The 144179-nt window shown below is 36.3% G+C and overlaps 1 protein-coding gene and 1 pseudogene across 1 annotated transcript; one reads left to right on the top strand and one right to left on the bottom strand.

Annotated features, from left to right (window-relative positions):
* Window positions 1-50986: 50986 nt before the first annotated feature.
* LOC127842960 (NACHT and WD repeat domain-containing protein 2-like) lies at window positions 50987-91287 on the top strand. Its single transcript, XM_052372759.1, has 36 exons — window positions 50987-51237; window positions 52865-52991; window positions 53361-53430; window positions 53856-53991; window positions 54706-54791; window positions 56319-56435; window positions 62822-62937; window positions 63394-63511; window positions 64656-64749; window positions 65253-65384; window positions 68020-68151; window positions 68708-68913; window positions 69567-69712; window positions 71142-71244; window positions 71947-72159; window positions 72915-73085; window positions 73525-73684; window positions 73983-74135; window positions 74555-74704; window positions 75341-75560; window positions 76530-76686; window positions 77370-77541; window positions 77923-78093; window positions 78923-79120; window positions 79394-79606; window positions 80938-81041; window positions 81361-81533; window positions 82231-82357; window positions 82840-83008; window positions 83457-83563; window positions 84071-84164; window positions 85124-85270; window positions 85914-86075; window positions 86903-87060; window positions 87886-88051; window positions 89021-91287. Exons 1-36 carry the CDS (start codon window positions 51198-51200, stop codon window positions 89125-89127), a joined length of 5115 nt encoding a protein of 1704 aa, XP_052228719.1. The 5' UTR covers window positions 50987-51197; the 3' UTR covers window positions 89128-91287.
* Window positions 91288-114238: 22951 nt separating this feature from the next.
* On the bottom strand, window positions 114239-129672 carry LOC127840550 (phospholysine phosphohistidine inorganic pyrophosphate phosphatase-like; annotated as a pseudogene).
* Between the last annotated feature and the right edge of the window lie 14507 nt (window positions 129673-144179).

Here is a 144179-nt window from a genome sequence, read left to right as displayed (position 1 = left end):
GAACTAATAATAAAGAACTTTATTTGAGCAGGAATTTTAAGGTACATAAGATAACTTATTGAAATTGGAAACAAAAAATTTCATAGTTAAGTTATTTCTTCATTACCCGCTATTACCTTTATTATCTATATATAAAAATAATCAATTATATAAAATGATGATTCTTTCTTTTGTTCATTTTTGATAACACTCCCGTTTTGTTTTCGCGGGAAGCGTTTAGAAATAAGAACAAAATAGGAGACTCATTTCAACTTACAAATTGCAATTATTTGTTTACAGCATTACCCCGTTTTAAATTCTTAATGTATGAATGTAATGTTGTTTTTGTTTACCATCTGTTTTCAGTCTAATAAAACAAAGTGTAGAAATGTAGAAACACGTTTGATATATGTTTTCAGATTTTACTCATACACATATATTATATTCTCGGCAAATAAGACAAATCTAGATAACCTGTTTTGTATTAGAATATTCACGTATTATATACACAAATTCTTCTACTTCTAACTCTTCGCGTTGTTTCCGTCTTATATGTTAACTATTTGGAATGTTTGGAATGTTTGTGTATTACCAGCGTACGGTTTGGAAGTGCGCACATTTTTATGTTCTTATTGGGGATCAGTCGTTTTCCGTTGATGATTATTTGAATATTTGTCTTGATCGTAAGGGCTTATTCATCTTTTTGTATCCCCATTATTCGTCTCTCATGCAATTTGTTTTAGACTTGTTGACATCTTTCCTTTAAAATCACTGGGCATACATAGTATTACAACTTACAGGCATGGGGTATGAGTTGTGAATTATTAATTTGACTTTTACCAGAGGCCTACCATTCAGAAAATTGTTTCTTTGAACTGTACAGAATTAAAAACGATATAAAAGAGACTAAATGTTAACATAACTTAACATCATATATATATATATATATATATATATATAGAGAGAGAGAGAGAGAGAGCAGAGAGAGAGAGAGAGAGAGAGAGAGAGAGAGAGAGAGAGAGAGAGCGAGAGAGAGAGAGAGAGAGAGGAGAGAGAGAGAGAGAGAGAGAGAGAGAGAGAGAGAGAGAGAGAGGAGAGAGAGAGAGAGAGAGAGAGAGAGAGAGAGAGAGAGAGAGAGAGAGAGACAAACGTTCACGACAAACCGTATGTTTGTCAATATTTGCTTTTATGTGGTAAAACAGTACGTAATAAAGACAATTGTTAGTGAATGATGATTATTATAGAATTAATCAATTAAAGCATCATAGTGTTAACAAAAGACCGTTATGATGTAAGTACTGTAAGATTTACAAATTATTATATTACTGACAGACAGACGAACAGACACAGTATGAATTTCTTTCGAAATACCATAATTATTAGTTTTAGCTGTGTTAAAATGTTAACTCCAAGAATTGCAGTATACATAGAATATATCTAAATGTAACAGGACTTTAGCAGGTTACTTACCTAAAATGGCCATGTCGTCAGCAAATAATAGTAAAATCATCATAATATCATCTATACTCAAATCAGCGGTAATGTTATCTTGTAGATACAGTTCAATGTCTTCAATTAATAAAGAAAACAAACTCGACGACATTACTTTCACTTGCTTCAGCCGAACAACATCACTAAAATAATCTGAATAAGATGAACATGGTTTAACACGCGACTTAACATTCGCATACACATCCTTCACTATTCTAAGCTATTTACCCTGTATGCCAGACAGAACATTTTCGACCATAATGCGGCATATACTATCAAAACATTTGAACATATCGACGTATATACCATACAGACGTATATCAGCAAGAAAGTTACTAGCGCCTATTGTGTATTAATATTCGCTCCATATGTCGACTTCACTCGCTGCGAAATTCTTAGCGGAATGACCTATTACAGCTCCTCTAAGAACATTGCGGGGTGTAAAGTCGAGATATAAAGCGAATTTTAAGACGAAATAAACGCTAATCCCCTTTCTACTGATATTGCTGGAAATTGAGCTTTTATAATTCAACAAATGTAATAAGGGTATGCACCGGCAAAAATTACCCTTCTCTGCATGGACGTCGCCATCCTGACTATCACGTGATTACCCCTTCTGCATGCTCCCCATATGGCCATTTAGTTATGCACACTATTCTCTTAATCTTCACAACCACACGTTTGTCTGACGAAAGAAACTTAAATAATTTACGTATTCACCATATGACCCTCTGTCTACAAACCAAGTTCAATCGACCTATGTAACATATGACCAACGGACGGACGCGGATAAAACATGTGGTCTCCTACGGTAGGGTATTTAAACGGATCATAAACATTACATTTTCAATGCGGTACATTGTAAAATGCACCATTCTCCTGGATGTAAAGTTTTTTTATTAGAATACAGATATTATATCTGCGTGCCCAGACCTCTCCAGTTTATGTATGACGTAATTTAAACAGTACCGTATATGTTTGGGAATAACTATCACCTACAAGAGAAGAGAAGTACGAATAACGATGATTTGTGCTCTTTACTCTTGGTTACGCTACATTACGATATGATACGATTTGTAACGACCTTCCCAATTAACAGCTGAGCGGGGTTGATTGCACACATTCTTTTTAACAGTTCAACCGCAATCTCTACGCCCAGTTGTCGTCCCAAGCTCTCACTTACAATATCTGCCATTAAAAGAAAATCCTACCAGATTTGGTAGGATTTATTTTTTTCGTTTACGCATTTTATGACGAAAAAGAATATCATTTTCTTTTATATTTTAAAAAAGTGTTTAAGTTTATATTCTTAATAAAGGATAAATTACCTTTACATAAAAGTAAAAATAACAATGGTAAAATTATTGTACCATGTAGATTGGCTATCATCTCGTGGTTTTTTATGAAGGCAGAGATTTGATGCAGCTATGCTGGTTCCATTAAAATCTTTGCGCGGAGGTCGGTTTAACCTTTCCAAATGTGTCCACGATTAATACCATTGACAAGAATGATTGCAGGATATGACAATACGTATTACAATATTTGCAATTGTGGCGCCTATCGCGATAGTCGGAACGTAGCATACTGGTAACTATAGTGACCATTCTAAAAAAAATGGCGTTGCACAAATCCACTGCATAAAATTAATGCAAAGATTTGCCATACACAATTTGTTTAGTTTTCATAAAGACTATACAAACCGTAATGGAATCATAGACGTCTGTCACATTACAAATGATTCCATCCATCTGCACGTGTGTGTCGACCAAGTTTTGGTAATCAATAAGTGTGTATAATAAAATGTTGTTTAACAATTCCACATTCTTGCTTTCAACGTTTTTGACGTCATATAATTGATTTCCATTACTATTGTCATACAAGTGATTATTACAAAGAAAACAATCCGCGTTTGCATATGCAATCAGGCTTCTAATTGACTGTCTATATATTATTATGTTATTTGTGGTATCATGACAAGCACCAATTTGTGCGGAATATGATTCAATTGTGTTTGCACATGTCCGGGTTTGGCTTACCATGCATCGATTTGCTTTCTCTTCCGGCGGGACGGCACTGGCAACAGTGGTTAAGGACATACTCGTCCCGGTCCTCCAGAGTGTCGAATGTTTCGAAAAACAGACCATCACACATAAGTAAGCGTATTTCCCACTTTGTAAACGCGGTCACTTCATGACACAGCGCACAAACCTCGTTACGTTACACACGCCCTTTGGAATCAGAAACTACATTATTGAGCGATCGCGATGCCTTTTGGCACAGCTCAGTGCTTTTGTGAAAGACATTTCCTGGGGGACATGAAGATATGACTCTGTAGCCGTAGGGATAAGGGTTGTAGAGGTTTGAATTTATGCCGTAGATATTGTACCAGGGTAAACATGGGATAACTGATGATTGTTGTGTGGCGTCAAAGGTGACCGCATCGGGGCAACAATTTTGAAACGAGTAACAGTCAGCTTCACATGAACACTCCTCGCAACACGGGACAGGTTGCTAGGCAACTCGGGATCAGATCCGGGTTTGTATTCACCTCAAAGTGATACAACTATACGATCATTAAAATATGAAAATGTTTAAAGTGGCAAAACAAAAAAATGTGCCCTAATGATTTTAAATCACATATTTAAAATTGTGTTTAAATCGATAAATTAAGAATAAGAAAAAAACGAAGGTCATAACATATACAAAACGAAACTGCATCTACACTACAGAGATAAACCTTATAAGAGAGGTCCTTTAATCATGGCCAGGAACCATTAATGAAGGAAACACAAATTTACAAACACCGTATTATTATTCTGCCAACTTTACAAGGTTCGAGATGCGCCAATATTACATTTAAACAAAAACTGTACACCCGTTTAGACAGTGCCGAATGCAAAGAAACACAAACGTGCAATTTGCTTTTAATCTATTGTGTGCAAGCATTACCTTGATCTTTCAACATGGCTATTCATCATTTATAGAACGTGGCTTCGAAAATGTAGTGCTAAAGTGCAAGGGATAGACGAAACACGCGTATTGAAAATGATTTTAAACCAACGGGATATTTGATTTAAATTGGCTCCATCAACAATAATTATTATGATAACACTGGAGATAAACGCCGAAATATCAATGATAGCCTTCAAATGCAAAAGTTAAGATATCGTTAAAATGTGGCAACACTGGATGTCATCAATAATTAATCTTATGTTTGCCAAAGTTAATCCCCCGATCAATCGTGAGATGTTGTCTTTGTTAGGCATCTGTCAATACAATGTATATAACATTATCACCATAATATTGGACGCTTATCTTGAAAAAAGATCATCCGCTTAACAAGGCGAAAATTAAGAAGAGGAGGGTTAGATCATAACAGATATACATAAAGTTATGGAGTGGAGGATGGAATGACTTTGAGACTGCTGAAGAGGCAGTGTTAAATTTAGGCGTGTGTACGGGCGAAGCAAAGTTTGCGACTTGATAAAAGGCGAAACAGTATGCGACACACTTTAGTTTATTAAATGGGACCCTTTCGCCGAGGGTTTCGAGGCAAGGGCTGGTGTCGCTTAAAAAGGAAAAGCGGCAATGGAAATAACCTGTGTTGCAGGTACTATATCAATTGGGTATCGAAGCCGCTTCTTCGGAATGACTTGCGGAACTTGTTTGAAGACCGTTTCTCAATTGAAACTACTTAACCGGAAATCATGTTTCTTAGAATTTGTATGTGAACTTAATAAACCGTGACGAATTGATTGCTAAAGTCTCCGGATGATTCACCAAGGTATTTGGGGAATCCTTAAACATCGTCTAAAGAAGAGGAACGTTTACTCTTTTATTAACAAAGCTCTTAACGGAGAATGGAGAAAAATTGATCAAACACTTATAAACAAGACTATTGAATTGTGACCATAACGTTGTAGGGTTAGTTATGTTTATAATTAATCTCAAATTGATTACTTACTTTAATCGTAACAAAGACAAGCAAAAGAAAGACTCACCTTTGATGCATTTTCATGGCAGAAATTATTGTATGGACACACTTCTTTGAATGTTTGTATATGCTTTTCTTACAGTATCCCGCACACACACGACAAAGCACTCTGTACAATCAGAACCGCTTAAATCCCTTTCATTATGTAGCTTGTTTTTCCATTAGTTGACATATTTAATTACTATGAAACGTATTTGGCGAAATGATTGGCGTCGCACTGAAGTGCGGCGACTAGTATGTAATAATTTTTTTTCGCTTATGGGAAGAGATGTTATTTTACGGATCAATGTATATATTTTTGTTGTCAGAATATCTTGCATAATGGTGATTTTTTGTGTAAATTAGTGTAAATGAGTACTGCATTTGTGGCTATTACATTTACTACAACATTTATTGCCAATAATGCAAAGCTAATTCTGTTAATTAATAAATGATCACAGGGACTGGGCAATTATAAAATATCACAAGGACTGGGCAAATACGCGAACCGGTGAAACTTTCTGGTTTTGTATAAAAAACAAAACTTCTTTGTTCCACTATCCTAGCAACCACTAGTTTCTTATAAAGGCGCTATAGAGCGCGAAGCGCGACTCGTATTATTAATTGTAATAATGAGTCTTGATAAAGGAAGCAGCCGCTTATCAATGAGGAGCACCATCACAGCACCCCAGTCTCATTACTATCAAGTCCTCCTACAGTTATTTTTTTAAGAACCACATATAGAAGGCCGCAGGCCTTACCCGTATCTTGCCAGTGGTATGGGCCCTTTGGTATCGACTTAGTGTTTTTCCCAGGAGGGAAAAGGGGCATGGCGCATTATTTTCAAAAAGGGCATTTTAGCGCGCAGTTTAGGCAAAAAAGGGCAAAAACATTCCCTGAATACCTGAATTATTGGGAAACATGTAATCGCATCAGAAGCAGTTGTGGAAAAGATAAAATATAAACAAGCACATTTAATGGTTATTGGTGTATTTAATTCACTATGATTTATATTAATATATTTACCTTGCAATGTACATTTAAGATCCATGCTGTTTCAATTAACTGTATAGCACAACAAACATAACAAAGCAATACATGCATATGAATCTGATTATACACAGATCCACTAAAATATAAATGAAACCATGTTTGTATTATCCCATTTTCTAACAATAATCTCTCCAGATGTTTAAAATAACATCGCGAGTAATTTGATCGCTAAAATATGCTAACACTCGTTTTCGTGACATACAACCACCGAGTAGATTACAAATAAACAAATAATGTTGTTGCTATCTAAAACATTTTTTATGCATCGTTGATTATCACAGACAGATCATTAGTTCCTTCTTTATGTATATTCTCCATCGTTAATTCGATCGTTTACGACGTTATTTGCCATTTTTGCCGAGTCACAATTTAATTCTGTATAGTCCGCCATGTTGTTAAAATGTCAAATGATGTAAGCGACAGGTGCGCATAGCAACGTTAAATCGTCGCGATTCGCATTTTGTTAAATAAGTATACGTCTCAATAATTATTTCAATAAGTAATCTAATTATTTTAAAGACGAAAACGATAAAGAATAAATTTGTTTGTGTTTTTAAATGTAATTATGCGTAAAAATTTATGTTTTGATATAACTGAATAATGCATGAAATGCACAATTGCCACGAGAATAACATCGAGTTTTTCATCAAGAGTCTCCGAAGTAACGATTTTATCGTGGAGGAGTACACTTTGCCGACCGAAAAGTGCGCTTGGTATAACATGCCTCTGGCATTATCGATTGATACTGACACGGGGTTATTCACGCATTACTAATTCACAGCTTTGGGAGCAGTCAGTAAGACCTCCCTATAAATCGAGCACTGTAATAGATTAAATCTGCTAAATATAGTCAATTAGACGTTGATGTCTCTCGAGTAAATCAAGCACAGTCGGAGCTTCACAATCAAGGACGCTGATTTTGCGGACCAAGTTAGGTCATAAGACACAAAAACGATGTTATCGACGAGGGCGCGTGGCTAAATTTGCCTTTGAAAAGGCCAGAGTGGCTATCCGTGAGGGCGACGTGGCTTTTCGCCACGCTAAAATTGCCTGGGAAAAACACGACCTTTAACCCCGCTCACTATCCAGCGTTTAAACTTCCGGGTTTACATTTAAACCGACTAATTATAGCTTATTAATATTTTAGTAAGAAGGTGATTTTTCAAGCGGCTCCATAGTGTAGTGGTTACACGCTCGCTTCACATAGGCCCAAGGTTCGAGCCCCAGTAGAATCGAATTATTTTATTTGTGTTCGATGTTAACTTTTTGTTTTGGTATAGACATTTTAGTTTAAATGAATATGCTATTTTATTGTAACCATTTTCTGTTTTGATTATGCACATGAAATATATGTGTGAGAGGGTGGGGGGGGGGGTCGTAAACACATTAAAACTTGTACAGTGTTTTCATATCAATGAGTACTAAACCCCTATCGTAAATGAGCAACGTAAGAATAAGTTCAGAATCATCTCCCCTTGAAGTTGAGAAAAATATGAAATTACGCTTACAAGATGAAGCAGATTTTTTTTAAACCTACACAGTTCTGTTCCATTAATGAAAACTGCACACGGATGCCAGTAAAAAAAGGGAACAAATGTAAATAAAATGAACTATGAAATATTTGGGGGTTACAACACAAAATCATAGATAATGGTTATTTGGGAGTTATAACACAACATCATAGATAATGGTTATTTGGGGGTTATAACACAAAATCATAGATAATGGTTATACCAGTATCTTTTTCTATTTTGTTTAAAATAATCGGCCAATATATTAATATTTACAGTAGAAAAAAAATCGTTCCATGTAACGTCATTGAGTGCCTTTTACACTGAAATTCCCGACGCCCTTTGGTGCTTTGCATCAATACTTATATTGTATTTATCATATGATAAACATTGAGTTAGATCAAGGTAGTGAAGTATATCCACCGTAATTCACTGATCTTCTGCTAATAATTGGTTTTGTTAAAAATACTGTTTCAGGATGCAAGTAAAACATAATTAAAACACGACCATTAAATTAGAATAACACTTAAAAACTTAAAGCATGCTTCAATAGCGACAAGCAATCAGCACTTTAAATGTTTTAACGCCACTAAAGATAATAAATAGCATTCCAACGAAAATACACTTCTAAAACAGGTGCACGTTCGGAAGAGGAATGTGTACAGTGAAGAGATAGAGTACATACGGGTTCCCCATTTGCCCAATACCGGTTAACCAATTGCTATATCAACAACACATTCAAAACTCATTGGACACAACAAAGTCTGTATCAAAACCTCTCCTCAACTCCAAACCAATAGGATTCGAATATAAGACATATTTTGATAATTATTATTTCAAGGTATGGTTTCGTTTTTTGCACATGAACGACACATCTTAATGACTGACCGGTCTGCAACGTGCCAATTGCGCGGTTGAGGTTCTTACTAGTCATAAGTACCATATTTTTTATTCATTTCTCATTTCACCAGGTCCACGTGCAAAAAAATATGACACCATACCTACCTCACGTAAAGGCGTCTCATCTTCACGGGTGTAAGGTTTGATATTTAGTGAAAAAATGAAACTAATTAATTTTGAATTTGGTCCAATCAAACACAAAACAATAAATTTGGTCACAAGGGCAAGTAATCTATATTGGAATTGTCATAAATGAATGGACACTGGTGCTGGTAATGAAACTTGTGTATTTGGTTTTATTCACATACAAACATTTTAAAACAGTTTACAATTTCTTTTCTAAAAAAAATCATTTTAAGAGTCATATATTGTGCAAAAGTCATTAGAATGAGCAGATATCGTATTATAAAGAAATAATTATGCATTTTGGCATGATTTTGTCTGCTTGCCGTTGTTTATCTGCAATATAATGCTGCAATGTTTGTAAAAAAAACTATCTTATTATTTTAACGTACAACAGTAATTTGTCGTTAGTGTTTTAATGATGCATTTAAAAAACACAACTGATTATCCGTCTTTGTATTGTTCCAGGAAACTCATATTATACAAATATCGTTAAAAAATTGTTTGCAAAACAAGATAACGAACAATATAATATAAGTTTTTCCACTGAAAAAAAAACCGGAAGGTTTCAACCGAATTAAAAAATGTCAGAAAAAGAATGATTTTTATCGGTTTTCAGAAAGTTTAATAAACCTAGTTTGAATTCAATTATTTCTGTAACCGAAGTACTCGTTGCCACATTTTTTGTCTAACGGAAATACTGAAATAAAGTGCATGCTTCATCTATTGAGATTGCGATACTATCTAGAAAAGAGAAACGAATATATTGTATTTCACGCGCGGTTATTTTATTTAATTATAGTTAACAACATTATAGCTGATTGTCGACCATAATTTTCAGTGTCAATTATTATTTAATATGTACATTTTTTACAAATATATTTGATATAAGGCACATTTTATATTTAAAATCATTGGGTAATTGTACCAACCGGCAACCTCATCCCGTCATTTGTTGTACCGCAATTTGTTTTGCTGCTTGCTATATGCATGTTAAAACACACAAAAAAACAAAAAGGAGACTCTGAGTCAGGATCGACCAAATGTCATGAATAAAAGAACGTCTAAGGTGGCAACCTTAAGGCGACAACTTTAGACAAAGAAAACGCCGTACAAGACTACGTGCATGGTCGCTATGAGAACGCCATAAACAAAGAGGCAACGCAGAGCAAACACCAAGGTGGCAGACAAGTTGTAAAAGAAACGCAAAGAATGTATTAAAGTCCCCTTGACGTCGCAAAGTATTGATTGGGAGGAAGCTACCATATTGTTTGAGTATCAAGCAATACCTAAACGTAAATTTATCAACGTTCATGTCAAGTGCTCGACCAAGAGGTCATCTTTCTTTTTGTTAAAATTTTACAAACTTGTGTTTTGTTTTGCTCGGTCTGGTCGCTTCTGAAAGCTCTGCTTTATGCATTGAATGGGCATTTTGGATGTCTGATACTGCCAGTAGAGTGCGTGAACGACAATTTGCCTTTCTCATGACTGCGCAGGTGTCCTGACTATTTTATTCCGACCAAGACCCATAGGCTTTAAGCTCTATCAATAACATAGATCCAGTGAATTTAAAGGTTTACAAAATACGTGCAACGCGGACGCTGTACGGTCGTAGTGCATTATCATTGCATACGTCACGGTTGCAGAAGAGATGTTGAAGGCTCGTCAATACTGTTAAGCGGACAACGTGAATTCGCCGAAGATCGCCGCGTTAAGGCCTAGGAATTTCAGCATAAGTGCAGAACTAACGCTCAAGGACGTGATTGGAACGCCGCGTACACGCGAAAAAAAAACAACAACAAATAACGGGATCAATGTGCGATGGTTGACGGTATGTGTTTTTGTAAGAATATATATATATATATATATATATATATATATATATATATATATATATATATATATATATATATATATATATATATATTAATCAATTGTGCATAAGTTAAACAAAATTTTCGGCTATAAAGACATATTTGCTACAGCCAATTACATTTTGCCATAAAAACGCGTATTGATTTTTCGATTACTTTTGTAAGTCAGCAACCAAAAAAATTGCGCACACTGACTTTGTAATTGTAGAAAGCGGAGGGTTGAACAGCTCAAGTCAAAGCCGAGTTCAAGTTTCGGCTACACATGACGATTGTTGGACACCTACTCGTCGCTTTAGGAACCCAAGAATACGCCATGGCTACAACAGGTTGGGAAACATTTTAATTTTTATTCAAATAATCTTTATTTTATTTTTATTTTAATGTTATTGTCTAAAGGAATATGCCATCATGATATAGAAAAGAAGTTTAGTTCGTCGACAAGATAGCGGGATTCCGTTGTTTAATTACAATTTGTAATACTTTATTAGAGTTGTGATCAGAATGTTTGGCGTATTTCTGATTCGGTCAATTATTGGCGACACATCGCAATGCAACGTACTATTAGGTAACCACAATTACGTCAATGTGCTCCACGTTTACACACAAAACTGCCCCCCCCCCCAAAAAAAAAAATAAATAAAAAATAAATAAAATAAAAATGTGTGCGAAAAAATTGACTCGCTAACGTCATGTTTTATTACAGTTTTTGTTATTTTATTTGTGTGTCATACTTACGATTTAAAACTTTGTTTTGATTGGATAATATCAAAACTAACTCATTTAAACTATTTGTACCCGTAAATGTATAAGTCGTTTATCATTTATTCGAATTAATAGAAGCGATCGAACAAACTTATTCATGTTAAAACGTAACATGTTAAAATTTGATTTTATTGCTCCACTCGATTAGAAAACAATGCAGGCTCAGTAAGCAGTCACTCGCCTCCCATGCATATTGCAAGTCACTTAGATTCAGATTAATTGACGGAAATTATCGTTTTTTATAAATCCTCGTAAAATAAACGTATATGCAGTTCTTTTGTACGCGTGCACATATAGTTTCTGGTCCGTTCCGTTTCCATATTTTACTTAGAATTAACATTTTAAAATTGAGTAAACAAGATTGAAATCGACTGTGTAGCTTTTAATATTTTTAAACGCAAGGATGGCGTTATACGTGAGTGAGTAAAATAACGGCACCAGGACATTTCAAAAGACACTAGAAGAGGTATCTATTGTCTGAAATACACGTGTCACTTTACTAAAAATACTCATATTTAAATCTTTTTGCAGCCCGCGGTCGCTTTTGATCACAATGGATTGGAATATATAGCATTTAATTGAATACGAAAATTAAGAACTGTGCATTTCAAACATTCTTTAAATGTCGTATATGCAGCAAATTATTATTTATTTATACCATATATTTTGAAAATATTTTTCCGTTTTCATAACTTAACGTTTTACCGTCTTTTTAATTATAAAACGTATAATGGTCAGTGTCTATGTTTAAATGTATGTAATATGAAATGAGTAAATCGTGCGGTCGAAAGATTCAGAAATTACTGCACACAAATATTTCCATATTAACATTAAACATTTCACGAGTTGAATCCGTTATTAAACTACTTTTCTTTTCGAAAGAATATAATTGCGTTGATAAAGAATGGCATTAAATTCGTCCTTTTTTAACTCTTTTGTACCACATGTTTGTGATTCTTTTTGTCATTGTACGCTGTCGCGGAAAATTGAAAAATACGCTTGGCATTCTGCGTTTTCGGGTCAGTAATTTCAATTAAAATATAAAATAGGAGTAACATAAATAACTTTTAATATTTATTAAACATATTCGATACTGCACCTGCTTTTTCTTTCATATGTCCCTTTGTGTTCATGCATGTGCTATAAATCCACAAAAGTTCTTTACACATTTTATGTGACATTTTCGTCTTACTTAATTTTACACTTTTTCCCGGAAGAAAATGCAAATAGGAGCCTCATTCAAGGCATGAAAGAAACATCTTTTTATTCTGGCATTCCTGATTTGTGCAAAGTGACAATCTTAGTTACGAGATTTCCAAAACAATAGCTTGTCAATCAGGCGGAGACACCTATCAAGATTGACATACATAGACAGCGTCAGACCACATATTATACTAATTGTTGAGGACTTTTGAGCAAATTAAAGATAAAGAGCAAACTACCATTGTCACTTAAAAAAGAATAACTTGCCGAAAATAACTTAGCTTATAAACGCTCTTTTGCTGTATCAAAACATTAGCACCTTATTTTCATAAAGGCTCTAAAAGATTGCGCAACGTATGTGAGAATGTTTCAAGAGGTGAATCCATCTAACTAGTACAACTACGCTCCGGCGTTTAAGCGAACCGACCGGAATGTCTTTCTTTTAAGATTCTTAAAGAATGGCGTTTAAAAAAATGAATGCTTAAATGAAATGACCAGCCGCACCAACACATATTGGAAAGAACAACATACAAAACGCGTGTGCGATTTGCATTTTTGCAATAATTGACAGACTGCCGAAGTGACCGAGTTGAATCTTTCTTCATGCATGTCAAGGCAACATGGTGTTCGTCGTGGTGTAATGGATATGGTGTCCGCCTTGCGACCGGGAGGTCATGGGTTCAATCACCACTGTGGGAGCGTTCTTTAGATCTACCCAAAAACACCAATTACTGGTAATATTCCCAGGAAACGGATTCGAGAGCGTTTCACTGCCTGAGGCAGTCGATGATATCGAACTTAAATAAATAAGTTTAAACTAAGAGCAACACGATATAGTTTACACGTAAATGTATTTGACGCATTCGAACACCTTATTTCTAATCGGCTGGCATTTTGGTGTTTTTGTATATAATCATTTACGGTTAATTCGCGGGCTAAGTATATCGAACAAACTAAATATTGTTTGTCAGTCCAGGGTCATTTTAGAAACTTATTTTATAACCTTGACCCTACATCGTTTATACATATGTACGTCGTCTTTAATGCATACTATTTTACATAAAGTAATGTCAGTATATTAGTATGTTTACCAATAAGAATATTATTTGATCAATGTGAAAACCAGCAGCTGTGTAGGGTGTAAATATTTTTAAATAATAAAAAATAATTTAAAATATTCACATACAGAATTGTATGCGTGTATATTAAATACGTATTCCATGTTTAAATTATGTATGCAAAATCAAGGGAAAACAATGTAAGCGTGTGAATAGTTAGCTGCAATAGGAGTTGTTGTTCATGACCAGCTCAATGTAAGATAACAGCATTATTATTTTGACGCGATGAACTACTTATTAAAAACAATTATTTGGAACTTGTAGTATATACAAACATATAATTCATATATGCATATGTATAGTTCAATCAGCTCGTGTATATTATTTTGCTCCAGCCATGTACATGAGTATAACAGGAACGAAAATGTTTATAATAGACTACTCTGGAACGACACTTTACGCACATGCATTAAACCCCCTTTGAACAGAGCACGGTTCATTTGTTTTTTGGCTTGACATTTGATCAATATAAATATTTAATCGGTTTGATAACGGGGTTTACATCTGGCCGACTTGGATGACTTGGCTATCGGTGCATTATATGTAAGAATGGTCATATTAATGTATATGATATTCCTTTAATATGTGTTTGTGTGCGTCACAATATTTCTGACATGTTTATTTATGTATTATTGTTTTCTGTAATTGATGCAGAGGGCTCCTTTTTCTTTGTTATAGTACCCAAATCTTGCTATGAAAATGACAACTGTAAGGAAAATAACATTCTGCATAAACAAATACGTTAACAAGGGCTGTTTGTAAAACATGCATGCCCCCCCCCCATATGGGCTCTTAGTTGTAGTGACAGCCATTGACCTTTGACCTTGAATCAACAGGGGTCATCTGCGAGTCATGATCAATCTACCTATCAAGTTTTATGATCCTAGGCCTAAGCGTTCTTGAGTTATCATCCGGAAACAATTTTACTATTTCGGGTCACCGTGACCTTGAGCTTTGACCTAGTGACCTGAAAATCAATAGGGGTCATCTGCGAGTCATGATCAATCTACCTATCATGTTTCATGACCCTAGGCCTAAGCGTTCTTGAGTTATCATCCGGAAACCATTTTACTATTTCGGGTCACCGTGACCTTGACCTTTGACCTAGTGACCTCAAAATCAATAGGGTCCATCTGCGAGTCATGATCAATGTACCTATGAAGTTTCATGATCCTAGGCCCAAGCGTTCTTGAGTTATCATCCGGAAACCACCTGGTGGACGGACCGACAGACAGACAGACCGACCGACATGTGCAAAGCAATATACCCCCTCTTCTTCGAAGGAAGGCATAATAAGTTACAGTTCATTTACTTCACAAACCCATAACATCAACGAGATTTCGTTGAAACAGATTAGCGAACTTGCTTGAATAAAATTGGTTAGCTAGATTTTTTTTTCGGCGGGGATGGGGGGCTAAGTCATTTTTGCCCGCTTCGAAACTTCTTTTTAAAGTTTTTAATCAGCGGCTACGCTTCCAAATGGTGAACAAGAAAACAGATGCAGTCACGGTGTAATAATATGTATACTATTGCCACTTTTGCTAATTGTTAACGTTGACATTCACTTTTATATAAGTTATTAAACAGCATCTGTGTACGTTAAAGTGGATTGATCAACGAGGATAATTACATTGACTTTGGTTATTATTAATTGAACTTCATAAATTGGCGGTCAAACAGTTTTTTTCATAGAGTTCCGAATAACTGGTTTTAAGATTTTTCATTTTCAAACGTGTGTATGATAATTAAATTTAAAAGTTCTTGCAAATGATTAAGATCTCTCTTGCTCTTAATCTCTTTCCGATTCACGTGATCTTAGTCAAAATATATGACGCATATTAAAATCACAAAAATATCTTGCCGCGGCTTACGCTTCAGAGTGGTTACTTAATGGTTGTCTTCAGTTTCAAATAAGACACTTCGCAAAACGGCCTGATCGGGTATTGATAAAGTTGAGTTAACTGTGGGAATGGCGGGAAATTCGTAAGAGCACATTGATGGAATTATTATTTAACATAAACCAGTTGGCATTGTACACTAGTAATAATGAACAAAAATATATATTCTGCTCGTCAACGAAACACTGTGTTATCTGGTTTTACTTTAAACCCATTGATGTTCCTGTCAGAACGGTCCAGCAAGTTTAATCTTAACGCCCAATTTGTCGAAGTGGAGTGTATTCTGAACAGTGTCTATGTGAAGTAACCGTTGCGAAGAGTTGCGTTTGTCCATTCATGTTTTGATGCCCACTTATCTTTGGGCCAATTTTGTTTCGGGAACATGTTCATTTTGTTCCGATTCAATTGACCCTTTCCACAATCCCGATATCAAGGTCGCCCTGTGGAGTTGTCTTTCAAAGCGGGTATTTCCTATATAGGTGCTATATTGTTAGGTGCATTAATTGTAAATAAAAAGAACGTTGTAAAAAATCACAGATTACAAATTTTGTTGACTTGTAGTTTTATTTAGATTTACGGTATCGAGTTATGTAGTAAATTTTCTGTTTTTATTCAATTTAAACATACATCTCGTATACATATGAAAAACAAGGTTATACATTTACAACATCAACATATCAATTATTGTTATTAAAGTATGTTCATATTATGTACAATTTCTGCAAAAAGTTGAAGTCAATTGTTTGAGATGATGTTAAAATATTATATTAAAAAATAAAAAAAGGAGGACGCTAGCAAGTTTCTTAAGGAGTTTCTGAAGGGACAAAAATGGAAAAGGTACATATTGTAGTTTATTTTATTGAAAGTTACATAACTCATCAACAATCAAAAGGGGTCTTGGGTATCTGTGGGTCGAATACGTTGATGGTTCACGAAGCATCGCTTTTATTATACATGTTGTTTTAAATGTCCATGTATGTGTATTCCATGCCGAAATACATCATTGGCAAAACGCGCTTCCGATCCAAGATCCATTGCTGCTACAGGCAAATGCCATCATTGAAAGGAAGGGATTACGTGGTGGTGTGCACACATAATTCACCAAAGTGCCAACAGGCTGGTCGCCTACTACGTTTGGGGAGGCTTGTTCAGCGAAAAAAACGAACGTAGAAGCATCTACAGAAGTAGTAGGAAGAGAAGATGCCGGACATACTGTAACTAAAAAACATGCGATTATATCCACTAGTTCTTTTTAATTTACTAACATACTTACAAAACGAGAACTGAAAGCATGCAGACAAACAAGAAATAGCAAAAACGAATGAGACTAGGGGCATATAAACGAATGCTATAATAAAAGGTTTGTATAAATTCCTGCTTACATGAAAACCTAAATTACGTATTAGATAATAACTACTGAATGCCTATAGGAAGAGAAGATGCCGAACATACTGTAACTAAAAACATGCGATTATATCCACTTGTTCTTTTAAATTTACTAACATATTTACGAAACGAGAACTGAAAGCATGCAGACAAACAAGAAATGGCAAAACGAATGAGATTAGGGGAATATAAACGAATGCCCTAATAAAAGGTTTTTATAAAGTCCCGCTTACGTGAAAACCTCAAAACATCCTTTATTAGATAATAACTACTAAATGCTTGTTGGTAGAATCACTTGAAGCGGAAACATTTTCGTTGTCAATATAGAACAAACTTAACAAATAAATTAAACGATAGGATAGTCAGTGGACATAACAATCACCATGTTGACAATACGTTAAATCAACGTTTTTGGGTGTATTATTTATATCATATACTGCTACTAGCATAACTGATCTGATAAACATACTTGAATGTATTCCAGGGGAATTGTTCACATATTTGACTTTTTATATGCACCAGTAAATGTATTGTATTGCCAGATGTTGCACCAGTAAATGTATTGTATTGCCAGATGTTAGTCAGCACCAGTAAATGTATTGTATTGCCAGATGTGTATTGTATTGCCAGATGTTAGTCATTGAACTAAAGAGCTACATTTAGAAACGAATTTAAGTAAGATAAACAAAATCTGTCCTTAGAGGGGCTGGATTCAGTGTCATTTGGAATAAAAGATTTGAGTGCACATAATCCTACCATTCGGTTTCTTATAAAGTGGAAGTCATTTTATTAATGATATAAGTGATCAAACAAAAACATCAAAATCTTTCCAAATTATACAATCGTTTCCCGGTTGTATCTTTTTATAATTGTCAATACAATAAAGTGTTAAAACGATTGGCCTTTTCGTGTTTTCTTCCATTCATAAATTTGAATTCAATTTAAACCAAACCATTTTTTGGATTTTTTTGTATAGCCCTCTAACCATTTTGACAAAAAAATGCTATGAGCATTTTAGGAAATAATTGCAACGATTAATTGTCTTTTTAGTAATTAAGTAATATTTAAGTGTTTAATTATGTCAAAGTCAAAGAAACAATCCGAAATATGTTAAAAATTTAAAATTTAATTAACTGTTGATAAACAAACATTAGAAGCGTTACCCAAACATTCAGAGATTCTTACTTCAACTTGTTTGTTTTGTCCCAGAAATTAATTCACACGAGATACGTCATAAATTGAGTATTTAGTTGAATGAAATAAAACAAAAACGCTAACATAGTTTTGTAATAAAGTTAAGGTAAAATAACAAAATAAGTGTGATAAGTGTTATAATGGTTAATAAACATCAGATCTCGAAAGCATATGAAGGAGTTAAAAAATCCAGAACTGGAGTGAAATATTTATTAAATACATATATTAAACTTTCTTCGTAAAATATATATTCTTTGAGGGCAATATAACTAATATAATTGGTATTTTAATGTTTTTGAACATTAAGTTTTCAAATAAAGTAGTCCGCGATCAGAAAACATTATTTTATGCATGGCTGGAGTGTTGAAATTAAACCGCGTGTGAAACGTTGCGAAACCGCACTAAAGTAAACCTATTTATTTAAAGATTATTATTTAACATAGAGTCAATTCTAAACGTGTATAATAATGATCAATAAAATATTTTTCACATTCATAATTCATCTCTTCTAATTAAAACGTATTGGGTAAAAGTAATAATAAAAATTACATTGGACGTACGGTCTATTTGAAGAAATCCCGTCAAAAAGTATTTTAAGGGTGAAGTCGGATAATTAATATTTAGATCCTTTAAACAAAATCGGATTCGTATCGCTTATACAAAAATAATATTATACATACGTTGTGTATTTGATTTCATAAATTTAAATTAATATCTCAAATAATGTATAAACCTTCATTTATTGAAAAATTATATTCACATTATACTTGAATACCAGAGAAAAATCTTGAATACTAGAGAAACATTTAAAGCGCGTGGGAAACTCCAATTAGTCCTTTGTCTGAGAGGCGGACGTTCTTATCACACCGCAACAGTTAGCCACAGATGACATAAGACCCTTTTTCGCATGACGCGGCTCCATTGTTGTAACATTTCTCCTTTTGTTAATATTAGGCTTCCTTTACATTAGATCATAATAATATTTGAGTATAATTTTAAGCTAAATCTATGGCCCGAGTGATCTACCTTATTGATTTCAACTTAACCCATATATTTATAGCGTCTAGAAAAAAGGCGTTGGCAAACAGCGTAGACTCAGATGAGATGCCGCATTATGCGGCGTCTCATCATGGTCTGCGCTGTTTGCTTAAAGGCATTTCTGTAATAAATATTCTAAATATAGAAATAAAAATACTAGACCTCCCTCATTTTGGAAATGAATTAATCCAATTTAGAAGGATGGGAGAGTCCACTAGGCGTAAATGGTTTAAACAGCTCCGGTGTTCCCCAAAATACCTTAATGGTTTATTTCTTTAAATTGACTCAATAAAGCCTTACTTTTAAGATAAATTGCAACATGGAAATAATCCAAGTGATGTTACATTTACTTCTTACGGATAACTAATTTAAGCAGGATAACAGTCTTGAATAGACATCTGTGACCGAGCAAAGTAACTATAGGATTTGTCGTCTTGGACAATTTTTTCGTCAATCACAGAAGAACAAAAGGTTTCCATCGTATCCTATTAAGATTAGCTGACGACTAACATGCTACGTACCTGGCGTACATGACCTGAAAGAAGATGAAAATAACATTAATTTTTTTGCGCAAACTCCATAAATAAACCTATATTTGAAATTGATTTTAAAATAACCTACCATACACAATTCCAGCGGCAGCCTACAATGCAAATATTTCAAGAATCATTTTTAATTGATGAAAAAAATACACATCTACTATTGTATATTATTGATTAACGCCATTAATATGTTTATTTAAAAACGTTTAAGAAAAACAAATCTGTCTGGAATGTAGACGTTGGTCTTTTGACAGGTTTATTAGATAAGTACTTCACTTACGGTGCGGAGGTATTAACAAAGAAGAAATCGGTCCGTCCCGGTCCCCCTCCGTTTTTTAATATCAGCGGTATTAGGAAGAGCAGCAAAAAAAAGGTAGTCCTGAAAAAAATAAACGCTCCTTTTGACTTCAACATTTTGGGTTCAATATTGCATATCTTTACATCTGTAGATGTTACATTGAAATACGGTATGTACGTACTAAATCAAGGTTGCTGATCAAAACTAACGCAAATGAACAGTTGACAAGTCAGTTGACATTTGCGTTAAAGTGAAGATTTATTTGAAAATTTACCTTCAAGAAATACATGTAAATTGTCTTATACATTCGATGACAAAAATATGTTATTAATTAATTCTGAAAAGAACTTTGCATATGATTCAATCTAGGGATCATGACCTATTATTATTTAACATTTTATGTCATATATTTTTGTAAATATCCTTTACCCCGATTTTGGCACGTGTTATTGCTTGGTTCAACGTGCGATTCTTACTTATATTAAAGCATTAACTGAGTTTTATTTACCCGCCAAGTACTCAACATGTTGAATATCAATTAACATCTGGCCAACCGTCAATCAAACTCGTATCTTAATATCTATCGACCAATCATAGAGCGATAAATGCAGGAGACGGTCGCTATTGGTACCATTCGCCTGCTCCAAATGTATTTAGATTATAGCATACTAAATTAGAAACTATAAAATAAGAGAAAAACTATAATAATAAACAAAAAATATTTTAAGAAAGAAAAGGGCAGGGCGGGGCCTGGGAAAACAGGGCTCCCTTCCATTCATACCTAGCTGGAGCACTGCAGACTCAAGTAATAAATCCATGAACACGGTTTCACTGTTCACAAGTTGGAAAATGTTTCAACGTTTAATTTCAAAGTTTTACTAATTTTCCAATATAATTTCTGTTAGTTTAATGATTGAGTTCTATTATTTCCCAGCTTAATTTATAATTAAACAAGGGATGTGTTTGTCAGAACACTACTGCGCCGCTTTGATTTATTTAATTTTTTTATCCTTGGGCAGGTACAGATAATTATCTCCCTTTGAAGCTTATTACTTCTCTTGTATTTGTTTTTTTTTACCTTTTACCTCGACTGTTTACCACTCAAAATATGCAGCTCTATGAGATACACATGCATGCCAAATATCAAGTTGCTATCTGAAGCGACATAGAAGTTATGAGCATTTTTCGAAACTTAAACGCGAAACCTAAACGCAAATTTTGACGGAAAGACAGACTCCTTCGGGGGCATAAAAATACAACCGCATAGCTACAATATGATATTTTAAAGCAAAAGTAAATGTATATTGCTCTTACACAAGTTTGAATGAATTTTATATAGTTGATTATTATAAAAGATCATGAAAGGTTATTATATTATGAATTGCCATATACTTAACTGGAGAAAAATCAGATGTTAATAACACTGCAAATCTATATATCACAGGTTTTGTTTTTAAAACATGTGTGTAAAACGTGTCAGCAATCTTTTTTTTAAATAAATACAATAGTAAAATAATAAAGATATACTTTCAAAAAACAAAGATGACTGCAATACTTTATAAAACCAAAACCGTATAGTATTGTATAAGTTCACTTTTAGAGAAATAATAATAAATCATTTTATTTTATACATACAAATTCAACACTTTGCCAGACAACCATGTTTACCAGTATTTGACAGACACAGTTTGACTGTCTAGAGAATAGGTCTAGTTTACATACAAAACACGTTTAATTAATATAATATGGACATTTTGCCACACATGCAACGTGGTGCTATTTAAGTCAGGCTAAATTGTGGTCAATTGTATCCGTAGCTGCCATAACAAGTGAAATATTTCCTCAAGATGAGAAAGTCTCAAAAAAGCCACAATTTAAAATACTTAAATTGAATTACTTTGCAGGTTCATTATTTGTAATTTATCTTTTACAATATAATGTGTTACATTTGAGGTCAGCAGCAGGGTTATAAATGCCCTGTGCAACACATGAGTAAATTATACATGAACTTATAAAAGATCTTCATGAAAATATAATAACCTGTAACATAATGTTATTATATCAGTATGATAAAACCATCAATCTGTATTGGTTGTCTGAGAACATGAAACAAAAGCAATTTTTTTGATTTGCAAGATTTATGTGTGTGGAAAAATTGCAATACGTGCAGTATATATTTCTAAAACAGACAAGTTACTTTTGTAAGAAATCATGTGAAGCCGTCGCCGAAATGGTATAAGGTGCATTTAACCCAGTGACTCGCCTTAACATTATTTGAATTGAAACGTCTGATGGAGAACAATTCTTAACCATCAATTTGCTTGGCAAAGATCTGTTTATCACAACTGTCTATAGGTGAATATCTTCACTAATAAATGATCATTTTAACAAGGCTGTGGCTAGCCGTTCGGCCCCCGTACGACTAGCCTATATTGGATAGTCATACGGCCCTGTACGGCAAGCCTGTATTGGCTAATCATACTGCCCCGTACAGCGAGCCTGTATTGGCTAGTCGTACGGCTCTGTACGTATAGCCTTTCCTATGGGGATTGTCTAGCCGTACAACTTAACAAAGTATAGAATTGTCATTTAGTGCTGTTACTCAGTAATTAGTTTGGGACCCTACGGCTAGCCACTGCCTTTAACAAACAATTTATAAAATATCTAATCTATGACTTATCTTTATTTCCTAGAATTTTACATTTCATTTGGATGTTTTTTAATATACAGTTGCCAACATTGCTACACATGTTGTGTAGATGAAAATGATTTGGATAATATTCACTATTTACTGTGTGTTGGTGATCATTCGTGTATACGATTTATTGAATGCTTTATATCAAAATCATTACAAGTTTATTGTTAAGTATGTTCTGATAAAAATGATGACTGGCATTCAGTCTGAACAGATTAATAGGGAAGATATCAACAAATCAGGGTTGCTACAAAAGAACTATCTGAAATTAATTATTTCGCCTGTATTTTGTTAAGACCTCAGTCTTCAAAGAACTTATCTCACTTGCGTCGAAATTGTTTTTGTTCAGTATATAAAACACATTCAACACAAGCGTCCGAATTAGACTAATACAAAGAGAATACTAGGTTAGCGTTGAATACAGAGAAGTTTATGTTGCGAGGCTTAGAACGCCGGAAGCGCGAGCCTTGGCGAGCGCTTTCGGTGTTCGAGCCGAGCAACATAAACTTCTCTGTATTCAACGCTAATCCTAGTATTCTATTTATCCCATTTGATTTTTTCAACGTGACATTTAACATAAATAGATATAATAACCTTAACAATAATTTTAATTCAGTCATAAAAGCGCTTAAAATCTAACAAATGTAACCATGCGTAGTGATATACATGTAGTTGTTCTGGTACGCAAAATAGTCTTTAAAAAATTCACACACAAACTGTAAAACAAGTAAAAATATCATCATATGCCTCGATTCAATTTTACGCAGTATGCGAATTTTAACACATTACGACCGCGAAAAGAAGATTTTACTTTACTATATTTAATTTTATTTTCGAAAGAAAATGATCAAAATCAAATATGGCGGCGATTGCTCCTGACAAAATGCTGTCGATGTCAATATACATGTACACCATCGACGACCTAGTTCTGGCTACCATAACTTTAAATGTCGCTTTTTATGATTTTTGACTGGCGCTACTTTGTACAGGTCTGTCAATACTATATAAACTGTGCGCTGAAGTTTCTTTAGCTATCGACGACCTTGACAATTTTGACGAGTAAACACGTTTTCCGACTTCGGGCGACGAATTTAAGGACGCGCAGAACGTGTTTTTTATATAATGTTATGGGTATGCCGTGTGTGATCCGATGCATTAATGGCGCCCATGTTAAAATCATTTCCCCGAGAACAGGGAACGACAAAAGTACAAACAAAAATCAAAACATGTAAGAACTAGTATCTTACCTTGAATTATCCTTCAAAATCCATCTAATAATCCATTTAACTAAATAATTGACGATTTTGCATCTAGGGTCTATAATAATTATTTTAGCATAGTTAAATAAAGACCCTTATGCCATTCTATCACTTTATTCAAATGAGTTTATGAACTCAATAAACTTTCTTCTTCGTCACACGCTACGTCATGTACTCTACATTACTGCTGTTCAAATGAACCGGAGCAGTTTATCTAATATTCTAACACGGCACGTGCCAAATTTCATATAAACAAAGAAGAAAATCTTCCATGGGTTATTCTGCAACAAATTATGGGCGGAGCTTATACACTGAAAGCACGCGCTGTAGCTAAACAAAACATGCCGATACATTTTCCACCAGCGTAATAATCCGGTATTTTATGAATGAAAGTCACGTGACAAAATACTACGCTATGAACAGAAATGCGTAAAATTGACCCAATTTCCCACGGTGTTCGTCTGCTGCTTCGATACTAATATGGCTGACGTTGAATTAACACTATTTGTAATTTGTTCTGTACAGTATCGTCAGTATGGCTGACGTTGAATTAACACTATTTGTAATTTGTTCTGTACAGTATCGTCTGTTTATTCCAATTTTTTGTCACATATACAGTGTTGTTTTCTTGTAGATGTAACACTCTTGCGTTAATTTAAAGTGTACAATGAAAACATGTTAGTTTATGCAAGTTGTTGTTGTTCTTATTTAACCAAACGTGAAAAATGAAATGGGTTTTTTCCATCCAGTTTGGCTGTTATTGAGGGCGGAGATCTGATCGAAAGAACAGCCGAAAGCTATTTTTTATGGGCGGAGCTTCACATAAAATAGTATGCAAGAAAAATAAGATACATTCTATAAATCTTTAGTAAAAATCGTGTTAGAATCGAAATAATTTGTGTACGTTATAGTTTGTTGTCGAATTGTTGCTTCGCACTCGTGATTTAATCCTTACGCATCTAAACTTCCGGCCGTGGGTTATTCGACAACAAACTATAACGTATACACAAATTATTTCTTAAATAGCCGTTGGTAAACTCGGTTGCATTTGCAGATTTCTGCATACAAACATAATTATGTTTAAACTTGCACAATGTTTTATTTATCTATGGTAAATGTCCTTATTGTACGAGAAAATAATTTAATATATAATTACAGAAAGAATGGAAAACATTCCAGTACACAACAGATAAATGAGTAGAAAATACCCGTGTACAAAATGGGACGTTCCCAATTCCAGTGTATACTTTTTACCATCTTATACTTTACACAGCTCTATGCCTAACGTGAATTAAATAGGAAAGCAAACATAGCAGATTATTCATGAACTGTGCGATATGTGTATGGCTTGTTGTACATTCTTAATTTGTAAGTTAAATGTCAAAAGTATATGCATTGGTTATAAACAATGCACATTACACGAAATAAGAAAAATGTGATCAATGGACAATTCAGATATGTCGACATACAGTACATATAGAAAACATGTGAAATAAGTCGCGTTTATTATAAATCGTAAAAAAATGGGGAAAATGACGCAATAAGTATGTCATTTTATGACGCCATCAATCAGCTGATTCATTATACGGATGGCGAAAAATTATGTCATATGACTAGATTTAAATGTTGAAGGTCGTATACTTTTAAAGCTTAAGTTTTGTCGACTTTGTTTCTTATGAAAAATCATTCAGTGGTAAAGTAAATATAAATAAAAAATAACAAAACAAAAATCGTGTAATTTTATATTTTATTTCAACATTTCTTTTGGTGAATATGTCATATATATATTTTTCTGCAAAATATGCACATTAAACGCACCGAAGTGGAGTAGCGATATTGTGTACCGATGTCGTTTAAGATACGTTGAGTAAATAACTGCAGTAAATTTGAAGGTAAATTGAAATCGTAGTTATACATGAAATAGTATGCCTAGATTGTCATGTGTCTGTTGCAATTATATTTAAATAATGGAAAGAATCGTTGTTCAATATTACCTTTATCTGACGATCCTCACGCATATGATTTTGTTTATTTATGTTCCATTGCGCATGCGCATTGCTCTGTTTTTTCCGTTTATCTGAACCTTTTCATGGTCTGACGAGTTTCACGTCACACCGGTCAAAGGATGGCCGCAGAACAGTGACGTTTGATTCGCTTCGATTTCTTTCTATCATAACTCATGACATATCTTTTTATTGTTTAAGTCAATTCGTCTCGGAATGCTCTTTAAGAAAAGGTATGGTTATGATGGTCTCTTTGCGCAAAATTTCACACTTTTTGTTAACTTCATTGCTTTTAAATTGATTGTTGAGGAAATCTTTAAGTATATTGTGACCTTTAGACATTCATATTAAGGTTACATTTCTCTATTAGGTGACTACTCAATACTACTACAAAGAAAACACTGAAGGTAGCAGACCTTTCGTTAAATAACTACATAGTGTAAAGGCAATTGAAATAATGTGTACCCATGTTGGCTTTTTTCCAGACATGTACCGGTTCAAGCTATGTATTTACTACCTCCGCGCAGAGATTTGACTGGAACCAGCGTAGCAGGATTAAAGCCCTGCCTTCAGGGGACCACGTAATGAAAGTCTAGCCACTTTGTACACCAATTGTATCGTTGTTATTTTGACTTTTTTTAAATTAAGGTTATTTATTCTTTTATTATTAACCTACATTTATTCACTATTTTAAACTAAAGTGAGAAAATGATACTACTTTTCATAATATAATACTTTAAAAAATCCTTTTCCTGTGATGGCAGAGAGGGCAAGGAACGACAACTGTTTTTAATCCTATTTTGTTTTATTAATAAGACAACTTTAATTGTGGAAGCATTTCGATTTTGTGTCGCTTTTTGTTAAAGAAATGGTAGCGTATATGTTTAAAGAAGCAAATTCTTTGTGGTAACTACTTACTGTAAAAAACTGGTATAATATTTAAAAAAAAACTACCGAATCTGGTAGGATTTTCTTGTGGTGGCAGAGAGGGCAACGAACGACACATGTTTTTGATCCTTATTTGTTTAAGTAATAAGTCAACTTTAATTTTGGAAGTATTTCGATTTTATGTAATTTTTTTGTTGTTGTCAAAGAAATGGTAGCGTTTGTGTTTAAGCAAGCAAGTTCTTTTTGGTAACTACTTACTGTAAATTACTGGGTCCCATTTGAGCAAAGGTAACAATAACACAGAACAGAACAAATATATACACTTGTTGCAGCTCATCGTGATAACAAATTCATGTAATTAAACATTTTTACGTGCGTGAGATAATGAGTTATTGAGATATGTATATGAGAGAGCTTGTAAAAACATCATTTTTATATAATAGTCTACATAGTATATATATATATGAGTCGTATTCTGAGAAAACTGGGCATAATGCCTGTGCGTAAAGTGGCGTCCCAGATTAGCCTGTGCAGTTCGCACAGGCTAATCAGGGACGACACTTTCCGCTTTTATAACATTTTTCGTTTAAATGAAGCCTCTTCTTAGCAAATATCCAATTAAGGCGGAAAGTGTCGTCCCTAATTAGCCTGTGCGGACTGCACAGGTTGATCTGGGACGACACTTTACGCACATGAATTATGCCTAGTTTTCTCAGAACACGACTTATTTATTATTGATCTCATTACCTGCTGTTACGGGTACAATTTATAAGTGTGCCTGCGCGCATGTGTGTGTTTGTGTGTTTGAAATTTTGTCATGTCATATATTAATACATGAATATCGTTACAAACTAATCCCTTTCATAACGGCAACGTATTACAAGATAGTTTGCCATGATGCCTCTACGTACCTGGCACTAGCCCCGGCCCCACACCGGACCCTACTTGGGCGGAGGTTAACTCGATCATCACAAACAGCACACACAAGACGACGAAAACTCTTGATGGAAGCTGTAAAAATAAAATGACAAAATTTAGTTTGGTTTAAAAGCGAAAGTCAAATTATTTCATAACGACAACGAAAATTTGTTTTAAAGCGAATCTTAACTGATTAAATGACGAAAAATACTTTGATTCCAAAGCAAAACTGAATACGTGGAATGACGGTTATGAAATTGCTTTCAATATGATATAACTGACCGACAACGAGGGATTTAGTTTCGACGCGAATCTGAAATGATTGAGACCAACATTGCATTTGGTTTTAACGCAAATTTGGTAAAATATGTACTACAAGGAGTCCGAAACGATTGGATGGTGACATTGTGTTTGGTTTCAAAGCTAATATAAAATGTTTTAACGACGACAACGACTTAGGTTGCACAGCAAATATAAAATAGCTGAACGACAACAAGAAATTAAGCTTCTAAGCGAATCTGAAAAGGACACAATCTGAACAATTCTTTGCTGTTACCATGAAAATAAAAGTATATAAATGGTTCGACAGAACATTGTTGCTACAAAGTATGACATTCAAATTTTGAAGTTGCCATATAATGATAGGGTGAATGCGCACAGCAAGTTACAAATCGAACAATGCGAGATGATTGTATGACTTAAAATAAAAACATGATACTGAAATATTAGCAAAACAATATTGTCATTTGAATCATAATATTAAAAACAGAAGAAAACAGCTAATGTATCACTGATTCATTCTACATCACAAGACGTCATGGTACGAATTGATTGTGTCGTAAACAAATCGAGAGTTGTGGCGATTTTAAACCATCTTATATGTACGCGATTGTACGAAAATTTGGGAAACAATAAAATATCATGAATAATTTATTTAGACAGTACGTCGCTAAGCTAATAAAAAAACGCAAACTCTTCTTTTAATTAATATTTTGTCGTATTTTTTCCGTATTTTGCAATGCATCAAACAAGACTTCACAGCTATAAAGTAAACATGTGTAACTTTTACCATTATAAAGTCCGCATATAGTCCAATAACATGCGTGAGTCTAGCGCTTCTTTGTTCCCGAACGAACTCTTTAACCGCTAAAATTGTTAAAACTGAAAAGTCTGTGGTCATGTATACTGCTTTTGTGGCTTTTAAGTCACATGCATTCAAACATTACCCACACGACGGTTAAAGGGACTGTCAAGCACGACGACGAAGAAAAGAAATGTTGTAAAATACCGTAATTTTTTACAATTATTAGTTTATATTGATTAAAATATCACGACTGTTATATTACATTACTTGAAAAAAGGCTGTTAAGTTGTCATATTTTCAGTATATTCGGTAATAAATTTTACTGTGTATGTCTACCTTAAGGGCCAGAAGGCTTTTCGTGTTGTTCATACTTTCACTTTCGCATGAATAACACGTCAAGTTAAGCGCATCATCGCCCTTTTTAAATGACATTTATTGACAATTTGACAATTAATTGCAATTACCGGCCTTAATTACAAAAACCAAGCGAATTAACGAAGGACGCGTACAACAAATATTTATTACAAATTTTTACATTGAATGTATGTTACGGGAACGAGTGTATCCATCTACCCGCAAATACACAGAATTGAACAAGATTATCGGTCGAAAATGTAAAAAAAGACAAACATGATTTGATTAATATTATTGTAATATTATTATTAAATGCATACTGAGATTTTTATGGCTATCCTGCATCATTATGTGTGTCTAAACAAACATACCGTATGCTAATGTGCAAGCGAAACAATTGAAAAGTTTTTGAGATTATTTGTAAGTTAACATGGCCATAAAACATGTTTATCTGACGACCAATCAAATCAAAATTTTAATTACAAATGCATGCGTTTTGTTACACATGCACAATTATTAGATAAATTAAAATAAACACTTCATTTTCAGGAATTTGAATGACTTGAATAATGGTTTCAAATGGATTGCTGGTTGTACAAATAATATGCACAATCATATCTATTAAAATAAAAATCCAACAACTGATTATGATTTTTGGGGCAATTGTTAAATAAAAAATAGTTTAAACGAGTGAGTACCTCCAACAAAAATGTGCTCAGCAGACTGTTGAACTGTGCTTATGAAGGAATGGCAAAATGTTTCCAAGTGTGCTTAAAAAAAAATCATTTTAAGGCATATATTGTATATATACATGTATTTCATTTGCAAACAATGGTGTTTACAAATTATACATAAATATGTCTTGTAATGTTTTTGTCTTTGAGTTTGGTATGTAACATTTCTATCAGTGAGAACAGTATGTGTTCTGTTATATGCGATACGCGATGTTGATGATAATTTGTGCCAAATCATTTCCGAACCCCTTAATGCATGACTAAGTGTTATGAGAGCGAAATATGTAATATCACGCGCGCGCAAGCAAACACCGCGTTGGCGTTGACAGGATGGCCGGCGTAATCGTGACTGCTGGCATTGAGGCGGCTGGTGTAGGAGCAGTTATCTGGGGACCAATGTGGTAGTCGGGTAGGACCCAGAGTCTCACAAAGCCACACGATTTGGTATCGGCTTTAAGCTGTTGAAGAGTCTTTTCCATCGGAATCAACTCCAACTTGCATCTTGCTTGACCCACCATCAACAAAAAGGTATAGTGTGGAGAATAGGATACAACTCAATGATCTTGTTTCTCAGGTCAGACTGTGTCCCACTAGTCGGAACGGAGAAGGTGGTGTCTGGTCGCCTACCCAGACCTTTGGTAAACAACTCTGTGTGATTCACTGTTGATGTGTAGAGCGGGTGGTCAAGCGCACAGGCCTTAAACCTCACAATAGTGGATATTCGTCTGTCACCTGTGGGTTGTCGGCGGATCGGGGCCTCCTTGGTCGTGCGGGTGTCACAGATCATTGAGGTCTCACTAGAGTGGGAAGCGCAGATATAAGCTCTTGTCCATGTTGAACCAAGGCCTGATGGCTGAAGTCAGACACCTGACTCATGGCAGTACTCAGGTGTCTTCTGAACAGATCGGCTGAAATATATTACAAGAAATTATAGGCACAATTCCTTTATTGAACTATAAAATGAACAAGCAAGTACTGAAAATACCAGAAAGATTGTTTCTGTATATTCTTAATTGTGAAAAACAGCAAAAGCCATGACTCCTTAAACTGGACGACCATAGATCAGACAAGCCCTCACCTGCTCAAAGATGTGTGCTGAAATAAGTTGTTTTTTTTCATATTATTTAACCTAGTGATCTTTGGTGATTTTGATCCAATATAACATACAAGTAAAACTTGCTTATTTCAAGATATACATTTTGACCAAATTTCGTATAGAAGCAACTACATAGTTAACAATGTTTGTCTGTGATTTGACCTAGTGACACAGTTTTTGATATTACATAACCCATTTTCAAACTTAACTTGGTGAGGTGCCATTTTAGACCCAAGGTGCATAATTCATGTAACATTTTTAAAGGACTTCCAGGAAATGCTTCAAACAAAATATCTAAGCTCTGGGTTTTGTAGAGTCTGACAAGAAAATTTTAAAAGTGTTTTCCTAGCTAAGTCTTTGTAAAAGAAGTGGCCCCGGGGACGGACCGTTTTTGACCCCAGGGGCATTATTTATATAACTTTCATTGAAGACCATTAGAAAATACTACATAGCAAATATCTAAGCTCTGGCTCTTGCAGTGTCTGACAAGAAGATTTTACAAGTTTGTATTATGAAAATCTATTTTAGCTCCTGTGACCTACTTATGCATCAAACCCGAACAAATTATATTACTTTTGTAGAGGACCAATCATTCTTGTGAAGTTTGGTCAGAATCCATCAAGTTGTTTAGGGGAGAAATTGTTGATGACGACGGACAACTGACGACGGACACAAGGGATCCTAAAAGCTCACCTTGTCACTACGTGACAGGTGAGCTAAAATTCGAAAACTGTTTTCCTTCAAATGAAACTGTTCAAATTTGTTTGCATATTAGTATTTAAATAAAATCGACCCATTTTAAATCTTAAAAAAAATCGTAATCTATTTTATGTATAATAATTTGAGTGAAACTGTTATTTGTGCACACACTGGATCAGGTTTGTTTGTATCTTCGGAATAAGAGGTTTTTTCCCCAAAGGTACGCATATCTGGATTAAAAAGGTTTGGAATTTAGCGTATTTCTCACAATAATATCTCAAAAGTGACGTGTCAATCTAAATTCTGATGTTGTTGATTGTTTTTGCATACTTTTTGGTAAAAAAGCATGTTATATATCAGCCATTTTTAACGTTCACAAATTTGCTGCTTGCCCATTCCGTGAAAATACGCAAGAAAGTTTTAGTGAGTCAGAATTACACTGACGCATGCTCAGTGGCTAACGCTAACATTGACGCAATTTTAAGTGAGTCACTCTTACATTGACCCAAGTCTTCGGGAGTCCGGAATACATTAACCCACATTTTACTAAGTCATTCTTACAGTGGCCAATGTTTCAGTGAGTCATGCTTAAAGTGACCCAAGTTTTAATAACACATGCTGACAGTGACCAAAGTTTTAGATAGTCATAACTACTGCAATCCAAATTTAAGTTAGTGTTGCTTACAGTATCCCACGTTTTTAGTATGGCACGCTTACAGTGATCCAAGTTTTAGAAAGTAAATATTACGACAACCAATTAGGTCATGCTTACGTTATATCAAGTTTGAGCAAGTCATGCTTACAAACAAAAGTTTTCGCGAGTCATTATTACTACAAACCAAGTTTTAGCTAGTAATGTTAACATTATCTGCTGTAAGTCACGCTTACAAACACAAATTTTAGTAATTGTAAATTACGCTTGATGCATCTCACGTTTTAGTACGTTGCTCTTACAGTGTGACCTTAAATTTTAAGAGTCACGCTTAAAGAGACTCAAGTTAGCAATTTATAATACGGCAACCCATGATTAAGTTAGTCATGCTAATATTTTCAGTTTGAGTATGACTCGATTAGAATGACCCATGTTTTAGTTACTTATGATCACAGTGACCCAAGTTTTAGTGAGAGTTCTGCTTTGAACTTAGATTTGCATGTTGCCTGTATTAACATAACGTGTCTTAACCCATTTATGCCTAGCGTCTAGAAAAAAGGCTTTTAGCAAACAGCGTAGACCCAGATGAGACGCCGCATGATGCGGCGTCTAATCAGGGTCTGCGCTGTTTGATAAAAGGAATTTCTGTAAGAAATATTCTAAATATAGAAATAAAAATACTAGACATCCCTTATTTTGGAAATAAATTGACCCAATTTAGAAGGATGGGAGAATCCACTAGGCATAAATGGGTTAAAGTTTTCCAATTCGCTTTCGCACCAAGCAGGGCATGCTGTCGTGGTCTGTTATCGACACAGAATGCGTTATACAATGTATATAGAATACACAAGTTTATGAATTCATATGTTACAGGTAAAAAAACGTTTGCATTCTTATGTTGTATGCGTGGAGCTTTTATATATATATATATAAAAGATACGATGTTTCAGTTTGCGTGTATGCATTTAAATGATCAGTCAAACACTTGTGAAAATGGTATGTTTTATATGATCTAGCCAGGTTTAGTAAGAAAACACACCGCATGATTGAAAGCCATTGAATGTTGAACAATTTTAGCATTATATTATTTGTATTCAACATGTGTTGACGCACATTTAACTCGACATTTATTAACTTAAGGATTTTATCGGATGAGTATTATGCCATGACATAAGCGTATAAATAAAACAAAAACGTATAAATCAAATCACTGTCTTTATGCAAATAAACAGGTAGTCAGTTATTAAAAACGTCAATTTTTAGGAGACTGTCTATAACAAATGGGTCATCTTGATAAAAACTGGCAAACTCTTCCGAGTTTGATGCAGCTAGGAGTTGAGTAAAATATATCAAAATGTTTCATGTATACATGTAACGACATTTAAGGGCCACGGGAAAGTACAACATTTTGGTCTCAATCAACTTCGATATTAAAGACCAAACTAATACTAATAATGCACTAATACTTTTTAATGAAAATGATTATGGTGATGGTGATGGGGAAAATTATATTGATGATAATGATTATGATAATGATTATGATTATGATAAGGAGGATGGAAATGATGATGATGATGATGATGATGATGATGATGATGATGATGATGATGATGATGATGATGATGATGATGATGATGATGATGATGATGATGATGATGATGATGATGATGATGATGATGATGATGATGACACGGTTGATACGGCTGGCGTTTTTTAATATTAATTAATAATTTTAAACGTGTGATCTTTGTTTGAACTCTCTTATTCTCGTTTATTTGTTAACCAAATCTCTAACACATTCCGGCTCAGGTCTATCAAATCACATTGTAAAATCATTGTTTGTTTTTGTATTGCTTTAGCAAGCCTTATAAAGGTCGTTTGCACCTTGAAATAGCTATGTTTATAATTTGCAAAAATCTTCTCTTCAACATCGTGCGCTTATGTAAGCCTAATTTAGAACATCGCAAAATTCAATCTATTATAAAAAGAAAAAAACAACTAAATGTACATGCACCGTTGATTAAGTGTCATTTCATGATATACTCATTCATCCTTTTACGCTTCGATAGGAAAGGCAAAACGTTTACATTGAAATTAAGTTCAATGACCGTTCGAAAAGGAAGTTGAATTTCACTGGCTCGTTCGATTTAATTAACTTAACGATGAAAACGGTTATATGATAAAGATTATGGTTAAATTAATAAATATTCATTGCAGTATGGTAAATTATACACAAACACAATGTATAGAATTATGAACCAACATCTAAATACTTGCGTCAATTAATAAAAGAAATTCCAACTCTACTTGCCTAATGTTATCACCGGGAAAAGCAGAGCCACGATTTCGTGCCTTGCATTCGACGCCGGATTGACCTCTAAGCATTAACTTTTAATAAAATGTGAATATTCACAATTATAAGTGTACACTATTGTCAGTACTTCCCGTCCCAAACTTCCGTTGAAGATGACGCTCTGAAATGTATTGAAGATCGCGTGCATAAGTTTGAAATTTTACTTGTCAAACCGTATATGGATATTCAACTCGATGCCTGACACTTTCGGTCCGCCCCAAATCAAGTCATTAGACCAAGTATTTTCTCCGGATTAAGCACAAGGAAATCACCCATCAGTTATAAAAAAATGATGGACAAAATGGATCAACACTTATGAACAGCCAATTCAGAACAGAACAGTGACGTTTAGATCAGTGCAAGCCAGCAATCAATACGCGTTCACCTGTATATTGTGTACGTAACGAAGTAACAACGCTCGGCATCTGCACCGGAAAGTATGGTGCCGTCCGTACCGGTGACCGTCAACAGGAAGAAGAAGTTCGCATATGGCGATACCGAAAATTAGGTAATAATCAAAGTACTGGCAGTACTGGTGTGACGATGCTTTTGAAGAGGATGGATATAAAACATCAATTTAAGTTTATCTATATCACCACAATTGTGTTTGTTGATACGAACATTTGGGTACGATAAAAAATTTGGGTACGAAAAAAAATTTGGTACGAAAAAAAATTGCGTACGAAACATTTTTGGTACGAAAAAAGTTTAGGGGTACGGGGAAGTAGTACCCGTGGGTAACTTGACCCATTGAGCGAAACCGGGAGGCGGGTCACATTCTTGTTCATTAAGTATGGCAATACCTTCTTGATGATTCTCGAAAGTAGGTATGAGCACATAGCCGGACCATGTGAGCTCAATCGTATGAGCACTTGATTATCCGAGTTCGCCCACGAACATATGGATAAGTTAACTAATAGCGAAATTACCTTATACATGTATATGCTGAAATCTAACAATCGAACGAAATATCAAACATGGTATGTACACTTAGGTGTTTGTGTAATTTCTGTTAGAATATCGTATTTAATATGTAAATTTTTAATGATTGTGCCCGCACTTGAGTTTGTTGCCTTGTTTGAGTCTATACGCGCCTAGGCTGCACCCAGTGTGTGTATTTGTGTTTTTCCAAGGTAATGAGTTACCTCCGCGCTGAGGCTGCATAATGTTGGGACCCGGAGTCTGTCCAGCAGTCCTACCTAATAAGATTAGATTGACGACAGTTGGGACGAATTTTGAATGATAGCTGCAATTTCCAGCTATTTGTTTTGTACTGAAATACTTTTTAATTTTTTATATGGGCAAATGTTGCGGGGGGATGAGATTATCCGAAAAAAAACACCTGTCCGGAATGTTGACCACAAAACAGACAAAATATAACATTGCGTCGGGAGCAGGAATCGAACCGGTGTCGTAAAGGTGAATATGCGAACGTTCTTACCACTGCGCTAGCGAGACGGACAATTACGCAAAAAAATGTTGATTTATCTATATATTTCATAGCAGTGCAGCGTTTACAATTTGCAGGTTCGAAATTGTTCGCATTCTATAGTTTTGTGATCACGTAAAAAGTTAATTTTACATGTTTTTATTGCAATTTATTTACTAAATCGAGAACAAATATCAAACAAATTAGAGAAAATATATATTTGTTTCATTGGTCCATAAAAATAAAATGGATGTAAAATTACTAATTTGAAATTAACGTTCTGATAAACTTATTGAATCTGTTTTCCCAGGATATTCTGTTCTATTAATATTTACCTTTATCAACACGAACGACAACTCTGCTAGGAGAATGTTATCAATGAAAATCAACGAGCAATCTCCTAGCAGTGGCGAATGCCAAGGGAAGTAACTGAAAAATCGAGTTGTCTCAATCGGACTGGCTCGGTCTTTTACATAGGTCGCCATTGTAAAGATTTTTTTTACTGGTTATCAAACTTTAGACGATGCTGTTCCAACATCGTCAATCAAAGTACTGGCAGTACTGGTGTGACGATGCTTTTGAAGAGGATGGATATAAAACATCAATTTAAGTTTATCTATATCACCACAATTGTGTATGTTGATACGAACATTTGGGTACGATAAAAAATTTGGGTATGAAAAGTTTGGGTACGAAAAAAAATTTGGTACGAAAAAAAATTGCGTACGAAACATTTTTGGTACGAAAAAAAGTTTAGGGGTACGGGGAAGTAGTACCCGTGGGTAACTTGACCCATTGAGCGAAACTGGGAGGCGGGTCACATTCTTGTTCATTAAGTATGGCAATACATTCATGATGATTCTCGAAAGTAGGTATGAGCACATAGCCGGACCATGTGAGCTCAATCGTATGAGCACTTGACTATCCGAGTTCGCCCACGAACATATGGATAAGTTAACTAATAGCGAAATTACCTTATACATGTATATGCTGAAATCTAACAATCGAACGAAATATCAAAGATGGTATGTTCACTTAGGTGGTTGTGTAATTTCTGTTAGAATATCGTATTCAATATGTAAATTTTAAATGATTGTGCCCGCACTTGAGTTTGTTGCCTTGTTTGAGTCTATACGCGCCTAGGCTGCACCCAGTGTGTGTATTTGTGTTTTTCCAAGGTAATGAGTTACCTCCGCGCTGAGGCTGCATAATGTTGGGACCCGGAGTGTGTCCAGCACTCCTACCTAATAAGATTAGATTGACGACAGTTGGGACGAATTTTGAATGATAGCTGCAATTTCCAGCTATTTGTTTTGTAGTAAAATACTTTTTAATTTTTTATATGGTCAAATGCTGCGGGGGGGGGGTGAGATTTTCCGGAAAAAACAACTATCAGAAATGTTGACCACAAAACATACAAAATATAACATTGCGCCGGGAGCGGGAATAAAACCAGTGTGGTAAAGGTGAAAAAGCGAACGTCCTTACCACTGCGCTAGCGAGACGGACAATTACGCAAAGAAATGTTGTTTTATCTATATATATCATAGCAGTGCAGCGTTTACAATTTGCAGGTTCGAAATCGTTCGCATTCTTTTGTTTTGTGATCACGTAAAAAGTTAATTTTACATGTTTTTATTCGCAATTTATTTACTAAATCGAGAACAAATATTGCAATTTACAGTTATTTGTTTTGTACTGAAATACTTTTTAATTTTGTATATGGTCAAATGCTGCAGGTTGGGGGGATGAGATTTTCTGGAAAAAAACAACTGTCAGGAATGGTGACCACAAAACATACAAAATATAACATTGCGCCGGTAGCGGGAATCGAACCGGTGTCGTAAAGGTGAATCAAAGTACTGACAGTACTGGTGTGACGATGCTTTTCAGAGGATGGATATAAAAGCATCAAGTTAAGTTTATCTACATCACCACAATCACCACAATTGTGTTTGTTGGTACGAAAAAAAAAATTGGGTACAAAAATTTTGCGAAAAAAAATTGGGTATGAAAACAAATTTGGGTACGAAAAAATATTTGGGAACCAAAAAATTGGGACCGAAATTTTTTTGGGTACGAACAAAAAATTGGGGATGAAAAAAAAAATTGGGTACGAAAAAAAAATTGGGTTCGAAAAAAAATTGGGTACGAAAAATTTTAGGTACGGAAAAAAAATTGGGGGAACGGGATGTAGTACCTGTGGGGAACTTGACCCACACTCGCACATTTTCGGCCCTTTCCGTCAAACATCAGATAAGTTCCTCGAAGGCAATAGTATGAATACACATTTCGGAAGCGGTAATGCGGTCCTACCTACGCGCGTCAAAATGTAAGCGAAATATGTACACAAGTCTGTCAGGAATGATTGAATTAACGAAGAAAATCGTGTATTGATGTAAGTTTTTTGAAGAAATGTGCAGAAAATATATTAAACAAGAGCTGTATTTGTGAAACACAATGCCCCCTGCTGCGCAGCTTTGAACCCACATATTTTACCTTTGACCTTGAAGGATGACCTTGACCTTTCACCACTCAAAATGTGCAGCTCCATGACATACACATGCATGCCGAATATGGAGATGCTATCTTAAATATTGCAAAATTTGACCTTTGACCTTGAAGGATGACCTTGACCTTTCACCAATCAATATGTGCAGCTCTATGAGATACGCATGCATGCCAATATTGAAAAAGTTATGGCCAATGTTAATGTTTTGGGACAGACAGACAGACGCTTTATATTTGACATTTGACCTTGAAGGATGACCTTCACCTTCACCTTTCACAACTGAAAATGTGCAGCTCCATGAGATGCACATGTAGATCTATGCCAAATATAAAGTTGCTAGGTTCAATATTAAAAAAGTTATGGCCATTAAAGTTTTCGGACGGACGGAGAGACTGACACACTGACTGACTGACAGTTCAACTGATATAGGCCACCCTACCGGGAGCATAAAAAGCAATGGCGATATTTTTCTCAGCCACATAATTGTTAATAGTTTGATATCACAAAATGAAAGTGAAAGTAGAACTGTAAAACATGACAACCTGTCAACGTGTTGTTTTTGCTGGCACGAGAGGGCGATTACACTCAATGTGTTCACATTTTGACCATAGGCTTTGTCAATGACCTTTATAGTATGGGTAGCTTTGATATTATTTATTGCTATCATGTAACTGCATGATTGTGTATATGTTTACAATACACAAAGCATAAATAATGATATAAATATACTGATTGAGCTTATAATAATCTGAGAACTATAGCCAGGTCAATTAAGGACTTAAAATAAAATTTGTGTCCTGATTTCATGAAGAAATTACCATGCATGTCCTAGATTTCAAATTCAAGGCCCTGGTGTGACACATTGGTAGCATTACCGTTAAACTGTTTCCAGGCTTATGAAATTAGTTTTTATTGAACTATCTAAGGAAATCTAAATCAGGCACTGATTTTTCTTGTTTTAATACAGTCATAGAACAGTTGTGGCCTCTGGGTAATGACCAATTTTTGCTTACTTGTCACACCCTTAAAACTTTCCACACGTCTATAATAGCAAATCTGGATTTAGGCGATCTTCAATAGTACATTTAAACTTTAGCTCTGTTACAAGAGTGCTGGTAAAGTCCAGTCACATATTTAAATCTAGGCCATGTCAAAATCAAAGTGTCAAAGACAAATGAAAGATGCGTTCATTAATTATTGTCCAGTTGTTTACTACTGCTGTAAGTTTTTATATAATATGACTGATGAACATCATGTGAGAGAAAATTCACATTATCATTGAATATCAGGTTTAGCAACCTTTTAGATAACAAAGTATGCTAGTTTTCAATGTCGCTTCTGGGGATCGAACCCGTAGGGCTTTTAGGAAGATTCTGAAATTTTCGATCCCTCGAGAGCAACCAATCCAAAAATTAAGTCAAATATTGCCGACTCGGTTTTTTGAGTCGGTTCATGACGGATAATGGAGCTTGATTGGTCATTGTCGGCTCTGGTACTACTTACATGTACCCCGGGTACTCTTAAGTATATTTACATGTACCCTGGGTACTCTAAGTATACTTACATGTACCCCAGGTTCGGTAAATAAACGTAATTGTACTTGGTCCATATTAGACTGTACCCGAGTTGTATTCGCGCCCAAAATCCGATGTCGTAAAACGCGCAACCGATTATCTTAAACACACTTCTCTTCAAAAAACACTGCATCAACATGCTTTTTGAGTATGTGTTCCGATAATATAGAGGCCATTCTTCAGAAAATTGACATAAATGTGTCTATATAATTATTACAAAAAAATAGTCGACAACGACTGATTTAGGGTTAAATTTCCCGGGTACATTTTAGTATATTTACCGTACCCGGGATACATGTAAGTATACTTAAGAGTACCCGGGGTACATGTACGTAGTACTTTAGCCGACAATGAACAATCGAGCGATACTGGAAGGTGCAACATCTCTCACGCCCCCTAGCATCGCCTTTAGCAGTATTCAATTCTCAACAGGAAAGTGCTGGGGTCATTGATCCCGAGGGACAAGAAAAACAATTGAGTAATGATCGAAATAAATAATTTGATTAATGACAATTCTGTAATTTGAGCCAGGTCACAGGAAAAGCGCAGTCAAATCAGTATCCAATTAAATTATTTGTTATTGTCAGAAAAACGCTTTTAAGCAAACAGCTTTCAAGCGACTGCTGGCTGATCTAGATCCAAACTGGCCACAATCGCATTAACCCTTTGCATGCTGGGAAATTTTTCGTCTGCTAAAATGTCGTCTGCTGAATTTGTAAAATAAGCATTTTCTTCATTTTTTTTCAAAGAATACTATCAGAATAGCAAACAGTTTGGATCCAGATGAGACGCCACGTTCTGTGGCGTCTCATCTGGAACCAAACTGTTTGCAAAGGCCTTTAAAATTCGGTCACGCACTGAAAGGGTTAATGTCTCTTTTACTGTGACACAGTTCATTTAACTTTAAAATGATAAAAAGTACTAACACTAAGAAAGAGTACTAACCAGTAAAAGTTTGAAATCAATGTTGAATCTCAGGACAGCTTGGTGATCTGCAAATCCCCGATGAAATGTTGATATCGGGTATCATAGTCATTCAATAAGTCGCAAAATGCTCGAATACAATTTATAAAGCACAATGTGACTTATATTGATAACTAAAAATACCAGTAATCAGTATGCCAGTTTTGCCGTTTCAAGCTGTTACGATCCAGAGACCAGAAAGTCCTTCATTCACATCGAGTATATATCCTTCGAATTCCAACTATTGTTGTCATAAGCGAAGATTTAGTGAATAAATAATTCATATATCCTAAATGACAGCTTCTAAATAGCGAAACAAGCCAATGTATGCAGTAAGAAAGTTTTTAATCGAAACTCTCATTAAGGCGGCCATTGTTGAATGCTGAAACACGAACGGCAACTCTGCTAGGAGAATGTTATCAATGCTAGGATCCTACGCAGTGGCGTATGCCCAAGGGAAGTAACTGAAAAATCGAGTTATCTAAATCGGACTGGCTCGGTCTTTTACATAGATGGCCATTGTAAAATTTTTTTAGGTGATTATCAAACCTTGGACGCTGCTGTTCCAGCATCGTCAAAAAGCGAACGTCCTTACCACTGCGCTAGCGGGACGGACAATTACGCAACGATGTTGTTTTGTCTATATATATCATAGCAGTGCAGCGTTTAAAATTTGCAGGTTCGAAATCGTTCGCATTCTTTAGTTTTGTGATCACGTAAAAAGTTAATTTTACATGTTTTTATTCGCAATTTATTTACTAAATCGAGAACAAATATCAAACAAAATAGAGAAAATATATAGTTGTTTCATTGGTCCATAAAAATAAAATGGATGTAAAATTACTAATTTGAAATTAACGTTCTGATACACTTATTGAATCTGTTTTCCCAGGATATGCTGTTCTATTATATATATACCTAACCAGATTTTTTCAGATCAAATTTAATGTCAAATACGCATCTAAATCCCCTACAAAAATCGGACGAGCGGTGTGTTATTACTTCGTTGTAGCGGTGTGGTATTACTTCGTTGTGCGTTACACGCGGTCTTTTACAGTCTACTTTGTACTATGTAGAACAGCTTAACTTGTATCGTTTACATTTGATACGTGGCAAGTGTTCGTGAAGAATACTATGTCATATATCATACCTGAACAATGGTTTAATTAAGAATATTAAGGCCTAAACATATTGTGTGTTTCCATGTACGGGGCGATGTTTTGCGCCAATCCTTTTCGGTAGCCTAGTCTAAGTTTTCCAATAGTTTTAACTCATTCGACCATATTCGCAACGGATGCTACTTGTAAACTTTTAAATTTTAAGATAAGCAAAGGGATTGGATTGCTATTAAGCACACTAATTTAAGGGGAAAACAAGCTAATATACATACCATATCGCTGTTGGATATGTATATGAAAATAAGTTTAGTCATGACAAAATACTGAATGCAATCTCCTAATGTAACACAAGCCCCATTTAAAAATCATATTTCAATAACCATTCAACAGTATTCAGTTAGTACACATAGACGTAATGAAAATCAATGATAATTTTTTTTGTATAAATTAAATCTATATATACAAATGGATACTTTAATATGCTTATGATTTTTAACCCGCATATGAGAGCGAGTGTCATTTAACTTACATGTGGTTTGAGCAATTAAGTAATTACTTCAAATGGAAGAGTTGAATTTGTAAACGGATCCCGCTAATACTTTTGAAACACACTCAACATTCCTGGCGTCACTGTAATGCTAGTAATAGCAATTGCCAGTTGACGCGGTTGTGTAAACAGTAAACCGCCATGAACTATAGATAACGTTATAACTCCGGTTTTGTCCATAACATCTGGAACAAATGATAGAGGTTCGAGAGTTCACGTCCTGTTCAACAGCCTACGCGAGACAAAAGTTACATGTATCGTTTTGTTGAAAAAAGGAGCCACAACTCCGATTATGAAAATATCGTACTATTTCATCAGTTTGAAAAATTAAGCCCTATAGCAGCAACACGCTTATAACGAGAGGCATACAAAAATCGCCTACCATGGTTGTTGCACTTGATACGACGTATTGGTATGATTGTCATATATGTCGATGTATTTCCAAATCCCTTTAAGCACGACTAAATATCATATATCATGGTCGCGCGCGCGACGTGAAGCATCTCCTCCTCCCCCCCCCCCCCAAAAAAAAAGAACAACACAAAAAACACACACACGCGCACGCACACACGAACACACACATGCACACACAGAGGGCACACGGTATGCTTTTGCACCAAACTCATCGCGGAACATAATGAAACTTTGTACTTTCATAGAGAACATAGAGGAAGTGCAACGTGCAAGAAGCATAACTCTATTAGCTGTATGTTCGGCTTTTTATGACCCGGTTCACAACTCAGAAAGCAATGAAGAATTTACCGGTAATGGCTTCATCTTACGATAGATTGCATTAAAGGGAAATGGCAGAGTACACGAACAAGGAATCTCGAGTTAGTATTTACATAGTTAATTCCCTATAGATGATATACTTGTTCGGAGCATCACTCCATGATGAGTAATGCAGGTATTTAAATATAGCTGTGCCCATAACATATTTGGAGTGTAAGAACCCCAACTATCATATCCGCAGTTTAAGCGTTTTCAACATTTGCTTATATTTGTATACATGTACTATCTTGTTTAGGGCATAACTATCAGTATTCACGGTATTTTAAATAATCTTTACATAATAAAAGATGACTTGAAAAGGAAATTGTTCAAGAACAATAATTCTCTCGGTACTATGGGCAGATGTATAGCCCTTTGACATTTTTTATGTGTTACATTCATAAATATTAAGGAGGATAAAATTAAACTGCATACATTTATAAAAGCATTCTTCCATAACTGTTGTTGTGCAGAACATCATTATATACTTTTATCTTCTTGTACAAAACACCCTTTTAAATTAATTGAATGTATTCAAATAAAACTTCTGGAATTGATACAGGTATATCAGAGGAAACAAACATTACTATGTTTTCAATATTGAAAGAGCAACTGCCCGTTCTTACTTTTGTAATCGCCTTATAATACCGCGTACAAGTAAAGATATCAAGAAGCAACTTCGTAACTCTAAGGATATGGGAACATTCAAATTTCAAGACTTACAACACTTTGTATTTTGTGACAAGTTCAATGACATAGTGTTATTCCTCTACAATCAAAGTGAGATTTTAGCTGAACCGTCCTGAGAAATACGTTATTATAACATATTTTTCTTTATTCATTGCATTGAGCCAATTGTAATTTAATAAGACACAAAACAACTGAAGCAGAAACATTACAAATACACGACAAACACAACACTCGAACAATTATTGCAGGGATTTAAATGCAAAATATAAAAGCCCATCAACACAGAAAATCATCGACTATTTCGTACAATATTTCGAAAAATAAAGTTAACGCATAAACAATAAATGTTCCTTATAGCAATAGCCAATCAACGCTTGATGTGTTAACATAGATTTAACGCGATACAAAATTCTCGTCATATTTTTTTGTTCCACAATATATTCCATGTGTATGGCAAGCGGTTCTATGGCAAGCGGTTCGACGCATAATCCCAAGAAACTAGGTTTCTCATTAGAACCTAGGTTCTCAAAATGAGAACCTAGGTTCTCGCTTGAAGATTGCACATGGCTTCAAGAACCCAAGTTTTCAAATGAGAACCTAGGTTTTCATGAGAACCTAGGTTTTCAGAGAACCTAGGTTTTCAGAATTACGCGTCGGACGGCGTAAACTTGCTCGTTTGGAATACGGGACACATATTGTTCAGGGCGCAGGATCAATGGGGTTCACATATGATTACACACGGCATGGACAGAATGAAAACACGCCGTTAAGAACTTTATTTTTGCAGATATCTCAAGTTATTGAAATATGTTTGCAAAGTCTTTAGCGCATAAGTTTTTCTTGCAGTGTTGCCGATATCTTACGATTGAATAATACATTATTACACATAATCAATAGAGATAAAACATGTATTTTATACCATAATGATTGCTTCCTACATGTAGGTCACAGACATACTTAAAATAGAAAACTGTACCGTACAGTTGTTTGAGGCCCGAACAAGGGAACTGAATATTTAAAACTCATTTAATGCTGTAACAATGTATTATGTAACGATTGATCTTAATTTTCAGTCTCAAAATAATATTTACAATTAAAGATGTATTTCATAAACAGTTCAATTTTTTATTAACGTGTTCAGACCAATGTCGACCGATTACTTTACTCATTTCATTCCTCAAGAACACCCATGCACGGAAACATGAACAAGAGGCGGTCACCGACATTGTTCAGAAAATGCTCTTGGGGAGAAACATTCACGGTTTCACGCCTATTTCTATTCATTTTACACATATGCCGCCAGCGTGTACCAAGCAGTGGGAGACAACTGGAGGTTAATTATGGCAAGCGGTTCGACGCATAATCCCAAGAAACTAGGTTTCTCATGAGAACCAAGGTTCTCATGAGAACCTAGGTTCTCATGAGAACCTAGGTTTATGAAATCCCAAGAAACCAGGTTTCTCACGAGAACCTATGTTCTCATGAGAACCTAGGTTCTCATTTGAAAACCTTGGTTTACGCTTGAGAACCTAGGTTCTCATGAAAAACTAGGTTTTTCATGAGAACCTAGGTTCTCATAGACACATAGAACTTAGGTTCTCATGAGAACCTAGGTTCTCATGAGAACCTAGGTTCTCATTCTGAGAACTTAAGTTCTCGTTTGGTATCCTAGGTTTTCACAAGAACCTAGGTTCTCATTTGAAAACCTAGGTTCTCATGAGAAACCTAGTTTCTTGGAATTATGCATCGAACCGCTTGCCATAAATCTTGCGTGGTATAATTAAAATTTGAAAATTGAGCGATACCACTTAATAAAACAATACTTATACATCAAGTTTTTTCATTATTGCTTACACTGTCACTGTAATTATAAAATTGTGATACCATGTTGAGCTGATAAACATATTACTTTACACGCAAGTATATGGTATGTTCTAATTATATTGTGTACCTGTTATTTTTAGGACACGTACGTTTCCTTCTAAAATTAATGATTTTTCGGAAAGTTGCATTGTAATCAAAATTTGTATTTGCATTGATTCGTTGACACATCGCAAACGTGTTTTGACAACCGTATGAGCGTCATACAACCTTGCAGATGATTGCAAAAAGTTTATGGACCGTTACATGTGCTTCATGTGAGTACATAAGCATGTAAACCTGATATACAATAGATAATTAATGAAGCCTCAGACAGGGATCAACCCGGGAATTTAAGTATAGTTAAAGTTTTTATTCAGTTTAAATCATCGTTGTAATGAACCAATTAGGTCTGCTCAATTTATAAATAGTTTACGATTTGTATCATTTTGCGAACAACTGTTTGCTGTCAATTAGTGTCAAAGATGATTTTACTGATTACTTTATGTTCATACTACATATGATAAATGCTTTGTACTTGGTGTTCTAAACTGAAACACAGCGAATCTTTCAACAATATGAAAGTATTATTGTCAATAAGAATTATAAGTTACACTGTTCGTAACTGACGTTGTATGAGATATACACCCTCAGTAATGTCATATAATGCGAGAGCGAAGCGAGAGTACTGTGTAACGATTATATCTCAACCGACAACTCGATTAATTGGGGTGTATGGAAATAACTCGGGGTGTATGGAAAATACACCATGGGCACTTGACCGCTCTAAGCCAATGGGATTAGGTCTTTTTTGCAGGAGGTGAGATATTTATTTATTTAAAAACATATAATCATGATAACTATAATATTCATGATCAAGATAATAATTATCAAGATGCAAATGATTGAAGTGTAGCTGTAGTTTCCCTTTTTGTTATATTATATTTGAAACGAGACCTTGCACTATTTATTTCGACGAGATTCCAGCAATCGAATCATAACTTTAATTAACTTTACGATGGCCAAAATGGGTTTTGAAAATACCGTCACCTTAACAAGAATAACTAACAAGCCGATACTTTACAATCACTTCCAAAACGTACAGAAGTTATGCTATTTTACTTTACTTTAAAAATATTTTAATTCCAAAAGCATATAATGACATTATTACAATTGTATCAATTAGGACCATATGTACATATCGGAAAAAGGGTTAAACTTGGAAGGATTTGAAAAAGGGTTACATGACTTCAATACATACAAGTTTGAGAAAAACGGATGAGCATGTAACAATGCGAAGTTTGTCATTGAAATCGTACTTTGGTTATTACTTACATACTCGAAATAACTAACCGTAAGTTTGTTTCTTGTTACCCTTTTCTTATTCGAAACAGTAATAAGAAGTAAGAATAGGTTGGATAACATATTTTCGCCATAAAGCAACATGCACCTTTTTAGAAAAAAACTTATGGCACAGCATTGAGCTCGAACAATATACATTTCTTGTATTAAGCATTGTTTAAATTGCCTTTCTTAATCCCAAATGAATAATGTGTTATTAATGTTAACTTTTATTGATACTTGATAAGGATTGTTACCAAATTTCTGAATTTCTAAGTTTTGAGCAGTCCTCAATATAGTATGTTTAAAGGCTCTATAAAGGTGACAAATCCAATTACTATGCATATCAACTGGTCTGATTTTTACCGGATTTTAGTTACTCTTGCATAAAAACTGCTAATAAAACAGCTTAGGTACAACGTTGTCAAGAATTATGGAAGATAAACCCGTTTCATAATTGGAAGAAATGTTTACATTTTTGCAACTAACGTGATGTGTAGCCTCAGAGCTGTGACATATGCTAAAAATAGCCGAAAGAAAATTCAATTTTAATTCTATTTTAAACAACTTTTAACCAGCAGAAAGTAACTTATTAGAGCACTACAAACCTTTTAACCATTTAAAAGAGACCTACTTTGTGGGTGATACCGGAAAACGTTAAAAATCATCGTTATATTTTTGGTGACCTGAGTCACTTTCACTTTCTCTTTTCCGAGTAAACAGCGATGTAAATAAACTGATTGTTTGTAAACACAATTGACTTGGTGGACACTTTATTTTGAGCTCAAAACAAGTTGTATTGCTCATTTTTTATGGTAATGTCCAATGGCATATATATATATATTGTTTTTTAATAACCTTTATAAATAAAATATGAAAAAAATATATTTAAAAATCGGTAAATAATTACGGATCTTCACCTTTATAGAGTCTTTAAGTCCTTACTCTGGCGATTAAATTTAAGTGATCAGTGCATCATACTAAAGTGATCTTGGGATTGACGTGTGTATACGACTCTTAAGGTTTTTTCATAATTATTTTATAACATCGTCGAACATGAGTCGGTAAAAATATCGTGCAAATATATGTTGCACCGAACGATCCCTGCTCGCGTATCGTAAGCAGACCGTGCGATGATTGTGCGATAAGCGTCTCCGTGCATATAATCAGTTAGAAATTCGACGATTTTCGTATGAATATAGTGTAAGTACGGTTTCCGTTAACATGTGCACTCAACTGCCAACTGAAGTCGATACAAAAACATAGACGGTTATGACGTACAATTTATACAAGAAGGCGTCGATCGAAACGATGAATAAATAACGCACAACACATAAGCGTAAATCGGCTTGAAAATCGTAAACTAGTCACATATCTTGGTCCGAAACGCTTCTGACTCAAACGTGTGTTTGATAAACAAGTCCATATCTATCAGAAAACTGCATATATCCCTTTGAAACTGTGCACATGCCTTTGGGTGGGGTCATACAAGGTCAATGGCATGGGCACATAACTCGGACCTACTACGTGACTGAATGATGTCCCGTTTGTACTTAGGAATCAAATATACTGTAGCTACCATTCTAACGGAGTTTCGAATGTGATCCTCGCTAAGGGAAAACCAATGTCTACTTGCAAGTTAACGTTCAAAGTAAACGCCTATACACGTCATAATATTCGTTTTCTTGATACTAGATTTTTTATTCAATCTTTTTTTACACGTATATAATATTTATTTCGAATACTAGTATAGCATATTAAAGTAATTAAGACTACGCCGCATAAGGTGACATCACCACCAACCAGATAGTGTGCAGAGATAAACGATTAAGTGAAAGAAAATGGTTGCGACATTAACAGAGTAGAAATCAAATGCTGGACCGAGAAATAGCAATACTAAAAATGGGAGAAGAAGATATGAATATACGTTGAGAAATATTGCAACAAAAAGAAATTGATCTTATAAGAATTATAACAGAAAAAAGTATGACAAACGATGTAATGACAAATAAACTTCATAAAGTGGGCATACCGACCATGCCGAGTTTTTACGGCAAGCATTTCGAAGAATGGAAGTTTGAAGTATAACGTCTAATGAGGACGGGGTCTTACCCTGACTACACATTGTCACATTCTATCAGGAAGTAGGTGAAAGGTAATAAAGGAAGCTTCTTTTGACGATCAAACCATCTGATTCAGTAGAAGAGGCGGAACACGTTTAGGTGCTCTTTTCACCAATCAGTGCAAACGTAGAAATAAAAGAAAGCAAAGAAAATTAGCTCAAAGAAATATTATTTAGAAACATCAACGGGCCCTACTGGTTGGTTTACTTCACTCTACGGCACAAACATTGGACATGCTTTTCAAATATCTGTTTCACCAATCTATGAGCATATCCCTTGAACAACAAATAATTCAAACTACAGTATGTACATGCATTGTAAACTTGGCTAGCTTTTCCGATGTAAGCGACGGATATATGTTTGCGAATATAGTTATTTAATAATAAATTTAATGGAAATGTTTCTAAGCGGAACAGGTGAAGACCGTTATTAACGAAATGTACAACTCATTACCAAAAGATGATATTTATAACACAGTTGACAGTGTTTTCATACAAATATCGTTGTTAACATTGAAAATAAAAATGAAATGAAATTCGCTTCGCCTAGATTTTTAGCATGCACATAATTGCTTATACTCGGGTAAAACCTGTTTATCTGTATATTGCAATACAAATGCTCATTTTTGTTCTTCGTTATACCCTTATTATATTCTTAAAAATATTTTCACTGGATAGAGCAATTCGTTGATGCTTGAATAACACTATTTTGTTCGCATACATTTTAATAAAATCACAAGAATACATTGACACCGTATCAAATAGTGAACATAAGTAGCTTGCTTCTGCAATTCAATTATACTTTGTTTATCGTTTAATCCGGCGTACATGTTTTTATACTCTCACTAAACACCTTAAATACTCTAACATTGGACTCGCTCAGCCTAAGATCTATCGATCAATATCGAACGGGGTGCTTGATTATTCAACCGTGAACGAGTTTATTCCCGACTATATTTAGACTGCGGTTCATGTTTTCAATATCGTGATCGATTTTACAAATATATTCAATAATTGGGTGGTTACTGTCAATATTACCAGGCGTTGTGAAAGTATTTTTGATGAACATACGTTGTGTACATACTGTAATAGTTAACTTCGAAAGGATAGTTTTCCGCAGTGAAAGAAAAGTGAACATTTATATTTTTTTTATTAGTGCAGCAAGGATTCGCCGCGAGCCAAATTAACATACATGTATCGAAATTACAGAAGCTGCCTGGACGGCACAGCAAGTAAGTCATCATCGTTTTCATCATCATCATCATCATCATCATTATCATCATTATCATCATCATCATCATCATCATCATCATCATCAGCAGCAGCAGCAGCAGCAGCAGCAGCAGCAGCAGCAGCAGCAGCATCATCATCATCGTCATCATCGTCGTCATCATCATCATCATCATCATCATCATCATCATCATCATCATCATCATCATCATCATAATCGTCGTCGTTGTCGTCGTTGTCGAAGTCGTCGTCGTCATCATCATCATAATCATCATCTTCATCGTAACAACCACCACCACCTCCATAATCACTATCGTAGCCATTTATTATCAATATCAATGATAAACAAACAATTATCAATAGGTAGTAATAATTGACCCATTTTAACCTGCGTTATGTTAGCGCGATCGCCAAAAAGAAGAAGAACCTGCGTTATGCGAAAATGGGTCTAATGCATTTTAAAACCAGCGTAGATAAAGATCAGCCTGCGCATTCGAGCAGTTGGGTCTGGAGCCACGCATGCCCGTTTAAGAGATCACTAAATATTGCGTAGCTTCTGATCGGACTCGCGTACTAGCAGAGTTGTGTGGTATTATGCTGGATGCATATTGCAAATGACCCGTTTCGCATGACGCGGGTCATTTAAGCTACATTATTTATTTGAATATGACGATAATTTTTTACTCATCTCACCCGTTCTCTTAACTTAAATCATGGTTATTTCAATCAAGTTTAAAAAATCTGTAAAATTTAGTCACATTGTTTCTGTAAAACAAAGCCCTGGAATGTAGTTAAAATGCCCTCTTCGCGAGAATTCGGTGCGTATCCCTGCACATTGTTGATGAAACACTCTTAATAAACCAAATGCCATGCAATTCCGTATTTTCCGAATCAAGAATATTTTGATTTTCTAACGTATAATTAACAATGACAAAACCTCATGGATTACCGTTGTTGATAGTGTACGTCACCAATTGTTCTTTTGCATTGTTGGATCAAAACTAAAATATTTTTATCAGCAACGAAAACACCCATTAGAAGCCGTTTCATGAAGAGATAAGGTAACGACAATACGTTTGAATGGTTCACTTTTTGTATGCATTGTATGCCGACAAAAGTGCATACTACCCGTAATAGATAACTCGGTATACATGAACATTAAAAAATGTTAAATACACTCTGCATTGCTGACATGCGGAATACGTGTATATCCGTATGAACAATATCAATGTTTATCCATAGTCAGTAAAATATCCGGATTATTTTTTATATATCAGAGTCCGAATGACTTATTTGTAATGAGAAAAATAATCGCGTGAATTTATTGTCATTTATTAATAACAGTGGACACGCTGTTAAACCATAACTTCTTTGGTTTCTTTGACAAAAAGGAACCGTTGGTATATCAGAAGGTTATGTATTTCATACTCATAATTATATTTACTGAAACTGTTAACAAATCACATTTAATGTAAACATTCTATCAAATTGGGCTCACCCGCACATCTTTAACATATGACTTCACAGATGGGGCAAATATGGGTTCCGAATTAGGTAATTATCCGAAGCTAATTGCACCAAGCAGTAAGATAACTTTGGATAACAGCCCCGCCTTGGCGACAATTGCAGTTGCACCATCCACATCCGGGTTACCAGTCACATCCGGATTACCAGTAACATCGACTGCAGGGAAAACTGAAGCCATAGTTAATAATCCTGGGGCCAGCATCATTTCTCCGGAAGAAAAAGCCAAGATGTAAAAACATAATGAATTTTCATAATGTATTATACATCAAGTGATTGACTTGTGTGTGAATGTTTTAAATGGTTTCATATAATAATGCTTACCTGTGTATGTTTGCCAAGGGGGTTTAGTAAGAACACGGTTTTATAATACAGTGAAGATAATGCTAATATGATTGTGTTTATATTTAAGGTAAGTATAGAATATGTTCCTAAGACAATAAAGAACGAAAATTTTGACTTTCCGATTTCCTGCAAAAATAAATATGTTTTTTGTTTCTAAATTAAAATAATGCACGCTTAAAATGTTTGGTACCGTTGTATACCACTATGAGAAAATGTATTTCGTTTTTATATAGTATTGAATGATTTCATTTTACAGAGAAGATCAGAAAAGACAATTAGACAATATGTTGAGTCAAATCGATGAATTGGAGAATTTAATGAAAACGGTAATGTCATTTCATTTTATACGTATTGACAGACTATTTTAAAAAATGTAAGAGAAATGATATAGGTGTTAAATCTCACTCTTCTGATTTGTTTGCATCTAATAATTATTTTAAACATGGCTTGAAAAAAATGAATAAAAAATTATAACGTTGTGTTCGTATTGATTATACCATCTTAGTTCACAACATATCAAATGTTTACCATGATACTCCTAAAATTTAAAGCACGTAAAAGCCATCATTGCTATGAAAATAAGTTCGAACATTATTTAATCATAGACGCCGGTTCTTAGCAATTCTGTTTCTGAGAAACTAATCGTATTAATTTATCGTCTGATGTTTGGTGAAGTGTATTCGTGCATGTCCTGAAGATAGCACGAGGTTCATATATTATTACTGAAGGAATCGCTGCTTACTTTTTACAGAAAATAGCGCGAATAGACAGCAAAGAAATGTCACCGGAAATAAAGCTCCGGAACGAGGCTCTTCGGGGGAGCACGGATCTTATATGCCCACCTTCCGCTAAGATCGTTCGTATCTTCACCAGCAGTACCTTCACGGGTGAGTAGCCGCAGTACCGAGGGAGTTGAATCTGGTAAGTTGCCGCATAACAGGGAGAGTTTAGAATCCTCAGTACCGCGGCAGTTATGTATCCGCAGTACCAGGATAGACGTAAGTAGCCGCAGTACCGGGGGTGTTGAACCTGGTGAGTTGCCGCATTACCGGTGGAGATAAGTATCCGCAGTAACGGGGGAGTTGTGAGAAGCCGAAGTTCTGAGGAGTTATTACGGTAAGCATATTATCGGGGGAGTTAACCTGGACGCGTATGGTGGAACTTGGAACGTATGCATCAATTAAGAAACAGTTTAGTGATTTTGTGGAAAAGACGTACATTCTTTGAAAATGTGGACACCGCAAGACGGTGCAATATGTATCATATAAGCAATGTATATACAAGTTGCATAGCACATTTTTTCCAACGCAATTTCCTGTCTTACATAACTGCGGGGTCATTAATTGATTGCCACAAAATCGAGAGTGTTTACTGTCTGTGTAGTTCGTTTAATGCTAGAAGAACGATGAAAGTCGCGATGCATATACTTCCATGTTATATGTTATTTGACACACTAATATAAGGTCTTCTTCACATATATTTGTATTTTTGAAGTGTGTTACACGTTGCCTAAACTTGAAAGATTTAAGCAGATAATCTGGAAAGAAGAAAAATGTATTAACCTGTTATATATCCGCATACCCTTACAATTTAAATTTCAGACACCAAGCATGAACGGAACATGTTAATGAGGGAGGCGTACCCGAAGATCAAAGAACATTGCCGCAACTTTGGATACGAATTTCAGGTCAGTATTGCTCCCGACGAAAACGCGCAAACACTTTCAACTAGGATACAAAGAAAATTTCAAATAGTTGACGTGCTTTTCCTTTAAGTAAATAGGTTTGTCGGTGTATACTACTATGCTAGTTGATAAAAACATTGTCTTTCTCATGCAGATGATCGGAAGGACAATAATAATATATCATGTGAACTCTATATTCTAGAAATTCGTCGTTATTCCCAGTTTTATTAAATAAATATTGTGCTGAAATTCTCAAAGTTTGTCAAGACATTATCGTATAATTACAAGTACACAATTAACTTTTTAATATTTATTTTTGTCTAACCTAAGATGCTTATGCTACTGATATTCTGCAAAATTCTGTAATACTGTTATTATAACCCCGCAAACGAAGTTTGTGAGGCAAACTGGATGCCATGTCTGGATGTCGAGAACTCGTGTATAAGTATTCTGAATATCAAAACGAAACTTTATAGCAGTGTTGTTAATAATATGTGAAAGGGCAAGTCTTTTTTAATAAACATATTCATGAAAGATATGTATCATAATTTGTGTTTGTCTCAGTATTTATTGCAGTGCAATGTGTCCTTGAACTTAGGCGATTGATTTAATAAATCAACGCGAATCTTTATGTCTGTGTGTATTATCAATGTGAAATAGCGAACAAAAAATTATATTAAATTGACAAATAAGTGTTGCAATTGAAATTAAATATTGCGTGGCTATGTGTCATTTTCAATGACTGTTTCACTTTTATATAAAGTTGTTATAACTGATTGGGTATATAATGCTATTTTAGAAAATTGCCAAATTTAATGATGACTATAACACTGAAGATTGTTTGCAAATTCCGATATATAACTTGATCAAAACGTAATCCAGATATGACAATACCCGGCCTAAATGGGGATCGTGCCCGGGACCTCCCGGTTCAAAGGCAGATGCTTTCACGCGTCGCCATAAAGGCTTGCTTTTTTTCAAATTAATCTCGCCCTGGGAACACAGAGATTACACATGTGCGTAAAGTGCCGTCCCAGATTAGCTCGTACCATCTGTCAATGAGGGACAACACTTTCCGCATAGACTGGATTTTCGTTTAAAAGATATTCGTTTAAACGAATAAGTATACGCCTGTGCATGCAGCATATGCTAATCTGAGACGAAACTTTACGCACATGTTAAGTTTAAACCTATTTATTTTATCTCGATTGTATCGAAAGCCTAGGGCTTATATAAAAGCTCTCGAGTCTGTTTCCTGGGCCTAGAACCAGTACTTGGTGTCTTTGGGGGAGATCTAAAAAAAACGCTCCCACGGTGGGGATCGAACCTGTGACCTCCCGGTCGCTAGGCGGACACCATATCCATTACATGTACGCACATGTATTTAGCCCGGTTTTCTCAGAACGCGACTTTAATGTAACTCAACTAAAACATTAACCGGTATAAATAAGGATCGTCCCCAGGAGCTCCCGGTAAAATGTAGACGATTTAAAGCTGCGGTGTAAAGGGTTTCCTCGCTCTGTCTTTCAGGTAGTGGACATGCGTTGGGGTGTCCGAGACGAGGCCACTGACGACCACATGGGAACTGAACTCTGTCTCAAGGAACTCAGGCTGTGTCAGCAGCTCTCCACTGGGCCCAGCTTCGTGGTACGTACTTCCGGACCATGGTCATTGCGCCCATTGCTCTAATGAGCCTCGATCATGGAAAAACTGGACTTAATCCCTGTGCGTGAAGTGTCTTCCCATCTTTGCCTGTGCAGTCCGCACAAGCTAATCAGGAACGACACTGCATACCGCACAGGCCAATCAGAAACGACGCTGCATACCGCACAGGCCAATCTGGGACGACGCTTTACTCAGATGCATAAAGCTCAGTTTCCCAAAACGAGGCTCTGTCGGACCGTATTTGGTACAAAAACGAATATGATACATTTGTACCATATTCGGCCGAATATGGTACAAATGTACCATACTCGGACCGAAGATGGTACAATTTTCGACCGAATATGGTACAAACATTGTACCATATTCGGTTGGAATAAGTTTTTCTATGCTCGCCAAAACGTATTTGGTACATACCAAAAAAACTCATAAAAATGAAAATGGCCTACGTATATGGTACATAAATTATGTATTTCTTAATAAATGAAATAGTCTGCCGATGTGTAAACTTTTTTTCAAACTCAAATACATTGTATTAACCTAATATTGGAAGTGACAAAAGTATCATCATCATCATCATCATCATCATCATCGTCGTCGTCGTCGTCGTCGTCGTCGTAACTAGCAGTAACAGAAACAGCTAACCTAACCACACTTTACATGGATTTTGCTGGTTGTGTAACTGTTTCGCCGGCTAGCTCAGTCGGATGCGCGTCAGATTGGCACGCAGGCGGCCTGGGTTCGATTCCCGGGCGGGCCAGATACTTTCGTGGAGATCATTAATAGCAATTTTCAAATTTTTAAAACTTTTTTTTTCGAAAGTGTATTTTCACCAAAATCCGATTTAAGAGATTTTGAGCTCTTTTAAATGAATATATCTCTCCAAAAATAAGGATGTTTGACTGGCTGCTTTAGACAGGTGTGACTGTATTCCTAAACATTACTTTGTAAAGTTGATTTGTCGTTCCGACGTCATATTGCTGAGAAGCCGACAAAGCTTTGAAGTTTCCGATTTTTTCTTTGATAACGTGCCGCTTTAAAAAGGCGGGAATTTTGCACACGAGTCTTACTCAGAAGTCAGTAACCATATTTGACTTGGCGGTCGGCAAGAAAAGTTGTGATTTTCGACTAGAAAGAATTGAAATCCAAACTTTCTTCAAACTTCAAAAGAATTCTTGACAGTAAGTACTGTACATAATTTTAATTTTCAGTTGTCTTAATATGCATTGATGTTTTAACATGCATTGATTTTTATGTTTTATGCCCCCCCCCCCCTCAGAGTGCATTTGCAGTTGTCCGTCCGTCTATCCAATTGTCCGTGGCATTCCTTCCGGGTGCGTAACTCCTAAACTGCTAAAATATTTAAGCTACAGTCATTTTTTCGAAAGTGTATTTTCCACCAAAATCAGATCGAGCTCCTGTAATCTGTAGATTTGAACATTTTAAATTTTATGGAGTTTATAGGTCTTTGACCTTCGAACCCTGCCTAGTCGTGACTTCTGGTGAGCGACCTAGGCCCCCAGGGCCCCTTCTTTATATCCCTTCCATCCACGTAGCATTGGTTTCTACAGACCGTTTGTCCGTTGACCGCCATAAGTTTGCCCGCTATTTTTCCCCTGAATTTGAATTCGGTTGGATTTCAATGAAACTTTACATGAAGTACTTGCTACTTTCATTGCGCATATTGCCCGGAAGTTCGGATTGTAAATTTTAGCGGAGCTATCAGACGAGTGATTTTAGCTCAGCTCATGTCGTGAGACATTCGTTTTCGACACGCGGTGTTCAATACAAGCTCTATTAACTAATGAAGTATAAATGTATAATAACTTATTATATTATTTCAGATGAAGGAAGCAATTAGGAGAAAAAGGAAGCAATTAGGGTGCTTGCCCAGGTCGAAGTACGACATTATTGTCAGATGTTTAAACGGATCGTTCGATGTCCCTGTGAAGAAACGGACACCTGAAGAGAATAATTGTTTGGCCATGATTAGAAAACGTAAGGACTTCGAGCTTGGTGACCGGGGTTCTTTATTGTGTGGCGGAAAGCAAGTCCTTGTGAAAGAAGATCTTCCTAGATTTGTTGAGAAGATGTTCATGGAAAACAAAGGATGTGGAGCAAGGGTTATTTACAACAAACTGAAAGTAAATTACACGGGGTTCTCGGAACAAGCTATCCTTGAAATACTGTACAATAGCAAGTATTACCATGAGAAGTATCCGAGATTTACAAACAAGCCAAAGCCAAAGACAATTACAGAAGAGGAACCAGGCAAAAGATGGCAGATTGACATAATTAACATGAAAAATCAAAGTGTTAGCTACAAGGGGTCCACATACAGTTATATTCTACAAGTCGTGGACGTTTATTCTAGGTACGTTATGCCAAAACCCCTGAAAACGAAGAGTTCGCGTGAAGTTGCAAAGGCATTAGAGGACGTGTTGATGGTTAACCTTGCCCCTGACATCATCCAATGTGACAACGGACTGGAATTTAAAGGCCCTAGTATGAAACTTTTGTTGAACAAGTACAACATCAAAATGATCAATAGTAGGCCGTATCATCCTCAATCACAGGGCAAGTGTGAAAGGTCAAACAGTGTTATAAAGGCCAAGATTCTATTTGCAACAAAAAGTAAACGTGGATTTAACTGGGTCGAAGGGCTTCAAGATTTAGCCTATGCCATAAACACAAGTTTCAAACGAGTTCTTGGGGGTCTCACGCCCTTTGAAGCCTACTACGGAAGAAGTCATGTTTTTACCAAAGAACGTCATAGTTCTCGTGAAATAAAGAAAACCATACGGCGAGCAAATAAAAAGGCTTACAGGTCGCTGTTGAAAAACGCAACTTCCCCAAGCAAGTACAAAGTAGGAGAGACAGTATTAATTCGCTATCCCTTTCGAAAATCCAGGGTGCCAACCAAAAGATATGTTATCGAAGGCAAGGTAGAAAAAGTAAAACGAAATGGTGTTTATATCGTGTCATTTCAAGTACCGAACAAACCCGAACTTGGATTCGTAAGCAAATCGGTTGGGGTCGAAAACATGACTAGCCTAACTGTTGCGTTAGAGAAACAACGAAAAATTAAAAAACATTCATTAAAACAGAACCGCTCAGAGAAACAAAATCACAGAACTAAGTACTATCATGTTTTAACACACCATGAAAATCTGCAGTTGTTGGATGGGGTGAATATTGCCATGGACCCAAATCCGGATGGAAATTGTCAATTTGCTGCTATATCGCATCAACTTGGTAAAATTGGTATATACAAAGACGTAGATGCTTTACGTAAGGAAGCAGTCCATCACATTGTAGAAAACAGATATTTCTATGAAACTTTTGTCTATGATGAAACATTTGATGAATACGTTAAGAATATGTCTAAGAATGGGACATACGGCGACAACCTCACGCTCATTGCACTTATGAGAGAATATAATTTGCAGTGCCTGGTAGTTTCTACCCGAGGACTAGAACACTCATCAATTGTGTCAGCAGATGGAAAGTTCGATGGTGATGTTGGAACAATTGCATTGGGGTATTTCCCAGAAGGATTTGGCATGCATTACGTTAGTATCCGTATCAATCAACGCGTGTACAAGGACATAATATCACGCTTAGAACAGTCGTATGACAACGGTGACTCTGGCGACAGCGCTGCGTCTGGCGACAACGCTGCGTCAGGCGACAACGCTGCGTCTGGCGACAACGGTGACTCTGGCGACAACGGTGACTCCGGCGACACCGCTGCGTCTGGCGACAACACTGCATCTGGCGACAACGCTGCGTCTGGCGACAACGGTGACTCTTGCGACAACGGTGACTCCGGCGACAACGGTGACTCCAGCGACAACGGTGACTCCGGCGACAACGGTGACTCCGGCGACAACGCTGCGTCTGGCGACAACGGTGACTCCGGCGACAACGCTGCGTCTGGCGACAACACTGCATCTGGCGACAACGCTGCGTCTGGCGACAACGGTGACTCTTGCGACAACGGTGACTCCGGCGACAACGGTGACTCCAGCGACAACGGTGACTCCGGCGACAACGGTGACTCCGGCGACAACGCTGCGTCTGGCGACAACGGTGACTCCGGCGACAACGGTGACTCTGGCGACAACGGTGACGTCTCTGTGTGTTCAGCCCTGAAAGAGCTTCAAGATATGATAAACAATAGGAGGGCACAGAAGCGAACGACTTTTCCATTTCTGATGTTACCACTTCACATTCAAGTTGAAATTTTTAAGTTCTGCATACAATCAAACCCGTCAATCCAGTTTGTGTTGGCGAAGGTCGGCAAACCCTTTAGAGATTTAATAAGGTCAATGAGTTTGCAAACACCTAGAATTTACATTCGGCCGGATATTGGACTAGATACTAGTAACAGAAATCCTGTTAGCGTTCGTTTCCTATTAACAAGAGCGGGCAGAAACAGCGGTCTTATTTCGGCAATAAAAGAAATCATCAAGGGGCCAAAATGGGCAAACGCATGGCTGCGTTTGCGTGTTAGTGGAATCGGTTGGTATGATATCATAGATGTCATGTACAGACATTACAGGTGAAATATACATGTATATCGGTGTTTGGAAACCTGTTATGTTATTTTTGTGATTGATGATTATGTTCTTCTACCGGAAATTTGTTGTCATTTGCTCATTTACTGGTAACTTTTTACGAAGCACATTTGGGATATTTTGGCTGCTACTAAAATGAATGTATATATGTATATTATGTCTTGTCAAAATGCTACAGTTGGATTAAAATTTAAATGCTGTTCTATGTTCTTCAATATTACTTTGAAAAATCCTGTCAGTATACCAATAAATGAAAAAAGTACAAGTTTGTTGAATCTCTTGAATGAAACAAATTATAAAATACAAAATGTAAAATGAATATGTGATGATGATGATGACAAAACATTTGTGATGATGATGATGGTAAAAAAATTGTGATGATGATGGTGGTGGTGATGATGATGACAGTGGTTATGATGATTGGGGTTTGATGATTGTGGTGATGATGATGATGATGATGATAATGATGATGATGATGATGATAACAAACGTTTTGGGATGATGATGACAGCGATGTTTATTGGACGATGATGATGGTTATAATGATGATGATAAGTTTTTAGATGATGATGACGGCGATGTTTATCGGCCGACGATGATGATAATGATGATGATGATAACAAAATATTTGTGATGATGATGATGGCGATGTTTATTGGCCGATGATGATGATGATATTCTCATCGTCGTCATCATCATCACAACATCCTCATTATCGACCGAAAACATCGCTGTCATTATCATCACAAAAAAAACTTTTGTGATCACCATTACGATCATGATAATGGATATGATGATGTTGGTTTTGATGGTGATGATGATGGTGGTGTTGGTAAAGATAACAACGATGATGATCATTGGGGTGTTGATAATTGATGTGATGATGATGATGATGATGATGATGATGATGATGATGATGAGATAACGATGATGATGATGATGATGATGATGATGAGATAACGATGATGATGATGATGATGATTACGATGATGAGTGTGTATCATATTCGGAACGAATGTGGTACATTTTTCATCCGAATATGGTACAAGTTTGTACCATATTCGGTCAGGCATTTTACCCCAAAACTGCAGATACGTATATGGTACAATTAGACAGTTGTACCATATTCGGCCGAATATGGTACAAACTTGTACCATATTCGTTTTTGTACCAAATACGGTCCGACAAGGCTCTAATGTGTTATTGTCTTATTGTATTGTAATTTTAGTGTATGCAATATTTCAAAGTGACTATAAACTATGAATTCGCCTTACTTTAAGTATCTGCGATTGTATTAATAATTTGTTGAGCAGGATGCCTTTATTATAAAGACTGTTTGTTTGTTAGTCTTGTTTGTTTGGTTAAACATTTTTAATTTTATATAAAACAAACGGAAAAGACAAAAATGTTCTTAGAGCAATTTCTTCATTATATAAGGCTGTTGAAAACAAACAAGCAAGCAGGATATTCAAGGGTTTGTTCAACTATTGTGAATTTGTGACGCCCATATAAATGTAACGCACTACTTAATACCAGTGTAATGAAAACTGGACTTAATGCATGTGCGTAAAGTGACACACAGGCTAATCTGTGTTAACACTTTCCTCCTAAACTGGATTTTTGCTATGTAGAGACTTCCTTTAAACGAAAATTATCATAAAAGCGGAAAGGGTCGTCCCTGATTAGCCTGTATGGACTGCAGAGACTAATCTGGTACAACACTTTATGAACATGCATTAAGCACAGTTTTCCCAGAACGACATTCATATAATGACCAGTTTACTTTCGCAGTCGCTTCTGTCGCACAAGTACGGTTACATCGCGTTCCCCCGGGTGATCGCGGCGGATGAGTTTGAGCCTCTCATGATACAAGTCGAGGAACAGGCGACCGTCCGGCTCTTCCACAAGTAAGAACAACTTGCGGTCCCGCTAAATGTATTTGGTCTTTGTACAAGAAAATTTCATCGGGTACATACTTTAAGGACAGCTATGATTAGTTGACTTGAATCCAAAATATAAAAATCAGGTTGTCCGGTTAGTGCAGTGTTTGATACACGCGCTTCCCACCACTCCTCACCTCGGCGACTCGGGTTCAATCCCCGTTCCCGGAAGCATGTGAGTTTGGTCGGTGTATATCATACCGGACAGGTGGGATTTTCTACGGGTACTCCGGCTTACCCCACTCCCCACTACACCGAAATCGACAATATTTAAATAAGAACTAAATATTTTGAAATTGCAGCAATGATTCAAAATTCGTCCAAACGTTTGTGAATCTAGTAAGTTAATAAGGTATGAGTGCTAGGACACACTCCGGGTCCTCACATAATGCAGCATCAGGTGCGAAATGCCTTCCCCTGTAGGTGGTATTCCCGTGACGACAATGCGGTTCCTCCCGCTTACATCCTCGCATCCATCAGCACGCACCTGCCGGATTTCATAAGCAAGGACAGAGACAAGCAGAAAGTCGCCAAAGAGCAGGTTCGTTTAGGACTTTTATAGGCCGACATTTTTAGTGATTTATGACGCTTGTTATCTTTTCATAATAGATTTGTCTAACGACTCTAACTATGCCAACATCGATAAAGCATGAACACATTAATCACTACATAATTATCTCATTTATATTTGTAATAGAGCACTGAGAACATATTGCAACAAAAGAAATACCACAGTTTTGGTTTATAATTGTAAATCTTTTTGACGTAATACCTTAGCCGAAATTTCAAACTGTAATATCTTTATGCAACATGTAATAAAAACATATTGATTTAATACTGTTCAACAGCATTAAAGGGATCTTTTCACGCTTTGGTAAATTGACAAAATTGAAAAAAGTTGTTTCAGATTCGTAAGTTTTCGTTTTAGTTATGATATGTGTGAGGAAACAGTAATACTGAACATTAACCATGCTCTAATATAGCCATTATATGCATCTTTTGACGATTTTACAACCTAAAAATTATAAAGCGTTGCAACGCGAAACGATTGAATAATTTGGAGAGTTCTGTTTTTGTCGTTAAATTTTGTAACACTACTAAGATTGCTTATATAAGGTATAAAATACGTCAAGAATGTGTACTCGGCGGAATAGCTTAGTAGGCTAAAGCGTTTTTACTTCAGGACTCTGGCAGGACTCCAGGGGTCACTGGTTCGAAACCTGCTCCGGGCAATGCTCTTTTCCTTTTTTTAATTTTTTTCTTGATTTTTTACTGGAGCTTTTATGATCCAATGTTTACATTTATCAATATAAAGCATTTAATGAATAAGTTAAAAAAATGCCAAAATCTGTGAAAAGGCCCCTTTAATGCACAACAGATAAACTCGTTTACTATTTTGTTATATCAATAGCGAAAACAGGCGCATTACTTACATGATTTATAAACTGTTATTATATGAGCCGCGTCATGCAAAATTTCGTCTTATTGTATAATTATACGGCTTAAGCTGTCCGGTCGAATGGCACGCAAGGTTTCGTGGTATCATCAGCGGACAGCGTGGTCTGCGAATATGAAGGCTCGTCTGAAGCTACGCTTTCCGCATATGGCATAATACCCGTGTTCGCATGACACGGGTCATACAGTCTTGCTATGATTCACACGTTTTGTTCGTTACATGCCGTCAGTGGTTGAAGGAGAGTGAGCAAATGCAGGACGCTCTGGAGTCAGCCGCCACCAGGGTGTTCGACCAGGAAACGGCCCGGAAGTACATAATTTCCGGTAGGCCGCCTCATATAGTGATGTACCATTAAATACGATCATTTGATTACCAGCATATCTGCGAACGCAAGCGTTTTAGTATTTTTATTCGGCGTCTGAAGTCCAGTCTTCTACACAGGGTATGGTGAACTCACGTGTTATTTTGTTTGTTTTTGTTGTTGTTGTTTTAAAACACTAATTTACAATAGTTACAATATATAAGTACAAATACATACCCATCATATAGATTATTTGCGTGCATATAAAGACATTCAAATGCGATATATTAATTTTACTGGCTTTAATAATTGATTCGGTAGTTAAATAACGTATTTTTATACAGTTAGTTTACAATATGAAAGTGAAAAACTTTGCGAGATTTATAAATTTGTTTTTGTTTCACAAAAAAAATAAAAAAATAAGAAGGTAATATCAATATTATACATTTCATTAGAAGAAGAAGTGATCATGTATGTAAGCTTCAAATTCAATACGGTGAATACTGGTGCTGTTTGTTGATATAGTGACGGAGACGGAAGTGGAGGAAGGTCTGCTCAAGGCGGAGGACTCCATCGCCAGGCAGGCCATCTGGCTGCGCCGGAACATCGAAGACATCGACCGCCAGGAGAGCAGCTACGCACTATCTAGATACACCGGTGAGAGCATGAGGCATGAGTACGAATATGTTATATGAGCCTCGCTCTGGGAAAACTGGGATCAATGCATGCGCGTAAAGGGTTGCCCCAGATTAGGCTATACAGTTCGCACAGGCTAATCAAAGACCACACTTTCCGCTTTAATGGAATTTTTTATGTAAAGGATTTCTTTTCTAAACGAAAATCAAGTGTAAGCGGAAAGTGTCATCACCGATTAGCATTTCCGGACTGTTCAGGCAAATCTGGGACGATACTTTGCGCTCGTGCATTATGCCCAGTTTTTCAAGAGCGAGACTCTCTATGTAAACACGTGCGATTAGTTTGTACATCGTTGTTTTCGTATCTTAAGGTCGTGCCTATTCTATAAGGAATATTTTACTATTGCATAACGGCTTTTCGTATATTACTTGTTATCTTTCGAATGATTGATGAGCCGAGTTTGATTGATAAATATTAATGTTGTGAATCAAATGATTCATGTGGTGGCGTATTTCTTTTATCACGTAGTTCGTGCTGTGACGCAGTAATTGTTGTTGTCATATTAATCATGCGGTCACGTGATTCATTATGTCACGTATAGTCACGTGCTCAAATAGGGCATGTTGTCACGTGCTGAATTCTTAAACGTATAGTCACGTGTTTACGTAGTGTGTTGTCACGGGGTTAAATCTGCTAAGTATAGTCACAAGCTCACGTAGTATGTGTTGTCACTTGGTTTATTCTGTCACGTGATTAATTTTGTCACGTATTATCACATGCTCACGTAGTGTGTGTTGTCACTTGGTTCATTCTGTCACGTGATTCATTTTGTCACGTATTGTCATGTGCTCGCGTAGTGCGTGTTGTCACGTAGTTCAGTCTGTCACGTGGTTCATTATGTCACGTATAGTTTCGTGCTCACGTAGTGTGTGTTATCACGTGGTTCATTCCGTCATGTATAGTCTCGTGCTCAGGTAGAGTGTGCTGGCACGTGGTTCATTCTGTCACGCGGTTCATTCTGTCACATATAGTCATGCGCACACGTAGTTTGTGTTGTCAAGTGGTTTATTCTGTGAAGGAAATTCACTTGCTCACGTAATGCGTGTTGTCAAGTGGTTAATTTTTATCGTATAGTCATGCTCGCGTATTGCGTGTTGTCGCTTGGTTTATTCTGTCACATACGATCACGTGCTTATGTAGTGTATGGCGTCACGTTGTACATGCTGTCAAGTATTTTTAAGTGCTCACACGTAGTGTGTGCTGTCACGTTGTTCGTTCTGTCACGTATAGTCACGTACTCACGTAGTGCATTTTGTCACAATGTTCATTATGTCACGTATAGTCACGTGCTCACGTAGTGTATGTTGTCACGTTGTTCATTCTGTCACGTATAGTCACGTGCTCACGTAGTGTGTGTTGGCACGTGGTTCGTTCTGTCACGTGGTTCATTCTGTCACAGACTGTCACGTGCTCACGTATTGTGTCTTCTTAAGTGGTTCGTTCTCTCACGTGGTTCATTCTGTCACATACAGTTACGTGCTCACGTAGTGTTTGTTGTCAAGTGGTTTATTCTGTGAAGTAAAGTCATGTGCTCACGTAGTGTTTATTGTCACGTAGTTTGTTCTGTAATGTGGTTCATTCTGTCACGTATAGTCACGTGCTCACGTTGTGTGTGTTGTCACGTGGTTCGTTTTGTCACGTGGTTCATTCTGTCACAGACAGTCACGTGCTCACTTAGTGTGTCTTCTTAAGTGGTTCGTTCTCTCACATGGTTCATTCTGTCACATACAGTCACGTGCTAACGTAGTGGTAGTGTTTGTTGTAAAGTGGTTTATTCTCTGAAGTAAAGTCACGTGCTCACGTAGTGTTTGTTGTCACGTAGTGCGTTCTGTATTGTGGTTTATTCTGTCGCGTATAATCACGTGTTCACGTACGGTATGTTGTCACGTTGTAAGTTCTGTAACGTCGTTTATTCTGTCGCGTTAAGTCACGTGCTACCGTAATGTGTTTTTTAGGTGGTTCGTTCTGTCACGTCGTTCATTCTCTCACGTACAATCACGTGCTCATGTAGTGTGTGTTCTTGGTTCGTTCTGTCACGTGTTTCGTCCCGTTTTTAACGTGTTCACGTAGTGTGTGTTGTCACGTGGTTTATTTTGTCACGTGGTTAATTCTATCACGCATAGTCACGTGCTCACGTAATGTTTGTTGTAACGTTGTTCATTCTGCAACGTGGTTTATTCTGTCGCGTATAGTCACGTGCTCATAAGTGTGTTCTTACGTGGTTCTCTCTGTCACGTGATTCAGTTTTTCACATACAATCACGTGCTCACGTAGTGTGTGTTGTCACGTGGTTTGTTCTGTAACGTGGTTCAATCTGTCGCGTGAAATCACGTGCTTACGTAGTGTGTGTTGTTGCGAGGCTCGTTCTGTCACATAATTGTTCATTCTTTCATATATAGTAACGTGCTCACGTAGTGTGTGTTGTCACGTGTTTCGTTCTGTCGCTTTTTTCATCCTGTCGCGTATTTTTACGTGGTCATGTAGTGTGTGTTGTCACGTGGTTCGTTCTGTCAAGTGATTCATTCTTTCAAATGAAGGCACGTGCTCACGAACATGTGTGTTCTGTCACGTGATAATACGTTCAGATGTATTGCAGAGTGCCAGGGTGCGCAGGGGAAGGTGGAGAAGGCTCACCGGATGTTGCGGGAACTCAAGGAGCACCGGATGGAGCGGCGCCTGCATTCCGACCAGATCTTCCACTACAACGTGCACTGGGTCGGCCCGGAAGGTATGTCGGGAGCACAAAGGCTGATCGTGTATGCATTCACTTAACCCTTTACCACTTAAATACGCATTTTAACCCGTTTATAGTACCTAAAAAATCAAATGAAATGTAATGCTTTTTTATTAGATGACAGTTTTAAAGGCTTCATTTCCCACCCTAATATACTGATGAGTAGCAAACAGCGGAAAGCCTGAACAGACTGCGAGTTATGCGATTTTAGACGTCAATAACCCCATATCCCCGCGTCTGGCTCACAAAAGCGTATGGGAGCAGCTACGGACGCTCTCTTCAACTTGCAGACAATCAAACGCATTACGCTTAAAAACTAAATAACAGTAACAGTTACAGTGTTGTTCACAATGGAGATTGTATGTGCGGACGAGTAAAAAATATTTGTTAATAAACATGTACACCTTCAATGCAATGCAATTAGTGTGAAGACAATTGCTTTTTATCCAATTTATATGCTGAGATTGCTTGATTTTTAAATTCATGTTCAAATTTAATTGAATAAACGTATGACGTGTTAGGTATTAAGCACATCCGATTTGCGCTGCAGGCATCGTGCCGGATACCAGCGAAGAGCACCGGAAGTACCTGGTGCGCCTCTGCAAGGACTTCACGGACAACATGATTTCCCTGACGACGCAGGCTATTCGGAATCGAAATCTCCTTCACGACCAGCTAACCGAGGAATGTATGCAGCACATTCGGTTGTGTCAGGCCAAGTGCGCCGAGTTCCATGGACGCACAGAGACGCTTGAGGTGCGCGCGCATATTTTCATCCTTTCAAAATTGCAGCATTATCAATTTGGGGAATCATGAGCGATTTCCCACCTACCAGTTTAACGAATTGTATAATGCACTCTCGTATTCAAATCTGTATACCCCAGTTTGAGTATGTTTGGGTTTTCAATAAAGGATCCTCCAACTGTCCCAAATCGGAAACAAATCGGCACAAATAGTTATCTTAATAAGCATTTGTAGAGTGGACTTAATTAGTGGCTTCGTGTGTCAGGTCTTTCCTCTATTAAAGCTTTAATATATTATTTGTGTACATGTAATGTGGATGTTCAATTATTATAATTAAATATGAAGCAAAGACAAAACGTGTGCAATTAATCAATGACTTAAGATATCTGGAAAAAAAGGCCTAATGCATGTGCGATAAGTTTCATTCCAAATTAACGTGTGCAGTCAGTACTGGCTAATCACGGACGTCATTTTCTATTTTTTTTTCAATTTTTCATCTAAATAAGATATCTTAAAAACGAAAACCCAAGTATAGGCGGAAAGTGCTGTCCTTGATTACCGGTGCGGACTACAAAGGCGAAACTGCGATGACACTTTACGCACATGCATTTAGCCCAGTTTATCCTCAATTTTTGCCGTCTCTACTGTAAACTCTTTTCTGACAGCGGATCAAATCCTACCTGCTTGAAACATCGACAACAGCCCCGCTCGTTGTGCACGGGATCAGTGGAACGGGCAAAACTTCAATCCTGGCGATGACGGCGAAACTGTGCAAGACCTGGCTGGCCAAGACGCCCAAACTCGTGTTAAGGTAAATTATGCCGGACCTAGTTAAGTATATCTTTAGCATCCTCGGACTGGAAGATTTAAAGATCCAACAAACATACACACACACACACACACACACACACACACACACACACCACACACACACACACACACACACACACACACACACACACACACACACACACACACACACACACACACACACACACACACACACACACACACACACACACACACACACACACACACACACACACACACACACACACACACACACACACACACACACACACACACACACACACACACACAACACACACACACACACACACACACACACACACACACACACACCACACACACACACACACACACACACACACACACACACACACACACACACACACACACACACACACACACACACACACACACACACACACACACACACACACACACACACACACACACACACACACACTCACACACACACACACACACACACACACACACACACACACACACACACACACACACACACACACACACACACACACACACACACACACACACACACACACACACACACACACACACACACACACACACACACACACACACACACACACACACACACACACACACACACACACACACACACACACACACACAGGCGCATGGCGCACTGACACACGCACTGACACACGCATGCACTCGCGCGTGAATAATACAATGATTGAAAACGTAACATTTGTTTTAAGCTGTTTAAATTAAGGTTCCCTTTATGAAAGATCTCTAAACCAATTTTATAGTAATTTTATCGATGTAATGAAAGATACAAAGTTGTGTTATCAGATCGACTTTCTTTTATTTTACGTATTTTGATAGACCTTTATAAATAAAAATAGATCAAGTGTTCATAAGTTAACACCATTTTTTAACCTTTTAAATGAAAGTCTTTTTCATTTTTATAACTCATCGGTTAATATGCAGATAATGACATATTTATCTTCAATGTTTTTTGTTGTTAGAGATGTGTACGAATTAATTGTATACGCAGAAACAAAATAAAGTCGAGGTATTATTTATGCGTACCCCGTTAGCAGTATATGGTGATGCCCTCTCTATCATAAGATATAAACTCATCAATGCGTCCGTTTACACGCACATTTACACACAACGGATCATTAATACCTTTAGCAACTTGCAATCCACACGTCCTTATTAGGGACGACATTCTACGTCTAGAGCGGCTTTTTGTTTAGAAGACACTTCATTTAAATGAAACAGTCCATGAAAGCGGAAAGTTTCGTCCTTGATGAGCATGTGCGTACTGGGTCGACACACCGCCTATATATTAAGCCCAGTTTTCCCAGAACGCGGGTCCATTATTTTAATGTACCTGAAAACGTGAACACATTTCAAATGACGCACATTTCTCTGGGCCGCAGGTTTCTCGGTACAACCGTGGAGAGTTCTTCCGTTCTGCCTCTGCTTCAGAGTCTGGTGGATCAACTGAGTATTTTGGATGATCAACGCCTTCAAGCCGAACTGGTACTATATTATCATAACCTTCGTCATCATTATCGGCGCCATCATCGTCTTCGTCGTCGCCATCATCGTCATCATCATTATCATCATCATCATCGTCATCATCATTATCATCATCATCATCATCATCATCATCATCATCATCATCATCATCATCATCATCATCATCATCATCATCATCAGTATCATCGTCATCTTCATAATAACTTTTATCCTTTTCTTATTTTTCTTATTTTTTTTCTTTCTCATTTTGTTTTTCTTCAGATTTGACTTCTTTGTCATAGTCATGCTAACATTTTAAATCTGGTCGTACAGTCTTTAATATTGTATAATGCCAGTCCCAGGTTATTTCCTTTTAAGATGAAAATGAGCCTCGTTTTGGGAAAAGTGGCTAAATGCTTGTACGTTCCATATTAGCCTGCGCAGTACGGTATTATATAATTTTTCGTTTAAAGGAAGTCTATTTCACACGAAAATCTAGTTAAGGCGGAAAGTGTCGTCCCTGATTAGCTTAAACGGACAGCACATGCTACCAAGAGACGACACTTTAGCACATGCATTAAACCCAGTTTTCCAAAGGCGTGACTCATATGTATATCAGGTACAATACTAATTATATATATATATATATAAATCCTTTCTTGAATTGCTTGACGCAAAGATAATTCGTCAAGTGGATTCTGAACAATAGTTTCTCTTTTTCAGACCGTTGACCTTCTAAATGTCCAGTTGAATCTGCTCTTAAAGCAAGGCACGGCAGAGTGTCCACTCGTGGTCATCCTGGACTCGCTTGACCAGCTGGACAGCTTACACAATGGCCGCTCTTTGATGTGGTTTCCGGTCTCCCTGCCGCCTCACTGTAAGATTATCGTGTCATCACTTCCGGAGGAGAAATACGAGGCGTTTCCGGTCCTCAAGGTAGCGGAACTTTTAAAAAGGCAACTAGTGTACTATTATTAAGATAAAATTCAATGTAAGGGCGAATTCTTATTCATAGAAGTACTCCCGGCTGTACATTATAAACCTTGTTATGAGCGATAAAGCGTAACATTAATATTCAGTTGTCAGTAGCTTGTCTATTAACAGTTATTTTATTATTATTATTTATTTAGTTATTTATGTATGCTGTCCTTATATTTATAGGGAAATAACATTGATTTAAAACTGAGAATTCACTGTTTCAAACAGTAAAAAATATATTTATTTTGACGTCCAAATTGTATTATTCCCGCGAAAGTCAATAGGTCTCCACATAGGGCAAAATGCATAAAATATAAAGAAAATTTGTTACATATGGTAGACTATCGATTTTTAACCACTCGTAATCATTAAAAAATCCATATGTTCATTCATGGCTGCCCCATTCAGTGTTAAGATATACATTGGTTGCCGTATTTATTATATCTCTTTTTTCAGTTTTTCCAGTCTACACAAAATAGAGAAGAGTTATGTTTCTACGTGTCCATTCACTTTTTAAAACACTGGTGACCACATTTTTTATTTCATTTGTCTTTCAGGAATATATTACTTTAAAAAAATACCAAACGACATCGAAATCTGTGTAGATCTACAACTTAAAAAAACACATAAACCGCCAAGTAGGCCTTTAAATAATTCAGCAAACGCAAAATGTTTCATAATAATCTTGTAATACATGGTTGCCTTTTTTATAGAAATTATTTCCTGACGAGGATAGGTACATACAGGTCCCGGAACTAGGTCAGAGGGACGCACACAGCATAGTGTCGTTGTGGGCGGAGAAACGGAAACGGAAGTTGACCCCGCCCCAGATGGATATCATGCTGAGCACATTCCGGAAGTGCCCGACACCGCTGTTCTTAAAGGTTAGTGCACGCAGCTCTGGAAAGGTTGAACAACTGGAAAAAGAGGAAAATCCGTGAAGGAAATTTAAATACAACGAGCAAAGAAATTTTACACTAAATCGGGCCGATAAAGAACATTCTTTTTGAAAGATGAATAGTTTATTAGTGCCAGTTGTATTTGTAATCTTACACTAATGTTAAGCAAAAATACTTTTAAGTCAGTAAATCATCATTGAATTAAATGGAAATTCATTATTTTCTTTTAGTAATCAGGCTCATGGGTAATCCTAAGTTATAACCGTACTGTCCAAAAAGTCTTCAATCAGGATCATATTATTCGACAATTTTGAAGTAAGAAGAAATTTGAACGTGTGATGCAAACCACAAATTACAAAGCTAGATGTTTTCAATAAATTATTTTGTATAACGCTATGCTGACATTTTGTTCAATTCTGATCAGCTGTCGTTTGACGAAGCCATGCTTTGGCGCTCGTTCGACCCGCCGTCACGGACAGTACTGCAGACGACAGTTCGTGCCGCAGTCGACTTCCTGTTCAGTCGTCTGGAGAAACTGCACGGCCGGATATTGGTGTGCCGCGCCTTGGGGTATCTTACCTTAGGTGGGGTTTGAGTCACATGTATTTAAGTCTTGTTCTGGGTAAACTGGGATTAATGCACTTAATTTGGCCTTAACTGGATTTTCGTTTAGAAGATATTAAATACTATCAGAATAAAAACAGAAAATGTCTTCCCTGATTAGCCTGTATTGACTACACATGCTAGTCTGGGACGACACTTTTCGCATATGCATTAAGACCAGCTTTCCAAGAACGAGGCCTCAGTGTTGATCTACTTGCAAGCACATTACAGAAGTCTCTGTTTAGAAAAAATCCAGTTTAACATGGATATTTACTTCAGCCAATAACGGAATCACCGAGGCGGAGCTTGATGACGTGTTGTCCTGCGATGATGACGTATTAAATGACGTCTACACCTACTGGACACCGCCCATGCACAGACTGCCCCCTCTACTTCTCGTGCGCATACGGACGGACATCGACCAATATATCGGTACTGAACCATACTGTTATTTTCTCGTTTGAATTACATGTTTTACGACCGTCGAGCTGTTGAGAAGACAATTATGTTATATGTTCTATGGCGATTTATATTGGGATTTCCAATTAAGATAAACTAAAAGAGTTTATCGCAACGCGGTTGAACGTCTGCCTTAATAACTTGTGATCATAAGTTCGCTTCCGCTTGATGCATGCAGATTTAATTTCAGCTGAGAAACACTTAGTTCAATTTTCATTAAGCGACTTGCTTATGAATTTAGCATCAGCGGGAGTGGGAAATTAGCTACATTCTGCATGTAATAAGTCAAGGCATTTAAAAAGTAAATGTACTACATACACACTGCGCGTATTTTTTCAATGCTCTGTGATTGACTATACTTAAACAGATGTGTTGTTGTTTTTTCACCGCAGTTGAGCGCGGTGCAGATGGTGCGCGCGTGTTGAACTGGTACCACCGTCAGTTTACGGAAGCTGCCCACGAGCGCTACTGCGCAGATGATGCGCAAAACAAGCGTCTCCATGGCAACCTAGCTGAATTATTCGCGGGAACCTGGGCCAATGGTAGTATTGAGCATAATTATGATATGTATAGACAGTTTGTCGTTATATCAGAAAGATTATCACAATAACAAGTATGCAAAAATGAAAATATACGTTGATTTTTTAATCAGGCGCAATTTGCTATGTGAGTCTTTGATAATTTTTGATCCTCCAATATAGAAGTATAATGAGGAACATTATCGTATTCATGAGTTTTTAAACGTTTCATTACTTTCGAATTGCTGCAATTCATTTTTAAATAGAGAATTTTAATATTGGTTTTATTAATTCACTCCCTGTAATATCGAAATTTGCACCGAATATAAATGTTACTAAATTCATGTGCTAGCTAGTGAGTATCTATCAAAGTTTTGCTGTAGGAAAACCGGACGTCATGCATGTGCAAACAGTGTCGTCCCAGATAAGCATGTGCTATCTACACAGGCTAATCAGGAACGACACTTTCCGTTTTAAGGTATTTTTTTTTTGTTTAAAGGAAGTCTCTTCTTAGCGAAAATTCAGTTAAGGCGGATATTGCCGTCCCGGATTAGCCTCTGCTGACTGCAGAGGCTAATCTGGAAGACACTATACGCACATGCATAAAGGCCAGTTTTCCGAGAACGTTGCTAAAATAAGCTTTAAAGTGTTTTATTCCAGGAAGAAAAAAGCCGTACACGAACGCTAAAGGGGAGGTAACAGAAGAGGACCGCTATGTGACGTCACAGCCCCTTCGCTTCGGAGAGGATGATTACAACATCCGGGCTCTCAACAATCTGCCCTATCACCGCTTGCACGCGGGTCACGTTGACCTTCTCAAGAAGGAGTGTCTTGCCAACGTGCACTTCTGCGTTGCTAAGTTACACGCACTTCCGGTTGAGTAAGTTTTATGGTTAAGAAATGTCACATCGTATGCTATAATTACTCACTTAAATTCTTACAACCTAACCCTCTATCAATGGTTTTAGTTGTCGTTTACTGTCATTATTACCACTGTAACTATTGTATGTGGACTTAGTTACCTGATGTCATTGTAGGCTGATGAAATGACTTTTTTACCTGTTTAAATACACGTTAAAGTGATACTGCACGATTTTTGTAAAATATTTATGAATTTATATAAAATGTGTAAAAAACGTATTATACATATATTTTAATATAAATTAAAATAAAAGTTAACAGGAACATGTTTCGAAAATTGCGAAATTAGCCAAATATTTAATTCTGAAATCTAAATTGTCTGTACAGTCGAATTCGCCAGCATGTATATCATGCATGTACGATGTGAATCTAAATTTAGTTTTTAGTGCAGATTCGTTCATACGAAACAAAGACTCAATTTTGTTTTACGGATCATTTTAATTGCCTGCAACGATATCTATTCATACGACACACGAACATTAACTCCGATATAAATAAAAAGACGAATGCTTCGGTTATTGTACGAAAATATGTACGAAATATCTTTGTCACAATCGGCTCGGGGCGCTAATTTGTCTTTGCTGCATTTTATGAAATTTGTCTTCAATGTATTATTTTTCGTGTCTATTTTGTGTTATTATAACATAGTTTTTATCAATATATTACAAATTAACAAATATAAAAATCGTGCAATCTGACTTTAATTTAGGTTTTTTGAGTTTCTGGTGTGAACATCATGTATAGCTCTTAACAGATAAATAGTAACTTTTGCCCTTAACATTTTAAGCTTTGCGTTAAAAAACATCTGAAGATAGATAATAGTATATGTTTTAACTGTCAAAATAAACAAAGACACTGTCTCTTGTTTTACCACTGGAACACGTCTTAAAAGTGTGTAATTCACGCATGTTTCTCGCGGCTCTCCCAGGGCGCTCTTAGACGACTTCACGGCGGCCAAAGCGGCGTTCCCGGGGGATTCCTTGATCAAGAACATCCTGGAGGCGCTTCTGCTCTCCCGGAAGGGACTTCAAACGGATCCGGTTCAGTTCGTGCCACAGCTACTCGGGCGCCTGGAGGACACCGAGGTTTGAAGCCGGACTCATATGAGACTCGTTCTAAGAACACTGGTCTTAATGCATGTGCGAAAAGTGTCGTCCCAGATTAGCCTGTGCAGTCCGCCGAAACTTGATTTTCGTTTAGAAGAGACTTCCTTCAAACGACAAATTCCATAAAAGCGGAAAGTGTCGTTTCTGATTAGCCTGTGCCGAGACTTTACGCACGTTTTCACAGAACAAGACTTTTATTTATTAACATACATTAAGACAATACAAGAATCATGTATTGCACATATACGGTAGGAATTGAAGATCATTGAATAAAAAGATATGATGGTCAAATATCATTATTTCTAAAGAAACCCCGCTAATTCAAGTGAACACTTTTTTTTACCAAAGTAATCACAACCTTCGGTTAGATTTCATAATAATTTGAAAATATGTAAACAATCACTGAACAATGTTTCTTTAAAGTTCTTTATGAATTGAGCCGCTTCATGCGAAAATTGGTCTTTTGCCGTTTGTGGTCAGCGAAGCCCCAGACCAGCCTGTGCATTCATTCAGTCGGATCAGGAGCTACCCTGTCTGCTAATGATATCACGAAATCTCGCGTGTCTTTATAGCGGACAGAGGAACTTCTGACCAGACTGCGCAATTGGCATACGACAAATATTCGCATGGCGCGGCTCGATCGATTATTATTTTTGTTTCAGGAAACAGCCGAGTTCAAGCAGCGCTTACATGAGTACAGCTCTAAAGTGTGGTTCGAGCCCGATATCAACATCCTGGAGCGTCCCGGGGGTCAGCTGCTACACAGCATCAACGTGCACGCATTCGAGATTAACATGATGGCTATGACGACATGTGGAACTTACGTCATCACAGGTGCATAATACATGTTGGTGTTACTTTGTAAAGTACTGGTAGTTGCTGATTGTTGTTTTTTAAAGAAACCGAATTAACGTTCTTAGTTAAGCTCTTTTTAACATATAAACATTGTAAGAGTGGATATTTTATTACAGTTTTGAATTTTCTTTATCAAAATATATAAGCGTAATCGATGCCACATATTTTCATAACGGTGAAACAAATATTGCACGAGAGAAATCCGTATTTACCGTTTAATGTTGTAAAAACAAATGAAATAATTCACAGTCATCTACAGAAACGAAACCAAAATAAATTGGTGATAAATTGTAATCAAACGTTAAACGCTTAACAAGATGGTCTTATATCGAGAGATTATTAAAGCTTGACCTTCTTTAGTCTGCAGGAGGTTTGAGGAGATCAAAATCTGGAACATCAAGGTCGAATCGCCGCGGTTGCTACGCAAGGTTACGGGTAAAGGTCAGTGCAGAAAGGTCGCGTTGTGTCATGGTGACGAGTGGGTTGTCATTGAAGTGGGCAACGTAATAACAGTAGAAGAACTCCAAACAGGTGAGCATTTCAAATAAAATACGTGTACACTCTATGGAAATGTGTATTTTTATATTAAATTATTTTTTTTTCTATTACAAATCATCAATATCATTTGATTTTTGAAAAACAAATTCAAAGAATATTTTAGGCATGTGGAATACGAAATGCACTATATACTAGGAAAAAGAATATCAATAGTTTGCGTTTCAGACACCCCACTAGCTGTTATATAACGGTGTTGGTGGTTACTGACAAATTTCCTGGACGAGTAAATGATATTGAAATGAAACAACAACGAGTGTCGGATAATTCTATCAACAATAGGTCATGATTCGATGTAAATTCATAAACACAACGACATTTCTCCTCTCAGAGAAAATGTATGCTTAAAATGTCAAATGCATATTTAAAATGTATCTTTCACATTTAAAAGTATTCAATATAACAAGAGCAAAGAAACTTCATAAGCATTTCAGAAGGGAAATTATTGTTATCATCTACTTTGTTTTTATAACAGAAACATTAACTAAAAACATACAAACATACCGCGATTACAACTGGGATAACCGCATGGGAACGGTCAATGCAAAGCATTGGTAATTTTCACACTGCAATCGCTTTCAACCTTTAAAAGGTCGCAATGCTGCAGTCGATATGTTGTTCTTTTGCGACCGGTCTATCCCGAGTTCGATCCCCAGTCGAGGTGCGCTCAAAGGATCATCTCCAAAGACATCAAGAACTTGTTCTTGTTATGAAATGGATTCGATTTTACTTCCAAAAGTTTCCGATGTAATAGGGTGTAAATAAAATTATTATATAACCTTCATTATCGCATGCCTGTTTGCAGGTAAACACTGTGTTGACATACCGTTCAAAGGCGATTTTTTCTCCAAAACGTTCTGCGCTGCTGGTAAACGCAATGATACGATCGTCACGTTAATTTATAAACAAGTTAACATATATGACGTCACAAATGGTAGCCTGCTGCAGACTCTTACGTCATCGAGTGACGAAGTAACATTTGGATTCTCTAGCATCACTTCAGGTTTGTGGTAGTATGGTCAATATGCATTAATAAGTACTGACCTTTTAAAGTCTTGCAAATTCTTTAAAAATAATACAGTAACACATTTCTGGTAGTTTTCTAAGACGTTTAAGTCCAACTATGGTTAATAAATTCCTGACAAAATGCAGTTAATCAGAAAGTGTCGTCCCGGATTTCCTGTGCGATAAAAGTTACAGTAGTGTATATGGATGCCATCAGTATGTCAATACACGAACATTGAAAACATCTTTTCTTATCTTTTTTTCTGAAAAGGTCGAGACAGATACGTTGGTATGACCGACGATTATCGACGCTTGCTGTGTGTTCTTGACCTTGATTCCATGACCTTTATGCCCGCGTGGAAAAACTTTGAGGGCATCAGTGCTTTTGACATCTCCCCAGACGAAACTCACGTCGTGTACACCTGGCTCCCTTGGGAAATTGCGTTTGCGGATTTCAATGGCACCCGTCTTCGTTCTATTCCACGTATGTAAATAGAGACATTTATGGTTTAATGTACGTATATCGATTGATTAATTAATACTGATTTATAAGAGCAAATACTACATATGTATACAAGTATTTACTGAGATAAAAAAATACATTTAAGCCTCGGTCTGGGAAAGCAGAGCTTCTTGCTTGTGCGTAATGTGTGGTCCTAGATAAGCCTGTGCAGTCCTCACTTCTTTCTTGTGCGTAAAGTGTGGTCCCAGATAAGCATGTGCAGTCCGCACTTCTTGCTTGTGCGTAAAGTGTGGTCCCAGATAAGCCTGTGCAGTCCGCACTTCTTGCTTGTGCGTAAAGTGTGGTCCCAGATAAGCCTGTGCAGTCCGCACTTCTTGCTTGTGCGTAAAGTGTGGTCCCAGATAAGCCTGTACAGTCCGCACTTCTTGCTTGTGCGTAAAGTGTGGTCTCAGATAAGCCTTGCAGTCCGCACTTCTTGCTTGTGCGTAAAGTGTGGTCCCAGATAAGCCTGTGCAGTCCGCACTTCTTGCTTGTGCGTAAAGTGTGGTCCCAGATAAGCATGTGCAGTCCGCACTTCTTGCTTGTGCGTAAAGTGTGGTCCCAGATAAGCCTGTGCAGTCCGCACTTCTTGCTTGTGCGTAAAGTGTGGTCTCAGATAAGCCTTGCAGTCCGCACTTCTTGCTTGTGCGTAAAGTGTGGTCCCAGATAAGCCTGTGCAGTCCGCACTTCTTGCTTGTGCGTAAAGTGTGGTCTCAGATAAGCCTTGCAGTCCGCACTTCTTGCTTGTGCGTAAAGTGTGGTCCCAGATAAGCCTGTGCAGTCCGCACTTCTTGCTTGTGCGTAAAGTGTGGTCCCAGATAAGCATGTGCAGTCCGCACTTCTTGCTTGTGCGTAAAGTGTGGTCCCAGATAAGCCTGTGCAGTCCGCACTTCTTGCTTGTGCGTAAAGTGTGGTCCCAGATAAGCCTGTGCAGTCCGCACTTCTTGCTTGTGCGTAAAGTGTGGTCTCAGATCAGCCTGTGCAGTCCGCACTTCTTGCTTGTGCGTAAAGTGTGGTCCCAGATAAGCCTGTGCAGTCCGCACTTCTTGCTTGTGCGTAAAGTGTGGGCCCAGATAAGCCTGTGCAGTCCGAACAGACTAATTAGGGAAGACACATTCTGCTTAAATGTTGTTTTTCGTTTAAATAAGTTTATTTCTAGCGAAAATCCAGTTTAGTCGGTAAGTGTCGCCGCTGATAAGCCTGTGATTAGCCTGTGCAAACTGCACAGGCTAATATTGGACGACACTTTAAGCACATACATAATGCCCTGTTTTCCGAGAGCGAGACTTATTTGTATAACTTTCTTTTTTTAGACGACTATAATTCCATCGAAAGTATAAACTACTCTTCCGACGGCAGATATATCTACTATAGAAGCGGCCGCTCCGTCGTCTTTGTCAACTCTGCCACACTGCAGGTAATTCTTCCTTTGAAACCTGTTATGGGTGCAGTAAAAATGACATACACGCAACAAGGTAACATGAAGTAGCTCATCAGATGGCGTAACGTAAATTATATCAACGTAAAATATATCAGCTCTTCTTTAACAAATAAACAAATAACATTTATTTAATTAATAAATAAATGAATGAGTACAAAATAAATAAATAATGTGACTTGTTTGGTTAAGAACATAAACGTTATTCATTGGACTACTATGGTGTGGCCTGTATTAACGACTAACATTACAAGATGTGGCATATTTTCACGGCATCGTGCACCGCTCATCGCGACAGGAGGAAGATTGTCTGGAAAACAAAAGTACATTGATCGACGCGCGAACCGTTGACATGGTAACGGTGGTAACGATTGCAACAGACAATATTCTCAGGGTGTGGGATCGATCCCGGGCAAAAAAGGGGATCACAGATCGGCAGTCCAGGATGCTGGCACCAATAAAACATATCTCGTAACTAGCGATCTTAATAGAAATACACCATCCTCGCTATGGTAAAACGCGGATTAATGCATGTGCGTAAAGTGTCAACTCAAATTACAATCTGCAGTCCGCACAAGCGAATCAGGAACGACATTGTCCGCCTTTCCGCTTAGACTGTAGTTTTGTTTAGAAGCGATTTCCTTTAAATTTATAATACAATTAAATGGAAAGTGTTGTCCCTGATTAGCCTATGCGGACTGCCCCAGGCTAATCTGGGACAACAATTTACGCACATGTATGAAGCCCCAATTTCTCATAGCGAGGCCGATATTAAATTTTACTTGTTTTAAGGCCTGCCAAGATAGTCGTGTTCCGTTTCAGGCTTCGTCTCGATTTCAAGTCAATTAATATACTTTATTGGGTTCCTGTTTTCATTTTGAGCGACTGTGTTGCGTCCTCCTGATTCATGACTGCAAAAAAGTACAGCTTGTTCATAAACATTTATTTTTATGAATTTTTTCAAGGAAATGTTTATTCTCACAAAATTCCTTAACGATAATATCAGTGAAATGTTACAAATAGGGTTCGATAGAATAGCAAACGGAAGCGAGTGTGCTAAGATCAGAAAACATAATGGCCTCGCTATTAAGTGAAAACACACCGAAATATAATTTTAGAAAACAATAAACTATTCTATAATTAGCCTCAATAAAATCTGTCTGCACAGGCATTGTTTTCCGCTTGGCCACCAGGATGTGCTGTTCGTGACCGGCAAGGCGGAAGAAGACTCGCCGACCACCGTCGTCGGTGTGCATGATGTCGGCAGACTGGAATACCGCGCAATCATAGAACTAGTAAGTCTATGAGCTTTATTTATGTTTTCCGCTTGGCCACCAGGATATGCTGTTCGTGACGGACGCTGCGCGTGTCTTCGGTGTGTATGATGTCGGAAGACTTGAGTACCGTGCCGTTAGAGTTCTAGTAAGAGTTATATATATATATATATATATATATATATATATATATATGCTTATATGTATTCCTTTCATTAGCTTTATTGAATTTTAACAGCACAAAATAACGACGTTTCTATAAATTTATCATAAATATCACATTTGTTTTCAAATAAATTACTTATTTAGTTTATTTTATGTAATTATTTTTTCTGCAATTAATACCTTCGTCTTTTGCAATATCCCCCCCCCCTCCGAGAGTTATTCGATACGGTAGATAAGTGAATGATAAATTTGATTAATTACAAAAAAGTCAAATTTATTAAAATTTTCAAAAAAAGCAAAATAGTGTGTGTCAAACTTGTATACGTTATTCCAAATAGGAGGGAGAAGGCGGTGAAAACGTAGCCTTTTACAAAGCAGACACTAGATCGGTGGTCATGGGAATTAACCGGAAGTTGTACTTGTTCGACATTGAAAAGATGGACGTCCGCATCGTGTTTCCGGGTGTAGTCTCGACACAGAGTGTTTGTATCGTGACCAATCGGAAGCGTACGTACAACTATTGTTATCAAGTTGAAATTTAGATTCGTTCTGGGAAAACATGACTTATTTCATGTGCGTAAAGTGCCGTCCACATTTATCTGTTTTCAGAACATTGCAACCATCGCCATGACACTTTTGCCATGCGGGGATAGCTTACTTGATACACATTTAAGATTGCAGACTATAAATATGAATTTCTTTAGGTTGATTCATTGTGAAGCAAGTCCGTGTTTCGAAACTGGGACTAATGCTTCTCGTGACTGAGAAAACCGTTTTATAAATATGAATTTTTTGTGTGTCAAAGTATCCTATATCTATTCAGCGTTGCTTAGAAATCAATTCATTATTAACATGATTTGAAAATTTTGCGAACTGCACGATTCGGGGCCATTGCAATGTCACTGCATGTAACCGTTCCGCTCACTTTATCTATGACGTCATTCTTCCATTGTAGAACTCCTCGTGACGTGTGACAATAACGTGAAATTGTACAACATCACAAACGGCTGCATTGACGCCAAAATAATAACTGGAGACAAACTGGATATCAAACACGTTGTGGTCAGTTTGTATACCTTTCTAATCATTATGTCATAGGCCACATGTACAACTGTAAAAGCAAGAAAAAACATCTTAAAACTTTATTGCATTGTGTTTATTAATTTATTCACACAAATTAACATTCGCGTGTGATGTCAGCGTTCTTTGTTCATATTTCGGCTGCCATTCTTCCACGTACCTCTGATTCAAATTGGAGTAATGGGGAAACAGTTTGCTAACTCGCTGACATAATATGAGTTATATTTGTCGGAAACGGCGAAAACAGCAAATAAACGAACACACGTAGATAGTTGAAAATACTTCTTTGATTCCGACTATGGAAGGTAACTCAAAGGAGCCTCGCCTTATGAAAACAGGGTTTAATGCATGTGCAGTCAGGCATTTTCCGCCTCAACTGGATTTTCAATAAGAAGAGACTTCTTTTTAACTTCCATTCCTTCCGTTTTTACATGTGTGGACTGCACAGGCTAATCTGGGACGATAGTTAAGCCACTTAATGTTTTACAGGTGAACGAACCGGGGACGCTCGCCGCAGTGAAATGTGGACCCATAGTGTTGATGGACCTTGTCACATACACTCGCATGTATGAGATATCTGACAGTACGTAGAGGGGCGACCCGAGTATCTGTACCTTTCAGAGTAAAACATACATTTGAATTTTGAGGCATTTATCGTACAATGTATTATATGGATCGTTTCTTTTTCTGTGTACACATAACATACTAGCATAACACTTATGATCAATCCAGTGCACGTTACACATGTTGTTGTCAATGTCGGTCTTTTGTATTCGGTCCATCTGCTATAAGGCTTTTTAAGAAGTAACCACAGTGACTGTTGAAAATGAACGTATGGTGTACACCAATGACTCTATTTCTTATTGTTTAAACTGTTTCAGAAATTCATTTTTATTGAAATAAGTATTTATTTTCTGTAGACGAGGGACCCATAGTGTTGATGGACCTTGTCATTTACTCTTACATGTATGAGATATCTGACAGTACGTTCAGGAGAGGCGACAGTATATATCTTTATGGATTAAACTTATTTTTGAATTTCGCGGCATGTGTCGTACAATCTCTGTTAAGGTTAACGTCGTTTTATTTTCTGGGTATGCATTACATAATAGCTTAACATATATGATCAATCCAGTGTACTTTGCAAATTTTGTTTTTAAGATCAGTATATTGTAAACGCCATCTGTTATAAGGCTTTAAAAAAAGATAGCACATTGATATTTCTTTCTGTTAATCTGTTGAAGATATTCATTTGTATTCAAACAAATAATTATTTAATGCAAACACATATTTGCACCCTTGTCGCTAACTTGTACTCTTTGCTTTCTCAACAGCAGTGTTTCTACGCTCTCGTAGCTTTGATTGCCTGTATAGCTTATAGTAGCGCGTTCTGTGAATAATGTGCTAAATGCACGTGCGTAAAGTGTCGTCCTTGATTTACCTTCGCAGAATGCACAGGCTGATCTGGGACGAAACTTTAATACATGCTTTAGGCTCAGTGTTCCTTGAACGAGGCATAAACAATTTCTTCACGGGTTTCAGAGGCCCGGTATGGTTGCTACTTGGCCACCTACATGCTGTTTACCCGAGACAGCACGCGCTTGTTCTTCAGCGCAAATACTAGCTTGGAATCAGGCGAACAGCGTTCAAAGAATGTATATCATCTTTTCTGCTGGGACATTAAACAAAGTACGTTGTTTTCCCATTTCTGCAAATAAATATGTTTCTTTATCGGCGAGCGTCAGATCTTCTTGTTTAATCATTGTATTTAACAACATGACAATTATTATATTATGTGTAGTATAGGCCACTGTGATATAACAACACAATCGGTGAAGTCAACCCTGGAATGATAATGAACTATACTGGTCCATTCAGAGGCATCTGCCTTATAATATTTATATTACCTGTGTATATATACCTTTATATATTACCTGTGTATTTGCATATTACATATAAAAGCTCGCTTTCCATCAACATTAGTGCACTCAATATTAAATAATATATGATATTAAATAACAACTCGTGTCCGACTTTTTATTCAAATTGACATGAGGGTGCTTATCTAATGAGACTCGTTCAGTGAAAACTTTACTTTATGCATGTGCATAACGCACAGGCTTATCAGGGACGACAATTTCCGCCAGACTAGATTTTGCTTACCTCCTGGAAACGAAACATTCCGTAAAAGCGTTCAATGTTATCGCATACTTTCTTTAAATTTCCGTCCTTCCATTTCCTTTGCGGACTGCACAGGCTAATCAGGGACGACACTTTACGCACATGCATTAAGCCCAGTTTTATCAGAACGAGGCTCTAATTTATGTTTCAGAGAAGGAACTATTTGAGCTGTGCGACACAGAGACACAGATGCAGCACGAGAAAGTTAAAAGTGACGAAAGTACGGACATGCATACGGGTTATCTTCTTGACGACGACCGCATCGTGACCACGTGCCTCGACAATGTCGTCCGAGTGTACGACGTCAAAACAGGTTGGGGCCCGTATTCACCAAAAAATTCTTAGACTTAAGTCTAAGAATAAAGAAAATTCTTTAAATTAGAATATTCAAGAATTTCTTTTATTTTTGAGTCAAACTCTGCAGTAAACATCTCTATCTATATTATTCTTTATATAGAATATTTTGTTAATGACATAATCACCATTGGAGGCCTGTATATATTAAAACACTGAACACATTTTATTTGGTTCTAAGTCTATTCTTTATTATTAAGTCTAAGAATCGGTTGGTGAATACGGGCTTGCGATTTTCATGAACTGGAAACCTAAATTCCACGAAATTCATAATGAATTTTTGTTTCGCTAGTGAATTTTTTCTTAGGTTCACATGAAAATTCTTTTGTTATAAATTATGCTATTTAAAAATACAGGTTTACAGTACTAGAATACATTTATCACAAACGTTTTGCAGAGTGTTTTGGTACAGGAGTACTAAATTTGCAAACTTTTGTTCATTACATTCTTTGTTTAGTCCTTTACTTTCTTTTATAAAATAATTTATGCGTGTGAAGTAAAGGCAATGATCCTGATGGCCCAAAGGAATTCATAAATTGAAAAAAAAGCATTTAAAATGCGGTGCATGCAGTCAGAATAGAATGTTTAGATTATATTCAGCCACTCAAAATAACATTTCCAGAAGAACATGTAAAGAGTATATTCAGCCATTCAAAATATATTTCCAGCCTTGGATTTTTTTTATCAATATCGTTAACTGTACGGGAAGGCAGAGATCGATAAATTAATAAAGCGTGAGTATTCTAACAAATGCAAATAGTTAGCAATATCCATCATTGAAACCAGGCAAGCTACTCCACCGGTTGACGGACCACAAGACGTCGTCTGAGTTAGCGCTCAGTGACGTCACGCCCTACTTCCTGACGTTCGGCTCGGAGAACTGCATCATCCTGTGGAACAAAGGCACGTGCTCTAGGGTCGCCACCTTCACGATGGACGAGGGGGTGAGACTCATGTCACCGGATATGATTGATTTATCATAAATCTTCCCTTTAAGAGCGCGAACCTCAAGATCCTCTGAGGCGCTTAATTTTATGGCCACAATCGTGCAGTCTGGTAAGGGGCTACCCCGTCCGCTAATCGGACCACGAAACCTTGCATCTAGCGAACAGCGTAGTTCCAGACCAGACCGCACGATTGCGCAGGCTGGTCTGCAGCTGCCTTGGCCGCATTCTGCAAAAGAGGTTCACTTATATACAATCGCCATGTGTGTTATAAAGATAGATTATACTAGAAAGTAGAATAGCACTAAGGCCATATAAATGTATTTTAAAAATCGATTTTTTAATTATGAATTATTAGTTGGAATTGAGAAGATTATATAGCGTTTATGACATAATTAAAATAATTCCGAATGCTTCTGCTGATTTCGTTCATTTAAAAACTGCGCACCCCACATAATGTTATAAGGAACACAAGTGAAGGTAATTGCGATAAGTAGTAATGTTTAGACTTGGTTGGTTTTTAACATATAAACTAGAATTCACGTCGGAGCATCACTTCGTTTGAGATTGCATCTTTAAGCAAATCGCTTGAGCGCTGCCTGTGTATTGACCAAACTCGTGTTTCTTCGTCCGTGCGTCGATCTGTCTCTCAATCCCTGAGTTATTCAACATCATGTTGAAACATTGAATACTTGGGTGATATATATTTAATTTAATCATTTTTCGACTTAACTACATAATGAGACACGTAATTATTCTACCAAAGCTTTTCTGTCGAATGTCAAGTTAAAAGGAATGGGTTCCTCTTATTTATGTTATCTTCAGGTCGATTACATCCACTGGAGCGATGATGGAACTTTTTTCTACACAACCAGAAATGGCGACGGGGAACACAAGTTTGTTGAAGTAATTAAGTGGACTATTCACGATGAAAAAGAACCCACAGCGAGACCTGATGTTAAACAGAGTCCTCCGATATATTTAACCGAAGGTAACATTCATCTTATTGCTATCTCTTTGCGCTATCCTCTTATTCAAAAGTATAAATAAACAACAGCAACCACAACAACCTCCTCCTCCTCCTCCTCCTCCTCCTACTACTACTACCACTACTATTACTACTACTACTACTATTACTACTACTACTACTACTACTACTACTACTACTACTACTACTACTACTACTACTACTACTACTACTACTACTACTGCTACTACTACTACTACTACTACTACCACTACTACTACTACTACTACTACTACTACTACTACTACTACTACTACTACTACTACTACTACTACTACTACTACTACTTCTACTACTACTACTACTACTACTACTACTTCTACTACTACTACTACTACTACTACTACTACTACTACTACTACTACTACTACTACTACTACTACTACTTCTTCTACTACTACTACTACTATTATTACTACTTCTACTACTACTACTACTACTACTACTACTACTACTACTACTACTACTACTACTACTACTACTACTACTACTACTACTACTACTGATACTACTACTACTACTACTACTACTACTACTAAAACTACTACTACTACTTATACTACTACTACTATTGCTACTACTACTACTACTACTACTACTACTACTACCACTACTACTACTACTACTACTACTACTACTACTACTACTACTACTACTACTACTACTACTACTACTGCTACTCCTCTACTACTACTACTACTACTACAACTTCTACTTCTACTACTACTATTTTTACTACTACTACTACCACTACTACTACTACTACCACTACTTCTATTACTACTACTACTACTACTACTACTACTACTTCTACTACTACTACTACTACTACTACTACTACTACTACTACTACTACTACTACTACTACTACTACTACTACCACATTTTATTCAAGAAAACTAAATCGCACTCTTATTGTCACCCCTTTGTTAGCAAATTTGCCCCGTCTGACGATCAACGTTGAGAAGGGCTACCAACCGGAAGCGGGCGATCCCGACACGGACGATGAGGTCCCTGACGTAAGCAGACGGGTCAGATGATTCAGATTATTCAGATGAGTCAGAGGACAATGGGCGTCACAGAGGCTCGAGGTCATCAGAAACCTCGCAGTGTGATGATACAGTGGATCAGTAAAGATTTAGTATAACGAATGTCATAATTCCGTCTCAGCTTGTTTTTTTTTACATTGCGTCTTTACATCAAGTTGACTGTTTTTTTTAAATAAATATTTCAAGCCTTTAATGTCTAATTATATACTAATTGTTTTGTAATTCGAGTGCAGTTTGTACAAGAAACACAATAATTCATTTGCATTCTCACATCATTTTTGGATTTGAGGTAAGACTCTGTCAATTCGTACATGAATATAAACAGTTTCATAAGTATGTTGGTGCCGATGCGAATGTTTACACATAATCATGCCCAAAAATTCATTCATGTACTCAATCCCTATACAAATATTGTAAGGAGACAAAAATATAGAGAAAAATGTCCAGTTCGAATCTCAAACAAGAAAACGATACGGTATTGACTTTGCATTGGTACTTGTCTTTCGATGGATACGATGTGACCGCATTATACGTGTTAATGTACAGGTCAAATATGCTATCAATTAGGAACTGTATAATTTATCTTAATAATCATTGGCTTCGATTATCAACGCCAAATTCACGAGGATCATAGTAAATATATCGGAAAATATTAAAAAGGAGTCCTGGCAAACATAACTTACCAAAACTATTTAATTTTTATTTTGCAATGTCATATATTTTTAACACTGTTAGTAAATTTTCATATTTTGTTTCAGCTCAAATAACTTGTTTGTACTTATTTTAAGTATGTATTTTTTATGAAACCTTACGTTTTCAATTGTGTATATGCATATTGTACGGGTTATATTAACACTGAATAATAGGCCTATTTAGAATGTATGTATGAGTCGGTTCTAAGTCTGTCAAGACTTATATATTTATTCTTTATTATAGTCTCTTCCAATATAATACAATTTTCACAATGTTCAATGTAAATTAAAAGCATAATTATAATCATAATATTGGTCATGCAATTTATGAATTATAGGATACATTTCACTTTACAAAACTATCCTTTTACATTATAAAAGTTAGATTACAACTCTTAATCTTATCTAAAAGTGCCATAAGATTTCCAGTTAAAAAACTGAAATTTGTATATGTGGCACTAGCGCCTAAGATAATAAATGTCCTAAAAGAGCCTTTATCAGCCATGGTCAGACCATGAGTGAACTGGTTAATGGTGATAATCTAATCTTGGATAAAATGTTAAATTAACCTTTTAAAATCAGATTTCAAATATTGTACAATAAAACATTATTTCTATTTAAAATCTCACTGTTCCATGATATTCAGATATTTTCATTGATCATAATGTCAATTAACAGTGCATATTTACACTATAGTGTAGGTATTTATCTATAGATGTAAGTATTAATCAACAGATTCACCTACATGTATTTCCAACAAGGTCAGCCAGCATTATTGAACATATGGACAATTTTGATTTATTATTGGTTTTGACCTTAATAATATAAATATGTTATGTTTTAACTAAATGAGCCGCGTTCTGAGAAAACAGGGCATAATGCATGTGCGTAAAGTGTCATCCCAGATAAGCCTGTGCAGTCCGCACAGGCTATTCAGGGACGACACTTTCCGCCTAAACTTGATTTTCGGCAAGGAGAGACTTCCTAGAAAGTAAAAGTACCATAAAAGCGGAAAGTGTCGTCCCTGATTAGCCTGTGCGGACTGCACAGGCTAATCTGGGACGACACTTTACGCACATGCATTAAGCCCAATTTTCTCAGAACAAGACACAAATAGTTGACTCTGAGCAAACTTTATCTACACTCTGAAGTATGTAAGCCAACAGCTTGCCCTGTTTAATAAACATGTAAATTGTCTCTGAATTTTTTATCTAACATTGGTAAAAACATATAAAACATAATGATAATTACTAAATATGGTACATAATTTTGCACTTTAATCTAGTATAAGGTAGCAGAATTTTGCAGCTTAACAATATTAAAATTGGAAAGAATGAATTTGAGCTTGTAGCAATCACTTAAATTTTGAAACCCGTTATGTATCTGACTAGCTTTTCTAAACAAAGAATCTATTATTTCTGTGTAAAGACTTATAACAATAAAATGTATAGAACAAGGACTGGCTCGTTTGTTTCTTTATTGTTGGGCTTGCAATGACTACTTCTTTTCTGAGATCATCTATCCTTTCTGCGTTAATGTCTCCATTAACCGAACATAAACGATATCAGCGGCTAACCCTGCGGAAAACGGGCTTAATGCAAGTGTTTAAAGTATCGTCCCAGATAAGCCTGTGCAGTCCGCAAAGATTTATCAGGGAAGATACTTCAATTTTATCAATTTTTTCATGACGGCGCTTTTAAACGGAAACCAGTCTAGGCGGAAAGTGTTGCCCTTGATAAGCCTGTGCGGACTGCACAATCCAATCAGTGATGATCGTTTAGGCAGATTTTTTGTTAATAAACCGGTGAATACATTTTTTTTTATTTCGCGTTTTTTTCTATTAAAAGATCAATATATACACGCTCTTTTTAACACAAACTCGGTTTCTGGCATTTTTACTAAAACCAAACTGTGTGTATGATAGTTCAGTTAAATCCGCTATCAAGTGATTAAATATTTTTCTTATTTGAAAATCAGACGTGTCACACTTATTAACTACATGTATTTGCGACATAAATTTATCTAAATGAATTTTCAGACCGATGTATTAATTAAATTGAATTTTTCGCCGTTTTATACCCTTTATTCTTTTTTAATTGTTAAAATACCGCTCATTTTCCAGCCATATCGGCAATTACGTGATACGCGTTTATATCGTATTAATAATCGCTCTATATCTCGAACTTACGCGCTGTAATAATCGCTCTATATCTCGAATTTACTCGCTGTAATAATCGCTCTATATCTCGAATTTACTCGCTGTAATAATCGCTCTATATCTTGAATTTACTCGCTGTGTATAACTTTGTGAATAGGATAATGTCTGTCTCTGTTTGTTTTGATGTTGAAATCTCTGAAACAAAAACATGTCATTTACTAAAAAAAATAAAAAATTGACCTTTTTGTAAATTCATTTGGAATGACATATTATCAAACCATCAAATCATTATTCCAACAGCAATAGTGATGGTGCCACCATCACTGATACTAGTAAAATATACGAGTAGACCTAAAAGCTGTAATTTCATGCTGAACAGCAATATAACTCGACCCCAAAGTAATTCACACGAACGTGGGAAACAAATGCTCATGTATCCTAATATCTATTATATATCCCTATTAGATTTCGGTGAATTGTGGCCGTTCAAAAACGATTTGCGACAAACGAAAAGAGTCTGATGTCGCTTGGAATTATGATGAAAATGCGAAATGCTAACCACACTATCTACGTCATAACTACGAACTTGATTTCGGGACGGATTTACAGGAATAATAAATATTAAGGATGTTTGATCGTTTCGTGAAAATTTTCAAAATATCCGGAATGCTATAATTGTGTGTATGGTGATTAATGTATAGATCTGTATCTGAAATAAATATAAAATAAACAGGGGGATCACCGTGAATCATTTTGAGATATAAAGGTTTTTGAATGCCATGTGCGTTTGAGAAATGGTCATTTTTGCCGGGGTATAAATTTGGGTGTACGGGAAAACTTGTGTGTGTAATACATGTAAAATTGCTTAGTAATATTGAGATTGTATTAGATGAGCAACTGTAACCTTTGTATTATCATACTGAACACATTTAAAACCAAAAATATTTGAAATCATAAAACACGCACTCATAGTCTGATGTAATACCGCTCATAAGAGGCGGTTGACATTCATGGACACGTAACTTTGTATACATCTGACGAAGAGAAAGCAACGATTTTAAACAATTCTTTAGTTTCCAGTTAGACACATGTTCGAGATTTCATCCTTTTCATACACACTTTTCGTTTGTCTGTTTACAAAATATGTCTGTAACCAGAGGGGGTAATCACGTGATAGTCAAGATGGCGACGTCCTTGCCAAGGCAGGTAAATTTCACCGTTTTATGCGACATTGCAGCTATAATTCAAAATTCAAAATAAAGTATCAAAAATGCTAAGGGAGCGTTTAAAAATTCTGCTTATGCCGTCTTGTATCATTTTTGAAGCTTTTTAAGGTAAATTGACCATAAACATGTTTTAGGATTTTGACAATTTCAAATATAGATGTTCAACCAAAGATGCACATTTTCACCAGCGATATAACGGGCGTTTTTAGCTTTTGTATCAGCACATTAGGCAATTTCGTTATCATCTTGTTCGCCTATGTGTTACACTGGACATTAAATGCGACAACACACTACAGAAGATAATAATGAATATACTTATATTCATAAATAAAAGTTGATACAGAAGTCGTGCAGGTGCATTAGAAAACGTTGCTCAAAATATAATAGACCATACCATGCATGACATACATTGGATAATTCACGATTGATAAACTATCCAATTAGTTATGTACATAGGCTTAGTACAATATGGGTTTTTAATAGATTTCACTTACATAACATGATATCGCTTTACTGATATCTTATACAACCAAGAGCTCAAATAATTTATTTCTAAACGGCAACCGGGTTCAGGATTACTTAGATCTTAGTAACTTAGTAAAATACTTTGATTTGGAAACAATTGTATTAACGGGTACAGTGCTATAGAGGTTATGTTTCGACATATACAAATGAGTCTATGTGCATGTGTCGCAGTGGTAACGTGCATGCGTTTGTTTCAAGAGGACCCGGGTTCGACTCCAGGGAATCGCCAAAGGTTTTATTCAACTTTTTTTACGTGTCATTACAATTAGTACTATGAAACATAATAGATGAGTAAGTAAACATATTTAATAACAATTTTTATAAAAACGAACATCTGTGAACACGTTCCTTTAATAATCCTTATTAATTATAATATCAAGACAAAAGTTGCATAGCGTATTGCCTTTTTCGATATTCAAACAATGGAATTCTGAAACAAAAGTTTATGCGCTCAAACTGCATATAGCAGGCTTTGGAAAAGTTCAAGGACACATGAACGCTATATTAGTTCTTAACGTTTTTAACGCTCTATTATATTACCGATTTGGAACGATGTTTATCCGTTAATAAACCAACATTTACACATTTGTATTACTTAAGAACGTTTATTTCGCTTGTTTAAAAATAATGCATACATTCTGATTTTTAAAATCTGACAATTATTTTGAACATCGCCTTTTCATCACATTGTGAACAAGTCTCTATAAAATATTATATCATTATATCACGTGAACAACATGTAAAACATTTATGGTTTTATACACTTGTTTTTATGTGCACAGTACCCTTAGAATCTAATATCCGTCTTGCGTTCTAATACCTAAATATTGAAAACTTTACAGAAAATAAATATTGGACATCATTATCCCTCGGTAAACGCCACCTAAGTAGTTTTGCGATTTATTAAAATCGATTCTTAGTGTTGATCGCAAGTTCTTACAAATATAAATATCCTGATTGACCGGAAGTTGCTTAAATGTCTTCCGGAGAACCGGAAGTCTCTTATTGAAGTCGCAATCTATCCATGAATGGTATTATACCATAATTAGATTAGCAAACCCGTTTGTGTGAAGTGCTTTCCAATTTGAAAATTGATATTTACCACTTTGCAGTGGGGATAAATGAAAAATTCAAGCCATATTAAGTATACAGCTCCCTCGGAAATCTGTATTTGTATTATGTGTGACTATTAAAAAGGCAACGAACACGCTCTCTGGATGTGTACGTTGCAAAGCCTTTCGCAACGGGAGAGAGGGTGATTAATCCCAATGTGGGACAGTCGACCTGAAGCTGTCAACTGTTTGAGCGCGCACTGCACTATTTTCAAGTTTATTCCACTCGATCACTGTGTTTTGGAAATGTGAGTTTAGTGTTGCAACGATTTACACAGTATAGACACTTTGAATTATTTATGGAGTACCTGTCAAATACATTTATATTATCGGTCTTATAACCAATAAGAGTTGGATTGAAACATGGCTTGCTCCGGGGATCAAATGGGCAAATCGTTTATCTGCATCGGAAATGGTTCACAGTCGAAGTCATTTTTCACTTTCTATTCACAGTTCAATAGGAACTGGGGCGGGGAGGGTGTTCTAGAAGCCGTCGTTATGCTTATTCTGGCGATTATGTCTGTGCCTGGTAATCTGGTTATTTGTGTCTTCATTTTAAAGTCTAAGACAACAAGGACTGTGACCAACGTCTTAGTATGTAATCTGGCATTGGCGGACATAGCATTTTGTCTATCTGCACCGTTTGTCGCCTACGTCAGAGTACACGGAACCTGGACGCTAGAGGGTGGTATGTGCAGGGTGCTCATGTACTGGATGAACGTTTGTGGTGTGGTCATGATTTGGACGTTGACGGCAATCAGTATTGACCGTTATGTGAACATCAGAGTTGGAGTCTCTTCAAGCAGAAAACTCAGGAAATTGCATTTGGTTGGAATTTGCTCTTTAATCTGGATAGTAAGCTTGCTGTTCTTTCTTCCATTTGCCATTTACTTCGAGGTTAAAGAAGGCGTTACAGGAAACTCGCAAGTCGTCCAGTTTTGTACGTTAGACTGGCCCAGGGAGAGACACTTTCCAATCATTTATACGGCCCTCATCGCTCTCTTCTGTTTCTTCATACCCGTGAATATCATCACTATCAGCTACTACAGAATATTTCAAACGTTCTGGAAGTCCAGGCGAGCGGTCGGCAGTTTTTCGAGGAATGCGAAAAAGGTGGACAGTACAAATGCGGCTCGCCAAAGTAAACAACAGAAGGTTGTCCGGACACTTGTTCTCATTGTGTTAGTTTTCATTGCGATGTGGTTGCCACTGTTTATCGTGATTGCGCTTGTTGAATATGACGTCAGCAATCACATGAATGGAATGCATTCGAACGCACTGATCTGGGCTGTAATATTTGCCTACGGTAACTCGCTTGCTAATGCAATAATGTACGGGTCAGTATTTGTCCAACTCTGGAACGCTGTGTTCAGGTGTTGCCGGCGAAAAATAATTCCGGGCGAAAATGAGACGGTAAATATTGATGCCCGAACAAGCGTTCATCATGTTACGACCGTAACCAATTTGTAATCCCGAGGAAAGCACTATCAGAAGGGGTTATAAGACGCAAATAATTACGGGAAAATTACACAAATTTCTGATGTATTCTGGAGTTTTCTTATTCGTATATGCCATGTTATCTGAGAAAACTCATTCTTTCGATTCAGGCTATGTGCATACATCATCGTCTTATAGATATGTTTGTATATGTATTTGATTTTTTATTTGATTTTAACCCATTCATTTTTGCCAACTTATCAAAATGTTTTACAAGTATATTCATTTCATTTTTGATGTTTGATGAATTGCTTTAAACCGAAAAAGCGAGAGCAAACATGTAAACTACATTATGAACACACATGTCATTACCAGAGAATCATTGAACATGTATGCATAAAATGCACTTATTATATTTAACACTTGGGAAATGGTAATAAAACATACAAAACAACATTATTAAAAGCCTCTACATGAATTTATATTAAAAAAACTCTTTAAAAGTATGCTCACCGAATATAAAGAGACTAACAGAATAACTGTACGTTATAAAGCTAGTGCCAAGAGCCGATGGGGATCATGCCCTCATACAACCATTTGAAAATAAAATGAAATGAGTGTTGGTTCATAGCATGTAAGGCTTTTAATGATTAACAGTCGCAGTGGCGTAGCGTATATGGTGTACATCTAGCGATCGGGAGGTCATCGGTTCGATCCCCCTTGTGGTAGCATTCATTTCATCTCAACTGAAGACACCAAGTACTATTTCTACCCAGGAAACGGAACAGATAGCGTTTCAATAAACCTTCGGCTTTCGATGCAATCGAGCTAAAATAAATAGGGTTAAACTAAGCATTAAAACCAGTTACAATCATATGAAAGGGAATGTTTGCCAGTCTTTTTATGTTGCTAAGTGACGATTGCATATTTCTTAAAAACAATTTCATGTTGACACATAACAATTGCATGTTTGTGTATTACATAGGATTATTGCATTGTATTATTCGTTACTTCTTTTTAACATTTTTGTTGAACGTGAATTGCATCTGTCGTTATAGTTTGTAAATTTCAAAATATAATACATACTCGCAATTCTGATTTATGCCTTCAAATGGACAGCGATAGGCCATGAGCATGTTGCAAGGCATGAAGCAAAATGAAGTAAAGCAAATTCCACTTGGCGATTTGCAATATTTCATTTATATTAATCAAAGATGTCGGCAGTTTTTGACATTTGCTCGGGGCAGTTAAACACCGAGATATGTGTGGACTTTTAGTTACAGGCTATTTGTGTAGAAAAATGTCCCTGCACTAAAAGTAAGTTAAATTAAGCAAATTTATGTTCGGTTAATTCGTTCGTGTGCCGGTATTTTATTTTGTCTCTGGCTACAAGTCTGCCTGCAAGTCACAAAACACGTATATTAATAACACAGCTCGGCAAATTGGAGTTCAAAAGATTATGATGCGAGATCGCGATATTAATTTTGCTTTTGTAAGCCAGTGGTCATCATTCTGAAACAATGAGTGGTCCAAACGAACACTAAATCACTTGTTCACTGCAAGCGTTCGAACGGCCAGCGCACTTACTGCAGAGACACGCCTATCTGCGAGAGTCGTTCGGGTTTTGCTTTAGTCGGGTGGTAAACGAGTTAAAGGGGCCTTTTTACAGATTTTGGCATGCTTTGAAGTTTGTCATTAAATGCTTTATATTGATATATGTAAACATTGGATATAAAAAGCTCAAGCAAAAAATCAAGATTACAATTTCAAAAAGAAAAAAAGGTAACACTCAGCAGGGCTCGAACCATTAAACCCTGGGGTTCTGGAGTAAAAAGTCTACGACTTAGACCACTCGGCCATCCTTCCGGATATACAGACGTATGTATTTTATACATTATAAAGTAATTATCGTAGTTTCACAAAATATAACGACAACAACATTACTCTCCAAATTATTAAATCGTTTCGCGTTGCAAAGCTTTATAATTTTCGGGGTTATTGATATAATGGCTAATTTAGGGCATAGTAAATGTTCAGTATAACTGTTTCCTCACAAATATCATAACTGAAACGAAACTTTGCGAATCTGAAACAACTTTTTCAATTTTGTCAATTTACCCAAACGTGAAAAGGCCTCTTTAAGCATCATTTTGAAGCGAAAAATTTGCACATTCTCATTTAGAAACAGTTTTTAAACTAAAAGTGTATTTTAATATCTTGACCAAATGATCGACACATTTTTGTTGTGAAATAGTTTATGATTCAAACTGCAACAAACTTTTGTTGCATTTTAAAGGGACCTTTTCACAGATTTTGGAATGTATTGCAGTTTGTCTTTAAATGCTTTATATTGATAAATGTAAACATTGGATCTAAAAAGCTCCAGTAAAAAAGTCAAATTAAAGAAAGAAAAAATACTAACACTTATCTGGGCTCCATACGGTGGCATAGAGGTGACATTCACTTCTTCTTTTTTTAAATTGCTCTCCTCTTTTTTCTATCTCGTGGCCACGAGTTAGCTTTGTTGTGGCCACGAGATAGAAAAAAGAGGAGTGCAAAACTTAATAAAAGCGGAGTGCAATTAAAAAAAAGAGCGGTGCAGTAAATAAAGGCAGAGTTCATTAAACAAAAGAGGAGAGAATTTTCGCTCTCTCGAGATCCCGAGTTAGTCAGCCAATCAAATTTTGCGTAACATGTGTTAATATTCTGTACGCATATATATAGCTGGTCAAAGCAGGCAAGGCTCTGATATAAAATAGCATACTACAATTTGTACTACTATTTCTACTACTACTTCTACTGCTGCTGTTGTTGTTGTTTTTGCTGTTACTACTACTACTACTAGTATGTTATGTTATATCAGAGCCTTGCCTGCTTTGACCAGCTATATATATGCGTACAGAATATTAACACATGTTACGCAAAATTTGATTGGCTGACTAACTCGGGATCTCGAGAGAGCGAAAATTCTCTCCTCTTTTGTTTAATGAACTCTGCCTTTATTTACTGCACCGCTCTTTTTTTAATTGTACGCCGCTTTTATTTAGTTTTGCACTCCTCTTTTTTCTATCTCGTGGCCACGACATAGCTAACTCGTGGCCACAAGATAGAAAAAAGAGGAGAGCAATTTAAAAAAAGAGAAGCACCGCTCTTTTTTTAATTGTATGCCGCTTTTATTTAGTTTTGCACTCCTCTTTTTTTCTATCACGTGGCCACGAAATAGCTAAAAGCGGCGTACAATTAAAATAAAGAGCGGAGAATTTTCGCTATCTCGAGATCCCAAGTTAGTCAGCCAATCAAATTTTGCGCAACATGTGTAAATATTCTGTACGCATATAATGGATATTTTGGGCATGGTAACGAGATAGGAAAAAAGAATGAGCAATTTAAAAAAAGAGTAGCACCGCTCTTTTTTTAATTGTACGCCGCTTTTATTTAGTTTTACACTCCTCTTTTTTCTAACTCGTGGCCACGACATAGCTAACTCGTGGCCACGAGAAAGAAAAAAAGAGGAGAGCAATTTAAAAAAAAGAGAAGTAAATGTCACCTCTATGCCACCGTAGCTCCAACACTGACCCCTGGAGTAAAAGTCGCTTAGACAACTCGGCCATCCGTGGTCATACATTTGTGTCCCCTACCGGTGAAACCGGAGGGGAATTATGGTTTGCGCTCTGTCTGTCTGTATGTCAGTCTGTCTGTCTGTCAGTCTGTCTGTCAGTCCGTCACACTTTTCTGGATCCTGCGATAACTTTAAAAGTTCTTCATATTTTTTCATGAAACTTGAAACATGGATAGATGGAAATATGGAGATTATGCATTTCATTTCATTGTGTTCCTATGTCAAGAATTCTGGTTGCTATGTCAACATATATATATATATATATATATATATATATATATATATATATATATATATATATATATATATATATATATATATATATATATATATATATATATATATATATATATATATATAATGCTGACAATGGTGGAGATTCACCGGTAGGGGACCATGTTGCTTGGCAATCTCTTGTATTTTATTAAAGTAATCATCGTAGTTTCACAAAATATAACGACAATAACAGAACACTCCGAATTATTCAATCGTTTTGCGTTACAAAGCTTTATCATTTTCAGGTTTTTAAATCGTCAAAAGATTAATATAAAGGGTATTTTGTGCAAGGTAAATGTTCAGTATTACTGCTTCCTCACAAATATCATAACTACAACAAACATTTGTGAATCTGAAACATTGTTTTCCTAACTTTGTCAATTAACCAAAAGGTGGCAATGCCACTTTAAAATGTATACGCAGTGATGCTTACGAGTCCTCGAACAATGAACCTACCAAGTACGCAACAGCACGATCGCTTTACACACGCACATACGCATGTCGTTTACAGCTTTGATTCATCGTGGTTAATTATAAAGGTAATACACTTACTTTCGTGTGGCATGTACTTTCGTGAAAACAAACTCAGAGGCTAAAATCTTTCCGACAAAAGAAGTCTTCATCCCGGAAAATATAGAGCCTATGAAGAGTTGTCATCCGCAAATAGTAATCTGCGCACTAAATTCATTTTTATTGGTTCCCTGTAATCTTATAAAGCAATTCCGTGCCAGAAAGTGCAATAAAACCATAAATCACACGTTATTTTCATTAGCAATAATGTCAAAGGCACTTAAGAAAACAAGGATTGTAAATGGAGAGGAATAAATTTATTGTTAAAAAACATGTAAATTTTGCAATAAGCAGGTATAAGTCTGAACGCACTTTTAATAATACTCAAAAAGAAGCTTTATCAATGGACTTAACGTTAGACTTAAGACGCCCTTACGATACAATGTTTCTGCAGCATATGAAAGACACAAACATTCAGTGATCTTTACCAGAACACATATGCAAGTAAATAACACAAGAATGGCATTAAGCAGAATACATGTAGACCACTAAATACCGTGTTTATGATGTTTCACATACGTTCACATGGTTTATTACCTTATACAAGATTTGAGGTCTGGTACGAAATCATGCAAATAAACATTGTACTGGTAGTATTTAAATTTAAGAAAGTCAACATTGCAAAGTGACCGAGTGATAAACTCTTTACCAGTGAATAAGTGGGACAGTTAGTGATCGAACTTTATTTATTACTTTATAACTATGATGGACTATTATATTCAGAACCTCGTTTACAATGTACTGAACCAAAGTCATGCTCTACATACAATGAAACAAATTTCCAAGCAGACGTGAGTTTAATAAATTGTGTTGGGGTGGTAGTGTTTGAGGTATGCATACATATTCGTTATTATGTAATGGAACTTGTCAAATATAGATTACTAGCGACTCCATTGATCAAAGATTAGGAATTCTGCAAATATAACCCATAAGAAGCTTGATGAAGATTGCTAGAATCAATGCAACCAAAAGCCCCGACCGTTTTATTATAGAATATATTGCTACGTTTGTTTTTTAACGACAGGCTAAGCCTTTGACTAAAGATGTTAGCCTGCACGAAGCTCTGACCAGTCAAGCCTGTGTATTAACCGAAACACGCACTCACTACATGCTCATCCGAGACACAGCTTTAACACTTTGCGTAATGCGAAGGACTTGAACTGATCTACCGATACAAATATTAAGGAATTACATTTTTCATAATTGCTTTTAACGCGGAATCAAAGCAACGTAAATTATTACGATTCAAGAAGAAAAATCTTGCTCTTAATTTAAACGGACAGTGTATTAATTAACATCTAATGCTAACAAGCTTATCCAGGACATCAGCATGTCAATAAAGCTAAATATGTGAATACGATAACAAAATAAATTAATTTCAAATTATTGATGAGATTTTGTTGCATTGTGCATTGCATGTATGGTCCCCGACTAAACAAAGATCCTAGGACAATATTAAGTAACGAAGGATAAAATAATATGTACATTAATAATTGGGGTTGGTATGATGTCGAACCGTTAACGTACATTTAAGAGTCAATCAACACTATTCAACAACAACAACACGAAACACGTCTTCCATACTTGAAATATTCTTTTATTGACATCCATCCGCTCTTACAAGTGAGTCCATTTGCACGCACAGTAAAATGTCTCACATGCTTACGTCAACTTTTATAGTCAGATAATACATGTATGTTTTGTCTCATTTGTGAACATCGCGCTTGTGGGCGTTTTGCACGAAATATTGACGTCTCTTTAAGAAAAAGTTAACACCACTGAGGTCCCTATGGCATTATAGTGACCAGCCAGGCAGCCACCAACTGTATATGGACCGAAGCCGTAGGCTGAGGTCCATGTACAGTTATTGGCTGCCTGGCTGGTCACTATAATGCCATTGGGACCGAAGTGGAGTTTACTATTTCTAATATTACACCAAAGAGTGTCCCCTGTATCATTGTACAGTGCTGTACCGGCTTTCCGTACTTTTATTTTTAATGCAACTGAATGCGCAAACGATGACGTATATCGTGTGACGTAGTTTCTCTGACGAAACATTCGAGTTTAAGCTAAATTCTCTGGATGTTAAGGACATGTCGGATGTGGTGTTTTTTTAACAGTTAGTTATTTGTTTAAGGCATCGAACGAATGCAAAACGAATTTCGGATTGTGTATTTATCATATACAATGTAAACTTCAATAGGAATACAATAAAATAGTGTGATTTAAAATAAGTTTCGATAAAGGAATGGAAGAATAGAAAATGGAAGTGAATATCGTTTCGACTTTATTGTTATAAACATTGTATTAATGTTGGCATTGTGGTAAGCGTGTCGTTTATTCTAAATTAAGTCTGTTATTTTACTTTTGTTAAAGCTGAAATAGTGTCAATGCTGTTCAATAAAACACTTCAATACAGTGCACATTTAGTTGTGTAACCCCGAACGGTCCATATACAAAAAATAGTGACCGGTCCATATATTATACTCTTAGGTTTCTCTATCGCATTTTACAGACTAAAACTGTTCATATAGATATAAAAGGACCAATATCTCTGAGGTGTAATATTTCTTGTTATTTAATAATTCAAAGTGGTTAACATTTATAACTTGAAGATGTTTAGTATCACTGTATGGAAATATATTTGTACACACTACCAATATAATGTTACGAATAATTACAATACAGTGATAAAGGAGGATTGTGTTTGTGGTTTCACGCACAGTGCAAAGACTTTCAAAACTGTTTAGATGTCTTAAGTCTATATTAAAGTAGCAAGTGTAGACCGCTGCTTCTGTAATAATCTAGTTGTGTTTTAAATAGAAAACTAATTATATAGGAATAAGTTTAATAAGGTCATCGCTTTTCATAGTGGATATGAATATTGTAAAGGAACTCGTTCGGTGTGTAATTAGAAAAAGACTTCTCGAAGTGTAAATGAATATGTTAATATCTAACCCATAGGTAAGAAAAACTTAATAATTAAAACTGAGAAATCTAAACATATAGAGTATGTAATTGCAGCAAGATAAATACGCCTGTAAAGAACCTTCCTATCGGCATGTTTGGAATAGTTTTGTAACATCGATAGGTGTAAGACAACGATGTCGTGCAGCGGGACTGAGATGGGAAGGTCCTATATTTGTGTCGGGAATGGGTCGCACATGAGGTCATATTTTACTTTTTACTAAGAGTTCCACAGGGACTGGGGAGCTGCTAATGCACTTGAGGCCAGTTTCATGCTCGTATTGTCAATTCTCTTAGTGTTCAGCAATTCAATCATTTGTCATTTCATACTGAAATCGAACACAATGCGAAATGTTTGCTGTCGTCGTGCTTGTGGAATATGACGTCACTAAAGGTTTGAACTACATTCCATCGTCGGCGCTTATTTGGGCGCTGATTGTGGCGTACTGCAACCCGCTCGTGAACGCAGTAATTTACGGATCAATTTACATCACGCTCTGGAGCGCGTTCTCTGGTTGTTTCAGACGACAGGAGAATAACGGCGTCGCCGAGACGATTGCTCTAAACAACAACCCTGCCAACCCTGTCAAAAGTGTCCATCCGGCTACTGTCAAACATTAAAGTACACGTGTACTGGAGTTCATAGACATGATACCAAATGGTGGTCAGAGGGGTGGGGTGTGTGCAGGGCTCGACGATGTTCTCGAAATATTGAAGATGTCGTGGGGGCTTTCGCACCAAAACATAATCGAATAACAGGTGCTCATTTATATTGGTGTATCCAACTAGGCGGACAGTAAATGCTGAGCTTTTTGTATCTAATTTTAACCCGGTTTTTCCACGATCAGTCTCTTTGTATAATTGGTGTACACAAATGTTAAATACACAATGTATAACAATATACATGTAATTTAATGCATTTAAACTCACGTCATAATCGATACCAATTGCAGTATAAGTTGTGACTTTATGATTATATGTATATATTTATTAATAATGATATTTCGATTATTTGTTTAAAATGAATATATTGTTTTTGTGGCGTAACTGTCTTTTTATTGATTTCAAGGGCAAAAATTTAAACACTCTTCCATCGTATTGGTTGATATAAAAGAAAAGTCCCTTAACAATAGCGTCATTTTTTAAAGATGTGGAGTACAGAACAGGACATTTGCCCAAAACTTAAACAACTTAAAGTGTTGCTTATGTTTTATACTTGTCTACGCAGATTTGTCGATTTGGAATTGCATAAGTTCAAAGTCCATTAACTGCACTTCAGGTCAATATTGTCTGGTCGGTCTTACTACGGATTTACGTCTATTGCAGACTTGGGCTCTTTTGCATGATGTTATGATATTTATTATTTATTTTGTGTACCAATTGTGTTCTTATTCATACGTCAAATGTTTATTCTGTTTCTGCGTTTTACGGTAACTATTAAATAAATTCCTTGCCTGGTGGTTGAGGTTATTAATTCAAAACCAACGGTCTTAAAAGGCGGTCCAAGTTTTGTTTCTGTAATATGAAAGAAAATTTTTATAATAATTTTAAAATATTATAAACGTGAATTTGCATGCACAGTTTATTATAATAGTATGTGTAATTTTGAAATAAAATAGTTATACAGTAAAATCCAGAAATATAACTAACTAATAATAAGAAGAATATCAGTTAAATGTCGGATATTATATACGAGTCTGCGGTCCAGTAATAATACATTCTATTAAATTATTGACATACCAAGCAATCCTGTAGTGTTTAACAATATGATATTATTAATCATTACAATAAAATCAAAACCAAACTAATATCAAGTCTTTACTATAAATTGCCGCACTTAGTAAAATAAATACAAACAACAAATAAATACCCAAAATGTAACTACAAGAACTATACCTGTTAGATGTAAGACATCAAGTATTTTATCGGGCAGCTTTAAATACTATCTCATGGGACTAGCTGTGGTTCCGAATTACTTTTTCCCTAGCTTTTTGTCGTGACAGATCGGTTATCTCCGGAACCTCCGTAAACAAGATTTATATAAAAGTGATGCTAACCTAAATACTCTTAAATTTGTTGTCTTTAACCTCACCTGAAACATATGTCTAGTATCTTCCTGGTTGTAGGATTTTGCTTACGAATTATTTTCTTGTTGTAGGTTAAGACAAGTATACAAATATGTGCCGTAACTTATTAACCATTTGCTTTTCCAATACGATAATGTTATGTGACAATTATATTCAATATAAAATAAAATTATACCGTGATGTAAGTCCGTTTCTTTGTTCAGTCGACCAGGGGCTTGTTTACGGAATTTGACATGTTTTGAATGTGGTCATTACATGCTTAAAATTGATAAATGTAAACATTGAAAAAAAGCTCCAGTATTAAGCAAGAATACAATTAAAGCAAGAACAAATGTTCAAACCTGGGCTCGAACCACTGACTCTTTGAGAAAAAAAATCTAACGCTGAAACCACTCGGCCATCCGTACTGACAGAGAATCGTGTGTTAATAAAGAGTTTATTTACAGGTCGTCTACACGTCTTCACCACAACATTAAATTCTGACCTTCCCCTGTGACCTTTCAAGGGAGAATATTATTTTTTAGCCAAATTAGGTCCAAATTTACCCTTACTGCCCGGGAAGGAAACCAGGGCACGGTGGCCAATGAGACTTTAATGTGCCCAGGAAATAATTTATATCTGTTGCTCGTCTGATGAGTTTGTTTTACAATTTGTATAATCAATCCGGTAGTGTCATGAAATATAAAGATAAAGACAGCACTCTCTAAATTTTTCAATCGTTTCGCCTTTGTAACGCTTCATACATGTAACTTCCATGTTTTAAAATCGTCAAAAGATGCATATACTGGGTATTTAAGAGCATGGTTAATTTTCAGTATTGTTGTTTCCTCGCAAATAAAACAACTACAACGAAATTTGCAAATCTGAAACTATTCTTTTCCATTTTGTCAATTTTCCTAAACGTGGAAAGGTCTCTTTAAGGTTTATGTTAATATTCCCGATGCCAGAGGCTGTCTAACATACCAAAGGGCATTAGTTGTTTAATTTTGAATGTAAAATGTAAACAAGAGATGTGTTTGTCAGAAACACAATGCCCCCTAATGCGCCGCTTTGATTTTTTGTTTACCATTGAACTTGAAGGATGACCTTGACCTTTCCACACACAATGACAGGCAGACAGGCCAAAATCAATATACCCCCCGATCATTCGATCCGGGGGCATAAAAATCTCTCGTGTAGAAGAATGCCTTTGGAAAAGTTTATGTCTGTGAATAGGCTTATACAGACAACCACTATACCCCCCTTTACAATGTATTCAAACTCAGAAATACCAATAACGTCCACAAGTTGTTTAACGTTAATTTTGACCATATCATTGTTGAGGACCGTTGGACAATAACAAAAATAACAAATTGAATTAACATTGACACAGTTATTTATTTAATAAAATATGGCACAAGAAACTTGAGCAAACAACCCGATAACACAACAATAATGATATATACATTAACTGCAAAGAGTGAGGTATATCAAAGTCCAGTAAATCAGGCATTGCTTTATATCTCCTTTAGTAACCAAAATAAAATATGCGTTTCACAAACGTCCAACTTCCAAATATGTTAGCAATGTCCCAAAATATGAGCTTGGTGTCTGTACATGGCGTATATGAAATTGAAACCAGTCGTGTATAATCAAGAATATGTAAATATCAGATTGAGAGAAACATCCAAGAATCTCAGAACAGGATTCCATTATTTTGTAAATGAAATTTAAATTTTAAAAGGCAATCAAGAAAATATGGATCACTCACAACACGTATGTTGTTCTAATTTACAGTATACTTCTGAGAAAAAAGGCGTTTAGTGTACAATTGAAAAGTTGCACGGCCACACTCGCATTATACTTGAAAAATATAAAAACTGCTGAAAACATTTCTAATGGACCTCTACAGATGTTTGTCGTTATAAAGTAATGTATATATTTAATCCATTGATAACATTGCTTGGTAACAAAAACATAATTTAATGTATTTCGGGGATATTAAACAGATGTAATAAATGACATTTTGGTAGTTAAAGGATTTAATATGGCACATCAGGCATTCTGAATCAAAGGTCTAACAGATTAACACGCACGATTTAAATAATATTTTTTGTTGCATATATCATCACGTTTAGAAGCACTTGCAATATAAACCCAAAATGACGCAGCAGAGGCCGACGCATATCCCCACGCCGCATGTTTGACCCAGGGGGCACCCCAGGGTTGTTAATGGGACCATGCATAGTTAAGATTGACCGTATTGCCATACGAGATGTTCAGTATCAATTGGAAGTAAATCGGGATAGAAATGAAGGAGTTAATGTAAAATAACATAAAACAAGAGATGTGTTTGTCAGAAACACAAGCCCCTCCTGCGTCGCTTTGATTTATAAAAAAAAACACAAGAGGGCTATGATGGCCCTGTATCGCTCCACTGTTTTTATGCGAAAAAAAGCGTGCAATGCGCATGGGTTGAAATGTACTCAAGCATGTGGCTTTCTCTTTCTATCCCTCGTCCCACTGGGCGCTTAAAGTTGGAAGGGAGGGTAAGCATTTTTATATATGGAAAACGTTACTACGGTGTTATCTAAAAAAAGACTAAAAGCCCGGGAATTGTCGCACAGGTCCTTTGCTTATGACGTAGGTACATTTATCTCTCCAAAAGATATTGTCGTTCTTTCTATTTCACACATTTTTAGATGCTGAAGATCAAATGTACGCATGTTCTACAAGACTAATGAAAGTTCCTTCATTAAATCATGGATCTTTTTTAAAAATTCCAAAAAGTGTTTGTAGGTTTCAACGTTTCTGTTACTTATATAGTTCATGGCATATGCAAAATACCTAATAACGTAGATCACCTGAACTTTACTTCATTCTTGAGGCATTGGTGAGTGTAGCAGGCTTGTTAACGTGATGAAGAAATTGTTTATTGTGCAAAGAAGATATTTGCCTGAGGAAACATCAAGTTACGAGTTTTTCAGGTTCATGAGGTGCCGAAAGGCAGTAGGAATGTTAACTTTGTAGAGGTTGTTTGTTAAGCAAAGTAAATGTTTATGAGACAAAAAAATTGAATTATAATTCATCAAGATGCTGCGATCATTGCAACACTACTTGCATATGGCGTGAGGTTTAAAGAGATTTAATAACAAACTTGATATCTTGAAAGCTTGACCTAACTTTCCTTTACTTTTTCCATCTGACGATGGTTACCTGTCATGTTTGTTTTTTGAAAAAATACTAGGATTGCCATATATTGAAATAAGATATCTGATCTATTCTCTTATAGGTTGCTAGTAATAGACTTAGCGGCAGTCATGTTATAAACACGGGGATAGTTCACGGCATCGTTAGAATATACTTTTAATAGATAAATCATTTTTTAAGTTGGATTCTCCTTACGTTTTGTTTTTTGATGAATCAAATTTTCTTGAACAACTTTTTAATGGGAGCCTTCAAGGGATAAACTTGGCCCCATGGGCATAATTAGAACTAGAAGGTGTCACTACATACCAAATTTGGTAGCCCTAGGCCCAATGGTTATGGACAGGAAGATTCTTAAAGTTTGCACAAAAGAGGCTTTATATAAGCATATGTTCAGTTTTGTGACCCCCCGGGCAGGGGTGCCACCAACCTGATGAAATAAATTTCCCTGACTTTTCACTGACTTTTCCCTGACTATATCTTGGTTTTCACTGACTAATTTCGCGACATATTCGGCCTCCTCCTCCCCACAAAGCAGACCAAATCCACCCATTTAATGCTTATTTTATTCTTTCACATAAAATATTTGCCATATAACAAAGTAGTACTACTTGTACACTAAACAATGCATGATGCAAGGCTTTATAGTAAATTCCACAAAACCAAAGATAAACATGCAAATTAGTTGAATTGATATCCCCCGCCAATATGCTTCTTGAAACTCAAACCAAGTTTCAATGAAATCCACCAAAGCACTTCCAAGACATGGATGGCTCCGGACACACACAAAATCAGTTTTTCACGATACAAAGGGCCTTAACTCTTTTATTAGCAGATGGTGTACAATGCCATTTGGCGTGCATCATCCTCATAGCCATATATATAATATATATATATATATATATATATATATACTCATACAAAGTTTCAATGAAATCCCCCAAAGCACTTCCAAGATATGGCTCCAGAAGGACGGAAAGACGGACAATGCCAAAACAATATCCCTCCGCCTATGGCGGGGGATAAAAAGTTATGCATGTACAACCACCACATAATATGATTACAGTGTTTTTTTCCTAATATCGGCGTCTTCCCCCAGCAAACTAGGCTGTTGATTCCCCTATTCGGACCGAAAAATTCCCCCAGCCGAAGCTTTTCCCCTCCATAAAACAGTTCCAAAGAATTGAATTTTACAAACAAAGTCGCTCAAAATTGGACTAAACACAGTTTTGTATCCATCCAATTATGGTTCCCATCCCGTACATGCCGTAGGAAGATACTTGTCAATACTTAACACGGCCCGAAATTTTCCGCATTTTATCGGAACGCAAAAGGTGATTTTTACTGTAACACCAGCTATATGTGTACTACGTCAATTGTATCTGCGTTTCATACTGGCTCTCTGCTTTGTGCGTGAACTATAAGATTGAATAAGACGATGTAGAAAAGTAGTAATCATGTAGCATCATGCTAGTTTTTAGGTATAACAGTTTCTTTTAGAAATTGAAATGTTTATGATTCATTAAACATTCGTTGATGTTTCAAAGTTTTGTGTATTACTAAATTAAAACCAAATAGCTAATTGCTTTGGAAAAAGCTCATTGTTTCAGCACAAGTTCACTTTAAAAACTCATTGGTTTAAAATGAAAAATTATCACTGATTGAGATACAGCTTGATTGCAAAATTATATACTGTACTTGTCAGGTCTTTTATTTAGCCCACCCCATCAATTGCTGTCAACATCCTATGGTTGATAAGTTCACATGTTAAATATTTAAAGTGTATTTAAAACGTTTGAACATTCACTTTATTTAATGTTTAAATGTCAGGGCCAGACCAGTTATTGACAGAGGAGGACATGGATGCATTATTGGAAAATGTTAAAGGGGAAGAAAAACAGGGTAATGCAACTGTTAGATTGTCAAATGAAATGTAAATTAACCAGAAACATTGATCTGTGACGAAAATAACAGTCTTTTTTTAACCCATGTAACGGTAATGTAAGACTATTAAAATTTTTACCCATTAAGTAAAATACGTGCACAATTTTTCCCCATAAGTGGAAAATTGCGCGCAAAAATTTCCCCCATGTAAGGGCTAAAGGCCCCATCCCACACAACCCCCAAAAAAACCTGGATTATGTCTCAAAATCTATGAACAAAACATACTTTTATAGGTAGAGAGTGTGATGTTAGTTTTGGCAATACAGTAGTAGCACAACACCTATGACAAAAAACTGTCCATATACAATATCCATCACATACTATAATCATACTTTAACATCTAGACACAAGCATAGGCAATACATATGAGTATGGTTAATGGGAAATATTAATAGAAATAAATCTACATATAATAGTATTTATAAATGTACATAACTGTTTGAACTTAGTACCAATGATTACATTTTTGAACATGCTTTACACATGCTAATGTTTTATGAACATAGAAATAGTCAAAACATTTCAAATAAAAAATATACTGTTGAATCTTCTACAACTAATGATACCTGAAGATTACCATAGCCACTAAAATTAACTTAAGCATCGACCCAAAGTGTTTTTTCCCTGACTTTTCACTGACTTTTCTAAAATTTCACTTTTCACTGACCATTTTTTAAATTCCTTGACTTTTCACTGACCTTGAAAAAAAATCAAAATTCCCTGACTTTTCAAGTTAAGTGGCAACTTTTAACCCAGGGGAATAATTTGAACAAATTTGGAGGGGGACTATAAGATGTCACTACATACCAAATTTAGTAGCCCTAGGCTCTATAATTATGAACAAGAAGATTTTTAAAGTTTGCACAAAATAGGCCTTTTTTAAGCATATGTTCATTTTTGTGACCCCCGGGGAAAGGTCAAATTTGACCCCAGGGGCATAATTTGAAAAATCTTGGTAGAGAACTTTAAGATTTTAATACATACCACATTTGGTAGAAATAGGCCCAATGGTTATGGACAAAAAGATGTTTAAAGTTTGCACAAAATAGGCCCAATGTTCAATTTTGTGACCCCTGGGGAACGGTCAAATTTGACTACAGGGCTTAATTTGAACAAACTTGGTAGAGAACTATTAGATGTCACTACATACCAAATTTGGTAGCCCTATGCCATACGGTTATGGACAGACAGATGTTTAAACTGTGCACAAAATACGCCTTGTTTAAGCGTATGTTCATTTTTGTGACCCCCGGGGCAGGGTCAAATTTGACCCCAGGGGAATAATTTGAACAAATTTGGTAGAGGACTATTAGATGTCACTACATACCAAATTTAGTAGCCCTAGGCTCTACAATTATAAACAAGAAGATTTTTAAAGTTTGCACAAAATAGGCATTATTTAAGCATATGTTCATTTGTGTGACCCCCGGGGAAGGGTCGAATTTGACCCCAAGGGCATAATTTGAAACCATTTGGTAGAGAACTTTAAGATTTTAATGCATACCACATTTGGTAGAAATAGGCCCAATGGTTATGGACAAAATGATTTTTAAAGTTTGTACAAAATAGGCCCAATATAAGCATATGTTCAATTTTGTGACCCCTGGGGAACGGTCAAATTTGATCCCAGGGGCTTAATTTGAACAAACTTGGTAGAGAACTAGAAGATGTCACTACATACCAAACTTGGTAGCCCTATTCCATACGGTTAAGGACAAAAAGATTTTTAAAGTTTGCACAAAATAGGCCTTATTTAACCGTGTGTTCATTTTTGTGACCCCTGGAGCAGGGTCAAATTTGCCCCAGGGGCATAATTTGAAGAAACCAAGTAGAGAACTATTAGATGTCAGTACACACCGAATTTGGTTACCCTAGGCCCTACGGTTATGGACAGTAAGAGTTTTAAAGTTTGCACAAAATAGGCTTTATATAAGAATATGTTCATTTTTGTGACCCCCAGGGCAGGGTCAAATTTGACCCAAGGGGCATAATTTGAACAAACAAAGTTGAGAACTATTAAATGTCACTACATACCAAATGTGGTAGCACTAGGCCCAATGAATATGGACAAGAGATTTTTAAAGTTTGCACAAAATAGGCTTTATATAAGCATATGTTCAATTTATTGACCCCCGGGGCGGGGTCAAATTTGACCCCAGGGGCATAATTTGAACAAATTTATAGAGGTTCACTCCAGGAACATTTGTGAGAAGTTTTATCACAATTGGACTTGCAGTTTAGGAGAAGAAGATATGCAATGAAAAAGTAAAACACGGACGCACGCACGACGGACACAGGACCATGACATAAGCCCTGCTGGCATCTGGCCAGTGGAGCTAAAAATCATTCGGCAGGTTCATTGCTTACGACCCTTTAAAGCTTATTACTTCCCTTGGATTTTTTTAAAAGTTTGACCTTGAAGAATTACCTTGATCTTTCACCACTCAAAATGTGCAGCTCTATGAGATACACATGCATGCCAAATATCAAGTTGCTATCTTCAATATTGCAAAAGCTATGGCCGATGCACCATACCGGGGGCATAAACATGAGTGAAAATCTCTAACAGGGCCCCACCCCCCATAACTTTTGACCCCGGGGTCAGTTCAAAATTTCAAATAGTGCAGGGTCCCATATATGCTCATAGCTACCATGTGTGTAAGTTTTAAGGTCCTAATGCTATAGTGTAGGAGGAGATAGTGGCCAGGACGGACGGACGGGGAAGATAACCACAATATAACAATGACAAATAACTGTCCTATTCAAACACAAATAACTTTCCTATTCAACCGCAAATAATTTTCCTATTTAAACGCAAATAATGTTCCTATTCAAACGCAAATAACTTTCCTATTCAAACGCAAATAACTTTCCTATAAAAACGCAAATAACTTTAAAAATACTTTTCTAGGCAGCAATTTCAGTATTTGTATCAACCCTGATAATAAGATTAAAGATGAAGCCATGCCAGACCTAAGAGGTTCCTGTGTCTTTAATATTTGAGCTGGGATCTAGGAATACAGGGCTTAATTTCTTTGTGTAAAGTGGCATCCCAGATTCGACTTTGCAATCTGCACATGCTAATCAAGAACAACATTTTCAGCCTTTACAACATTTTTTTGTTGAAGAGACTTCCAGTAGACAAACAATTCCATAAAAACAGAAAATGGCATTCATGATTAGCCTGTGCATGATTAGCCTGTGCGGACTGGAACACGCTCTAAGCACATGCATAATGGCATGTTTTCAAGAGCCATGCTAATTTATTTTGCTTTGATAACTATAATATAATGTAATTGTTACTTGTGATTGCAATTAGTACTTTATTGCACATATTTGAACAGTAAACACATTTTTATGAAGTATTTTTAAATTGAAATATCTTAGTGATACAGTCACAAGTTTAGATTGAGACATTGTACTGGAATGGTATCAAAGCAGGCAATGTAGGCGTCATTGACCTCACTGGATGTGAGCAAGAATAAGATCTACTGCCTCTGCCAAGTTGTTCGTGCAACCGTCTGCCTGGATGGTGGGGTGGTGTTCATCTTGGGGCCTGCAAGAAATATGGCTTGGTTGTCTCTTAGTGAATGAGAAATCACAACCAAAAGAGTTGATATAGAATCAAGCCTTGTAAAGAGATGGTATGAATTAAGCATACTACTTTTTTATATCACGACATACCAGGCTCATTGGAGTACAATCAAACCCTTTTTCTTCAGCCTCACAGTTTCAATTAGAGACAGGTTCTGGGAACACTGGGCTAAATGCATTGACAAAAAGTGTTGTATCAAATTAGCTCGTGTAGTCCAACCAGGCTAATAAGACATGACATTCTCTGCTTTATGGATTTAAAAGAAAAGAAGTTTCTTTAAACAAAATCTCATCTACTAAGGCAGAAAGTATTTTGAACGATACTTTTTGCTCATGCATTACCCCCAATTTTCCCAGAAAGAGGCTTATTTGAAAACAACCAATGGTCAAAGTTGACTACAGGAGTGAGGGTTGATTTGTGGGAGACCATGGTCAAAGTTGACTACAGGAGTGAGGGTTGATTTGTTGGGGACCATGGTCAAAGTTGACTACAGGAGTGAGGGTTGATTTGTTGGGGACAATGGTCAGAGCTGACTCCAGGTGTTTGGGTTGATTTGATAGAAACCATGGTCAGAGATGACTCCGGGTGTTTGGGTTGATATGTTGGGGACCATTGTCAGTGCTGACTCCAGGTGTTTGGATTGATTTGTTGGAGACCATGGTTAGAGTTGACTACAGGAGTGAGGGTTGATTTGTTGGGGACCATGGTCAGAGTTGACTACGGGAGTGAGGGTTGATTTGTTGGGGACCATGGTCAGAGTTGACTACAGGAGTGAGGGTTGATTTGTTGGGGACCATGGTCAGAGTTGACTACAGGAGTGAGGGTTGATTTGTTGGGGACCATGGTCAGAGTTGACTACAGGAGTGAGGGTTAATTTGTTGGGGACCATGGTCAGAGTTGACTACAGGAGTGAGGGTTAATTTGTTGGGGACCATGGTCAGAGTTGACTTCAGGAGTGAGGGTTGATTTGTTGGGGACCATGGTCATAGTTGACTACAGGAGTGAGGGTTGATTTGTTGGGGACCATGGTCAGAGTTGACTACATGAGTGAGGGTTGGTTTGTTGGGGACCATGGTCAGAGTTGACTCCAGGTGTTTGGGTTGATTTGTTAGGGACCATGGTCAGTGCTGTCTTCAGGTGTGTTGGTTGATTTGTTGGGGACGACAGTTATGCTGAAATCTGGGTGGCCACTTAAGTTCCATATTCCCACATTTCTCCACCATTTAAAGTGACAAATACCCCAATAAAATTGAAGGACACATTTGAAAGTGTACACAATCATATGACAATAATTTAGATCCGCCATATCTAGCCATTATTAAATATTTCACTGCTTATTACATTTTGTGTATTGCTTTATTGTAACAATCTGCCTTGTTCATAGTGGTTGTCGTATGGATCACATAATTATACACGTTCTGAGAAAACTGGGCTTAATGCACCTGCGTAAATTGTCGTCCCAGATCAGGGACAACACTTTCCGCTTTTATGATATTTTTCATTTAAAGGAAGTCTCTTCTACACGAAAATCCAGTTCAGGCGGAGAGTGTCGTCCCTGGTTAGCCTGTGCGGACTGCACAGGCTAATCTGGGACAATACTTTACGCACATGCATTAATCCCAGTTTTCTCAAAACGCGACACAAAATTAGTATCTGTTAAAAGATTATCAAAACAACATTTTGTTGACAGTGTATGTGTACCTGTATTTTCCTGTGCGGACCTGCACTCCACGTAGTCCTGCCCTCTGAGCCCCTCCAGCATCCCCCATGATGTCGTCTCCAATCATGACGCACTGAAACATACACACTTGGGGATCTTTACTCGATACTGTTAAGTGTTTACAGGTTTTATGCTGTTTGCTGCTCATGGTAGTATCGTAGGATTGGACATGAAGGGGTTAAAACTTGAATTTAGAAAAAAAACTTAATATTATTTGATTTTCTAGAGAACTTCACCCGCGTCCAAGTGCGTGTCTGTGTGGTAATAGGTTAACTTGCCTTGTAAGGGTCCATAATGGCCTGTTGAAATATTTTGCGGACATTATGTTTTTATAGCCTATGTAAAATCAAAACATCAAACAGATACAGTTGCAAAATGTAAAATAAAAATTAATACCCATTACAGAATAAATGTGTCACCGACAATGCTGGCTGGCAGTTAAACTAGAGTTGGGTTCACAAAATATTTTAAATATATTCTAAACTGACAAACAGCCATAATTCTGTCAAAAGGGATCACAAACAAATTTCCATCCTTTATGATCATGTGAACACGGATGTTGTTTATCGGTTCAATTTTAAACAACATCCACCAATCAATTTGAGACGAGTTCAATACCCATAATTTTTGGCAGCTATCTATTCCATAGGTGTGCCAAAATTGGGAGCAGCATAAATTCCGTCCTTTAAAATCATCTATACATTAAAGTAATTATGAGCCAAATATTTCAGCTAGATCCACCAAGTATTTAACAAGTTCAAAATACAAGCTTTGTGACATACTTATGTACATAAACACATAAAAGGAAAGAAACAAGAGCTGTCAGAGGACAGTGCGCTTGACTATTCGAGTGCTTGACAATATAACGTAAGCCATTAAGGAGAGGGGGGGGGGGTAATGTGGGTGTGTGGTGTCATTTAATAGATGATCTTTCAAAATTAAGGAAAACTATTTTATTTTATTTTTTTGTGGGGGGGGGGGGAGGGGGGATTCTGGGGTTGGGCATGGGGGATGGTTTGGGTGGAGTTCATTGTGGTATGTCAGGTAAGTGTTGTTTTGTCAAAGTATTTATCAAATGTGATCATAAATAAAGAAGTTATGGCAATTTAAGAAAAATGTTCAATTATCTAAGTATAAATGGGACCATATTTCTGTCAAAATGCTTGATTCAGTTGTCTGCTCTTGTGTATAGATTGGGATCATATTGGTAAAGAAGTATGCAAAATATGAAAGCAATATGTCAAAGGACATAGAAAATATTTGAGGTGGTACGCAAACTTTAACATAGATTTATCAATAATATGCATATTCTAAGTATAAAAGAAAGTGGCAACATTTCTGTCAAAATGCTTTATACAGTTGTCTGCTCTTGTTTATAGATTGGGGTGATGTTGGTAAAGTATGCAAAATATAAAAGCAATATGTCAAAGGACATAGAAAATATTTGGGATGGTACACAAACTTTAACATTTGCACGCTAACGCCGACGCCGGGGTGAGTAGGATAGCTCCACTATATATATTTCATATATAAGAGTCGAGCTAAAAAGGCAAAGCTTTATACCTGCCATACCATCACGGTATAACAATACTTCATACCGTATAACAATACTTCATACCGGTATATTTTCAAATAATCTCTGTAAAGCAAATGTTTTTTTTCAAAACTTGCCATCAGTGATATGACAGACACATCTTGATTTTATAAACTATTTTCCATTCTTATCAATTTTAACTTTCAAACAAGTTGATTATTCAACTTTAATGCATAAAAAAATTAAATGATAATTAAGTATCTGCAACTTGTTTGTATTATTTTACATAGCTACCTCCTCTGGGTTAATTCCCATGTCTTGTAGAGCTGACTGGAAGAAGGACTTCTCTGGTTTGCCAACAACCTCTGCAGTGACATCACATGCATACTGCAGCAAAACAGAAGCAACCTCTGCAGTGACATCACATGCATACTGCAGCAAAACAGAAGCAACCTCTGCAGTGACATCACATGCATACTGCAGCAAAACAGAAGCAACTAAGATTTTAGTCTCCCTCTGGGAAATATGGGCTTAATGTATTATTAAATTGACTTTCCAGACTAGCCTGTGCAGTCCACACGGACTATTCAGTGATGACACTTTCCCCTTTCACAAGATTTTCTTATAGAACACACAAGATTTTCTTTTAGAACATACTTTCTTGAATAAAAAAATTCCATTAGAGTAGAAAGTGTTGTACCTGATTAGCCTGTGCACACTGCACAGGCTTATTTCGGATGACCCATTAAAGACATGCATTAAGTCATGTTTGTCCAAGAGCAAGGATCATTGAAACAAACAATTTGTTACTGCAATTAATACAGATTGTCAATTAAATGATATTATGTCATAATTAGTGCTATTAAGAAACACTGAAATGTGTTCTATTGTGGCAATAACAATTTTATAAAATATCATGCTTATTAGATTTTTTAATTTTCTGGATAATAATTGTTTAAGGGGCCTTTTCAAGTTTTGGTAAATTGATACTGAACATTTACCATGCTCTAAAATATCCATTATAGGCATCTTTTGACGATTTAAAACCCAGAAAATTATAAAGCGTTGCTATGCAAGAATGATTGAATAATTTGAAGAGTTCTGTTGGTGTCGTTATATTGTGTGACACCAAGAGGATTGTTTACGGTATATAAAGTATAAAAAAAAAACATGACTAATTGTATGAGCACGGATGGCTGAGTGGTCCAAGCATTAGACTTTTACTACAGTGGTCAGTGGTTTGAGCCCAGTTGAGGGTTACTTTTTTCTGTCTTTAATTTTGCTTTTGTTTTTTACTGGAGCTTTTTAGATCCAATGTTTACATTTATCAATATAAAACATTTAATGACAAACTTCAATACATGCCCAAATATGTGAAAAGGTCCCTTAAAAACTATGTCATTTGATCTAATTTTATAAGAATGTTATCCCCTAGTGTTTACAAGAATGTAGATACACAAGACAATACTAATTCCAAGACTTTCATGTTCTGCAATAGTCTGTGCCAAAAGAATGAAGTACAAGCCAAGGCCATAAACATTTTGGTCGGACAATTATTTGTTACCCTTGTCATAGTCAGACAGGGCAAAACAAAACCAGCTGTGATTTATTTCCAAATTCTTGTTACAGCAAAGCTTTAAATCTCATCTGTCTACTGCATCACAGCACAGTAATGCAATGTGGGTCTGCTAGTCATATTCAGGAAACTAATGAAACAGTTTTTGCAGACTAGTTATCTGCCAAGTAGTTCAAGCACATCTGAGCTATATGTGTAGCAGTGAATACCTTGTATTACAGTTTGCTGTTAAAGGGGGCTTTTCACATTTTGGTAAATTGACAAAATAAAAAAGTTGTTTCAGATTCGCAAATTTTCGTTTTAGTTATTAAATATTTGTGAGGAAACAGAAATACTGAACATTCATCATGCACTTAAATAGCAATTATATGCATCTTTAACGGTTTTAAACCTGAAAGTTAAGAAGTGATGCAAAGCGAAACGCTTGAATAATTTTGAGTTCTGCTTATGTCCATATATTTTGTTAAACTACGAGGATTGCTTATACAAAGTATGAAATACATCTTACATTTAATGAGCACAGATGGCTGAGTGGTCTAAGTGGTAGACTTTTACTCCAGGGTTCAATCCCTGTTCAGGGTTATTTTTGTTTATTTTAAAAATTTAATTCTTGATTTTTTACTGGAGCTTTTTAGATCCAATGTTTACATTTATCAATATAAAGCATTTAATGACAAACTTCAATACATGCCAAAATCTGTGAAAAGGCCCCTTTTAAAAAAGGTTTAATTGGACATCAGTGAATTGGGATTGATGCAATAGTTGAGAGCAAATTAATGACCTTAAGCTTCCCAGTTGTGTAAGGAGTCCCTGTAGATGAATTACAACAAAATATTTAAAGGGGCTTGAGAGTAATTGTTGGAGGTGACCATTGCAAATAGCACATACAAATTCGGATAATTTGATAGTAAACTAGCATAGGTAGAAGAAAATAAAATGTTATGATGTTGGCAACAAATACAAACAAGAGGGCCATGGGCCCGTAGGCGCATACCTGAGACCCAAAGGAACTTAACTATTATGGGAAGGTGAATTCAAAATAATAAAAGTACTTCATGAAACATAAAAATTATCATAAGGTTCACAAGAAGAAATTCGCTTGCCCCTGAAAACCATGCTCTTCAGAGCACCGGAGCCATTTTCAAAGTAAATCAAAAGATTGAACTAAAATGCGACTAATAGAGTTCACAATGTTTCACTATAGCAATGAAAAGAAATCTGCCACCCACCTCAGGGCCTTGCTTTTAAACAAACTGGAACTATTTTCAGACTCACCTTGCAATGATATTTCCAATTAAAACAACAATCAACCCTATTTTAAACACAAATCTTTGATAATCACACCCAAAATACTGACCTGACATCCATAAACTGTGTGCCATAACAATTTGTGTCCCATTCTAATCAGTCTGAAAGTCTTTGATGTGAGTTCCCAGCTGGGGCCTATTTCTAGGGACTAAAGGCTGTTAAGCTGCATGCCTGTTATATCACATTAACAATTCAGGCACAGTCAATAGAGAATTAATTAGTTGCTGATAAGCAGGTGGATGAATGGGATAATTGGAGAAATAAGAGTGCATTCTTGACAAGCCATGTATTCATGATTGGAGATCAAACACAATTCAAGTTATATACTGTAACAGTTGTTTCTCCCTTAAGTAATTTTCTGTGAAATCAATATTACTACTTTAAAGTTTGAGAATATTTAATACAGATTTTCAGATTGCAAAAATATGTTTGTTGCACTTCATCCCCAACCAATCATCAATATAATAATCCTCTTCGGAAAGGAATCAAAATGAAAATACAAAATTTGGCAATTTAACTGTATATCTTTTCCGCAGAATTAATATTCAGATGACTGCATGGAGATAATGAATATCATAATATGCATACATTTCATTCAACGTGTACATTGGTAATTTCTTAGTAGAGTGTAAACAAGGTTACACTATAAAGCTATTTAAAGCCATGTTTTTTAACAGACCGCAACCATAAAGGAACTCGGCTGAGATATCATAACAAGATACCCATAAAACCAATGTTTTGACCACGTTTTATGATGATTAAACAAAAAATGTGACTTCTAGAGTGTTCACAGGCTTTTTATACAATATAAATATAAGGAAAAAGGCCCCCCTCCCTGGCGGCCATGTTTTTAACACTGCCCCACCCCCTGGGGGCCATGTTTTTCAAATGTTCACGACTATTTTTAAACTCGTCCGAGATATCCACATAACCAATGTTTTGACCAAATTTCATGATGATTAGGCAAAAAAGTGACTACTAGAGTGTTCACAATATTTTTTAATATATAAATGTAAGGAAAGAGACCCCGCTTGGTGGCCATGTTTTTTTACCAATCTGACCCATTTTTAACCTCAACCGTCTTATCCAGGAAACAAATGTTCTGACCAAATTTCATGAAGATTGGACCAAAAATGTGACTTCTAAAGTGTCCGCATGTTTTCACCATATACATTTAGAGAAAACTGCCCCGCCCACTGTCGACCATGTTTTTTCACCGATCTGGACCATTTTCGAACTCATCCGAGATATCAATGAAACCAATGGTTTGACTAAGTTTCATTATGATTGGGCAAAAATTGTGACTTCTAGAGTGTTCACAAGGTTACTCTATTACAATATAAGGAATACTGCCCGCCCCCTGGCGGCCTTGTTTTTCAACGGACCGGAACAATTTTTGAACTCGACCAACATATAAAGACAATTATTTTGGCAAAATTTACATGAAGATTAGGCATCAAATGTGACTTCTACAGTGTTCACAATGTTTTTCTATTTTTTTACCTATGACCTTGTGTTTGACCCAGCATGACCCAGTTTCGAACTCAGTCGAGGTATCATTGGAACAAATTTCTGACCAAGTTTCATGAAAATCGGACAAGAAATGTGGCCACTAGAGTGTTCACAAGGCAAAATGTTGACAACGGACGACGGACAAAAGGCGATCCCAAAAGCTCACCATGAGCATGTTGTGCTCAGGTGAGCTAAAAATCATTTCTTTCATTTTTTTAACAGTTTGTCTAATATCAGTTGTATCATCAGTTCTATGTTTTCCAACTAAGTGGTCAAGCCATCATTCTCAACAATCAACAGGCTGAAGACAACACTGGACTAAAAGTTTGCACTGCAGTTGGTGGAGTGATAAGTGTCAATACTTGAACAAATTTTTCAGAAATTAATGATATCTGTATACATGTATTTGGGTTGTAAAATCCTAAATGAGTCATAGTCCAGAAGACTATAGTCTTAAAAGTGTTTGGTACAGACTGCTCCAAGAATGAAGGGTAATACTGACTTCCAAGGCTTTCATGCACGGTCCAACATCCAACACCAGCTCGCCACCTTTTTTGTAGTATTTCCTAAATGAGTATAAACAAAGTACAGAGAATACTTTTTAATAAAAACAAAAGTATCAAACATCAATACACATGTAAATATGTCTTGAATATAATTAAGTTCATGTAATTTTTTAAAATGTTTTTTTTTAAGTAATTGTCTGTTTAAGACCTAAGTATAGAAAAAGTGAAATAAAAAGTATGAAATGTGGGTTGGTCTGAATATATACATAAGCGTTGAAATTATCAGTTGCATACTTATTTTGTTTAAAATATATAAAAAAATCAAGAAGACATAAATATGTAATTGAGCCTCGCTTTTGGAAAACATGGCTTTCTTTAAACATGGCTTTCTTTAAACATAAAATTCCCTAATAAACAAAAAAATACCTAAAAGCTAAAAGTATCATCCCTGATTAGCCTGTGCGGACTGCACACGCTAATCTGGGAAGTACTTTGTGCACGTGCATTAAGCTCATTTTTCCCACAGCTTGGCTCAATTATTGTGTTTACAATTTAAAAAAAGTATGAAACATATAAAGACTTAATTAATAATTGTAAACTTGTAAAATGTGGTAAAACGGGAAATTGTTAGTTTTTGATGATTTAATAGTTGTATATATAGACTAAGGTCACCGTGGTGTAATGGATATGGTGTCCGCATAGCGACCGGGAGGTCACGGGTTCAATCCCCACTGTGGGAGCGTTCTTTAGAACTCCCCCAAAGACACCAAGTACTGGGTCTTAGTTGCGCTTGTATTTGTATTCATGGAGTGTCAATATATAGTCTTTCTGATTCCAAAATATTACAACAAACCACTTAAAACTAGTTCATGATAATATTAAGATAATAACATTATCTTGTATGAAAACAATTAAACTTGAGGCTACCCTGGACTTACCAGTAAATAATGTGGGTAAAGTGTTGTATCAGATAAGACTGTGCATTGTGCACTCTGGACTTACCAGTAATTAATGTGGGTAAAGTGTTGTATCAGATAAGACTGTGTATTGTGCACTCTGGACTTACCAGTAATTAATGTGGGTAAAGTGTTGTATCAGATAAGACTGTGCATTGTGCACTCTGGACTTACCAGTAATTAATGTGGGTAAAGTGTTGTATCAGATGAGACTGTGCATTGTGCAGTAACTAATGTGGGTAAAGTGTTGTATCAGATAAGACTGTGCATTGTGCACTCTGGACTTACCATTAATTAATATGGGTAAAGTGTTGTTTCAGATAAGACTGTGCATTGTGCACTCTGGACTTACCAGTAATTAATGTGGGTAAAGTGTTGTATCAGATAAGACTGTGCATTGTGCACTCTGGACTTACCAGTAATTAATGTGGGTAAAGTGTTGTATCAGATAAGACTGTGCATTGTGCACTCTGGACTTACCAGTAATTAATGTGGGTAAAGTGTTGTTTCAGATAAGACTGTGCATTGTGCACTCTGGACTTACCAGTAATTAATGTGGGTAAAGTGTTGTTTCAGATAAGACTGTGCATTGTGCACTCTGGACTTACCATTAATTAATGTGGGTAAAGTGTTGTATCAGATAAGACTGTGCATTGTGCACTCTGGACTTACCAGTAATTAATGTGGGTAAAGTGTTGTATCAGATAAGACTGTGCATTGTGCACTCTGGACTTACCAGTAATTAATGTGGGTAAAGTGTTGTTTCAGATAAGACTGTGCATTGTGCACTCTGGACTTACCAGTAATTAATGTGGGTAAAGTGTTGTTTCAGATAAGACTGTGCATTGTGCACTCTGGACTTACCAGTAATAAATGTGGGTAAAGTGTTGTTACAGATAAGACTGTGCATTGTGCACTCTGGACTTACCAGTAATTAATGTGGGTAAAGTGTTGTATCAGATAAGACTGTGTATTGTGCACTCTGGACTTACCAGTAATTAATGTGGGTAAAGTGTTGTATCAGATAAGACTGTGCATTGTGCACTCTGGACTTACCAGTAATTAATGTGGGTAAAGTGTTGTATCAGATAAGACTGTGCATTGTGCACTCTGGACTTACCAGTAATTAATGTGGGTAAAGTGTTGTATCAGATAAGACTGTGCATTGTGCACTCTGGACTTACCAGTAATTAATGTGGGTAAAGTGTTGTATCAGATAAGACTGTGCATTGTGCACTCTGGACTTACCAGTAATTAATGTGGGTAAAGTGTTGTATCAGATAAGACTGTGCATTGTGCATAGGCTAATCACAGTCAACACTCCCTGTCTTGACTGGATTTTTTTTAGGAAGAGACTTCCTTTGGACAAAAAATACTTTGAAATAGGAAAGTGATTTCCCTGATGAGTAGATCTGGCCAACACTTTAAGTACATGCGTTTATCCACATTTTGACAGAAAGAGGCTCAAACCAACTTTAATTTGACTGTACTGACCTGGGGATACTAACAGATGTGGACGGAGTCCACGACTTGTCAGTACCGAACACAAAGCTGGGATGGGGGAAAACATTTCACTTTCGGATACATCAAAACCAAAACTAGTCAAATCTTTGACCAGGGTTTTTCTTGTAATTGTCGTCTCATTGGTACAAAAACGAACCATCAATCCTGACGCTTTCAATCTGTAAAAATCATGTTGTTTACATATCACACATGAAAAGCAATTTGATTATTCACTCATTATTTATCTAAACCCATTATTTAAATGTTTAATTTAAAAAAAAATAAACACTTGCTGAGAGAAGTTTGTTTCTAGGGTGCCTTCCTAAAATTGGCCTGTAACTAAGGAAATATCCAAATTATGTAAATTATATGTCATTTATTTTGTTGTAATTTCATAAAACATTAAATTAAATATCTCACTTGTTTTGATTTTTTTGTCACTTAGTATAAAAGTAAAATTAATCTTTAGCAACAGATCAATCAGAAAAAGAATATGTCTTTCAATGCAAACAAACTTTACACTCAGTCAGATTACTTAACCAGTGATTCAGTTGCTTGTTTACAATGTTCAATTATCCTTCCTAAGCTTGCTGTGTTGTTACGTTTGGAACAAAAACTTATAAAGAATCATATTTTAACAAGAGAACCGCCTAGCGGGTGTAGACAGCTCATCTATTTTTCTTTTTAAAGATGAAGAAATCTATCTCAATACTTCAATCAAAAAGGGGGAGGGGTGTTTTAGAGGGGTGTATAGTGTGGGTGTGTGGTCATTTATTGCATTATCTTTCAAAAATTAACAAACAAAAAAAAGAAACACGGGCTGTTTGTAAAACATGCATGCCCACCATATCGGCTGTCAGTTGTAGTGGCAGCCATTGTGTGAATACGTTTTTTGTCACTGTGACCTTGACCTTTGACCTAGTGACCTGAAAATCTATAGGGGTCATCTGCCAGTCATGATCAATGTACCTATGCAGTTTCATAATCCTAAGCCTAAGCATTCTTATTCTTGAGTTATCATCAGGAAACCTTTTCACTGTTTCAAGTCACTGTGACCTTGACCTTTGATCTAGTGACCTGAAGATTAATAGGGGTCATTCGCCAGTCATGATCAATGGACCTATGAAGTTTCATGATCCTAGGCGTAAGCATTCTTGCGTTATCATCCGGAAACCATTTTACTATTTTGAGTCACTGTGACCTTGACCTTTGACCTAGTGACCTGAAATTCGATAGGGCTCATCTGCCAGTCAGGATCAATGTACCAATGAAGATTCATGATCCTAGGTGTAAGCATTCTTAAGTTATAATCCTGAAACCATTTTACTGTTTCGAGTCACTATGACCTTGACCTTTAACCTAGTAACCCGAAAATCAATAGGGGTCATCTGCCAGTCATGATCAATCTTCCTATGAAGTTTCATGATCTTAGGCTTAAGCATTCTTGAGTTATCATCTGGAAACCATTATACTGTTTCGAGTCACTGTGACCTTTGACCTAGTGACCTGAAATTCAATAGGGGTCATCTGCCAGTCATGATCAATATACCTATGAAGTTTGATGATCCTAGGCGTAAGCATTCTCGAGTTATCATCTGGAAACCATTTTACTGTTTCGAGTAACTGTGACCTTGACCTTTGACCTAGTGACCTGAAAATCAATAGGGGTCATTTGCCAGTCATGATCAATGTACCTATGAAGTTTCATGATCCTAGGCGAAAGCATTCTTGAGTTATCATCCAGAAATCATTTTACTATTTCAAGTCATTGTGACCTTGACCTTTGACCTAGTGATCTGAAAATCAATAGGGGTCATCTGCCAGTCAAGATCAATGTACCTATGAAGTTTCATGATCCTAGGCCTAAGCATTCTTGAGATATCATCCGGAAACCATCTGGTGGACGGACTGACGGACGGACTGACCAACATGTGCAAAACAATATACCCCCTCTTCTTTGAAGGGGGGCATAATAAATAAAAAAAATGGGAGGGGGATTCTTTGGTGGAATGGTTGGACAGTCTTTCAAAAATAAAACAATAAAAATAAATATTTGTGTTTTTTTAAACCATGTTAAAAAAAAACATTAAAAAAACAAGGCTATTTTCAAGCAATATGGTCCCCTACCGGCTCCACCATTGTCAGAAATTTGACCATTTTCAGAAATTTTTTTTTTTTTTGGTTGCCATAGCAACCACAATTTTTGACGTAGGAACAAAATGAAATGCCGTGCATAGTGTTCATATTGCCATCTATCCATGTTGCAAGTTTCATAAAAAATATTAAGTACTTTTAAAGTTATCGCAGGCTCCAGAAAAGTGTGACAGACAGACAGACTCACAGACAGACTCACAGACGCACAAAGCCCAAACCATAAGTCCCCTGCGGTGAAACCGGTAGGGGACAAAAATTGGAGGGGTCGAGGGGAGGGGGGCTTTGAGAGGGGAGCATAGTGTGTGGTAGGGTCATTTATTAGATGATCATCCAAAAATAAGAAAACAATGGGGAAAAAACATTTGGGGGATTCTGGGGTGGATCGTGGGGGATGTTTTGGGTGGAGTCCATTGTGGTATGTCAGGTAAGTGTTGTTTTGTGAAATTATGAATCAAATCTGATAAATAAATAAAGAAGTTATGGCAATTTTAGCAAAATTTAATAATTTGATCTTGAGAGTAAAGGTCATCTAAAGGTCAAGGTCAAATTCAAATTGCAAGGTACAGTACCCTCATAATAGCAAGAAAGTTTTAAAAGTTTGAAAGCAAAAGCCTTGATACATTAGAAGTTAAGTCAATATAAACACAAAATTTTACAAAATATTCAAAGTTACTAAGTAAAAAAAGGGCCATAATTCCATTAAAATGCTAACCAGAGTTATGCAACTTGTCCTGTACAGTCCCTTTTTGATAGTAAGCGTGAGTTCCAAGTGTGAAGCAATAACTATGATACTTTAGGAGTAAAGTTTTCTAAGTACAAAAGGGGACATATTCTGTCAAAATGCCAGTCAGTGTTACATTACTTTGCCTGCACAGTCACCTTGTGATAGTTAGTAAGTGTCGCAAGTATGAAAGAAATAACTTTGATACTTTAGGAATAAAGTGGACCTAAACACAAAACTTAACCAAATTTTCAATTTTCTAAGTATAAAAGGGGCCATTATTTTGTCAAAACGCCAGTCAGAGTTACATTACTTTTCCTGCACAGTCCCCTTATGATAGTTAGTAAGTGTTGCAAGTATGAAAGCAATTGCTTTGATACTTTAGGAATAAAGTGGACCTAAACATAAAACTTAACCAAATTTACAATTTTTTAAGTATAAAAAGGTACATAATTCTGTCAAAATGCTAGCCAGAGTTATCTTACTTTGCCTTCCCTGTCCCCTCATGATATTAAGTGAGTGTGCTGTGTTTGAATGCAATAGCTTTGGACCTAAAAAAGTGGACCTAAACACAAAACTTAACCGGACGCCGTTGCCGACGCAGATGCCCACGCTTAGGTGATGACAATAGCTCATAATTATAAAAAAATGACCTAAAAATAAACAACTGACACACAAAAAGAGGCTTCTTACCATTCAGTACATCATATGAGGTATACAGGGAAAAACATTCATGTTTGAAAACATTTACTTACAAACAAATAGTAAAACTCGTAACAACTATAATTTCACATCTGACATTATATGCCAAGATTGTGTATAATTGTTTAAAATTGAATTTTATTTGGTTTTTGTAGTACATAGCAAGTGTTCAAGCATCGAAATAATGATGGATTTTTTTAAGTAGCTTGAGGATTGATGTTCAGTTTGGTCTAACATTTGGTTAAGGGGTGAAAACTTTACAAAGGTGCTCATTAGGGTGTTTTTTAAAGAATTTATATTGCAAGTGTCTACAGGTGGATAGGCATAGGTTTGTTTGTGTTTTAAGAAACAGTTATTGCTCAGGGCTTTTTTTCCTGTTTTTGTGAAGTGGCCTTGGCCTCCCCCCCCCCCATTTTGTGAAAATGAGTCGCAAAATGTTCACAATTGTGAAAATATGAGTTGCGAACTTTCTTAAATTGTGAAAATTTGAGTGCGAACTCCTTGAAATTGTGAACATTTGAGTTGCGGACGTTTTGACATTGTGAAAATTTGAGTCGTGAATTTCAAGAATTATGAAAAACAGCTATTCTGCTTAGTCTGGATCAGTGGTCGATAAGAAGATTATCAGGACGAGTGGTCAAAATACTACAAATTATAACTTGTTGAGAATTAAAAACATCCAGTGCTAACCTAGCCATAATTTGAGGCAAAACCCTTGTCTGTAATTTATATTACATAGACATAGTTTTGTCAAGACTCATGCTCAATAAAACTGGTCACATTATCGATGCATGCCACGGTCACGGAGTAAAAAACTAGACATAAACCAACCTTTTAACAGCTTCAATGGATCTATCAATGGCGATTCCGCCACCTGGCCCACTATCTTTAAGAACCCCTGTAATGTCCTACAGGACCCCTTTAATTTTCTTTTTATACCACTCAGGCATTATTGTAAACGCTATGAGCAACTGACGATCGATTGGTTATTGTCGGCTCGGGTACTACTTACATGTACCTCGGGTACTCTTAAGTATACTTACATGTACCCCGGGTACGGTAAATATACTTAATCGTACCTGGTCGATTTTAGACCGTACCAGAGTTGTTTTCCCGCCCAAAATCAGATGCTTAAAGCTCTTAAATAACAGGATATACATACATAGAATTATTAATTTAAGATACTATACAACTGTTATATGTAGTTTACAGCGATCATATGATCGTATACAGTGTGGTATGTTAATTTTGGTAGTGTGATGCTTGGCGAGTAGTATGCACTGCCTTCCAGCTTGTGAGTCTCTCGATGTCAAATCCTCCACGTTAACACTTTCATTACTCGAAAGTATTATTGCTATTTCTTAGGTGTAGAACATCGTGAAAATCTTTTGTAAAAACATTCTTCCGCATATACTTGATTAGAATAATCGCATCTTTTTTCAATTGAATAAAGAATGCTAACCAACTGGTTACGAAATGAACACCGAATGCCATGATTGAATCATCCGCCCGATGCGATGTCTAGCACCTTTCTTATTTGTATGCATTCACCATAACCGCATACTAACAAAAACGTACTCCATCTGAAATTGTGTGTTTGTTTTCAACCTTGAAATACAACAAATACGCGCATTAAAGGGACGCCATAGGGTTAATGTTCGTGGCGTCATTTGATATGTAAGTGCTGTGTTCGTTCACATAATTGTGTTTGCCATCAAAGCAAAGACAGAAACATGCCAAAATGATTGGATGCTCAGCACGAATACCACAAGGCAAGTGGTTTAGGTGTTTGAAGCCTCACAAAACAAGAAATAGCAGACATAACTTAGAGCCTCCTTGCATCATCGTGACCGAACAGTAGGCCCTAACACGTTGATCGGACAGAAGCCGACTTCTGAGATCCGGTAATGTTTTCGGGCTGACTAGGAGATCAATCACTACAATGCGAGATGGCCGTCAGTGTTCTCTTCTATAACTTATATGATTATACTGAATATTAGCATGCGCACTTTATAAAACATCAAAGACAAATATTTAGCTTTTTTAAGTCAACAACATAATTCCTCCGACAGATTAGCGAATCGACCAGACGACATTGTGACAGCTATGAAAATATTTAACCTGTGAAATTTGCAACAAAAGTAAAAATCAACTTTAGCTGAGTGAGCACTAACACAAAGTTATGACCGGAGTCGCGGTCACTATACAAATAGTACTCAGAAATTACAGTGTCCGAAAATTTAGAAATACACTGACAATAAACCTTATGGACTGGATGCTCCTATAATCATGTGCATAACGTCAACTATAAAAAATAGCTTGTGGTTATATATACCACGCCGTTAAGTATAAATTACTAAAGGATGTGTTTGCAATGCAATAATAATGTTGTCATCGCGTTTGACTTTGTTTTACCTAAAGATATCGTTTTCTGTGACCACATCCTGCGACCATAAGCTGAAAAGCATTTGATAAACTGAAATAACAAAAATACTTTGCACCTAAAAATGTGCACATGTAGATTTTGCTGTCTTTAAACTAGGGATGGGCCCGAATGTCCGAATATTCGAAAATCGGCCGATTATTCGAATCCAAAATTCATACTCGAATATTCTATTCTTATGCAAAGATACTTCCAAAAAAAGTTATAAGAACATGTTTCAAGTCGCAATTTTGGTTTCCATTTTTAGTCATTGCTTTGATAACAGCTTACATCAAGAACGAGATGATAATTGGCAGACGGGATGGTATAAGGAGGGGGACCAATCGTCGATTTACTATAAATTCATAGTTATAAAATTGTTCAAACTATTTTCTCAAAATAAGTCGAAAATGAGAGTACATTTATGTAAAACATTAACATATATTGCTAAACATTAACACATTGTGTTTTTACAGGTTTTTTAACCTCAGCGGTCAATTGTATAAACAGTGGTTAATATTAATTTTTTAACTTGTTAAGTTATATACATGGTCATGTTACCGCAAGATAATTGTATTTGTATAAACGATGGTTACTTTGTTGTAACCTTACCATTGAAATGTGTTAAGTTACCACAGTAAAATTACCAACAATGCAACCCTGAACATGACGTCGTTTTCGCGCGATTTGTCAGACGAACATTGTCCAATATGGCCTCTGACTCTGACACAAAAGAAATAAGCGAAAAACGGGCTAAACCCTTTAGTGACCGAGAGGTGGACGTTTGTAAGAACTTAATGAAAGCAAATCTTCATAAACTCAAAGCAAACCAAAGCGGCATCTCGTTACCCAATAGGTAATGGACACGGACACCATGCTCGTTGTAGTCAGAATCTTGGTACAAGACATTATTTGAAGCCCCATTAACACTCAAAATCAACGCATATTTCGTAAAAGATTTCTTAAAATAAAGTTAACCCATACAAAATCATTGTGCCTTAAAGCAATAGCCAAAATGTGAACGCTAGATGTGGTCTGGTAACATAGATTTAACATGATACATTATTACCAGACCACATCTAGGGTTGAAATTATGGATAGTATATACGGAACACTGATTGTGTATTGGTTAACTTTATTTTACGAAAGAAATAACGAAATATCCGTTTATTTTGAGTGTTAATGGGGCTTTAAAAGGATTTGTCTGGTTATGATGTCTACGCATTGAATCGCAAAACTCATTAAGTTATCGGGATAATATAACTATTGTGGTCAGTCTACTTTAGCGACACGATAATTCACATGGACCGAAGAAGGGTGCAACGAAGCAATACAACGAAACGAACACATAATTATTTTAAATATGCTGTCACAAGATTTATTATCGAACCCGGGTGATAACAGTTTAATGCTTTTGCACACAATTTCACGAAATTTATGATCGAATCCCGGCTGTATAGAGTTTGAAGCAATACAAGTGTGAGTTTTGCAACACTGCGTTTTGCACGATAGAATCTATATTTGAATTATTAAATGAGGAAAATAGACATAAAATAATTCTTTAGAACGAAATCACTTGCATTGAGTATCACATTAATTGAAGTTTGTATTTAAATACATGTAGCTAATATACGTGTATGTAATTTTCATGCCATTAAGCATTAAATATTGGGGACTTAAAATGAAAACTTCATTTGTTTCAAATTACCGAATTAATATATGTAACATCACTAAAATTATGTTTCAATTAAGCTTAATTTAATTTAATTCTTACATAGTTGATAAGTCTACTTATTGCTTTGTTCACTTAGCTTACTGTACCTTATACATATTGAAGAGAACATAAAACAAAACATTGTTTAAGCTTTGACACTGCTGATTTTTTTCGTGATTGGTTAACCTTCAATCTTAAATGCAGTCTAACAGAGCTGTCTACGCCTAACATACCGGTAATGTTGCAATCGAGTAGTATACGTTAGTTAATAATAGGGGGCAATAAAGGGAATAACATATGCCACAGAACGATAAATGTTTGGTTTTGTCCGCCTCCTCCTCACTAACGACCTATTGTGAATTGTTTTGATTGTCACAGTTTTCAGTGTGGCAAGGGTCACATACAACATCACAGGGGAGTCCATAGCGTCTGCAGTGCATAGAGATGATTTACTTGAATTTACTTGGATTTAAGGTTTTGGACTTGCCACCAAACAGAATCACCTTCAAGCTTGACAAGATTTATATGAGGTTTATGGATCTCTTTAGCCGAATAAAACCATTTTAAGGTTAGGGTCTAGACCCATGTATTGTCAAATTACACAGAATTGTCGCATGGTAGAGACATGTTGAATAACATATTGAACATACCTTCGACCGCTAACTTTCGCTTTTAATGATGGTAATGTGTTCCTGTCCACCAAACAGTGGCAGTAGACATAACAATTATCACGTTTGAGTCAATAGTTTTGAACTTGCGATCTTGTGTAAGCGGCCTTTTGACGCCATGTTGGATTTCAGTGTTGCGTACTAGACCAACATAATTGACAATTATCGTAATGTCTTATTTGCCTCCTGAAACCTAAGTATACACACCAACATCGTCCAATTTGATTTGATAGTCACGTAGTTATCTGCTGCTATCATCATAAAGATGTTTTAGCTGCAATCGTGAAAACCATAATTTTCCATGGGTCCAAAGTCGGTAAACTTTTGAAATGTTATAAAAGACAATCTACCCTACCTGGATCAGTTTAAGTACCTTTGTAGCAATTTTTGGGTGGTTATATGGTATTTTCTATAATGACCCGGCTATTTAAAGATGTCAGAAAACTTTTAGTTTCAGAAAACTGTGCGCGTTATACAAATTAAGAGTATTTATTTAAGCTCGTTTGCATAGAAAGTCTAAAGATAATTTAAACGCTCTCGAGTCCGCTTCCTGGGTAGAACCGCTACTTGGTATCTTTAGGGAGATCAATAGAACGCTCCCATGGTGGGGATCTAACCCGCAGGTTTTACCGTAGTACGCCGCTTAAAAAAAGGCAAATACAAATCTAAAAATATAGTAAAGTCAATGTCAGGAAATAATTGTTTATGTTTATGATACATTTTGACAACACAATATTTTGACTTCTGTTCATAACATTGTTTAAATTGTCTTATTTAAGTCAAACTGGTCACCTGGAATACCGGTCTTTTTATTTACAAATAATGCTGCATGCATAACCCACGTTTGAAGCTTCCATGGATTTAAGCGTTAAATATTAAAGAAAACAAAAACATTCTTAGCTTATACATGTAACTGTCTTTCTTATATATCGTAACCAGAGCTGACCATCCGTTAAATGGATGGCATCCTTTACCCACCCCAGGCTTGTCAATGTAATTCTCCCATATATAGCCAGTTTTTATTTACTGATATACATGTTTCAGATAAGGTTGTTTCTCAGATCGACGTACATTCAGTCGGGGGGGGGGGGGTTGGGGGGGGGGGGGGCTTTCTTTAATAGTCAAGCTCACCCAGCGGAAGATAGTTCATATTGATACATATGGCACCCCTTCAATATGGCGGGTCATGTTCTGTATTGTAACGATTATACAAGGGCGTCGTCTGATCGAGATAGCGTAAACCAAAGTCGGTCAATACAAGTTTTTCGTTGCGTATATTTGTTAAAATCTTAATTAATTTTGGTGAGGTAGGTTCAACGATTTTCAACAACACTGGAAACAAACTCACATAACCGAAAGCGTTCACAAACCCCACCGTTGGTTCACTGTATACAACTGGTTCTTCCTCTAGCTGCACCGGAGGTTGATTCGGTTTAGGCTGGCGTTTCTCCAGCTTCACTCTGTCAGTGTGGATCCCGTACTCACAGTACTGCTGTTTCTTCTTTGACCAGTGCAATGCATCGAGCAAGCCGTAATGCGATACGTGAACGGTATTGGTCCGAGAGGAGTGGTGTTGTACCAGTTAAATGAAGTTTTGAATCAGGGCAGAATTCGCTTTAAGGCTTGCTCTTCTTTTTTACTTCGCAAACGTATGGAGCGAGTGTTTTAATCGGAATTAGAGTGGGTCGATTTGCGTTCTGGTATCTCTGAACTACGATTACTGCTGGAACACGGTCTCTCGCTTTTGCTACAATAATTTGCTCCCTCGGTATCAATCCTTCAGTGTTCATTTAATACATCCAGTGCGAAACGAAATCTTTCGAGATCCTATTAGCTCATCAATAGGTTGTGAAATCCTTCGTCCCAAAGAAATCCACCTAGGAAAAAGACCGTGATGGAAGGCCAGTGTGTATAGTGGCATTCCAGTATGGACCCGGTTCCTCGTTATAAAATGACTGAACTAAAGAACTGTAATAAACGTAGCCAATGCTTTCAAGCATATTACTTAAAGCTGATTTTGTCTGCAGTTCAATGTGTTCGTAAACTTGTTATAAAATTTCTTAGAATGTTCACTGAGCAAAGGGTGAAACACATTCCCCCTGTAAATGGATGGGCCTGTCAATATTGCTTGATGTCAATTTAAAATATCAACGATCCGGCGTGACCCCGTTTATGACATTTATTCGTGGAGAATTCTTTGCTTAGACTTGTTGCAGCTGGATAGTGTCATTAAGGGCAATGTAGAACAATGAAACTACTCCTATCCGATTCTGGAAACAATCAAGTACATTGTTGTTTACGTGTTTAAAATGTTGTGTATAATTAAATTTGTGAGAAAGTTAATTTCAAGTCAGTGTATGAAATTCAGCATTTTATCAATGTTATAAGGTCAGAAATTAAGTTTTTCAATTGTGACATAAACTTAAATAAAGTATACTGACGTGTTTCCAAAAAATTACCCATTAAACATATGTTGAATATATTTTGTCCGTACTTTATATGGAATGTTGCAAATAACTCAGCAAACCTCCATATCAATAAGTAAATACAATTATCATAGTAATCCTACATGCATTCAATCCTATGATTATAATTAAGAAGGAGGCTTATATCATAGGTCTCCTGAAATTCTTGGTGGGCAAAAACCTCATAGATTTTCTCAGATAACTCCTATGTTTGAAACACAAGAAACACTGAAAGAATAATGCTTGGCAACTATGGAGCAAATGTCCACTGGAAAAATTGTTGAATTTATCAGTCAGCTCATCTAGAACGAGTAAGGTAAAAAGTTGTGTAACGTGAGTGTTTTAAAGTGCGCTCGAATCAAGATTGCGTTAGACACATCAACGTTAACTGTCCATTCCCCGCCATGAGTGGCTCCAGGAATTTTCAAAAGCGCGGTGGTCAATGTGAAGTCTCCATTGTGTATTTCCTGAACTCCAAAATGTCTACCTATGTGCTTGTATACTAAGGGAATTTGCAGAATGCTTTCATTTGAAAGCCACGTAACGCTTTATTATAGAATTTGTCCGCCTTTAATGACACATAGTACCGCTGTGTTATAACAACTCTGTTAACAGCGGTCTGTGGACAGAACGGGCTGTATTCAACTTTGCCTCTAACATATTTATTTGAACAATACACTCCTTAACGCAAAAAACATACATTATTGTGCCAGAGTTAACAAGTATAAATCAAAGCATTGTAGGCGCTGAAGGCCTGGCGCGAGGTTTAGTGTGACGTTCAATGCATTTACGATGTTTTGTCCGAATTTCGCCCTTTGTCCGAATTTATATGGATTGACCCTAGCGGTTGAGTGCAGAAGCTCAGAGACGGTAAGACAAGGGAATAGTTGTGTATATACTACAGTGTACATAGGCGGTGGAGGACAACACGATACTGGTTGTGGGAACGATAATCTTTTGTTCAACTCTACAGATCTGCTAGAGGTTCGTCTACATAGGCGGTGAAAATATACAACAACAACATGGCCTCAAAAAACTGTTAATGTTGGCGTCAAATAAATCACTTTCAATAGCCTACAAATAGCTTTTTATTACATAATAAAAAGATCAGAAAACAATCATACTTCCTTTGTAATGTGTTTACAAAAGAAAATCCACTCTAGCCCAAGTCTCAATTTTGCCGGTAGAGCCACGGTTCATCCCGGTTTGCTAACGCCGGCCGACCGGCGAGGACCGGGATGATTCGAAGATTTTTTTTAACTCAGTCAGACTATTTCCCGGTGCCACCCGGTTGAAGCCGGTCAACAATCCGGCAGAGTCCTTGTCAATCCGGACTGGCTACGGTTTATCCCGGTGAAGCCTCGACAGAGCCCCGGTTGTCGCCAGTAGTGCCCCGGTGAAAACCGGCAGCGTCCCGGCATAGCCCCGGTATACCGTAACACCGCCGGCACTCATCGTGTCTATACCGGCATCAGACCCCGGCAGAGCTACGGCAACGCCCCGGTTTTACCCCGGTCGTCGCCGGTAATGCCCCGGCTGAGCCCCGGTGAATGCCGGTGGCGTTCCGACAAAGCGCCTGCTTTCTTATATAACGGAGCTATACCGGGAGTCTAACGACATTCACCGGGGCGTTGCCGTAGCTCTGCCGGGGTATGTATGGGTCCCGGTGGAGCTACGGTGTCGTCCCGATTGTTCCCGGTGCCGTCCCGGTTGTTCCCGGTGCGGCGCCGGTCGTTGCCGGTCCTTCCCGGTGACTCCCGGTTCATCCCGGAGGTATTAAACATTTTAATACTTTCCCGGTGGAGCCCCGGTTTTCCCCCGTTCATCCCGGTCGTCCCCGATGGAGCCCCGGTTCATCCCGGTAGAGCCCCGGTTCATCCCGGTAAATCCCGGATCACGCAAAGGGGCTCCGCCGGCATCATAGCGAGACTGGGCCTTTACCGTGATACAGAAAGGTGTACAGATTGTGTACGTTGTATAACGTAGAACTTTTCGCGCTCGATTTGCGCGCTCGATCTGCGCAGTGAAATATCTTATCCGATAACTTCGTATATTTCCGAGAATGATCATGAATACATGTATTTGTTGTTGTGTTTTTCATTTTCTTTTTTCTTGAATGTCTCGTTACCGCAAAATAAAATAACAATATAACGGCCACCGGAAAAACTTTGCGAAACCGAAATTTCGCTAACTTAAGTAACATTTTTCTTGAAGATTTGCTTATTTGTAATAAAGTATAAAATAAAAGTCTTACTTGTAATTAATAATTGGTTATTTTTGCTTAAATAACGCGTTTTCTTCACGATGAACTTTATTTGCAAAGTTGGGTTGTCCATGGGATTTTTTAATATTCCCATGGGATTTTCCTTCACCCATGGAAATTTCGGTTTCTCCCATGGGATTTTTCTCCAGCTTTTTTATGGGAGAAAAAACAAATAAAACACGCTCGTTTAGGCTTAGTTATCGATTTTAAGATTTGTTAAAGCATTATTTTTTGTGATTTTTTTCGTTCAATTTTTGTTGATAAAAAAAAATCCCATTTTTTTATGGGAAAAAAATCCCATGGATTTTTTTTTCTAATTTTTAAAGATTTATTCATGTAACGTTCAGAAACAATACATTTTAACAAATGATGAACAATTCTCGCGATTTTAAAGCGTTAAATTGTGTTTTTAAAAAAATCAAAATCCCATGGGATTTTTTCTGCCAATTATTTTCACATTACGCGAATCATGTGAGTTTCCCTATATATATTGTATTAAAATTTATGTTACACTATTGTGCGATGATGAAAATTGTTTGGATTTTTCGAAACACGCTTTCCTGATTGTGTTTAAGCTATGCAGTACCGACTGCGGTTGACGGTTAACACAGATCAAATAGAATGAGATAACCGTTATATAATGACGGAACACACAAAATGCAAGAGCGCCCAATATTTATTATACTTTTTGATATACATGTATACACACATCGGCCATCTTCATATAGTTTCACAGTCTTTTAAAAGACGTCATCATATCCAATGTTGCGTCAACTTCACGAACTAAGAGAATGCTTAGTTTTTTTAGTTTTTTATTCCACGTTATTCACAGTTGCAGTATTTCATTGTCTGGTTTATACATTTGTTCCTCTCAATATTTATATCACATATGCTGTCGATTTGATTTCATCAGAATAAGTCAGCGAACACTCAGCAAAAATCCTGAAAACAGTGAAAATTATCCACTATACTAGATTCATTAAAATCATGCGAGAAATCTATCAAAAGGAAATCTATGAAGAGCTGTTTTCAGAGAATGTTTATATAAAATTATGTACACTCCTAAAGAAATCCAACTAAGATAATTATAAAATCATAACATTTTACGCATACGCTTCTGACACCGATTTTGCTTTGTACGACTATAAATCGTCTTCTATAACAGCGACCGCTCATTTAGAATACACTGAAGATGCAACGTGGTGGGTCAACCCAGAGACAAACTCAGAGTGGATGAATTGCTCAACGTGTGTACAGAAACAGGTGATTTTAAGATATATATTTATGTATTGTAGTAGTGTATTTGTAAATATTATATTTCAAGTATAAACAAGCATTGAAATGACCGTCGTGAAGGAAATAACGGCATACATGTTTTAAATCACAACGCATTTTATAATTTGGATTCAATTACATCAGATATATATACGGAGCCAAATTCCCGTTATATTTTCGACTTCATCAAAATGTGTTCGTTTTTAACTTAACTAGTAGCCATTTAAATACCTACGTCTGACCGTTTACATCTGAAACGGCCACCAGAAAAACTTTTCGAAACCATAATTTATGAAAAATCAATAACCCTTTTTAAAGTGTTGCTTCTTTAGTGATAAAGTATGCGATAATACTCGTTAAATAATGACCGCTTGGTGAACAATTCATTTTTCGATCATAAATAGTTTTGTTTTAATATTGGGATAAAAAAAAATCAGTGATTTGATTCTGATTATTGTGAAATGAGAAATAATTATTATTCCAGCCGAAAAAGTACACACCATATACATAACATAATTGATTTGGTAAACAATAATTCGAGAACATAATAAATATCATGCGAAAAATATAAAATAATGGAACATTTTACATTTTAAATCGTTATATATGTGTATATCTAATTAGTGTGTATAGTGAATTTTTTAAGATTTTTGGTACAAAAAAGGTGTATTATTTTAAAGATTTGCACAAATCTTTATAGATTAAATTCAAAACAATTCAATAAACGATGACAAATTCAATAGTGATACTTCTGGATAACAATTTAATCGACTTAACAAATCGACTTGGTTAAAATATGTTTCTTTTCTGCAAAAACACGTTAATATTAAAGTCAACAATACAGTCACCAATAACATTTTCCAGACGCGGCACGTTTACGGTACATAGTTCACGGTGACACTGTGCATATGATGAAAATGCACTAATTTATCGAAGTACCTGCGCAGGCGTGAAAATAATCACACCAAACATATATCCACGATGGAGACACTATATTATATTATATTAGTATAGTATAGTATAGTATAGTATAGTATAGTATAGTATAGTATAGTATAGTATAGTATAGTATAGTATAGTATAGTATAGTATAGTATAGTATAGTATAGTATAGTATAGTACAGTGCAGTGCAGTGCAGTGCAGTGCAGTGCAGTGCAGTGCAGTGCAGTGCAGTGCAGTGTAGTGTAGTGTAGTGTAGTGTAGTGTAGTGTAGTGTAGTGTAGTGTAGTGCAGTGCAGTGTAGTGTAGTGTAGTGTAGTGTAGTGTAGTGTAGTGTAGTGTAGTGTAGTGTAGTGTAGCGTAGCGTAGTGTAGTGTAGTGTAGTGTAGTGTAGTGTAGCGTAGTGTAGCGTAGTGTAGCGTAGTGTAGCGTAGTGTATTGTAGTGTAGTGTAGTGTAGTGAAGTGTAGTGAAGTGTAGTGTATTGTAGTTTAGTGTAGTGTATTGTATTGTATTGTAGTGTAGTGTAGTGTAGTGTAGTGTAGTGTAGCGTAGTGTAGTTAAGTATAGTGTAGTGTAGTGTAGTATAGTGTAGTGAAGTGTAGTGTAGTGTAATGTAATGTAGTGTAGTGTAGCGTAGCGTAGCGTAGCGTAGCGTAGCATAGCATAGCATAGTATATATCAAATTGTGCTTACAATTAATTTTGGTTTTTCGTTTTGATGGCCTATCTGAGAGCATATTCACAGAAAAAAGACGATAAAACCTGCGTGATATAATATCATACTCATGTTTTACTTTGCAAAAATCATAATATAATAGGTATACAATGTACCACAAGTGTTTTGTATCGTAACGAAGAGCTTTGATCTTGGTGATCGTGTTGATCGTTGAATTTCATTACCGCATGGACATGTGTTCGTGTGCGGTTTCAAAACATCGAGGACATAGAAAAAGCACGTGTTCAGAATGTTAATATTGAAAACATGCATGCAATATTGAAATCAGGGTCCAATGCGGTCAAAAATGAAGCCAAATATTGTGTTATTACAAACGTATTTTCACCCTGAAAGCAACATGCATTATTTTACCTTGAAACAAAGAGATCAGAAAGTTTATCTTGCAATATCTAGGCCAAGTTCACATATATGTAAAGGGGGTCAACAGCAATATCAACCGTTAAAATCTCATAAACACTGCATGAGCCTCATTATGTATGACTCAATCTTGATGAAGCCTTGACAAAATGAGGATCCCGACAGAATTAACGTTTTACTCAAATCTCGCTTAAGTGGGGTTCACAAACTAAATAACAGGTCAAGTTTTTGACAACTGGTGTATCTTGAACGCGTGTGAACGCTTTATAGTCATTAGCCTTTTGATTAGTATAGTTCGTGTATTTGTGTTATTTACATAAATGATGTTTTTTATTTAATAACTACAGGAAAGTCTTAAATTATCTCTTTGCTCGTTCGACAAAATCAGCACGGGCGCCAAAATGTTTGTGTTCAGAAAAATACGGATATGTATGTTAGTAACGCTACTTAAAACATCCTTGGTCATTTCTAGAAGCTAGAAAAATTCTCTTGCGATTAGATCACCCGCCCCGCAATGTTAATTAAATGATTCATTTAAATAAAGAAGAATTGGCGATATGAACTGTTTGCATATAAAATGCTAAAACGTAGATGCAGTTGTAATGTTTAGATTAATAATACACCAACGTGAATAAGCCGATTACATGTACACATCCTACAATGAGGCTTACACTTTGAATTACTTTCCTCACTTTCAAAAAACGGGGAATATAAGAAATGCATTTATACAATTCATTAGGAGAAACATTGTTTATTTAGTCGAGTTATTAAGTGGCATTTATAACATACACAAAACGGGCTTCAATGTGATATCCCTTAAAGCCACACACCTTGAAATGAAGACCATGTTAATCAATACATATAGATGTAATTTGAAAGTGTGCAAAATTGCCATTAAATCTTTAGCCTAGTGAGCAAGTAATTTATTTATTTTTTTAATTTTAAAAGCAAAGTTGGATTTCTTTACGTTGAATACATTTCGACCTACGCGATTATTTTTAAGTTTAAGCGCAAAAAAGACGAATTTCTACCTTGTAACTACCAGATATATTCTAATTGAGATATATAAAATTAAATGTATAGCCTAGTTAGCAAGTATTTATTATTTTTCAAACGATACCGCATTTAAAACCGAAAGTAGGATTTATAGACGTCCCATTCGACAAACGCGATTATTTTTAAGTTTTTAAGCACAAAGGAGACGGAGTTCTACCATTTAACCACCAGACATATTCAAATTGGCATAGATTTGATATGTTTTTATCTATTCTTCAATTTACTATGCCATGTAATGCATTTCAAGGTGTGTGACTTTAATTTTAAATTTTAACCGCAATTTTAAAACCGACGAATCCATATGTTTTGAAATTGTGGAATTACCTCAGGATCCTTTTTTGTCCCCAGATTCGACGATTAGAAGACGTCTTTTGAAAGGCTTGAATACTCAATAAATGGTTTGGTGAACAAAAAGATAAGGTAGACTTGTAATAACAATGCACAATTGTCCATAACTTGATTATCAATGTGTATGTGCAATCTATAACAAACATGCAATTATTCCCCTTGGGAAGATACCACTGAAGACGATTTATTATGACGGTGTTTTGTATTCGCCCTTGATTATCACCTTTTATCGTTAGCCAACGTACGTCATATAAAACGTGCAACAACTACACACGCGATAGGAAAATACGCTTATATATATCATTGATTCAAACGTACGGTAGACATTTTTTATTTTACCCTTTCCAGTCTTTTTTGACAAAAACGCGAATCGGTTCAACTTATTCTATTATTATATCAAGATATGTTGACCTTCCGAATACTTCGTGTACATAAACTTGTTACAGATTGCATACTTTCTCTAGACATCTAATCATAAGTTTTAAATAATTAAAAAAAACGAAAACATAACAAAAACATTGGTTCAATTATTATGTACAATATGCTGCCATAGTTGTCATAGCTTTTGTTTTAAAGAGACTTTTAAACATACTGGCAAAATAAAAAAATCAATAAATTTATTCAAGCAAGAAAGCGAATCAGTTTTGTTAGTCAATCCAGTGAATAATTATGTTCTTAAAAATACGAAAATCTCTGAATAAGTCCCTTCAGCACGTATGAACTGTTTTTTTTTAACTAAGGATAGTGTCGAATTCAATAAAATAATGTTGATCAAACAAAAAATAAACATAACACAAGCGGCAGCTTCAGCAACAAAACACTATAATGCACAAATAAAACACTGCACAAGAAATAAATTTGTATACGTTATTTACTTATTTCAGTGCATAATAACTTGCAACCCAATAACTATAATATATCCCATAATATTATCTTAACCGTATGCAAACACATTAAGATATATGTGGATTCAAATGCATCTGTATGATGACATCTAGTGTCTGCAATAGTCTTTGGAATACAATATAGCTTTAATATGTTTTGTTTATTCGTGGTTTTAAGCGCAACACATCAAAAGAAGAAAACGCATTTCTTTTAAGTACAAGGGATTTCATTTAAATAATAACAAACGTTTATACATTATATGTAAGGTAACATTTCATTATGGGGGTGGTGTTGACATAGCTAGGTTGTAGGCTTTGTCTGTGCGAC

The sequence above is a fragment of the Dreissena polymorpha genome, chromosome 8 (genome assembly GCF_020536995.1).
Source record: "Dreissena polymorpha isolate Duluth1 chromosome 8, UMN_Dpol_1.0, whole genome shotgun sequence".
Lineage (NCBI taxonomy): Eukaryota > Metazoa > Mollusca > Bivalvia > Myida > Dreissenidae > Dreissena > Dreissena polymorpha.
Note: the sequence above shows the minus strand (reverse complement) of the source record. Positions and strands in the feature narration are given on the sequence as shown.

What these genes read in the sequence shown, in the direction of transcription:
- LOC127842960 (XM_052372759.1), top strand. Translation starts at nt 51,198, where the DNA reads ATGTATCGAAATTACAGAAGCTGCCTGGACGGCACAGCAA. An exon ending in AGAAAGTCGCCAAAGAGCAG is followed by an intron (nt 63,512 to 64,655) that starts GTTCGTTTAGGA and finishes ACATGCCGTCAG; the next exon opens with TGGTTGAAGGAGAGTGAGCA. An exon ending in ATTCTCTAGCATCACTTCAG is followed by an intron (nt 79,121 to 79,393) that starts GTTTGTGGTAGT and finishes TTTTCTGAAAAG; the next exon opens with GTCGAGACAGATACGTTGGT.